The following is a 115,238-nucleotide window of genomic DNA, read 5'->3' as shown; positions in this document are numbered from 1 at the left end:
AATTTATAAGGACTTCACAAGATGTATAAAGGACAGATTAGTCACTTTGCTCTCTTTATTGCCCTGTTTTCTTTGCACACTCTCTGCTCTATAAGACACTTCTTCACTGGCTCAGACACTCAGAATAAATGTTTTGGGTTTTATTTCTGTGGCTGTCTTTTGTTTTCAGTGCACTTACTTGCTGATTGAACCAATATGGCTCAAAATGAACAGTTTGCTAAGCTTAGTTCCTTACTATTGTTGTGCCTGCCAAGCTTTCCATTCCCGCACAGTATGCAGTTTACAGTGACAATGGTGGCAGACTTGCAATCTCAATTCTTAGTAATTAAAAAAAGTGTCCTTGATTTCAGATAGTCGTAGATAAAAGTAGTGTCTAATTTCTAGCTGGTAAAAGTGTCACTTGCAGATCAGCTATAGCGAGCTAATAAGCTAACTTTAGCTTCACAAGTTGGCTGATGTTTTAATGTTTCCATCTGGGTCAGTTTAAGACAAGAACACTTTGAAAGGTGTCTCAAAGATGCACTCGATGGTATCATATATATTATTTATACATATGTAATTACTTTATACTAAACCTGATCATTTCATCCATCAAACACTATCACATGTGTATTGAACATTTTATACTGAACTATGTTTTGCATGTTCACTCTCTGGAATAATGGACCATCAGCAGGGGGAGCCGCGGCCACCCCACTGCACACCTCCCCATTGCATACATGTGCATTATAAGCTTCTCAGATGCTGCCCTCCCTTCCCCTGCTCTGTGTGTGCCACCTCACGACCCTCTGTGAAGCATCTTTGTGGGCGCCACTGGCTGTGGGAGCAATGACCAGTCCCCGACAGAACCCAGACACAGTTCAATCCCCTCCTACACTTTTGCTCTTGCATTTTGGTTTTGGACAGGGTTAAAAAAAAGAAAATGCCAAAATGTCAACATGTGGAAAACCCAGAGCTTCACTGCTCTGCCGTGCCTAGTTACAGTTGCCAAGCTATGATTGGGCAGCTACTGTTTTGAGAAGGGGTTTAGTAAAATAGTCAAAATTGTTATATTGACATTTTCTTATAGAAAAAACAGCACGCTGGTCTTTTAGCCTTTTCTGCATGCTTTCACACATGCACAACCTGGAGCATGCCGTTGTCATGCTATGTTGTGTAAGCCTATCCACACACACACAAAATCATGTTTCTGTCTCTTTTTGGGACATGAAATAGATTTGCATTGGAGAAATTCTTGGAGACCTTAACCTATTCTATGGGTTTGTCCCCATAAGGAAGGTGAGTCCCCACAACATGAGTTAAACACACACACACATAAAGTCACAGTGAAACACGCCATTGTTATCCTGGTAATGCTCCCCAGTGCATGTCAGCGAGGCTGTCTGCTTTTCTGGTGTCACAACCGTCTATCCTTCACGCCAGCGGCTCCATGACCTACTGCCTAGCGTGTCTCTGTCTGCATGCATGTGTGTGCGAGTGTGTGTCTGGAGGCTCCCTGACTGCCAGCTGTACTCTCAGCGTACCCAGGGAGAGTCTCGCCTTGCAGGATAGAGAAGACAGAGGAGACCTCTTTCCACGCTAACGCTTCCATGTTAACACGAGCCGCGCACGCACGTCTGTTTATGTGTGTGAAAGAGGGAATGAGAGGGAGTGGACCTGTGTGTGAGCAAGAGAGGCAGACAGGATTCAGTACAGTGTGGGGGAGGGCAGAGGTGACTTGGAGGGCTTTCACATTTCATTAGGACAGCAGTTCACACGTGTAAACACACGCACAATAGCACTCACACACTTCCTGCCCACCTCGTCCACTCCTCATTTAGCATCCGATTCACTAACATGTTTATTCCTCTCTTCCCACATGCAAACACGCACAGCACTCTTCTCATAAGACCTTGGCCTCTGCCTCAATCAGGAGCTCACACACACACACACACACACACACATTTGCACTCTCTCATGCAAATATGTCAACCTCTCGCAGGGAATTGGAAATTTACTCCGATTCACACATGCACCTTGAACATATGATAGAAGTGGCACGCACACCAGCAAACAAAGCACTTCCATATTCACAGTCTTACATGCATACATGGGGAGTATCATGCAAATATGCTTTTTATTACCATGCCATCAGTGGCATCGGCACACAAGTCCCTCTTGACACACACATTAGTGCACATGCAAAGAGTGCATGTCAGTTGCATGTCATAGGATCAGGATTTGGAGAGGACGTCTTTCATCTCGTTCTGACAGAGACACAGACAGACTGACAAACAACCGAACTGAAAAACATGAAGATTACAGCCAGCAGAGCAGAGGGAAAAAATATTATTCCTTTTGTTGAGCTATTAATCAGAACATTTTTACAAACGTTCATCTCCAGTTTTAAAAAAAGATATGCTGCATGAAACCAATTAGTCAGTATTTCAAAAAATAAACATAATTCTATCCAGTGACACAATCTTGGAGCACTGGAGGTGACTCATATCCAGTTTAAGCTGATGTAATTCAATATCCCATTAAAAAAAAGATGATTATCACATTTTGTCCTAAAAGCCTTCAATTTTACAAAGTCCAACACAATCTAACATGTCTTTACTGCTTATGCGTTCGTTTAGCTTTGCCTAAAATTTTGGATTTCATGTGTGAACCAGCTCACAGCATGCGAATTGTGCTCTAAATCCTGTTACATTTAAAATAAAGTAAAGCGGCTTTGTCCAGAGACAGTGAGCAGAAACAATGTGGAAGCTGTTTGGTGGGTGACACATACGACTTTTGAGAGACACATATTTTATCTACATCACCATCAGTTAGCACTTCTCATTAAGGGTGACATACATATGTTTCTTTCGCCTGTTGCCGCTGATGCGTGCGGTATGTGTTTGCTGCATAGTACAACCCGACTGTCCTATATAGTACTGGATGTTACTGTGTAGTTGAAGTATAATTAGCGGGAGGCAATTAAATCACACGAGTTACAGAAAGATTGCCATTGCAGTTTAACGATGACTGCTGGTAAGACTGCTGGGTCTCTCCACACCCTGAACTCTGCTGCATTATAGAAATGTCAGATTACTTCCTGCATTGCCGCTGAAAAGAGTTGTCCGATACAAAAGTAGGTCTAAGCTGAGGCTTCATAAGAGAGAAACAGGATGTATATTGTTAAAGGTACCCAAACAGCACATTAAACAGGGAATACGACAAACAATGACAAAAATGTGACTGAGACTAATGAACATTTTTGCAGAAAAAGTGGGCTTTTTACAGAATCTGTCATTTGGTGATATCTGTGGTAATTCAGACAGTCTGCAGCAGCCGACCTACAGCTTTGATCCTGGTTTTTATAAGGACTAGGTCAGACATGCAGTATATCCAGGATGAATTCACACATGTTCTCCGACCATGCCGTCTGATCACTGATGCTCCCCATATGGTGTGTTGCACATCCAAAGACACAAACAAACTCTGCTCTGGATGTTCACAGATGGCCATATTTGTATATGCACATGTGCAGGATGTATGCAGCTGAACAGCTGTGCACACAGTAAACACAATCATATGATCGCAGTGCATCCACTCCTCAGTTCACATCTAATTCATTGAAATGCTTATTCTTTGTAGGTATATCCACCATTCAGTCTTTCAGTCCCTGAATGATTCCAGTCGCTCCTGTTTCACATTCTCGCATTTGGAAACAGCTCGAGTGAATGTTCCAGTGTAGCGTCCAATGAGACCAGAAGCACAATATCATCTGCAAACAGCAGAGATGCCACTGTAATGTCACCGAGCTGGACCTTTTCCAGACCTTTCTGGGATCCTGATATCTCATCCACAGACATCATAAACAGCACATCTGACGCCCAGCTTGAAAGAGCTTGACTTGATGCCAAGAATGCAAACTCAGCTCTCGCACCAAGAGCGTAAAGACTAAGGCTAAACTCTTGGCTCTCCACACTCCACACATCCTTCTCTCCGGATATCTGCGCTTTTTACAAATCTATAAAACGTGCTGACACAATTAGCTAAGCTTTCCTTATTCATGCATTATCTCTGAGACTGTGAACAGCTGGCCTGTGGTTACATGGCCAGGATGGAATCTGCGTTGTTCTTTGTGAATCGGAGGCCCAGCATTTGGTCTGGATCATGAGAAGCCTGTAACCACCGGGCTGCGGCGCACTCGTTTGACTAGACACAAGGGCAGAGCTAGGCAGCCACTGTGACAGCCTCTGAGCGTATTTTGGCTGTCGCTCCACTCAGCTGCATCCACAACATATCATAACAACATAAACTGCCAAACCTTCACGTCAACATCCTCAGACACACGCGAGACATTTCCCAGAGGTGACACTTAAAATACATTATTACGAAAGTGAGCAGTCCCAGAACATCCTCGCAGCAGGTTTGTGCTGATGACATTTGCAACCCCCTGTCATTTGATACAACTCACCAGCAGTTAACCTCGCAACTGTGTTTGTTATTCATGGCCAGCACAAATGTCTCCATTTCAGGATCCAAGTGCAGGGAGCCATATTCTCCGGTCATTGTCCACAACGTCCAAACATGTTTCTGTTCTTTGTTCCAGTCATTAGTGAGTTGGAGACCATGTGAGGCATCTCATCACCGATTGATTTCTTAAGGATTGCAAAGAAGTTTCACTTTCAAACAAAAGCCACGTTGAGTCTTGCAACTGTTGGTGACCAGCATAAAGCTGCGCTACTCAACATTTCAGTGTTAATAATGGATCAAATGTGAAAGAAGTCACCGCAGAGAAATACCAGCTTAGTTCTCCTCAGCTTCACGGAGCAATTCAGCATCCTCCAGCACATTGTTTTCTTTTTTACAGCCCACAACTTTACTGTTTGGTTCACTCTCATCAGCATCATTTTCAGCCACAATAGGCAGCGGGTTTCAGTGAAACAGCTGAAAAGGAAAACCACAGTACACTAACACTGTACACTGCCCAGCACTAAAGAGACAATGGTGAACACAGTGGAGCATTTACCAGTTAAAGAGCCAGATATGTCTAGCAGGAGTTGGTAGTGGCCAAAACAGAGCTAAAAGGAAAATTAAAGAAGTTGATGTTGCCTTGTGTCTGCTGCAATGGCGGAGCAGGGGGGGGCAGCTTCATGGGCTCCTGCCCCGAATGTTTTCTGGAACTTGAAATTCGTGTCATTTCCCCTCAGGCTGTCTGACTGGGAAGGCAAATAAATTGAGCAAAGTTCTACTACCAGGGAAATGTCGCCATCTGTAGGTTCTAACACTGTCATGAGGGGCTGTTGTCTTGTGTGTGTTGTGTTTCATTCAGTCACGTCACAGTCAGTGAGCGAGCCAACTACCTAACCTGTTTATAGACAACAGTTATGGACAAAAGGACATTTGCCGTGAGGAGTCGACCTCAGCCGACAGCCACAGAAAGTGGTTCAGGATCATCAGCATCAGTCAGTGAATCGTGCACTGATGCCTCAGGTTTGTAAATCCGCAGCTGTGACACTTAGCTAGTAGCAGTGAGATGGTGAGGTGGTCAGATCCATTTTTTGTGTATTCCCCATTACAACTTTTACAAAAAATATGCAGACTGCCCCCTAGTGGCTAACAAAAAAGAGATTAAAGTTGAAAAAATGAAAAAGCCTCTTTTGTTTCGATCACATTCAGTAAATACAAAAAAATCTACAAATCATTTTTTTTTTTGTATTCTTATATCAAAATCCAGTCGTGTTTTCTTCCTGTAAAACAAAATATGCAGGCTTGAACCAACCAATAATATCATGACATCCACTCATCAACTTTAAGCAGCATGGAGAACGTTCATTAATTAGCCGGCTAGCAGCACGGCTTGTTGATGGGTCTTGGGGTGTTCGGCACCTCACACCTTGTTCCATGCTCCAGTAACAGGGGGACGAAGGTGTTGAAAGAGGCGAGCAGTCCTTTACGACTGAATGGAGGCATCGAGCATCCAGCTCTAAATCACTGTAATTCTCCATGTTTGTTATAACACATCCACTTTTTAATATTCTCAACATGGAAGCTAGATACCCTCAAAATACTGGACTTTGATGTGGCTTTGAGCCTGCTTTTCAGTTTCAGTGAACGTTAACAGTTTCCAGTGTTTGTGCTACGTTAATATAAACGTGTCAGCTACATCTGCATTTAACAGAAAGATTCAACTGATATTGAATAATTTTATTTACCTGGAAAAACAGAATTTCCCAAAACGGTGGAGTATTCCTTTAAAGGAAAATGTCTAATGTTTGCTGCTAGCCTGTTCCTACATAGTTCCTATAAACATCTTCAAAGCAAGAATGTGTGTGTGTGTGTGTGAGAGAGAGAGAGAGAGAGAGGGGGAGAGGTAGGGGGTGGGTTCCCACTATTCTGTTTGTGCTATGCCCAACACTTCCAGCATCTTTGTTTATAGCTCTCCTCTGCTCTTTTCACACAGAATGGATGAGAAAGACACACACATTAAACACACTGCTTTTGGCAGGCACTGGGCCACACACACACACACACACACACATTTCACACACATACTGCGCTCCAAAACCCACCGCAGTGACCTTTCAGATGCAGCTTCCCTCCACTGCCAAAATGTCAACATCTTCTGCTCTCTCTCTGCTTCCAAGACAAGCCAAGTTGGCAGCAGGTTAGCCTTCATGTCTCTGCTCATTGGCTAAACACTCACACGCACGCACACACACGCACACATGCTCACACACACACACACACACAATGTCCACTGCATGCTGTTTTCATTATTAGATTATTCATTTGATCTAAAATTCTCACAGAATTCATTGAAGAACAAAAATCCCTGCAAACAGACAACTGGGCCACGCTGCAGTGTCTGTATCCACGCATTAAAAGAGAGCAGCGCAGTCTTATCTGTTTGTGTCTCGATGAGTACACTGTGAAATCTGGGGTTTGTTGGAGTGAAGGAATGAACCACGTGAGCGTTTGTTTTGGGACTGAGCTCTGCCTGGAGGGTCACCATAACTCTGCCAGGGGAAGCTGAGCCTGTGTCATCGCAGTCCGGATAGCTACAAATCTCGACACCTGGGTCTAGCTGACCTGATAAGTACCTACAGTATGACTCACGCACCGATCGTCATCAGCTAGGAGGCAAACACACGCTGCAAAAGCAAAGAATAATCAACAGATACAAGATTAATATGTTTTTTTTCCCAACCTTAAAATGTGTAAATGCATCTACCTCTAGTTTCCTGTGGAGTATCACTTTCTAGGAATTTTCCAGAAATAGACTTTGATATTATGAAGCCTTCCAAAGAAATATATCTCCACTTTACGGAGATTACAGATTCATAAAACGCATTAAAAACAGGCAAATAATCTTGGTTTTGGGAGTGTGTGCGTGTGCACACACACCCATGCACACATTTTCCTGCCAGTTATGAGGAAAGCGAATGGAGAAAATAGATCAAAGTTTAGGTTTGGTCTCTGGGGTCTCTCCATCTATCTCTCTCTCTCACTCACACACACACACACACTCAGTCATATGCTTGCATGCAGGTTCACATGCAAGCGCGGCACTCCGAGGGTGAGGAAACTATTTATGGTGAAAGTGGGCACAAAGTGTAAACACATGTCTGGCATCCTTTGAAAAGACAAATATTTCACCCCCTTTCTCCCTTCATCTCTCTGAGGGATCCCCACCCCTCACCTCCACCCCTCACCTCTTTCTCCACCATATCACATTCTACTCCATGCCTTTGAGCAGGAGGAGGAACATAAATCACAGGACACAAAGGAGATAGGAGTGCAGAGACGCACGCAACCATCTGAGCCAAAGTCTGTGAGCGGGAGAGACGTTATGGGTGGGGGCAGACTGGTGGGCTGGGTGTATTTTGCGTGGGTGGGAGGGCGAACACGAACCAAGATACGACAGACGACATGTCACCAGACCCTGGAACAGTTGCACGGCGCCTCCAGTGCCATCACACAGGTGCCTCTGTCTGTCCACCCCCTCCTACTCTAATCTCTCCATTTTACAGCATCCTCCATCTCCATTCATCTCTCAGCCTGACTCAAGGATATTGTTGTCATGTTCAGTATCATCGAATCACTATCTGAGGTGACGGAGAGTGAAAAAAGTCCCCTGACATATGACCTCCTTGTCTATTTATTCATCCATGAAGTTGCTAACACAACATAACAGCGTGCCATCAGCGTCCTCTTGGAACACAAGTGTCTCTGGCCATTTCCTGTAATGATTGTATATTGGAAAAAGTCGTCTGGGCCAGTGGGTGTTACATGGCCTGTAATTCTGACTACAGCTAAAAGCCCCTGACCCTCTGAGACCAGGCAAACAATAGTAGGAGAATTCAGTGACTGGGCCTTTTAGATAACTCGATAGATCAGACTGCAGTCACATACAGTAAATTATCAGGAATGACAACACAAGCAATACCAAAAAAAGCCAAAACCAAACAAATAGATCAGACTGACGTCAGCGAGCAGACAAAACAACAACCATCAACCATTTAGCAGAAGTTTGAAACCCCTCAGTCTGCTGATCCTGGAGCAGTGAATAAAAATGTATTTTTGCCAATCCTGAATCGAGAAGGAATAACATTAGCCAAAACTTCCCCTTGTTGTGTAATTGTGACAATCTGTGACTAAAAAGACTAAAATAGGAGCTTTCTTCTTTACAGTTTTTTAAGTGAGACCAGATTTAATGTGACTAATTTGCGTTTCCCCGGAGAGAAATTAAGATTTTGACGTGCTCGGGGAAAACGTTTGGACATGACCCTGATGAGCTTATTCTGAGCAGTCTGAGGCTTTTCTTTAATAAGTTGTGATGCTGAGAGCCCCCACCAGAACTTTTAATGTTGCACTGTCTGGCAGGGCAGCTAGTTCAATAATAAATCCCTTAAGTCAAGTTTTTGCTTAAAACTCAGCATCGAGGCTCGGTCACACCACAGAGTGGTGAGGGGAATTTGTGGTGGGGGCTTGGTGACAGCTACTACTCGCAGCTGGTGACCTGTTGTGGCTGGTGGGCTAACACACAAGCAAGCCAGGAACATGCTACAAGCCGTCAGTCACACTGTGGCCTCCTGGCCTTATTTCCATTCCCTTTGCTCTGTGTTTTCTCATCCCTGGCATTCTGATCGAAAGATTGTTCACCATTTCATTCAATAAAGAGCCTCAGAAGAGGGGTGAGAGCTCACTGTTAGCTTACTGTGCAAAGATCAACACCGTAAAGGGGGTTTGCTATTGGCTCACAATGCAAATCCACCTGTTAATGTTCACCATTTTAACTTAATGCAAATAATTTGCGCTTGATTTTCTTATCCCCCTTGCAGCTATACTGTGTATCATTTGTCCTGAAATGTTGCTGTTTTGAACGCTGGTGTGGCCGAGCCTTCAACAACTGACTTTTAACTGTGGATTCGTTGTTTTCGTAACAAAGTGTGGTTCTAAATGTGCACGAAAAGTGCATGGCTTTCTGTTTCCATGTATTTTATGAGTTTATTGCTAACTCTGCAAAACACATTAAATCAAATCTGCTGCGTTTAAACTGCAAAGATGACTTGACTAAAAATGTACTGAACTACAAATTGATTAAAATAGCATATTTCATGAGATAAAGAGCATTTGAAAAAGTAATTTGGTATATTCTCACATTTCACTGTAGTCAGGAGCTCAAACGTCAGCTCCTTTTCAGCTGCGGTTAGCAGGATAAAGCTGTGTTGTGTTGCTCCACTTTCTTTGGAATCAGCTCAGAAAGGAAATCGAGAAACCTTTGAGGAAAAGGGAAAAAATCTATAAACTCCCACTCGGAGCCGTCCAATTTAAGAACACATGCCACATGTCAGTGATAAAAGATTAATAAATGTTGTTCCTCTTTTAACCATCAGAAGCCAGAGGATCTTGTGTGACCACATGGCTGCTCAGTCATACTTTATACCATTTGTGGATTATTTTTGCAGTGGCAGGGGACTTCCATAGTGTCCAACACTGTGGAAAATGACTTCGCTCTGTTACCACTTTTGTTTCAGATACCCTTTTAAATCCAATAAGCCTGGACTCATTTAAATGAATGTCACACTCGCCTCATGAGATTCTTGTTCATCTACCGTGATTTTTGTCTTCCTCTGCTTGTCTTTATGTGTGAGTTTGTGCAACTGCAGACAGCTGCGCTTGTATATCAGCATTTGCAGAAATATAAACACAGACAAATAGTAGTGCTAAGAGATTCTTGTTGATCTCATAGCCCTGGAAAGCCTATGAGCCTATGAGCTATGAATAGGACTGTTTTTACACAGTATCATTACCCCCCACCCCTCACACACACACACACACACACACACACACACCATGTTGTGGCATGCAGATGTAAGAGATGTAGAGCTCCTATAGCTTCGCTTTGGGCAAGTGAGAGAAGATAACTCAAAAATAATTTGTCACTATGAGAGGTGATTTGTCATAAATACTCCTTAGGGTACGATCATAGTGAGCTAAAACATACCAGCACTGCCAGGCAAACTGCCCCGGAGGAGTCCGCTGTGTACCAGTGTGTGTGTGTGTGTGTGTGTGGATCTGCGCCCCTGCGGTTATGTCTGTGGTCTCACCAAAGCCAAAGTAATCTGGCACAAACATACGCACTTGCACATAACAGAGAGAGATTGCCAACCTTGCCTGGCATTGTGCTGGCAGGCTTTTCGGCATCACCTCCTCCCTCTCCTCCTCTTTGACTCCTTCCTGCACCCCTGAAGTGCACAGTTAATCCCTAAGCTCTATCCCCATTTAAAGACAGGGACATCACGCAAACCTGCCTGTCTGCATTGCATTCTAACACTCACACACAAACCCATGCACTCAGTCACACGCACATGCTGTTTTGCTCCTGCAAACACAGAGGAAGACAGAAAACAGCTCAGCGGGGGGGTGGGGGGGTTAAGCACTGCAGCGGCAGCAGCAGCAGGACGAATATCTGTCTGGTTTTTCCCTGGTCTTAAAATGTCTCCAGTGGCAGGCATGTGACAGGCTTGAGATAAGGAAAAGAGGGGACTTTTGCAGATGCTCATGCTCCACTCATGGGTAATGCATCTGTAGCTGTGTGGCCACACGCTCACGCTCATGCTCACCATGGACTGTGGCATGTTTGTCAGATGAGGATGTGTATGCCTAGAGGAGGAGTTTTAAATGGGATCTTGCATGTGTGTGTGCACTTGAAAACAGGTGCACTTGAAGGCCGAGTTATGGGCCTGGGAAGCAGAGCAGTCACATTTACTCACCTGTTTGTGAAGACTGAGATTTCATGTGTTTTTGTCCTCTTGAGGCAGATATTGTTCGATTATCCCTTTAGTCTCCAGAAAGTCTCTCCAGTTGAAACTTTTGCTGCAGGGCTGAAAGCTCATTTTCTCAAGAAGTAGCTAAAAGCTCTCCCCACTGAATGATATCCACCTCTCTCCGCAATGTTACTGCTCTTTAAAAATCCTGACACACTAAATCAAATACTTTCTTCTCTAGCACTCTAAGGACCATAAGCACAATGAAGCCGTGACCTTACTCTCCTTGATTGTTTGTCATCCTTGTGGTTTAAGTGCTGCGGATCCACTGTTGCACACATTGCCTGTCCCTCAGGAAGTGTGCGTCAGCTGAATACCTAGACTGGCATGTACAGACACGTAGATGTTGACCTCTAGTGGGCAAAATGTGGATCCTGCACTGAATTTGAATGCTGCACTCTTTTTCTGCTGCAGAAGCTGTAGTGCAGCGTTCTTAGAGCTTATTCTTCAAACCATCACTTCAATAAGATTTTTCATATGGTAGAGTTTGGTTTTTACAGATGCATTTCATTAAATGGCTGAGTGCTGCAATATTAATAAGTATTGATGGTGTTTAAAAGGAGGAAGGTAGAGATGAGAAGTAAAAAGCATTGAATGAGAAATTGGATTTAAAGAGGACAGGCAGATTTTTGTCCCACCATAAAATACGTATTTATTTGATAAAAGTAAAAAGAGTGGTGCTTGGCAGGTTCAAATAAATCTGCTGATGTGACTGTAATGAGATGGGATGGGATGTGGCAGGGAGCATGATTCATGGAGAAGCAAGAATGCTACAGAGGAACAGCAAATTTGATGTTTCATATCTTTTGTTGGAAAAGATATTTGCAGATTAGCAGATTATTATAAGCAGCTGAAGTCATGTACATGTTTAGCTAGATGGGAGGTTTTTAATGTTTTCTGACACCGGGTTTCATTGTAATGTTACATGGTCTGAGTGAGATAATGACCTGTTTTCCCGCTACTTCCCCGAGGTTAAGTTGGCAAGACACTTTGAATTTTCATGCAAGTTTTCAGGGAGGACTACAAATGAAAGATAAAAGTTTATTCAAATCCATATTATATTAGGTCAATTGTTAGCAATGAGATGAAGAAGATGATGACTAACTCACAGGTGAATAACTCAAAAATTAAATCAAGAAGGAAGTGAGGAAATATGTTTGCTTGTTTTGTGAACTGACCCTTACGTGAAGATAAACGGAGTCACATAATGTTGCGTTACAGGTGCAGTATATTTGTCTTCCTCTGGGGGCAGCAGTGAGCTGAAGCGTCGTCTTTAATGATTAAACAAAGAAGAAGAATACCGGCGTGTTTCCGGGTTTATGCTGACGCGTCCCTCTTCTCCTCGTACACCGACGTGTCAGTGTTCTTGTGTCCAGAGCTGAGCAGCAGTCAGGCCGGTCAATCCGCAGACATGGCTCCCAAAGGCAGCAACAAGCAGCAGTCAGAGGAAGACCTTCTCCTCCAGGACTTCAGCAGAAACCTTTCAGCAAAGTCCACCGCTCTCTTTTACGGAAATGCACTCATCGTTTCTGCCATCCCCATCTGTGAGTACCAGAGAGACTGGAGCAGCTAGCTGCTGCTAGCTAGCTTAAGCTAACACTGAATTAACGGAGGACTACTTTAAGGAAAAACTGATTGAATGATGAGCTTGTTAGGATTATCCTGAATCAACTTTAACACTACAGACACTTTCAAAGACAGAGGGCCGTAATAACACAATATTATCTACAATAGTAACTCCCTATGCTAAAGGGTAGGTTAGGTTACAGTCATTGCTAACTGATGTAACTAAGTGTGGTTAAGTAAACGTTACTGTAGGTTCAGTTGCAGGTTGGGAAAATAGTAATAAACAATATAGCTATTCGTCTTTTTTAAAGCGAAATAAAAAAAACCACAAACTTAACTCCAAATCTTGGCTTTACTCTGCAAAGGCTCACTTAATTACTGGAGAACACCCGTGTACAACATGCATTCACCAACATACAGCATGTTTACAGCCGTGATCAATTTGCCAATAGTGACTGTCTATTGTCTTTCTAGGGCTGTTTTGGAGGATTTGGCACATGGACCTTGTCCAGTCTGCAGTTCTGTACGCTGTGATGACTCTGGTCAGCACCTACCTGGTGGCTTTTGCCTACAAGAACGTCAAGTTTGTTCTCAAACACAAGTAAGAAGTATAAACACACTCCTCTGCATTAGTCCCAGCTGAAGGTTTTACAGTCTCTCTCCTGTGCATGTACATTAGTTGGATCCGGGGTGAACTTAAATTAGTGTCACACTCTAATAAACACATTTTTTTAACTTGATCTGCTTGATCAACACACAACACAGCATTTATCGGAAAAACTTTGACACAAAGTAATAAGCCAGTGTGCAATACAATTGTCAGTACCTTCAAATTTTAGCATACATTTCTTGTTGTTCTTATCAGTTGATTTCTGTTTATCTTCTTTCATTGACTCTCTATGTCTGTGACCTTTCTCCCTTCATCCTCCAGAGTTGCCCAGAAACGTGAGGATGCCGTTTCCAAGGAGGTAACCAGGAAGTTGTCTGAGGCAGACAACCGCAAGATGTCCCGCAAGGAGAAAGACGAGAGGTGAGACATGCATCATCTTGTAGAGCCGTACCTCAGTGTAGTGTGTTGGATGCTGGATGTTTACACTTACACAATTAGGGGACATCAGCATTTTATTAGCTTAAAGTTGACATTATTCGACAATTAGTAATCATCATCTTGTGAAAGAGCAACACATTATTAACATATAGTAGAATTAATCTGTTACAGAATAAAAGTGTTGATTCAGTTCTCTGCGACGAAGCCATACTGTACCGTATCTTTACGTGACCGTGAAAGTGATTTGACATTGTGGGGCTTTTATTTGTTTGTCCAGGATCCTGTGGAAGAAGAACGAGGTCGCCGACTACGAGGCCACCACCTTCTCCATCTTCTACAACAACACTCTCTTCCTGGTTCTCGTCATCATCGCCTCCTTCTTCTTGCTCAAGAACTTCAACCCCACCGTGTATCCTTTACATCGTCATCAGCACTCATAAGAGCAGAAGCTCGACACATACTGCACTATCAGTCATCTTTCTGTGGCATCTGTCTTAAAATGGACTGCGTGCAGTCCAGTTTTTTGATACACTCGAGTCGCATGTAAACATTACTTCTGCCAGTGCTCAGCTGATGTCCAGGAAGGCAGATGCTGCACATTTCCACACAAATTCCTTCAAAATCATAGTTGTTGTAGTTGTGAGTGCTCTGCCGATGCTTATTTTTGCCTTAACCCCTGTTTTTCCAGCAACTACATTCTGTCCATCAGTGCCTCATCAGGACTGATCGCTCTGCTGTCCACAGGCTCCAAGTAAAGGAGGACAAAAAGAGGGGAGAAAAAAGATGGAGGGATGATGGGGTGGGATTGGGTTGGGAGTGGGTCAAAAATGGGTATTCAATACATTGTTGTTCACTTCAAGTTAGGAATGGGGTTGAGGGGGGACGGAATATCACATTTCAACTTCATGAAATTCATGATCAAATGTCTGGAGGGTGTTTCTCCAGGTCTTTCTTCTGTTTTTTGTAACAAATAAAGCAAACAGGTATACTTGTCATCTGTGTTAATTTTGTGTGTGTGCGTGTGTCAGTCAGTCAGTTATTCAGTCTGAGGCCTTTATAGATAATATAAACAGGTTAATGAATCATGACCTGTTTGAATCATAGTTACACACATCAGGTTTAACTAAACTAGTAGAAAGACTGATGTCACAAGCAAAAGTGAGACACTGATGTTTCTGTTGGCAATGCATTTATTTATAATCACACATTCATATAGATTATTTACAGAGAAACCACTGTTCAGGGGAGAAATAACACACTGATGGTTCGCATGTCACGTTAACAAAAAACTCAGAGTCTATCCATTCACAAATGTGCTGTAGAAAACAACATTAATCTGTAGAATTGGTTACACTACTTGACATTTTGTTCAGAACTGATATTCCTGGCTTCAGAACAGGAAATCTTGGTTTAAAGATTATGTCACATATCAGGACTTCTGATGTTATCTGAATCATTTAGCCACAAATTTTCCTAGCTTCGTTCCATTTTGTAGCCATGCCTTCCCTCTACAAAACAGCTGAACATTATTTTGTTTTACATCAGTGACTGATAGAAGAAAGCCAGTTTATGTTGAAAATCAAGCATTTTTCAAGGAGTTCACATTCAAGTTCAGGCATATTTCTAATCTAAAAAATATAGCAGTTAAATCAAGCATTTTTCAAGGAGTTCATGTTCAAATTCAGGCATATTTCGAATTATCTAAAAATATTAACATTTTCACTTTCACGACTGTGATTTAACTGTTACAGTAAGATAATTTTGTAGAAGCAGCCTAATAGAGGCCAAGATGGAACAAAACCACTGCCATTCCATTACTTCTGTACTTTACTTTGAGTAAATTTCCCAAAAGTTGCCTCTACACAAACAGTGTTATGAGAGTCTTTCTGCTGTGTTTTCAATGGTTTTTGTCCAAATGAAGTTACCAGGTAACATACACTGTAGATTAGACAATCTAATAATACAAGAATGTGCATATATATTGTTATAGTCTCACTTTGTTTCTAGGACAACATCCAAACAATTAACAACTGGTAATGAAAGACATCCCTGAATTTTTTTCCTGTTGCGGGACAAGTCACAAGTCAAGGCACTCTATCGGGCGGAGAAGTCTCCACACACACATACACACACACCGGCGGGCTGTGGTCCAACATGGTCACTGACTCAAACTAAGAAGCAACTTGTTGACTTGCACACACGCTAAAAGTAGACATCACATTTTGCCACCAAGAGTTATGAGTTACAGAAACTGAACCACCAATAATCCACTGACAGTTCATTAACAATTATTTAGGCCACATATTGCCAACATTTTGATACGTGGAGGCAAATGGGTGTAAGTAGTATGTTCTTTAAGTGGAAAATAGCAGAAAACTGCTTTACTTCATGTTTCTTTTATTAGCAAACAGTTGGTCATTTGCATTAAAATTATGCCTCACTGGAGGTCAGGTCACCTTCTTCTGTTTTTACCATCAAGTCTGTGCAGAAAGTCACAAGGAAGTCTCTTCATTATCCAAGGGCAGATTTCTTAAAATAAACTGGGAGCCAAACAGTGCTTATTGATGTTCCATTCCAACATGTGCAACACCACTTTTGGCAAAAGTCTACACAGACTGGAAATTTCCTTTGACTAAAATCTGGAGGGCGTTTGTGCTACAAGTCAACAAATATACACTGAAGACAAGACAGCAACTCATCTGGAGCCTGGCCAACATTTCTGCTGATCTCTGTGATGGCTTGTTTTCCAGATGATAAAAGAATCAGAACAACAAGGCATGAAGGCGACAACCGTGGACTGTGAGCGCTGAGCCACCTGGTCAGAGCATCAAGGTCAATGCTAAAGTCTGAGCAGAAGCTTGTTACTTACCGTTCTTTAAATAACGCCATTACTAATACAGATTTCATAATCTGACCTCACAATGCAAAAGCAATAAATAAAACTGAGCCTTACTCTTCATAAATAGTTGTGTCAAATATCATTCAGGAGACAGAAATGAAGTCTGTGACAGTGTACAGTCAGGCTGGAGGAGGACGGGATGAAGGGTGACTCTGATACTGCAGAGGAGCAACAAAATAACTCTATTTACATCTTTATATATTAGCCATACAGTACAGGGAAGTCCTCATATGCAAGAGAGGCTTCTTTGAGGGTTTGCTCATGTTACAAGGTATGCTTTAACATTTTATGTACATGTAAAATCCCCATAATTCTCCAAACAAAATCTCAAAATTTCAAAATAAATTCAATATTTATTAACTACTCTAAAATAAATACTGTAATCTTTGCCACATCCCAAATACCTCGCCTATATGCATCTTTGTGCCATTAACAAGCAATTTTTGCAGTTATTAGAACCATGAGCAGCAGGGAGGCCAGTCATCCTTTTATTACATAGATTTATTAGATTTATTATATAGTTCTTTATATAGTCCTTTTCTGCAAGATCCATCGAGGTAATCAGCAACGCAGGTTCAGCTCACAGGCAGAGGAGTCAAATGTCTCCATAATGAATGCAAACTGAGGGAAAAGTAAGTCCACTGTTCTTTTTTTTTTTTTCCAAAGCATTATTTCTTTCTTCTATGATCTTGTAAAGCAGAGCAGCTGTTCCTCAAAAACACCACACGGGGGCGACATGCTTCACTCTCTCTCTTCACTGAGTCCCAGTCTCACTGACACCGATGTTCCTCTGCTTCACAGGCCGTCACGGACAGCAGACAAGCTCGCAGTATTTTTGATCAAGACCTCCTTCTGTTGTTTAATTATGTGCTTTGTAGGAAAGAAAAGAGAGGCACACTACAGCAGGGGAAACATGCATCTGTTGGTTAATATACTCAAGATTTGCAGCCTATAATATCTACTGAATATTATTCTGAACTATAGTAAATATGGGACAGAGTACACTTGGTAGGTAATTGGAAGCTAATTCAAGCTAAGAAGGGACTGGCTTGTCGAGGCCTCATTCATAAAGCTCTTTTTTCAAGAGGTATAAGCAGCTCGGTGCGTCGCCGAGACATTTTATCCCACGACTTGAGCCTCCGACACGAGAGGTGAGAGTACTGAGCTTGCACGGTACTTTTGTTTGCTGGACTGCATAGCAATTTAAAGAAAGCACAAAGACTAACTGACTGGGGATGTTCATGCAAGTTTCTTCATGACCCCCTTCCTCAAGTATCATTATATTTATAAAGTCTAAGGTGCTTGCATTGATATTATTCAGCTGTGGCACAGTAACTCTCGTGAATAAAATATGTGCTCAGTCTGAACTTTGTGCTCAAATTAAATTACTTGAAGGTGGAAGTCTGGACATTAGAGAGGAAGGCTTGAGAGTGGAGGGGCTGAGTCACCGGCCGAGCTGAGATGGAGAATGTGAGCAGGTAAAGTGAATAAGTAACATGACCGTCTCACTCAACAGCTGCTATCAAGGTGCACTTGAGCAAGGCACTTTTACTTTAAATACTCCCGCGGTGCTGTACGGCTCAAATCCCAAGTGTAAAGGTGAAATATTGTGTGAAACAAACTTTCAGGAGCTGTTTTAGCATACCTTGCCATCTAATGGAAGTTGAATTTAACACACTGAATTTCTTCATGAGGCCCGTGGATGGAGTTGAACTGAGATGGAGCGCTATGGATGATGGATGTGAAGTGTAACACGGGAGCTACGGACGAGATCGGGCGTGTACAGGGTGGTATGGCCGTAAGGCAAGCTTACAGCACCTGATATTCCCAGACGGTCTCCCATCCAAGTACTAACCAAGCCCGACCCTGCTTAGCTTCCGAGATCGGATGAGCATGACTAAGATCTGCATAGTTATATTTGAATGGACCGGCGCAGAGAGGGTTTAATGCCTTAGCTGGGGACATAGACTGTATAATGAATAGTGGACAAAGCCTCTGGTTTTGAAAAATGTAGCTGATGCAGAAGTGCCTTTAACTTGCATTCTTTCTAACAGCCAGCAGGGGGCGACTTCATTGGTTGCAAAAAGAAGCCTTTTCTCATGTGTAAGCTTATGAGAAAATGACCCGACATATCACTTCATTTATTACCTCAGTAAACAGTTTTCTAATGAGTTTATGGTCTAAATTGCTTGTTTCAAGTCTTGATGTTAACTTATGGTCCCATTTAGAGTAAATTAGAGGATAAAGCAGGGTATGATTTATGGCGTGGCTACCTTGTGAATGACATTGCTACCACGGCATGCCCTCAATCTGTCAGTCAGATCAGGATGGAGGCGTAGCCATGTGTATCCTCCGCAGCTCCACCCTCTCATCTACATATGGTCACTTCTGGCTCAAACAAACAAACAAAAAAGATGGCAACAGCCATAATGCCAGACTTGAGGTTTCACGGTAGTCCACAAACCAGTGGATGACGTCATAGTGGCTCCGTCCACTATTTATTATACAGTCTATGTTTGAGGAGCACATCTTGATTTACTCAGATGGACTAAGTTGCATTTGAGGCTGCAAAAAGCTGAGATTGCTAAGTGTCTCTTGGCTGAGCTGGACTGGACCTGAGATGAACCTGATAGGGCTGATTTGAGCGGGACATGTCTCAAACAGACGAGGTTACAGTATGCAGTGCTGGGCTTAGGGAGGCTGTCTGCTCCAGGCTGAAGTGGGGCCCAAGGAGAGGACCATGGACTTTAACATTGAACGGTGGGTCCATGGTAGCAGTATGGTTGAGTAGCTAGGAAAGCAGATAGGCTGACCTCTCAGTAGTCCAACCAGCCTGGTCTAAGAGCGGTAGTCCTTCTTACTGTATGGTCTGTTGCCCAGGATGTGGTCGATTTCAGACACCACATGAGACGTCATCTTAGGAAGGACCTGGACAAAAGAGAACGACCATAACTGAGTGAGTGCAGTAAAGAAACCTGGATGCATAAAGAGATTCAGATTGAAGACGGCAGTGGACAAAGCTGAGGGAACTAAAGCGCCGGTGTGTGTGTGTGTTTCTGCATGTTCCCACCTGTATGGCCCCGAGGTTCTCAGTGAGCTGCTCAGGGTTGGACGTTCCCAGAAGAACTGAGCTCACTCCTTCGTTTCTTAGACACCACGCTGGAGAGAGACAGAGAGGTTGATGTTCACACAGCGGCCACTTGATGGCGCACTGCTGCTTATTATTGCCCAGACCACAAATAAAACAGAGCTTTTAGTCCTGTCCTCTACTTGCTCTTCCTGGATCTACACAACAATTCACCACAAAGTAGAGTGTTAAAAGACAAATCCTAGGTTTTTCTTTCTTTTAGTCCATTTACTACAAATCATAGACCTTACAGCGCCGCCAGCCATTTTCAAGCACGCCACAGATTTTCAAACCTTTGAATGTCTACCTTTCAGGCAGCTCAGTTTCTTTACCTGTGGGCAGTAACGCAGCACAAACAGATTTGAAAAGTCTGCGTGTTTGTGTGTCGGTGGGAAGCTGGAGGGGAGAATCAAACCCACGAGACAAACAAAAACCAAAGACAGACATTATGTGAATTTGGTCACGTCTTGTATGAAAAAGGTTCCTGTCTGACAGCCCAGAGCGGCTGTGTTTTCAAAGCCTTGCTTTAGGTTCCACAGTATTTGTTATAAGGCGGTGAAGGCGGGCGGAGAGGTCTTACCCACAGCCAACTGAGGCAGAGTGCAGCCCAGCTTCTCCGCGATGTGGTTGAGCTCTTTCAGCTTGGCTTGCTGCTTCCTCCCATCCTCACTTACTATTTTCTCCTTCAACCACTGATATGACTGGTGGGAGAAAGGGGGAAATAAAGATCGAATGAGTGAAGGGGAAGGGAATGATTTGACAGATCAAATGGGGGGAGTATGTATGGAAGTATATCATACGAGAGAAAAAGGGAACCCGTGAAGAAGTGAAATAATAGATGAGAGAAAAGTCAAGGAGAGTCGAGAGGTTGAGGCTGTAAGTACTGCTGATCTGTGAGCACGTTGCATAATGTAAAGTGATCGACTGCGCGAACAGAATTAGATAAGGTGCTACAGACATGACTTCATTCCATCATTTATTTCAGTACAGACAACTTGTATCGATCTGTTTCTGCTGGTTATTATGGACTTGGAATGGATAATACGACCTTGAAAGATGGGTTGGATTGCTTCTTCACCCAGCACTCACACAACCTGCTTCACTGTGGCGGGAATAGTTTGACATTTTGAGTCTGTTACATAACCTCCTGTAAAACCTAAACTTGTCCTTTTTACACCTCTGTTTTTGGTAGGTGTATTTTTCAACGTCTGCACACAGCCGGGCTAGATGTTTCCCCCTGCTTACAGTCTATATGCTAAGCTCGTAGTCTCCAGGCTCCAACTTCTCATCTAAAAAAGCTTATTTACCAAAATGTTGAACTATTCCTTTAAGTGTTGCAGCATTTGGTTCGTAAAGAAGAGACACTTTAAATGTTCATATAGTTTATATCTGAACTACAGGCTGAAGTTAGCTGCTTTCAGTACAATGCAGTAAAGAAGAGTGCCATAAAATGACAAAGTAACAAAAACAAAATCATACCAAGTGTAACTTGACTAAACGTTTGAAGAATTAGCGTCATATGTTGTATTGGACAACTGTCATGGCGTACAATCAAAAAGGTGAAATGTGTCCAGAGGGACTCTGGCACATGTGTTTGTCACACATGAGTAATGTTGGCTCAGAGTGTATATCTACTGGATGTTTTCCATCTCATTTCACAGTTCATGCTTTGGCATCTGGCTCGTAGCTTTATCTGCAATCACATCAGACCAGGCAGCGGTTTTAACCTCCACTGTCCTCCGAAGTCCACTGCAACTCCTGCTGGCTTACACAGACAGCTTGTGTTAAGGTCCAGAGTGTTTATTATTTGATAGGTCTTCTTGAATCAGCCATGTGCAACACTGACAGTTCACTATTGGGTGTTGCTCTGCACAATAAGCTGCTCTTGTCGTTAAGTCAATGTCCTCATTCTGGATTGATAAAAAACCTGCAGTGTTGCAGCTCCTGAAGCACTAAACCTTACATCCTCCTGGATGTCCAGGCCAAAAGACTCTGGCTTTGATGTATTTCTATTTCTCTTGGTTAATTGATGGTAATCTGTTAAAACAGTACTTTTAGTTTGGGACCCCTCACAAAATAATAACCAAAAAAAGTAAAAACTTTTTGTGTTTTATTTTGTGCTTTTCACATATCACTGGTTATCATTTTAAAAATCTCCATTTTTATGAAGTAATTTCTGTCTATAATTACATTCCCAAATGTTATGTGAAAACACCTGCAGGTGCAGTGACAGTGCAGTGTTTCAAGTGTTTTCTAGGCAACAGATTCTGTATCTCAAACAAACAAAGAAGAGGCAGGTTGCTGCTCTAGAACAAAGAAAAACAAACTTCATATTAGAAAAAACATATTTATCTAATATACTTACACTTGAATAAGTAAGAAATACTCTTACTGCCCCTTCAGATCTTTTTATTTGTTTTAAGAGTATCAGACTTTAACTCAAGTTGCAAGAAAAAATAACTTGGTTGGGAGATTTTTGCAATGATCTCGTGCCGCCTCAATGTATCTTGAACCACTCTTGAGTAGATCAAAAAGACAAACAGCTGCAGCTTCAGCACCTTTAAGAATGAGTATATGTTAATCTATCAGTTTGAACATTAAATATTTTTGTTTTTGTACTGTATTCAATTGAATGTAGGCCAAAAAGGATTTGAACATCATGAAATTCTGTTTTCATATGTTTTACAGCTTGCAAACAGCTTGGAGTCGGGCTGTATTTTTCCTACAGAGTGGATGAGCCCTGTGTTTTAAACGTCACAGTGAAGATTTCCTGCCTACCTTCATGGAGGCCCTGGAAGATTCAGGAATGCCATTTTCATATTTTCCTGTGATGATGCCGCATGCCAGCGGTGACCACGTCATCGCCCCAACCCCTGTCACCATGGAGACCAGCGGGAGAAGAGGTGTTAAAAAAATATGCGAGAACAGTGCCAGGAACGTGTTCATGGTCAAGAAGACATAAAAAGATGAGCAACAGAGGATGATTATGATTATTTATCAGTCTGATTACTTCCTTATTTTCACTCATTTATGACAAACTGAGTGCAAGAATGTTCTGACCAGTGAATGCTGCTAACTTGGGACCAGACATTTCATCATCCAGCATTGACTGACTAATTCACCACATTACTCAACACACACACACACAATGAACACTTGCCTATCTTGTGGTAAAGTTCAGGAAGTTGAACTTCTACTTTCTCCCTCTGGAAGAGATGATACTCTGCCTGCTCACACACTGGAGGGATGAGATTAAACTGTCTTGCCACTGAATACGCCTCCTAGAGATTAAAAACAAAGGAAGACAGAGGAAAAAGGGTGAGAATTAATGGATGGTTGTTATGATGTTGGGTGTTGTTTTCTTTTTTGTGGGAATAAAAGAAGGAAAGAGAGTGGATGAAAGACTGAAAAGGGTGATGGTAGGCAACAGCAAAGGTCAGGAGCGAAACTCAGGGACGAGATGGGAAAGGGAGGGTGTTAATCAGCTTGTGGGAGCGTGGCACAAATTCAAATTCTGGGCTCACAGTAAATCACTTAATCAATATTCCATATCACAACTCTCCCAGGCATCATATTTAAATTTCCTTGTATAGCTTCTTATCTGAATTCTCACGTATCCTTCATGCCAGAGAAAAAACACACACACCTAAGCGTGTTAAACATTCTCCGCTCTTGTATTTTCTCGGTCTCCAGCTGTGAAACACATGTCAGGACGAGAGAGCAGTAGGAGGGGGAATCCATTCAGCGTAACGCAAGGATAATGTCGGTGCCATCACTCGACTTACAAATTACAAGTTGCCCTTTTGTGCTGCAACCCATGACATGTGCCTCGAGCCTGTGTGTGTGTACTGACTTGTCACGTACACTGAGAAGCCATGTTTACTCCCCCCCCCTACATTATTGATGCTATCTAAATGAGGCGGCTTTCCTTTGGGCTTGTGTTCTACTAAGATATCTGCTCCCTTTCACCGTGATCACAGAGAGAGCACGTCAACACATCGCGCTGTGCTTCGGAGGGAGGATAAAGACACCAGAGAGAGAGACAGGGGAGACTAAATGACTGTTAGGTCCTTGAATGTCACTTTAGGCATTGTTTATTTTATACTGTAACTCTCTGCTGTGGCTTCACACAGCTTGTATATATTCATTACTGTAGCGAGAGCTGTAACAGGAGGTAGATTGTTTCTGACAGGAGGAGGAGCCCACTGTGCCTCTTAGGAAGACATCCTAGAAACACCTGATTTACCTCAAACCTTCACACAATCCAATGTTTGAGCAATGTGCCCTAGATTGTACTAAATAATAAGCTGCTAAAATTGGTCTTCTTCAAACCACTTTTCATATTTAGTGTATCTCTATCTTGACAGTTTTTTCGATGGATTATTTAACAAACAACAGGTTTGAATGTGAGTAGCTGCCACGCAAAGTGTCTTTATTCTGTTATTCTACTCAGTCGGATGTGAAACCTCATCTGCCAAATGATATGAAATGTTCCTCAGAAACTGCACGGCAAAAAATTATTAATTTCATTCCTCACTTCTGACTAGCTGAGGTGATAACTGGTGTCAATTGAACTAGAAATTTACTCACTCTTCTCCCTGTGTGTTATTTAGAAAAAAACGTTTCTTACTCATAGAAAAGTTCTGTGATTTACTGAGTAACTACCTGATTCAATTGAATATTTTAAGAATTTTCCTGTGTTCTTCACCCCAAAAGACGGTTGTCATGAGCACAAACAATGTCTCTAACAGAGAAATGGCACAAAAAGCTCCTCGCTGCTTACCATGATCTCCATGGCCGTCCACCGAGACGTCCCCCAGTACATCGCCATGCCTTGGTTGATCACGTAGGTCATGGCCCGAACAATCTCTGTGGAGACATACGCAGGCCCACACTCAATCAGTCAGTTGGATCAACCTTGAACAAGTTATTGATTGATCCCACGGTGCACAATGCTGGTAACCATTTATCCTGAAATGCTCCTCACACTGGTACGCTTTCCACATTCAGTTCTGTCCTCTGAACAAACCACAACACATCCGTCCCTGATGGATCAACCTTAAACACATTCAGAATTGATTCAACAAAACAGCCGAGTCCTCGAGGCTATGTTCCTGAGACTCTGAGGAGACACACAACAAAAACCCTGTTGTGAGGCGAAAGTATTTCTCTGCATGTTTCCCTCTTTTCTTGAAGCAGCTGTTACCAGGATTCAGGGATGTTTAATGTAGAAATTAAAGGTATAGTTCACTCAGTAGAGGCAACACATTCAATTTAAATTTTAACAGCCTTAATTTAGGCTTAATGAGAGAGAATGAGACTATTATCTGTGGTCAGAAATTATGATCCTTTGTACAAGCATCGTGTTTATGTATATTTAAAAGTAACCACAAGAAATCTTCAAAATAAGAAACCATCTCTGTGTTGATCATATCCGTGAGGTGAATCCTCATGAGCTTGTAATCCACATATAGAAATCAGAGCTGGCACTGACCGAGAAAGTGACTGAGAGAGTGTTTTTTGCTTGTTTGTTTGCTTTTCTCACACAAAAGATGAGCATAAAGAACATCAGGGACAAGCTTGAAGTGACTTGCCCGCAGGCTGGCAACATATTCTGAATCAACAATAGCCAGGCCTCATGGAAAGACAATGCCAAAGAAAGATGGACGAAACCCAGAAAACGAGCAGTCGAAATGAAAGGGAAAGCAGGCGTTTGTGAATGGGTTTGTCGACGCACTCAGGAGTCAGAAAGAATAGAGAGTACAAGAAAGTTTAAGAAAACTGGAAAGCAGAATCTGAGGTAAACAGCAGCACACAAGCACCTTCATTTGTGATGCATTAATGATCTTAAAAAAACAAAACTTCACACCTCTTTGAGTCTCTCTTACCTGCTGACGGCTCATCAACTCCAGGGACAAACTAACAAGCTCACACACTAAAGCCCCTCTGATCACATTCAAGCTGCTGCATTTTTAATGATGCAATTAGCTTCAACGCTGCTGACTGCACGAGCCAACGGCACGTCAGGGCCAACAAAAACTCAGATTATGACTGTCATTAAGGTTATTCATCATCGCCCTACGCTCACTCCAATTATACCGCAATCCTTCACTGTGGCAGGACCCTTGTACTTCACTCTGCATCTCTGGTTCTTGGCGAGACAACAGAATATGAGCGATAAGAGGCGAAGAAGAAAACAGTGGCAGGAAATAAAAAAGGTTGGCAGCAGAGTTGCACGGAAGAAGAAGCAGAAGGGAGAGAAGTTAAAGAGTAGATATGCAGAAGAATGTATAATCAAGATGAACCTAAAAGGACTTGAGAGGGTTTTAATTTTCCCTTCATTTTGGTAAGTGATAGTTAACAACCTGAAACACAGATGTCTTACTAAATACATCCTGTCAAGGGAAATAACACAGCATTAAGAAAACTAAACACTTCGGTGTCTTTACTGCCATCTTCCTCTCCATCCCTCTGCATGCCCTCCTGCCATCCAGCTTGATCTGTCTCCAATGTTGTGATTGTGCACGCGGCGCTCACATTTAAACGCTACTTGCCTCGAATTTCCGGCCAATATAACAAGAGGGAGAAGAAGAGGGAGTGCGAGGCAAGTTTGAGGAAGGGAGGGTAATGAATCTAACAGCTGAAGGAACTGAATAGGAAGTGAACGCTGAGTGCAGATGGCAGGAAAAAGTTAGATCAGTTTCCAGGACAAAAAAAAAAGAGAGAGGCAAGAGCTAGAAAAGTGTGAAGTCAAGGTCTTACTGTGTGAAATATCAAATATCCTACACTGATACACTAACAGAGCTTCCACGATATCACTTAATGTTTAATAAACTTATATAAGCCGTCAAAGTTAAAACCTAAATGCTCATAATTACCTTAGTTTATCATTCATATGCATTATCAGTCCATAATATTGGGATGTATGATCTGGCCTTTGCATGTGCCTCTAGTTTTGTGTTGATTTTGTTCATTTGGATGAATTTAGGTTATCTGATCATCTACCTTGTTAAGCTTATTTACATATATTTCAAACACACCACAGGAATTCTGAGCAAAGCAACAGCAAAAAGCAAATAACTAACTAACGTGCATGTCCTTATTTATTAGCTGTGAGCACTAATTAACAAGGTGTTGAGAGAAAACTCACAGTTAATGGGTTTATCTGTAGGATGCAATAGTACACAATTCATTTATGATGACTGATGAGGAACAAATACACTACTTATATGCACGTAAATAAGAAATGCCTTGATAATGAATTATATAAGGTTGCCTGCCTCACTTTAGCTATCCTGAAGAACTCAGAGTCAGTATCTCATAACAAAAAACACACCAAGCTGGAAAGGGTTTTAAAACTGTGAACTTATTCTGCTGCAAAACAGCAAGAGCAATATCCGTAAATGAAAATCAATATCAAGACCTGGCATCACTGACTCAGACACTTTGACCTCAGGACAAGAGACAGAGAAGCATAACTCTTTTAACTTGCTCAGTTATTTCGGTATGAAGTTGAGTGATGACTGGCAGACTCACCCTCCATGGGAGTATTGCTGTCAGGGCGGTTGGCAAAAACTACATCTACATACTCCATCTGCATCCTTTGTAGGGAGCCTTTTAGACCTGACAGACACAGAGAGAGGTGGGGGTTGAGGTGGTGGAGGGTGATTGAAGTGACACAATAAAGCACTGCATAGGGGGAAAAGCCATTTATTGAAGGTTACTAAGCCTAAAGCTGTTGTTTTGTTCATCTTGTGAGGTTGTCGGTGTGTTTGCATGTCTTACCCTCAATAATGTGTTTCCTTGACAGTCCTCTCTCAGTCTCTGCTCTGATGGGACAAACACAAACCAATGATGAGCTACAACGAATGAGTGAATATACAGTATGCTCATGCCTGTAGAGCACTCTCCATCACCCCGTGGTCTCAGGCTGCAGATGCAGCTGTGAAGCCCACGACTACCACCCCTCAGCAGTTACTGCCCTCTGTTTGTCCTCATCCAACAGAAACAGAAACAAAAGGAGCTGCAGAAGTCCAGTTTTCTCTCAGACAACTTGAATCACAATATTCTGAAAGGTTGTTTGAATTTTTTCCCATTGACGCCTAAAATAAACTGCCTACCAAAGCTTTAATCACAGGAAATGCATTAAACTGACCTCAATATTATTTGAACTTTCTGGCACTTTTAAATACATCACTTTTCAAATAACTTTTAAATATCAGCCATTGAGCACTGCAAGCAGACTAAAAGTAATTTTAAATCACCTCCTGACCTGGAGGACTGGGAGGACTTGACATGAGAATAAAACGCATATCAAGCTGTTTTATTAAAATGGGTCAGTGCGCGTTCAACTGTTCAGCATCATTATGCATCCAAACTGTGGAGCGGAGAGGTGGAGGACTGAATCTTCCTCCCAGGAATGAAGGAATGCTCAGGAACAGAGAATAACTTCCTTATCAACGGACCCAGTTGGACAGCCTTGGCCAAGGAGTCTGTGTGTGCGTGTGTGCGTGAGTGTGCGTTAGTGTGCGTGTGTGCACCATGAAACTGATTTCTTTATTCCCTCCCCCTCTCTCTGCAGCAGAGGAACTGGTTATTACTGCATGCGTCGTGATGTTTGCTCAGGTTGTTACAGAATGGGATAAAGCTTAACTAGCTAACTCATCATTCACAATCTGCCTTCTTGAAATTACAGTTTAGAGAGTTTCTTACTTACTTTCCTCCCCAGTAGAGTTTAGTAGTAATGACCAAGCTGGATCGCCTGAGGAAGTGCAGAGACAGATACAGAAACACAGAACACAGATGCAGCAGGGTGAGTGATACATAATGCATTGCACTTGCTCAGTGTATTCTCTCATTTAGACATAAAGGGGGATCTGCAGGTCCATCACAACTTTCCTTGCTAGCACATCTTGTCCCATCATGGATGTGTTTATCTCTTAGTCTAGTTCTTTAGTTTCTCTAGTTGTTTAAGAGACTTTGGTGAGACCCTGTCATTACACACCTGCTGCTCTGTTAAATCAATAAACTTAAAGAGCATGTGGATGTGTCCGACAGTGATTAGCATCTGCAGACTCGAGTCACATGTGACAAATTGAATCATGAATAAGAGCACCTTCTGACTGTGATTTAGTCGTGACGACTGATCGGACCAAGTTGGACTGGGCATGTTGCAGTCAGCTGGTGTTGAAGTTTGCAGATGAAGTCATATAGTGTGTGATATGTAAAGAGTCTAATCTCAAGGCTTCAGATCTAGTTGCTGCCAGTTGTCTCAAACATTTCTGACAAATGTGAAATGCAATGGAGGATCTAACCCGAACTCTGCACATTTTTCCTCCTGTGTTAGCCTTTTCAATGCAAATTTCACTACATACAAACAGTAAAAGCTGCTGGTTGGTGTCCATGTTTGTTTTGTTACAAGAACAACTGGGTCGTCTACCACCAGAACTCCATTTGTGAACAGTCATTCAGTGCATTGCTTAGTGTATTTACTCAGTCGTACGGTTCATGCTTCTTCCTGACTGTCAAAGACTAAAAAGTCTGAGCAAGCTGGCGGAAACAATCTCAATCTTAAACTCCATAATGATGGAATAACGTGGCAATATCGTGAGAATAGATTAACAGCTACTTGCTCCTACATTACAGCTGCTCCAAGGCTGATGCCACTGTAAGAGACGCTCCATCAGTTATTTCCTTTGATGTTACTGTACCTCTCCTCTCTGTTTCCTACAGAGTTTATCAATAATACAGAAAAACTGAGATTAAATAACTCCATAAAGGGAATATTTGAAACCTAAAATGCCTGCAGCAGACTTCCATACAGTAACTATTTCATGCTGCTGTACTGTGATGCAATAATTGCCTGTATGAATATATGTGTGTGCAGATATACACAAATTACTGCAAATTAAGAATGTAGTCTATTTTGAAGAAATAGAAACACAACTCTGATGAGGCGTCTCTTCAACGTCTATCTGTCTCTTACACACACTTACCACACAAACACATACATTAGCACACACCACAGGGAAACATATCTCTAAGTCCCACCCCCTTTGTCTTTCTTTCATACATGCCTCACACACAAGCACACACACACGTACACACTTCTCTCGCCGCCTCTTTGTGACATGCTCACACATCATCGTTTTCCATCTTTCTCTCTCCCACAAAAGTGATGAGGCCATCAGACTCATTTATGTCACCATTACCTCCAACATTTCTTCTTGATAATGTTTCCTAGAATGACTTCGGCCCTGTAAGGAAATATAAATGAGCTGGCGTTATTAAATCGTTGCTTGAATTCATAAACGCTCCACCTCCACAATATCAACCCCTCACTGAACTAAACAGCTGCCCGTGCATTAAAAAGATGACAAACCTGTTTGTGAATGGGCATTTAGATGCTGCATTCAAAAAGTCTTTAAAAGGTGCTATCTTAGTGTGCTGGAAGCTTATGCCGGACAGAATTTGTTGTTGTTGTTTTTTTACTGTATTTTAGCAGATTATGTCACAGCTAAAGGAAATCATTCCTCAGTGGTTCGTACTGACTGTTTTAACAGTAGAAAGGTCAAACCCCACTGACAGAAAGTTTGTTACCTATAGCTTGTTCTTAAATTCTCATTGCTTTCAAGTGAACTGTGACGCTGCTGTGACTTTTCCTAAATTTAAATTTTAAAGATGTTAAATCAGACTGTTTAAATCTGAGAACTGGTATCTGATTCTGCTGATTAGTGCACAGTGATATCTGTAAGCTTTTTCCCAGCTGTAATGCACTTTGGTCCGATGTTCATATCTGAAACATTTCTATAGTCCTAATAGTTAACTTAGAATTCTACATGAATATTCATATTTAACACTTCTCTTCAAATCTAAACAACATCCAAAGTCACAGGCTCTGGTTGCTTCAAGCAAAGAGCCACATAACAAGAATACCAGCCTCACATTAACAGCAGATATTTCCTTTTGATCTAAGTGAATTTTCCCTGCCAGTCGCAAACATAGGGTATGATAGGCCCTTCTCATTAAAAAAAAAAAAAAAAAAAAAAAAAACGTCTAAAACACATGCATTACACGTTTTGTAAGCTCATGAATTATCACAAATTGCACTTTGCAATTGACACTCCAGACCTGCTGGTTATTCTTCACTTCACTGAATGAGTGGGACAAACTGAACTCTGCACGTATGAGACCTTAGTGATTACAGAACACTTGCTGGAGCCACAGTGGGGCCAGACGTCTGCATCACATCATAAAACTAAAACATGAAGAGGTTGTCATGAGCTCAACTGATTTGCGATCAAACTGAGAGGTTCGTATGACACCCACCTGCCACCCGCGTAGACCTCAGCTGTGTCGAACAGGTTGACTCCACTCTCATAGGCAATAGTCATTAGCTGCTCTGCAATCTGGCAAGACACACGCACGCACACGCACGCACGCACACGCACGTACACGCACAAACACAAGCACACACAAATATCACACAAAGAGCTGTAACATTCTGGCATATGTATCAATATCTACAATATATCTACAATAATATATATATATATATATATATATATATATATATATGGATTTATGGCTACATTTTTGGTTTTTTACCAAAACAGCTGCAGAAAAAGGTGGCGCAGCCATCACAGCAGTGCAGCTTCATATTTTATTTAAAATACCCCTGCTGATGCATTTCAGCCTGAGGCCTTCCTCAGAGCATGAGTATTGTTTATCTGTAAATCACTTTGACCCCATTTGTACCTGTATTAAAATTCGATCTGTATCGGGACATGTTATCCAGACAAGGAAAAACATATGTTGTGGTGCAAATGCAATGAATGTGCTGGCATCCAAAGGCTACACAACAACACACAGATATTTGTTTTGAGCTAATATAAAATCTAGGTTATTAGAGAGCAAGCAAGAAGGCTGAAACAGACGAACCTCTAATTCCTGATTATACGTCTATCCTGTGCCATGAAAGCGCCAAAAGATGCGTTATTCAACATAAAAATTGAATAAAAAAAAATACAGGAGGGAAAGTGAATGGTATAATGAATACATAATGAACTCATTTGTGCAGCTGATCTGCTGTTAACAAAGTACATCATTCATGTAGTCACAGAGTAACCTACACCAGCATTTCACAAAGTTTATTAAGTTCCCTACAACTCAACAACTCACAAAACTCTGTGATTTTTTTAAGGGAGTCTGGGGCTGATTTGCAGTTCCTCAAACACAGATTTTGTACTGGAGGACAAAGCTCCAGTCTCAATGAGGACAACAAGACTGTATAAAAAATACCAGATGTAAATGCAAACGGATGGTTTATTCTCTGGATAACAAATTTAACATTTGATACTAGGCGAAGATGTGGTGGTAGCCTACAAGACAAGACCATGATTTAATTCAACACAGCAGTGACAACAGACCATACCAAAAAAGAGGTGGAAACTTCCAAACAGCCTTAAGAAACAAGGAAAGTGGACAGAAGACCCAGGCTCTAGTATCGCTCAACCTTTAAAACTTTCTGCGGAACACAAATAATTTATTCGGTATATAGCACTATGTCAGTCAGCCATGTCATGTGGAATGGATTATCAGGTGAAGGCAGAATATGATCAGAGTTGACATTTGGACCTCATCACTCCCTGCAAGGACACACCAAAGTCAATGCAAAAGGGATTGGAGAGTATATAATAACATTGTGGCTCCATCTTCTCTGTGATGGTCAGCTTTTCATCGTGTCTTCCAGTGTGGCCTGTCATATACAACTATAAACACTGATTTCAAACAGTCACACAAACTACTTCTGCTAAACAGCCTTGCAGAGAGTGAGCCGGGCACAGAGGCTTGTGTTAGATACTGTATATGCCATAGTGCTGTACTGTATATTCTGTGTGAATATGCTGCAGTAGTGCACCTGCTTGTACTGAGCTTGAGTGGTTGTACTCTGTTGATGCACAGACTTTATGAAGCAAGTGGGATCACAGTGTAATAATCTTTGAAAAATCATCTGACTCCATGATGTACAGTAGTGTCAACTCATTCCTCCTTAGTTATTAAGTGCTCGTACTTTATATAAGTATGTGTGCGTGTGTGGCATATGTGCACATATGATTTCATATTTTTGCAGACTTGGTGAAAATAAATCATCAGACTGAGATCCAATTTCCCCGTGGTGAGTTTTATTACAGCGGGACTTTAAGTGAATTTGCCATCATTCCCCCGTAGAGCTAAGTGTGTGCGCATGAGTTGGTTTGTGAATGTGCGAGGACACAACAGTGTGTTTGTGCACATGGTGCCTGTGTTTACATGTGTGCATGAAATCTGTTTGTCTGCCTCTGTGTACATGCCCACAAGGGCATGCGCAGTATGTGCAGTGTGTGTGTGTGTGTGTGTGTGTGTGTGTGTGTATGTGTTGTTTCAGTGGTGGCAGACAGCGGAGGTGTTGCTTCCAGAAGAATTAGATAATCTCTCCTCTGAGAATCTGTCTGAACCTTCCTCAACCCTCTCTCTGCAACCAGCACAAACTGGGCAGCAGTCCACATGTGATAATGCTATAATAACAATAAACTCTATTTAATTAGTGTATTTAAGGAAAAACACAATGACACAACTATTAAAGGAACAAAGCAAGACAAAAAAAAAACTATGCGTAACGAGAATTTATGTGTAGAAACAAAGGCAGAGAAAAATAATGTGGTACAAGAAACAAAGACAGAATGCATGATAATGAAAAGATACCAAGCAAAAGAACAAAAGGGCGACAAGTCAATAAAAACCGGCGTTAAAGGAGTAACTGCAGCCAGACGATTGTTCCCATGTGGGTTCCAAGCCCATTGTGTATTGTGGAGCCAAATCTGAACAATATCTTAAAATCAATTTTAAAGCTGTCAGGGAGCCAGTGAGCCATGCTTGTATTCAGCTATTGTGATGTCATCTGGTGGTGTGGAGACATTCTCACTGGAAAAAGACAGCAATGGTTGTTAAAAGGATTTCAAGCAACCCGTCTTTACATTTGGTAGCAAAGGAAGTTGCAAGATGTTGTTTTACAGGTGTAAATGGTCTCTGGGAGGAGGGTGCACATCCTGTCTCTTTCCAATTATACATACTGGCATCTTTTAAGTCTTTCCCCTCACCTTAACCATCACATGACATGTGAGTGGCCTGCTGGAGAGTTTCAGAGGTCTGATCGGGAGAAAAATTCAAACTTGTGTTATTTTCCAAAAGATATGTTTTGGGAAAAGTTTCTAAGCGGCAGGAAAGCCCACAATGACTGAATGAATGTAGCTGTTTTTTTTAATTTTATGAAGACTTTGACGAAGACACGTGAATTTGTACCATATCAGATCTGTGCATCCTTTATCACAACAAACAGTATGTTGGTCTGTTGCCTGTGAAAGTAAACTGATGATATTTTAATATATTCCAGCTTATGATAATCAGTACATTCTGTTTAAGAACTGCATCATTATCAGATGCAAAGTCACTGCTTTCAGAGATGAGCTGAATAGACAGTGAAAGTGGCCACATTTCAAAATGACTCGTTCGGTCTCTGAGCCCCGGACTGCCATTAAAGCAAACAGAGCAGAATGGAAAGACAGAGCTGGATAATGGAGGTTTAAGAAAGTTGGGGTCATTTAAGGAGAGAGAGAGATTTGGAAAAGGGGGATGCCGGGGAAAATGAACAGCATGTTCTTTCTCTAACTGGTCTCTGCTGAGTACAGAGAGGAAACATTCTCTGTCGCAATTGTTGGGGGCACTGGAGGGTGATTTTCAATGACGTGAAGGAAGAGTGGGCTAAGAGATGTAAGAAAATAGATGGAGGGCAAGCACAAAGTTGGATGTGATCAGACACAATAGATAAAAACTGTTTTGCAGGTAAGGAGAGGTAAGGTGAGGAGTATGCTGCAGAAAGCGTTCTGAAAACAGATGAAGAGGGGTAGAGGAGCAGATACTCACAGACAGAGAGCTTTAAACACTGATCAAGTCAGTGTTTAAAGGGTGACTGTTAAGCCTCTGGAGACTGCTCATTCACAATGAGTCACATAAGACACTAAAAGGCCAGTCACTGTCATAGAGAGCTTATAGGGACATTCACAAAGTCGAACTTTGTTTTGATGGTGAAACACTTCTGCTTGCATAGACTACTTCTGACTTCTGGCCATTTTGGATGAACTGAATGAGAGTAATGGCCTACAAATGGTGCACTAATTTCTGTAAAGGGAGCTTAAGCTGCACAAACAATCTGTAACACTCAAACATATAGACTTGCACTTCTACCCTCATCTTCAGAAAAACACTGAGTCACTGTCAAGTTGCAGAAATACATGGGTGGCTACGCTTCAGGCTTCTGACTTTAATTTTTTTTTGTTTGTTTTTTTTCTGGGGCATGAAGGGTGCAGGAGAATTTGATTTCCATACATAGAACAGACATAAAGGGACAAAACATTTTCTCTCTCACAACCCCAGTATCAAGGTCGTGGTAGCCTCCCACATACTACCCACACAACCTTGAGATGATTTTATGACTGCGCTGCACCCTCCCATCCACACTCCCTACATCAAAGCGAACATCGACAAGAGACACTTTCTTCAAATTCACTTTATGATTTATGGGTCCACTTTTGGCCTTTTTGAATGAGTAAGCGATGTGAAGTTGCATCCCACCATCACTCTTGTGAGCTTTCTGTCTGGGAATGTGTTGCTGCCCAGACAAGACATAAGTGAAACCAACCTGCAAGCACTTTGATAAGACATATTTTATTAGGGGTTTATAAGCAGTACCTAATGGCCTCATGAAACTGCAGATTACTCGCATTTATAACTGCAGAGCAGAAAGCTTATGAGAGAGAAACTCACAACATTAAACTAAGATATCAAGTCCGCTGTTGACATGTTAAAGGAACTAAAGCATTTTTATTGTTAGATAAGTAGATAGATACTGTACCGCATGACACTAGAACCTGCAGGTGATTAGCTTAGCTTAGCATAAACACTGGGAGTAGGGGAAAACAGCTAGCCGACCAGCACCTCCAAAGTTCACTGATTAACACATTGCATGCAGTGTGTTTAATCAGTGCACAATAAGAAATGTACAAGTTAGTAACACTGTGATCAGTGTTTGCATGTACACAACTATATGCGTATTAGTGCAGCCCTGACACAGATTTTAAGTAGTAACTGTGTTTGTGTGCCAGAGGTGTTGTGCATTTCTTAATGAGGACAGGACATTGAACTCTGCAGAGGACATGTAGTCTATTTAGGGTGCTTTTGATAACATTGACATTGAACAGGGAGCAATCAGGACAGCAGAGGACTTTTTAACCCAACAGCACAACATTACATTGTGTTGGTTTGCATGTCTACCGAGACCCTCCGTCTGCAACTCTGACTTCTTTTTTTTTTGGTTATTTTCAGTGGCAATAATCCACTGTTGTGTGTCTCCACCAAAAGCTTAAACGCAATCTTCAGTCAACAACATAATATTTGAAATCCATTTGACGTGAGCCAACCAGCATTTCCCATTTGAATCTCAGCTGTTGAAGCCAAAGCCTGGTGGACTGAAGTGTCTGAGTGATACCAGTGACATTGAACTGGGCACATTCAGAATACTGGAGAGACGAGAGGCGCTTAGCTTTGAGCGTACCATGTGAGTTGATGGCACTAAGCCTTGAGGTAAGAAAAATAATACTGTTACATAAGCTTACTGTCCCCGTGTCCCCTGGGGTGAGCTCTGTTCTCTTCTTCCCTAAGTGTCACTCTAAGTGTGTGCATACGTGTGTATCTGTGTGTGTGTGTGAGATGACCGAAGCTGAGACCCCAGCAGCAACATCAGAGCATGTTATAGTTCAACAACATGAGTGTAAAGGAGTTTGTACACGTACACATAATGTGTTGACCCCTTTGTGTCTGTCCTATGTAGCATAAAATGTGAGTCACTCCAAATAGTGTCAATCATTAAACGTCAAGTCATTGTGAAGGTTGTGTCCAGTTAAAAAATGTTAAGAAAAAAGAAAATCCACCCTCTATCTTCATAACGTGAGGGAGCAATAAAAAGCTAAGCTGTAGTCTAATTGGGCCTTAGAGCTTTGCTAGGCAGCTGATGGTCAAGGTTAACTGTGACACCACTCAGTTAGTAAAAAATTAAAGATGTCCCACAGTCACACTGACTGCTGGGGTCCTGATTCGACTGGACAAAATGTAGCAGGGATAAATCCCACTTGTAGTCGTCCTGTCCTAAACACAAAAAAAGCTCCAATTTTAATTACTTCGTTATTCCTCTCCATGTGGCATTGTTTTGATGCTTTAGAATAGCTGGCCCGTCAGCATTAACAGAAAATCTTTCATCACTGAACCCAAAGATAGCTACTGTTCCCCAAGCATGTCATAAGAAATGTGCTTTAGTCTTTCAGATTATCACGGTGTCTAAACAGGAGGCGTAGTGTGAGCAGCACGTTAGAAGAGCAGCAGCTTTGCGCCGCCGTCTGTGTGTCTACACAGGATGCGTTCAGGCACAGTCCTGAATGTAGGTCATCCGTGTTTCAGTAGCACTCAGAACCTAACAATCGCTGCAGTTGTGCACGTAAAATGGGAAAAAATTACTTGAAGCATAAAAATACACTTTGTGCGTTACGCAGCTCATGTATACACCTGGACTGACTACATTAATATCAGCTGACAAATGAGGCTTAAGTGCTTCTGGTGTCGTTTTGCTGTTGTGTCTCTACAGTGCCAGTTTCAAGGTTATCACTTGTTCATTAGGGTTTTAAACATGAGTGTTATGAAACTTTCCTTTGGGAGTGTCGGTCAGAACCAATGAAGCTTTTTTCTGTATCAGTGAGTTTAGATCAAAGAAAGCATCGTCTTGTTTAAACTCCATCCACAGGTAGAGGCATGGCGATTTTATATGAAGTCCAAATCATAGGACCTGAACACATGTGGTAAGATATAACATTTTCACAGAGAGTATGTTCAGTTGAATCACTCTTATGTCATCAGTTGTAAATATAAATATATACAACACACTTAACAATACAGCATATACAGTATATACAAGCAAAACCAATCAATTAATAACTACAGTCCATTTAGATGAAATGAACATATGATAAAGGAAAATATGTCATACCTCGTCTGTTATCTGTCCCCCAAAGGTCACCCACGTACCTGGAGGGCAGAGAGAGACATTTCAACATTAGAAAACATTTCAGCTTGTGTGTGTGTGTGTGTGTGTGTGTTTGTGTGTGTGTGTGTTGTGACATCCTGGAGTAAACACTACTAATACCCGAGCTGTGAGGAAGGCTGTCAGGTTCCCAAGAGGAAAATAGCAGCTCAGTGCTGAAGAATCACCTTGTGTGAGAGCCTGTTAGCACTTTCGGTCTTCACTGGCACACATTTGGACGACCTTGTGTCCCCTGTCCTTATGTGATACGTCTGTTTGTGTCTGTGTGTTTGTGTATGTAATGAGTGTGCATGTGTTTACGCCTGACTACATGCTCCTGACTGGCCTGCTAACAATGCTGATAAGCCAGACAAAAAGGCTAAGCCATCCCGACCAGAGGAGACACTACATCCTCGGCGCATTCCCTCACTGAATTATGCATGTAGCTTTGTTGCTGCAGAAAACGCCTCCCATTCAGATTATGTGAAGCTAGTTTTAGCTATCTAAAACTGTCCCACTCTGCCAGACAGTGAAACACCTTTTTATATCACAAAAATGTCTAGTGCTTATGTGTGTGTGTTCTGGGAGTTGAAAGAAAATCTGGGCTGCCTGACAAGATATGAGGTCGTCTGTGTTGCAATGCATTTAAAATCTGGCAGGTGAGGATTTAGCCACTGGATTTTTATTGTCGTCTGAGGTAAAGGGAACTTCCATGACAAGTGATTTTTATGAATTGTTTATGTTATTGTACCTATAGTATATCAGTATATCCCTGCTTGACAGACACTGGAAGTTTCCTTCCAGTATCTGTCGGCCGATACCAATATTAAGATTTGAGGGTTATAAAAAACACAATAATATATCGGCCAACACACTGAGCAACTGAGACTTCAGCCTCACTCAGTGCTTACACTTAAACTACTTATGTCCAATGTCAGCAGCATGTCCACTCACTTGTTGTGTAGCAGGTTAGCAGTGCACACACTGTGAATGAGTGTGTGAACAGAGTTGTGGTGGAGACGGTATTGTCAAACCTCCACTGGCAGACACATCTCTACCGTCACATAGTATGTAGTGTCATATTACCCAACCTCCTTGCATTGCAACACCATCTACTCCACTGAGATTTAACTCACAGATGACACCCTGAGGATAGGATGTATAATGACATTATTTTAACTTAATAAGAAGCAGTCCTCAACACGCCTCATCAGCAGAACCAGAATTTTCCACCCTCCACCCTTTTCCAGGGGAGGGGGTCGGGTGAAATAATTGTACTGACTGGTGGGAAAAGCTGTTTTTGGACACTGTCAACACCAGCAACCATGGCAACCCCACTAAGCCTCAACTCCACTTACAGCATAGTCATTACAGGTTGCCCCTACAGTATATGTATGATGATTGTGTGTTATTTTATTGCATGAGTGCGTTTGTGTATGTGTCTGTGTATGAGAATGTACATCTGTGTGTGTCTGTGTCTGTGTCTGTGTGTGTGTCTAATCAGCCCTTTAAACTGTCTCCAGCGTGGTGGGGTTGTAATCACAGCTAACGATGTCCAGTGGCGGCGCAGAGCTTTGTTCCTGAGCTGGAGGCTCAGCATGAGAAGAACACCCTGCAGATCTCTAGTGTCAAGGCCACTGCTCTTATAGCCTCAACTGAGTTTTCTGTTTGATGGAAATTATGGCCCTGGGAGCGATAAAGTGCTTTTTTTTCACTGCCAGCTGCTGCTGGAAAGTGCTGGTAGTTGAAAATGATGTTGCTATACAACAAGAGTAAACGTGATAACCTTGCAAAGCTTTTTCCTAAAGCTGAGAAGTGTGTAAGTCAACACGGTAGTTCAAACTGGGTACTGGTGTAACATTTCTATAAATGGTACAAAGACATACAGTTAAAATGACTCAATTTTTCCTTCTCAGCTACGTTTTTCTACTTTCATATGTTCTCATTTATGGTGTTATTTGTGCCCTTGAGCACTTGGACTGAGAAGTCTAAAAAGATAAGACAAAGCCGACGTGAGCCTAATTGTACAAGGCAGCAAAAGAGGACGAAGGAAGTAAAAGGGAAATAAAACGAGTGAGAAAATAAGACAAAGAGTTGTAGATTTGGCAAGAGGTGTCATTTATTTTTTTCAGCTTTGTGTGAGTCCTCTCAACCTGATTCTTCATTCTTGAATCCAGTCCTGTGCCTGGCAGCGTGATAGATGGCACGCATGGAGATGAAACATTTCTCTCTGGTGTCTCGGTTTAACTGACCTCCCAACTCTCTTTTTCAGCATTTTTTCAGCTTGTCTGCCAACAGATAGAAAGGCTGAGTCATAAATTTTTGTTGCATTAATTTCCAGCTCCAATAAAAGGGCACAGTACATCTCTAAACTGGTTATGCGTGAGAAGTACAGATTTATGCCAGCGAGACACACAAAGAGGCAAATCATAGTTTGACTGTTCTATATATGGAAAACTACCTACATCATCATCTCAGGGACACATTTTTAAACAATTTAAGGAGCTTCAGTCTTGCAGTTGTGCCTCTATTTGACAGCTGAGTATAAAATCAGACAGGAAACATGGGGGAAAAGGTGTCGAGAATCCAATTTAAATCTATTTAGGAGGAGAAAAGTCACATAAAGTTTTGTAAAAGGGCTATTTTCTGTTTTAAAAGGATCAGAACCAACTGGTTTTGCCAGCGTTTGAGTTAAGTTTAAGGATCATGTATGGCACCTTATATATACACACTTTGTGAAGAAAGAAAAACTCTTCTTCTCACACACACACCATCCTTTGCACCTATTTTCAGTGTGTTGCATGCCCTTGTCTCCTGTACTGCCTCTTCAAGTTCTATTGATTTTTCTCAATTCTACTTGAATCGCCTTCGTCTGCACTGTTACATCTATATCTGTTTCTGTCTTGTCTGCTCTTTCAGCTGCCGCATACAGGGGCTGGACAAGACAATATAAACACTTGACAATGCAACACGGCACAAAAATAATATGTTTCTTAAGTTTTTTTTCTGCGAGGTTGACAATATATCAGAGAGAGTGCTACTTAAAACAGCCTCACAAGTGATCTCAAAGTTTGTAGTGATTACAGCAAGACAGAGCATAACTCTGACGCATCGTTGATGTTTGGAATATATTGTCTCTGTACTGTTTTTAATTGAGTATATGTCAAAAAAGGATTGGCAAGTTATCACATTCTGTTTATTAATGTTTTACACAGCGTCCCAGCTGTTTAGGAATCAGGGTTGTTCATCAGTTGCAGAGGAGCAGGAAGTGCCTATCAAGCTGAACATTGCAAACAGAGTAAAAAGAGTAGACAGTGAAAGAAGACAAAAGCAAAGAGACAGTGACACATGGCTAAGGTTGTCTGGTCTTAGTACTGCAAGGATGTGTAGTGAACCACATAGCTGAAGATTTTAAAGGATGACATTTAAGTACAAAATAGAAAACAGCTGACAGGAAAGCTTGTGCTGAAGAAGTAGGCAGAGGCTATAGTGCATGGTCCACTCTGTACCACAGTGACAACACACAGAAAACGAGTGAGGTCCGTCCTCTTACTGTCTTCTATACACTGCAGGACTGCAGAATTTTCTGGAAGAACCACTTAAAGAATTCATCAATCAATAGCACCGCATCAGTGCAGCAAGCAGAGCAGTCAGGAGAAAATATGGGCCTGGGTAGTGTATGGCGTGTGTGTGTATGTGTGTGTGTGTAAGGAAAAAGTTATGGATTCACACAGAAGTGCTGATGGTTCAAATAAATGCTGGTCACAAACTTCTGCATCGACTTTTGTTCTGTTTTGTCAGCCAATTAAAAGGGGTTTGCACATGCGAACACACACAAACACTCCACTTTCCCCAACCACTTAGCATAGCTGGAAACTGTGTGTGGGTTGACAGCACGGTGAAGCCACTGCAGACCTCCCTGCAGTCAGTCTATCATCTGTTTTCAGGAAGGAGGTAGTGATTAACTGCAGCAGCAGCAGACTGCCTGTGCTGCCTATGGTGACCTCACTAATCACTTCACTTATCAATTAATCCACCCTCCATGCTCCTCTCCTGGATAATCAGATTCTCCACAAATCTATTCAGTTTCAATTAACTGGTGAGAGGGTTTTACACCGTTGAAAGAGAAGGCTTCTACACAGTATGTGGCATTTTCAGATGCATGCAAATTGAACTGACATTAAATTGTGTTCTGCTGGAATGTGAAATTAGCCTTTTTTATTGTTAGTGGAATGGAAATAAATAACTGACGCTGAATAGACTCTCAGAGTTTGGCTATTATGCTGATAAACACAAGATTGAATTTTAACTACTGGCAATCATGGAGCATGCCAGTACAGAAGAAAGAGGGAGCAGTCTGTATGTTATATGTTATTATCTTATAGGTATAGTGTTATGATTGAACAAGCAATACAGTACAGTAAAGGAAGACTTCTTATTAAATTTGCTTAAATATGACTGAAAAATCATCTGCAAATTGCAACTGTTTTTCATTTGTTTTTACACTTGTATGTGTGTGTGTGTGTGTGTGTATTTCTATTTGCTACAATTGGCTGGTCCTCACAACTTCAAAGGACTGCTTGAAGGTTCAGACTTGGTTTGAGGGGTCAGAAAAGAATAATGTTTAGGTTAAGGTTAAGGTTAGTGGTAGGTATTTAGTTGTGATGGTTAAGGCTAGGACAAGGAGATAGGAAGTGCAACAGTGAGGGTCCTCACAAGGATAGAAATACAAGAATTTGTGTGTGTGTGTGTGTGTGTGTGTGTGTGTGTGTGTGTGTGTGCGTGTGTGCATGTGTGCGAAGCTGCTTGTACCAGCAGCTGGGCCCTGGGAGAACAATACCCACAAGGACAGAGAAAGCCAAACAGAACAGTGACAGCACGAGTGAAAGGACGGAAGGAAGGAAGTGTCTCTGTATTTGTTTTCCTCTTCCTCTCCCAACATTACAGTAAGGAGGAGTTTAGATAAAGACAATGGGAGGAGAACAACATAGACGGGATGAAAGAGTTCATAGAGAGAAAGACAGAAAGAGATGGAGACGGGGAGGATAAAGACGGTAAAGAAGTCACATCTTTCCTGTTCACATCTCATCAACCCTCCCTCTGTCCTGCACTCTGTCCCTGGGATCATGACAGTGTATGTGGAATACTAATTCATCTGTCTGTTCACATTTTCCTTATTAGCACACAGCTAATGTCCCCAACAGAGAAAGAAAATGTTTCTTTAAATTCTTCTGAACCTTGAATTAATACTGCCTTTAATTCCTCAGCTACACATACTTAATTAGTGTGTATAACAGTTATAAATATGTGAGTTAAAAATAGTGGGGAGTGAAAGGGTGAAGAATGAATTAAGATAACTAGAAAACGAGTAGACGAGTACTGAACATTATAACAGACTGAACAGAAACAAAGATCTTCCCAGCCGGAACTAATTTTAAAGATGAAACCAACAGAATAAATGGGAGAAAGCTATAATTCTGCATAGAAAAACGTCTTCAAGTAAAGCCTTACAAGTTATTAGTCAGCTGATGAAGTTAGTTAGTTAGTTATGCTGCCACTGTGCAGCCAATTAAATACATTTAAGTGGTAATGGTTCACTTCTGAACTTTACAGCACTGTAACTTTTGGCAAAATAATAGGAAGCTGATCAAAAAAATAGTCATAGAAATCAGAAATTAATAGTTTTTAGCCCAGAGAAAAAAACAATACATAAAATGTGTGGCACAAACTTAGATTTAATGAAATGTCTGTTTCACCATCACTGTCTTGCTCATGTTCACTGCAGTCGTGTTGGTCTGAATCTTAAATGCTGTAGCAATTGTTAATCACATTCCTCATAGCTCTAAGCAGGTGCTAGCCAGCCACTCCATGTCAAGGTCAATCTGCTGCTTTATCGTTACAAAACCTTCAGATGTTTCATTTAAAGCCCACCTTGGTTTCCAGCCAAGTTGGAAAACCTTTAAAAGCAGCCTTGGGTCTCCTGTGCACAGTGCACCGCTAACCCAGTAAGGAAAGATAATACCACTCAATATGAATTTTTCATAAACAACTGCTAAAGTGTCTGTCAGAATTAAATGTTTTGATAAAAAAAATCAAACTTCAGCTTTAAACAGCATCTTCCCTCATATGAAGTGCAGAGCCAGGCTGTGAGAACGCTGAACAGCCAGAAATGTTGAATTTCTGTGTTCAACCATTTAAACCATTATGTAAATGAAGCCGGTGGTAGTGAGACGGCGTTCCTCTCGGGGCATCGTTGTTGCAGATTGGCTCTTTAAAAGTGAGACTCCTGCAACATCTCCTGGCTGTTGTTCACACAACCAGTGACAAATAGAAGCTAATGACTGAATCACGATTTAACATGATTGAATGTGTGTTTTATTAATTTTTCTGTCTACTACGCTGTCAGTCAGATAAATGAGTGTGTGTGTTCTGCTGCTGTTCTGCTGAATTTCGGTGTAACATCGGCAGGATAGTGAGAATATCTGTGCCACACACACACCCACACACATGCACACACACACACAACATCTTCATCTATCTTGGCACTATCCCTTCAAGTTAAGCAGTGAAACACCATTTAGCATCCTGCTTTTCTCCCTCCCTCCCTCTCCGCTGCCAGCATCAAGTCCGCCCTGGGCGCAGCATGTGGCAGGCAGCTGGCATTATGCTGACCTTTTCTGCACCATGCAGCTCAGCCAGTTTGAGTCAGACCTCTCAGTGTACCGTGAACCACCTGGGGCAGCAGCGCTCAGAGCCAGCCTGAGAGCCAGACATTACACCCCGAAAAAACAAAGTTCTCTTTGGAGAGCCTCGTTGGATGTAATCTACCAACAACAAAAGGGAAAATCCGTTCAGCTGTATGGTGCTGCACTAATGTATTTAGGCAGCTTAGGTTCTTGGCACATAAGGATCATCAGGGTAACTCATATAAAGCACATGAAGCGAAATGTGTAACTGAAATACAATCAAAATAATAAAAAGGGGGAAAGAACAATTTTGCGGTCACTGCTGCTGTGCATCATGACGCAGAATTCTCAATCTGTATTTTTCTGCATGAATGAAAATGAGGATGTTTAAATGCAAAATGTTAAATGTAGTTTGAAGCAAATCATCTGATTTGACCTTTGCAGCCACTTTAAGCCCACAAGAGCATATGCTATGTGCTAGCTATGTTTTTTTGTTTTGATCAGTACATTTTAACATTAAAGATCCCTTTAGGACCACAAAACTCTGCTTTGAATACTTATTTGTGTATATCTGATATGGTTTTTCTACAAAAAATTTAATTAAAACACAAAAAAATGGAAAAAGTCATAATCTATGAATGAAGTCCAATCTAAAATGTGCCCACGCGAGTGAAGCTTCAACCAAAATCTTGATCAAACATAAACACATTAAACTCAGACTAAGCGCAGACATCCAAGCGAAGGAACGATAAAAAAACATGTGTTTCAGTGGAAGGGAAGTTTAAAATGCCAATTGGGTGAAGCCTGTCCACTGCTGTGCTATTCAGTGATATTAATGTCCACCAGCACAAATGACGCATGTATCACAAAGCTATAAAACAGCAGTCTCTTGTGCCAAGGGTGGTGATTGAGCAGGAGCTGGAGCTGTGAAAACTACAACTGAGAAGACTAAATTATGCTAGGCCAGGTCAAAATCCATGCAGGCCGGATGCCTATGTATGAGATCAGCATGAGCTCCTCAGTAAATATGAGGAAGCTTAGACAGCAGACGTTTGACTTGACTTGGACATCTGTGGCAGTTATGGGGAGATGCACAGGTGTTAGTGAAAAGACCAGGAGGCAGCATAAAACTGGGACTGCTGACAAAAACAGACCAAAGGAGGATTAGAGAACATGCCAAAACTAAAACCAAAGCAGGTACAGAAAATCATTTCTACAGGATATAACTTTCCCGCCTCTTCCACCACTGCTGTCCAAAAACCCTGAGCCTTAAAACTGTGAGGCATCGTCTGTTCGTGGACACTGTGCAAAACGTCCTGGTGAAGGGCAGCCTCTCTAAGCAGGCTAAAGCTCATGCCCCATGAGAACCTGAAAACTTTATCTGATTTACAGGAAGGTGGCTGATCTGAGCCCTCGAGGGCCTTCTCTGAGCAGGGCGAGGATGGTATTTGATCTAATCCAGGGGATTCTGCAGGTCTGCTACTGAACTATTACTAAATCCTATTTTACACTGGACAAAAACCCACTAACATCTGGCTTTTCTTTTAAGAAAAGACACAAACGGCAGTCATTTTCAGGTCAAATGACTGTGCAGTAGTCATCGGCAGCGATTGAAACATGACACCCGGGCGGACACGCCAATTTTCGGCCCTTTTCCCACACAATGATGAGGCCTGTTGAAGTTCTAGATGTTGCCGCAAAAATTCCGCCTAATGTCAAACAGAATTGACACCTTGTTACGGACCGTTTGCATCTCATAAAAACACACAATAAAGAAACCACAATAACAATGTCATTGGCCTTCTGTGGAAATGTGTGTAAAAGTGTTGACAAAGAAATCTGTTTTGCATTTAAGTTTCCTCGTTTTTGTATTTCGATTCTGATGATGTTGAGGTTTTGCTCTTCAACAACTTCTAGTTTCCTTTTCCAACAACTACGGAGGATTCTAGAGATGTGGAGTGGACTCTTGAGGACATATATGACTTATTTATAAATTACATCAGAGCGGAGCTACGATAACTGAAACAGTGTGTGCAGTTCCAGTGGGTTTTCCACAAGAAATCGGATAGGAAGAACTAATAAATATCTCAGTTGATTTATATTTTCTCTAGATCTTCAAAAACTGGACTCTGATATCATGTATAAATGAACCATACATTCAGTACCATGTTTTAATGAGTTCCTATAGAACCTAAAATCCTGGTGCTTCGGCACATCTCACACTAAAGCCAGAGCCTGAACAATCCAGCCTTTGAAAGCATATTTAGTAGATCAAATGTAACATATTGCAGAATATCAATAGAAATCAAATATATTATGATTTAAAACAACTATTAACTTTAAATTACTATACAACTATATAGTAATATGCTTTACTATATGAGTATAATAGCTATTTACATATGAAAAAACCATCATTAAAATACTCAATGATTAAGTGAATCATTGAATCCATCAGTTGAATCCATCATCATTTTCTTTTCCTGCGGTCAGAATGATTCTGAGGAGTTGTTCAGCCAATCAAAACCCTTCTGATCAATGGAAAACCTGATGAATAAACAAGCTTTTTGAAGAAATAGTAATTTGTTTATTGCAATTTTGCTTTGCTTAATGCTTATGTTTTCATCAATATAACATTGTTCCTATACAATGGTGAGACTCTAGAACTGTGCAGACTAAGATGCAGTGTATCAGGTGTCGCTATGTTTGTCTGCAGGACACGTGTCTGTCCACCTGTCCAGCTCTGTTTGCGTGTCCTGCCCTGGACTTCTCCTCGTGATGGAGAGTGGGAACACTGAGCTAATATTTTTTGTGGATAAGAACAAGGGAGCAGGAACAAGTAAACACACACACACACACACACTCCTCTGTTGTTGTTTGAGAGCTCTCCATGGTGACAGAAATAGGTATGCTGTGTGTGCGTGTGTGCTGTCTTCTTCCCACTCTCACGCTAAATATTGAAGCTGAGTTGGGGTGGCTTTGACTCTTTTTTAGGAAAAGTAAAGAATTTTTAGCAGCAACCCACACTGACTTAATCTAACCATACCTACAGTAACTACTTGTGTAACACTAACCTTTACCCTCATCTTTATCATGGTTTTCACCATGAATGTGTCCCTGGTGTGTCTAAAGACCCCTGAAATATGAGAAAAGACCATCATCTGTCTTATTTGCTTTCTCCATCTTCCAGAAAACGTGTGTTCCAAAGAGCCAGCACACAGATGACATCCTACAGCTGGCTGACCGTCCCGCCCACTGAATACCTGGTGAATCTATGTCTCAGTCGCTATTGTTATTTCCCCAGAAACACCGGCTCCAGTCACTGGAAAATGTCGAAGGTATGAGCGAAACACGCCAATTACTCCGTCTTCACAAAAGTCTAGCCTAGTCCATGTCAAGACCCAGCGGATTTACTATATCTTTGATGGCAACGTTACGGAAATGTCCCCACAACATAAGTAATACATGTCCCACAATTCTGCACAGCACATTTCTGGATTTAATATTCGTTGTTTTGCACTCGCTAAATCTTACCAAGTGACTTCATTTAAGGTCTAAATGATGGAGAAATGCATTGTGGGTAGTGAAGTACAGTCTACTCACCCAGTCCTAAGCAAGATACTCTGAGTCCTGACTTCCCAAGGTTCCTGCAAAAAAAGAGACAGAGGAATCAGATCTCTTGTACATGTACACACAGTAAAATTACACACACAAAAAAAGCATCATAAATAGGATTTTTGTTTCAATCTGCAGTAGATGAAAAATTGTATGTGCGACATGATGTCAAGGAGACTGACAGTGAAGTGAATAACAAGCCTTTCATTTTTACAAGAGGCTGGACGTGGCCCTGCTTCAGATAATCACATGACAGCTTGACAGTGCTTCAGATTTCTCCATGACAGGATATTGAATTTCACTCTCCCGGACCTCCAGGTAGACGCTCTGACACTGTCAACCTCCCACCATGTGTGTGTGTGCATGTGGGCGGAAGCATCAGAGTGGAATGAAATGGTTTTCTGCCCTTTAATGTTACTGTCCAACGTCCATGTCAGCAGAAAGGAGAACAAACAGCCGAGAACAGAATGATGGAGAGGGAAACAGGACAAGTGGAAAAACATCAACACACTGAACGGACAAAACAAAACGCTAATCGAACCAGCGCATGCAGCAGTGAAAAATGTTAATGAGAGAGAAAATTACAGCCTCTATACTGCAGGATGGAGATGAAGTGTGTTTGTGACTGTTTGTATGCGTGCTTGTGTGTACAATGGATATTGAATGCATCTTATTAGCTTGCTAATGGACTCGTTAGCTGTGCCATTTACACCACACACATTCCCTCCTAAAAATTTGACTTTTTAAAATTTTTATAGACTATACATCCATCACTTGATATATACAATAGTCTGTTCTTCTATAACCCACAACCGCCTTTGCAACGTCACTGACCTACAAAATCAAGCACATTTTGACTATACTGTTGCTCCTGCCTCAAGTCACTGCCATTCACCCTGTTCAGCTGAAGATCCCCAACAGTGACAGTGATCCCTAACAGTAAAGTTGTTAACCATAAAGCCACAGCAATGAGCTGAAAGTTGTGTCACTTGACAATGGGAAAGGCATGGTTTCACTCTCAGGTTACAGTTATACAGTACAGCTTGTCCTCCCCGTCTATTCCAGTGCTGTGTGTAGATTGACAGATCCTTGTCAGGTCCAGTGAAGCCTGAGGAACAGTTACTGTCCTGTCATGTCAGCTTCCTGTGAGAGCATCAATGTACTGATGACAAAACTGAAGCTACAGGACACGCGCACACACACACTCTGCTTTGAGCAGGTGCAAAGCTAAAACCACAGCTCTCATGCTTCAACTGGTAGGCAGTGCAAGTGGCCCCTTTTTCCTCCAGAGTTCAGAATATGTTATGTCTGCACTTTTCCACTTGCTCAAGAACCTTATTTAGAGAGGATACCTGAGAATTGATCTCAAATTAAACTCTGCGTCATCACTTTTTTCTTTTTTTTTTGGAACCTGCTATTTTTATTGCACTTTAAGAAGTGGAGAGCACGAGAGGGAAAGTTCTGAACTTCACATTGTGCAGAGGTTGAATAAAATCGGGGGATTACAGATGTCACAGTTAAGTTTTGTGCAACTCATGAAACAAGTAAAGCAGGACACACATAATGCAAAGTCTCTACTACATGTTGCCCTGTCACCAAAAATCTCCTGACCAATTCCTGTGAAAAAAACATCACATCTGTCTCAAACAACACCTGACTCTGTAGGTCGCACTTCAGCACCCAACACAAAACAATGAAAATGCAGATTCATTCAGCCTTAAAGCCAACTTGACTGGATCCTGTACTCATACTTTAAGTTTGTTTAAACACAAAGCATCAGATTTACAGTCTCAGACTTGTGTACTGAGAAGAACATTATTCACAGCTGTCAGTAATCTTTCATTTTTGCCCACCTGTCAAAATCACTTTAGCTATGCGTTGCAGACCTGTCACCTCTGTATCCTTCAATATCAGAATAGTTAATTGAGCATAAAAATCAAGCCCCCCTCAGAAAATCGATTTTGGATGATGCATTAGATCCCCTCAACCTATGAAATATGCACAAAGGACACTGAACATTTTGGACAAGGTGCTCTTGAACAACAAGTGACAGGAGTTACTTTTGCTCAGCAGAGATGTATGAATAATATTTGGATATTGTTCTGCATACGTACTTCATTCCACTGATTTCAACAGATATTTTTCTGCGTGGAATTTGCATGATCTTCCCATGTTTGCATGGGTTTCCTCCAGATGCTCTGATTTCCTTCCACTGATTAGGTCCTATGTGAGCAGCAGGCTTAAGACAATCAACCGTCTACAGGAATAAACGGCGGCATGATTGATACTCTGTCTTTCACCAAATATTTGCAGGACCAAACTCCACCCCTCCAGGTGACCGTGAACAGGAATGGGCAGGTTTAAAAAAGCATGAATGAAAAATCATGTAAGGCTGCTTTTCTTGCCCAGAAAACATGATGACAGTTTAAAAAGTTTGAATTAAAGGCCTGTCTGGAGTCAGGGCAATCTCTTGAATTTAGCTCATGGAGACTTGAGGTGCTGAGTCAGGCAATGGATGCCCTGCCAGCCGTTAACGATGATGTCGCTGTTCCTCCGGCAACGACCATGAATGATGACGGTCTAGGTGACCTCTAATTCAGCTCTGAATAGAAAGTCTTGGCTGGAGCCAAAGCAGAGCACAGACACATCACCTAACAAAGTAAAAAGCTGCACTCTGTTCAGACAGAGTATTACAGCATGTTGTAAATGGAGAGATGGTACTTAATGTTTGTGATGGAGCAGTTTTAGCGCCAAAGTCATTCATGGGCCAAACAATCACAGGTTCCTTCTCCTAAAGCAAACTTCAAAGACCAGATTCACAAAATAAATTCAACTTGTCAGTGCAGCAGCACGTGAATTCACTGCTTATTGTGCAATAAAAGACAGTAATGGAAAGAAGCAGCTGGGCAATTATAGCACGATATACCTCTTTTGCTCCCTGTTTGACTTTTTTTCTCCCATGTTGACTGAAGCAATAAAGGAACAAATAACTTTTCTCCGATCAGCTTGGTTGGCCCTGATATTGCTGAGCCTACACAATACATCCCCTCATTCAGTTTTCACAGGGACAGATTGCAAGGTGGATGAAGGAACGGCCGTGAAGAGGATAATATAGGAGATGGAGAGAATGATGCAGAGCGCGAAGAAAATAAGATTCCCCCACTTGGGAGATGGAGTGAGAAAGTGATCTTCTCCCTCATTTAAAACCCCTTTCAAACAGCTCTTCATAGATATGCAAACACTTATAGCCACACATATGAATAACCAAACCCCCCACTACTAAACACACACACACGCACGCTAATGCAGCTGTCCTCGCCCATCAAATATTTATTGAAATATGAACCCCCCATAGAGGCTTTTCCAAACAGATCTACCATAACAAGCCTTCCCCATCAACGAGGCTATTCATCTCCACTAAAACATGTCTTCATTTGCCCGATGATGGACAGTAATGACTTTCTCTAATACCCCCGGTACTATGGCATTATTATCCTCTCTCTTCATCTGCCAAAGCACTGTCTCTCTCTCTCTCTCTCTCTCTCTCTCTCTCCTGCATGTCAACAGTCATCACCACAGATCTTGTCACTGATTCGCCTATTGCTTCCTCCTCTACAGCAGCGAAGGAGCTGCTCAGCATTCAGGAAGACAAAAAAAAAAAAAAAAACAGGTTACGCTTGGAATCTGCATTTTAAATGAGATTAGCGTTTACAAGACAGTTAGGTGTAATTGCCCAGCAAGTCACAAAAGGCTCCAGTGTCGAGTTGAGGGGATGAATTATTTTCTCATCTAATGACGAGCATGTTCATCGATTAAGGCACTTTACAAGACCGTGACAGGTCGATTTATGTTTATTGCTTGCAACAAACTAATTCACTTTAATATTCTGTACATATTTCATAAGTGAGGCAGTTGGATAAGAGTTGTTGTGCATATGCGAACGAAAACACAATGAGAGTGAGAATGGCACATCTTGGCAATCATCAAAAATTCAATCATTTTCTAATCAAATCTCAAGACCTTTTTTTTCATAAAGGCATTTTATTGATGCGTACATGATGCTTTCAGCAGTAGTTTTAGACTTATGCTTACATTAACGGGCAATCTCTAAAGATTAAAGATCCAGACATTTTATTTGATGAAACACAGTAAAGAACTAAATTACGACTTGGCTGCCCCTGTAAGTACGGTCAATGCTTGTCAGAGTTTTATTTCTGGGTTTACGTTTCTTCTAATGATTTTGTGGATGCCTTACAAAGGCACTGGTATCATTTTTGTGCCCAATTTGAAAAATGAACACTGAATTGCTGTTTATGATACGGAAAAACAGTTATGAGCCACAAGAGACCATCTGACACACTTCTCCATTGAGTGTAAAACAGTCTGTGTGTGTGTGTGTGTGAGTGCGTGTGTGTCAGAGAGAGTAAATGACACAGGGAGAAGGCAGACAAGGAGGAGGCAGGGGTGCATGCCTGAGGCCACCTGAGCTCCAGATAAAGTAGGTTACAATGTTACAGTAATCACCCAAATTCTGGCAACACACAGCGCTTATGGTGACACTTCACACCTGATGGAGACCACAGCAGTCACCTCACTGTGCCCCGCGGTTCCCCCACCACTGTTTATATCTCCCTCTACATCACTGTGTTTCTATCTGCGTCTGCCTTCACAAGTGTTTCTCTGTCCCCATGTCTCACTCCATTCTCTCCACATTGGCTTCTATTGTTTTCTCTCCTACTCGCTGTCCATCATCTTAGACTTAGAAAAGTCTGCTCTCTATACTGTGTACTGTACTGCTCAGATCCAGCTCTATCATACGTGTAATTTCTGCACTTCATAACAATCAGCCCTGTGACTCTGTGAGATCTCATGATGTGAATTAATCTGCCTTCGCTTTGTCTTTATATCTCATATCTGTCTTTCTGGCTACAGTAGGCAATGCAAGACGAGGCCACTTTATTTATACAGTAGAATTAATTCAAGGTAAACGCAACATGCTTTACATAAGTGAAATGCACTTCAGCTCAGTTAAATTCAGTCTAATTATCTAACATGTGTTATTGTTTATTGTAAACTCTATCAGTGCAGAAAACTGGAAAACAAAAGTATATACTGACAACGCAGCAGCCATCAAGCAGGTGTATATCCTCCTCCTCCCCTCACACAGAGCAACAATCAATCCTCTCACTCTCTTTTTACCTCCCACTTGCATGCAATCATCTTTTAAACATGAAAACTCTATGCAACGACTCTACTGCGCAAATCCATCACATCTTCAACTGTGAAGGTCTATCAAGGTGCTTGATTTACACCGCAGTTTGGCAGAAAAACAAAAAAAACCTTTGTCTCATAGCTGATGCTGACTAAACATATTAATTCACAGATTCCTTCAACTCCTCTACACATCTTTACAGCGTTTATATCACCAGAGGGAATAAATGGGTCAAGTCCTATTAGAGGGCTGCACATGTGACAGGGATGAAGAGAATAACAGCAGAAAGCCACTACATTCTGAGAGACTTCAGATTGGAGAGCCATAATTTAGGGAGAGAGAATCTGACACACGCATTCATAATTAGTCATATCAAGTTGAAACAACATATTTGCATAAAATCTATTGGTAAGAAGGCTGCAATGTTAATGACTTCCCTTTAGACGAAAAGAAAGCCATCTGCAGATAATTATCATGTTGTGTGGACTAATTATCTCTCCATATTTAATTGACTGAGTAATTAAGAGAGGGAGATAGTTGTGATGACTGATTTAAAAAAACAAAAAACAGCCAAAACTATCAACTATGACACTTTATTAACATATACACCCATATCACTAAAATTCAGATGAGAAAACAAAAATTGAAAACTGAAACGTGTAAGATGTAATGCTAAATATGTTGAACTGATGGAAAATTGTAAATATAAAAAGTGTAAAAAAAAAAAGAAAGGGAAAGGCTGCAAAGAAAAAGAACCAAAGGGTGAAAAAAAGACACTAATAAACTCCACCAGCGGGCCAAAGATCAGAGAAGCACTCCTTCCACAGGGAACCAGTGACCCTGTGGTTCATGTTTTAGTTTTGTCTGTTTGTCGCAGTTTTCTCTCTCTCCTAGGTGTGTGTGTGTGTGTGTGTGTGTCTCCCAATGAATGTGTGAACGAGGAGCGGGTGTGTCCCTTGTGTGGTTTGATTGCTTCGCCTGATTGGTCAAGGGGCGGATCCCCTGACCTATTTGAACAGCCCGCGGACTGCGCTCTTCCTCCTCTTCAGCCTTTCCACCACCAGGAAATGCCAGGCCATCATAGTGATCGACAGCATACAATCCTGTTTGTAGCGTGTTCAGTGAGAATCATAGTGAATGTCAATCCTGTTAAATTCTTTAAGTAGCAAAGGTGAGCAGTAGTAGGAGGGAGAAGCCTTTTGATTTAACCCAGTTTTCTCCTGTTTCCTTATTTATAGGAGGAAATTTTATCTGTTGTCATTTATTTCCCTTTTCTTTTGGTTAGGTAAGATAGGGCTATCTAGAGTGTTTCTGTTTGTTATTTCTCCCTCTGAAGCCTATTTTTTAACTTGGCTTGTTGTTGCTGGCTTTCTTGGAGTGGGAAGACTGTGGGAGCACCACATCATGTTTTGTCAAAGGTTCCCCTAGACCGGGGCTTAACATTTGTGTATAGTGATTAATGATGTAACAGTTAAAATAAATCTTTAATTGCAATTAGGGTTGAAAATGAGAGTGATGAAGTGGTCTTCTCACCGAGTGAGAGCAAAAGAAACATTATAGCACCTACTGTACAAGACCCAACACTTGAACATGTTAAACAGATACCCGGGGAGACAGATGATCCATAGCAATGGATCGTACTTGATGGTTCTGTACCTCCATTCTTACTGTCATTAAGGAGGAAAAGGGAAAAGGAAGCGTCAGTAACTGTGAATGCCATCGTCCTGAATGATCTTTTAACTGTTATACTTCGACTTTGACTATAAATTAATGTCGATAAAGTTTTCATTGTTACGTTGCATGAGAGTCAAAAAGCGGATGCATGGCGTCCACAGAATGAACACTGAATGAATCAGCTAAAGACCAATCTACTCCTTCCTCCCTCTCCAGGTCTAATGTACCTGTCGTTACCCATGACAACAGTCACTTATGGCAACAGTGAGAGAAACTGAACAGCAGCTACATCAGGTCAATCTAACATGAGGAAAATATCTCAGAGAGTTCTTTCTGTTTAAAAAAAAAACGATAAGGCGATGGGTCAAGGTGGCACAGCAAGAGTGGCAGCTAGTTCCGGCAGCGCTGCAGCTTTTTTCTTGCTTTTTTTGCTTCTTCCATCAGTAGTCTCGGTCGATCACGTACATGTATGGATGGACAACTGGTGAGACTAGTGATTTGATTTTTCCTCTTCATCCTTCTAAAGACAACTTTATGTTCGACACTTTTTGTATATAATGTACAGGTATATATAGCTGATTTTTATTTTGTATTCTTTTTATTGTCTTTTTGTTTTTTTCTATGTCTTCTTCTTTATTCTTTGCTGTCTGTAACAAAATTATTTCCCCGGCGTGGGATCAGTGAAGTTATATCTTATCTTATGTATGCATTTTTCCTTTTGTCAACAAATCCCATGAAGAACAACAAAACCAACGATGAACTGAGCTTACTAACAAAACAGCTGCCAAAAAATCCAGTTTACTTCTCTGTGAGTAACGTTCCCTAAAAACTACTGACCTAAAGTAGCATCTCAGTAATGAGACATAAAACCACACACACACTCCGCGTTATCTTGTGTGCTGTAATATCCTGCAGGCTGTAGCCCCAGACAACATTCATACATTCATTCACTGTTTGTCCATTGATTCAAAGGAACTGCCTTCTACAGATCCATAGAAAAACAAACTAATACTAAAATCACAACCATCATTCTTGAAAAGTCTCTTTTGATGAGAAAGTGATCTATATGTGCGTGTGGTCGTGTGAATGCGCCCATGCAGTCATGCATACATAAATACATGAAACAGTTTTGTATATGGTGGGTGCACATTCCCAGATGCACATGCACCTGCTTGCATGTTGTGCCTGTCCGTGTCTGCACCTGTATGTCTGTATGGGCTTAACTGTGTCTATGAACTAAGGAGCAATCTCAGCAGTGGGGCTATTTCATGCCTATCAAAGCCTGAGCACTGAGTGGTTGGAGGGCGGAGGGTGAATAAGTGAGGGGGGCAGCCCTCAAAGCCTACATACAGGCCGAGTAATGCAGCAGCCAGTGTATGGGAGTAATATAAAAGCTGTCACCTAGCAAGTGAGGCGAGATAACACTGGCAATGGGACCAGTAGGAAGCACACCTATCAGCCAGTCAGTCTTTTGACACCTAAACAGTCGCAGCAGCAAAATATACTGTGACGAGAGCAGTAATTGTGAGTATGGAGAGATTTGCGGTGGTGCCTGAGTGCTTATGTGTGCTTCTGCATTTGATTCGCCACTGGAGCCAATATGCATTACTGTATAGTATTCGCACACTTCGTGTATGCAGCTGGTGAATGGTTGAATGTAGCCTGTAAAAATGGAATATATTAACACACATGTTGAGACATTTAGGTCTCTTTTAGTCTCTGGTTACTGAAGAATAAGAGAGCTCAACACCTCCTGCTGTCACCATGAAACAATAAACCTCCTGACAAAAATAGAAACATACAGAGAATATGACGCTCATGTTCAAACTCCTTCATGTTACTCTTGGCTCAATGCTTCAGCAACCCACACATGTACAGAATATTTTTATCTAAATACACAGTACCTATGTAAATCCATACATATTACTATACCTATGTTATATGTCAATGTGAAGCCTTCTTGTATCACTTGTCACTATAGGTATCTGAGTATAAACTATGCTTAAACAATGACTCTCTGCATACAGCCTGCTGCATGCCTCATTACATTTGCTGCAGTTGGCGAGTATGTGATTATTTGCGACTTCGTTTTTTATATACATACTGTTGAAACAGACAATACATTTCATCTTCCACTTCATCAGCTTCAAATGATTGCATTCTGGGTGTTTTTTATATTTCACACAGCATCCCAACTTTATTGGAATCAGGGTTGTAAATCAACGCTACCAAAATCATTGTTTCTTTCTCTGACAACCTGCTTAAATTGCTGCAACTGCAACAGCCTGTTGCAGAAGCAGATAATCATTTGTCTTAGACCTGCACATTACGTCTCAGCTTTTTAGAAAGACTGATGAAACAAATCAACTGAAGCTAACCTGGAAATGAATGGAACACAATAAAGAACCGACAGCGTGCAGTAATTCAACCCCCACAGTAAAAACAAATACCACCAGGAGCCATAATGGATCATAATGTGGCTACTTCCATCCTTTCAGCTCTGTTAGAACAGGATTGGTGTCCTGGTGGTCCTCTTGTTATGTAAAATATCCACATACCTCTTAATTTTCCTCCTGTGGCAAATTTGCATTAACTTAGGTAATCAAAATGCAAATTACCCATAATTAGCTTCACGCTCACAGCGACGAGCTAGGCTATCTCTACACGTGTAATGGTGTTCTTGTAGAGCATTTGATCATGCAGAGAAAGGCACTGATAAGAGACTGAGTGGACGTCTAACACTACATCATGTAGAGTCTGTGCACACACATACTGGGTACCGGCAGTTGAAGAGTTACAGGAGGACACAACCAAGCACAACCCCATATGTGCCTGCAGTGACTCAGAGTGGCTGCGTGGGCAAAAGATCCTCACATTTCAGCCCTGAATCATTCTGCCAAAGTCGTTGATCTATTTGCTGTCAAGTGGACTTGCTGTTCAGCAATGGAGACTACCTTGTTTCCAAAGCTATGTAAAGCCAGCACATTTGAGAAAGGACAAGCAATTTTCATAAACCAAGATCCATAGCACTACAGAATCTTTTTTGGCAGGCAGTCAAGTAATTCAGTCTTTTTTTTTTTTGTCTTATTATTTTTCCTTTCGCTCTTTGTTGCGGTGACAGAACCAACCAGATATCCATCATCCAAAAACAGTGCACCACCCGCCTCGCACATAAATCAATTTTCCTTCAATTTTCCGAGGTGCTGATGGGAATCCGAGACATTTTCCAAACATTTTCCAAAAAATTATCATTTTGTTGTGGAGATTTGAAGACGCTCAAGCACAGACTGTGAAGGAAATGCTGACAAACGAGAACTGATGGAAGAAATGTTTTTCCTCACAGTTTTGTTTGAAAAGATTCTGATTTTGAGCTTTTGAGCTGATTTTGAACTTATCTTAATTGGTTTTGTTTCTGACAACCTATTTCTGTTGAGATCAAAGATATGGAAGTTATAGCACGCACAGTGGAGCGTGGCTTGAGTGTAACCCCTTAAAAATGACAGTGGCACAAGCCTGTAAGGAGGCTAAGATGCAAGGATTTCTTACGAACTTCATGTTGCAAGACACCAGCAGCAAGTGGATCAATCTAGACATGCTCATGTGGGCTCAACAAAACACTGTTTCAGAGCATTACAACATCGTTTGGTGTTGGTCTTTAGTTGAGAAAATCATAGTGCGTAAGAACGGCTCGCCTTGGTTTAATTTCTCCAAACCTCGACTGTGGACCTAGATGACTCAGAGCCTGGAGGCAAAACAAAACAAATATGAAATGAGATTCTTTGAGAATCCCAGATTCTCCCAGACTGCTCCCACACACACACACGCGCGCACACGCACACACACACACACGCGCACACGCGCACACGCACACACGCACACACACACACACACACACACACACACACACACACACACCGTGTTTCATTTGGCATGTAGTGAAAATGCCATTGACCAACCACATAAAGTGACCAAAAATAAATGATTTACTGTAGAAATGGTTTCATTAAGATGCATTAATTAAAAACAGATTTCAGCTACGGTCCAATAAAAAGAACCATAGCACCATTCCAGTATATATTCAAGATTCAAGATTCAAGAGTCTTTATTGTCATTGAGCATGTCAATGAAATTTTCATTGCAACCCCCATGTTAGGAACAGATGGTAAGAAAGATAAGAAGACTAGAAAGAATAAAATTAAGATAACTACAATAAAATAAAATAAACCAACATGCAATAAAAATATTTGTAAAGCAATTAAAAATATACCACAATGAAAATATACTAAGGCAATAAAATACACTAAACAATAAACAATAAAATATGGAAGTGAAATGTGCAACAGAATAAAATATACAAGCAGAATAAAATATAAACAGTGAAATGTCCAGACAGAATAAAATATGCCAGTGGACAATAAAATATGACAATGAAAATGAAATGTGCCAATATACTAAAATGTATATAATTTAGTTCAGTATATGTGTGGACCTAAAAGTTAAGTACACAGAAGGTGCAGGTGGAGGTGGAGGTGTAGGTGTAGGTGTAAAGGGCGGTGTGCAGTGGTTCACAGTTCTCACAGTCTCTCACTGCAGTGAGGGGCTGCTGGGGGTGATAGCTTTAACAGCTCTGGGGAAGAAGCTGTCCCTCAGTCTGCACTGGAATACAGTAATCTATCATATTTGGATTGAATATACAACCTGTCAAGTCTTTGACCATACAGTATGTCTACAACAGTCTGCCCTAATACAGAAAAAGTGAAAATAGTACCCACCTAAAAAGATGAAAATGCATTTACAGGGTTGATGTGAAGTTCAATGCCTGCATTGGACTATGAGCCCTAGAGGAATCTTATTTATGTTTTCAGCTCGCTTCACTGCGGCGCCTGGTGCACATTTATCTGTGTTCACAGATCACAGATTGGGAAAGCATTTAAAGGTGCATATGAGGCATGGATACAATAGAACGCACAGCTTGTTTATAGACAGTGAATACACAGACATACGTGGGCACAAAAGCAACTACACAAGGTTTAAGACAAGTTTCCCTTCAGGTCTAAGGTAAGAAAAAAAGTTAATTTGCCGATGTGACTTGACACATAACTCGCTGTGTGTGTGTGTGTGTGTGTGTGTGTGTGTGTGTGTGTGTGTGTGTGTAATTGAGTGATGCCCAGCTTTTGAGCATAAAAAATGTATCACAAATGCATACGTGCGCACCACACGTTACATTATATTCATGACCTTGCATTTTGTTGAGGATTTATATCACTTAATCAGCCTGGATTCATCTTACTGGGGTAAGGTCCTGGAATGTAATTTTCCCATGTTAGGTGTATAACTCAGAATCTGTTACAAAAGGATAAAAGCTCTCAGCCTGGATGCAAGACATGCTGATCTGCACTTCTACTTACACGAGCAGCTGGTCACACAATCTGCTGGATGACAAAAACATAATGTGGTATTACTTTACATGTCAGGCCAAATTAGTCTGTGTTTAACTGTTATTTTTTGGCTGAACAAATGTAGGTTGTCTTGGATTTTGTTCTCTAAAGGCTTTTAAAAACCGCAGCCAAATCACATTCACATTGTTTTAAAATTAAGGATGCCACTTGCAACATCCATCATTACCAGACTCAGAAAAAACACTAATCCAGTTTTAATAGGGATTAGTGTGTCTTTCTGCCTGCACTTCCCTCCAACCAAATGAGGAGTTAACAAGCAGCTGAAAAATAATTGCTTTGATAAAAAATTATCTAAAAGAGGACATACAGTACTCGGGCCCGAGGAAATCCCCTCTGCCAAATTCCATGTTTTCTGTTTTAATGTCTCTGTGCATTACATTCGACGCACATTTTGTCATCAGACGAAGTGTCTAATTGTGTGTTAGATTAACAAAATTACAATTCAATAAGACAATAATTTAAATGTAATGAATATCAATGAATCTGATGTAACACAATATCGCAGTATTTTTTCATTGAATGGATGGTCTGCAGGACAGCCTCCATATGCAGCTCGAACACACTGGGTAAACGAGTCTGACGGAGGCTACTCTCACGCTCATGCAACACTCCTTCTCTACATCGTTGACTGTTTTCAGGACATGTACTCTACAAGGTTAATTTTTACATATAGATCTGTAGATTCTGACACTCTCTGACATTCTCAGCAGAAGACACACATTCACATAAGTTAGCCTAAATTTTTAAAGACTCAGAGCAAGGAGAAAAGACATCACATTAATACAGACTGAAGCTTAAGCCAGTAACAGTCATGATTTTGCATTGTGCATGATTCAAATTTACAAATTAGGAGGGGAGACAGGGGCGTATGTCAGTGGCAAGTGAAATAAAACTCAGCAGAACATTCTGTCTGCCTACTGTTGCCAACTGAGGAGCGTCTCTGTTGTTATAAAGGGGAACACAAGGTTGATTTGCTTCCCTGTGTTGGGACTCACTGCTCCGCTGCAGACAACCGGCCTGAAACCGAGGGAGGTGGACAAACTGAAACTGCAGCCAACTCAGACATATTGTATCTAACTGGTCTTGACACTGGAAGACTGTGAGGTTCAATTCCCTGAAGCAGGTGGGAAAATGAAATAATCATCTCACTTCCCTCAACAGCCACTAACAAGATGCCCTTGAGCAATTACAAGAAACACAGTTTACTGAGCTAGGGAGAGAGTTGTGAAGCTGTGCATATCCCTGTCCTTCCACAGCATGGTCAACTAATCCTGATGGGTCGTTGAACACACTAATTAATACTTCAGTCAATAAAGGAGATTAATGTGTCAGGCATGTTCACACGCAAACAGGCACACAGAGAGGAGTGCGCACACATATATTCATACACAGACTCAATATATTTTCTGCTGTCACGTGTCATGGCCACAAGAAATCATTCTGAGTTTAGAGCACAAAGTAATTACTGTATGATTGAGAAACATTAGAAAATAATTCTGTGTGTGGGCCTTTGACCTCAGAGGAATATTTCCCTGCAACATTTACTTTTGCTAATTGAAAATCATGTAAAAACATTAACGTTAAAACAAACACGATGTGGTTAAGCATATGTACATTCAAATTCAAATCCTTACTGTGCTGTCTTTGATTTACTGTTGGTATGGTTAGTTAGTAGTAAGTAAGTACATTGTAGAGTATTTTTCATAAGCATAGGAGCCTCAATGGAAATGGAAAATCTAACCTTTAGAGTATCTTTCCATTAAGTCAAATACATCCACAAATGATAATTGACTGAGAGCTACAGTGACATTTTAATGCACACTATACATAGACAGGACACTCACAATATCACATGTCTATTAGGCATTGTTTGAAGAACAGCTATCAGGCCATTTCATGAGGACTAGTTTGCATTATATTCAGTGAGTATGAGAATAATAATCAGAGATACAATCAAATTGCCTGACATTACCTCCCATTCATTGATGCAGCCTATAGCAGGGAAACAATGACTATCTGACAATGAGACCGAGCTTCTAGTTAATTATTTAGACAGATAAGCACTTCTTTCATCTGCTGGGTCATGGCCGTTACTTTAGAGAAGCAGGGTTTCAAACCAGCATGTCACTATATGAATAGATGAGAGAGCCCATTAGGATTGTCTTAATGAGAGCACTGAGTCATTAACATGCAACAAATGAGGAGATGGCACTGGTGAAAGGGAGACATTGAAGTGCATAGACTATAATAGAAAACTATGTATTCAGATGGTATTGTGTTACTTAAAGAATAAAGCACATAACTCACAACAGGTGAGGCAATGGCTGCAATACGAAGAAAAAAATGCAAAAAGTGTGTAAGACTTTGTACACATTCCCCTGTATGCTTTGTGTTTGGTGTTATATTAGATTTTTACTAGTCTTAACCAGAATATTGTACTTTTTTTTAAGTTATGTGGCTAGTTTGCTTGGAGTCAAACTTCCCAAGAAGAAAACTTTGTCCAATATTCCTAAATTTCCTCTGAATCACTGGAATTATTAAGAGCATTTGACTACGACTAAAAATACTGCAATCTCTAAGAAATAAGAGGTAGTTATAAAGCTTCCCACAGCCATTTTCAGTCAAGAGTCAAGTTCTCCTCACAGAATACTATCACCATTATCATAAACTGAAACAGTCACTGTCATTTACTGCAGGAGCAGAGAAATAAAATGCAGAAAATCGTCTCACCTGTGGGTGCATTACAAGATATACAAGATACTTATACACAGCTACAAGCTTAAGATATCAGGTTCCAAAAGTGACATTATCTCAATATTATCTATTCACTGCATATATTTAATATAAAGACAACTCAGTGCTGTAGCTGTGCTGTTGGCCCACTCATACTGACTGCAACAACATCACGTGTCCCTGGATGATTTACTATTCACAGCATCTGTATATTGTGGTATTTGAGACATGTTCTCCATGTAGATGGATCAATTTCAATATTAGTTGCTGAAAGGATTAATACAAATATAAAGGAGCTTGTTGATCTTTTTAAGTTCTACATCCTAAAAAATGTAAAATATCTGTTGAGTCCATGCAAAAAAAGGTGTTCATTTTATAAAATAGAAATTACAGTACAACCGAGGAGAAAAACAAAACAAAGAGCAAATCTGCTGAAACAAGAACTGAAATAACACAGCCTCACAGCAAACTACTGCCAACAACAACTGCTCTCCCACGGTCAATGCCTAAGTGGCTTTATTTATCCCTCCTGGCTTCTTTCTCACCTTCACACAGCTGACCAACCATGGCATAAAGTGGTTGTGGTTGTTAGACTATCAGTTTCAGAAAGTTATAGAAGCGGTTGGACACAGCCATCCCTAATCCAGCGTCTGATTGGTCCAGGAGGAGGGGGGTTTGCAAAGCTATTCAACCATCTGATTAGAACTTCAGACACAGTAATGCATAAAGCTTAACCCTTGCACTCCAGACTATGTATCCACTATCACATAAACTTGAAATTTTGTTCAGTTTATGAGTCAACATGTATTAGTCTACGTATTTTTACAATGACACAGTTTCGTTGAAATGCTAGTCCATATGTGCTATTATAGGCTGCAGATGCATTAATGTATTCCAATCTTTTCTCCCCAATAAAGCTTTCTGTCCTTGGAAGGAGCCGATTCATCTGCATGCTGCTGGAAGACACACCGGGAATCACTTTTCACCCAAGCATCTGAGTTTCATCCTTTCGTTCTGCAGGTTTTTGAACAGCACGCTCATGCCAACTCATAATGTGCTGCTGGCAATAAATGTCAACATCTATCTCCTAGCTGTGCAAACAGATGGCGATGAACAACATGCTCAAAATAACATATGTTTTACTGTATGGGTGTTCTCTTGTTGGAATAATCACATTCTCACCGGCTCAATAAACCAAAGGACAGCTGGTTGCGTGGAAGAGGACTGAGGCTCATCATGCGAGTTTGTTATTACACTCACCTGCAAAAGCAAACTGAGGAAAGAGACCTCAGAATTCAGCTGAACTGAGTGTACAGTATAGCTGTTTTTTTACACACCTGAGGCAGGAGAAAAATATCTACAGTATTTACTGTGGTTGTTATGTTATTGAGTTAATGGTTGTACAAAATTAGATCTACATCTCCCTCAATACTTTCCCAGAAAAAATAATCCAATCAGTCATGTTTTCCTTCTTTAAATAAATAATAACCTCATTTAAGACTCTCTCACTGACACTGCTGCCCCTGAGGCTCACACACACAAGCTTCACTTCAAGGTGTCATTTATTCACTCTGATAGTCTGCGATGTCATTCAGAGGACGCGCATCATGTGTAAAGTTGTAACTAAACTGACACAAACACACTCCTTGCACAAAAGTAGCCAGCCTTGCGCAAACACAGGCGCACCAACATGGTGAATGGAGGTATGAAAACACACACATTTACAGATGCATGCACATTGGCAGACAGAATTTAGTGAGACAAACACACTCACTTCCAACACAAGTTGTACTGACACACACCCGCACACGCACGCACGCACACACACGCACACACGCATTAAAGCACGGAGACTGAACTAAATTTACATGGGAGGTGGAGAAATGTCAGAGGCAGCAGATGTTGTGGCCATCAGAGTGTAGGCTGGGGAGCTGGAGTGTGTGGGACATGATCAATAAATCCAACACAATAGCAAGTCAGAAAAGCTCCAATGGATTGTCAATAAGTAACTGCTTTATAGACTTGACTACACATGTGTGCGCACACACACACACACACACACCACGAACATGGATACGGATACAGACACACACAGACATGCAGTGCAGTACATAAACATGCATAAAATTAATGCTTTAATGAATGTAATAAAACTGCTGTGGACCATAAAAAGTATAAAATGCAAGCACAGGCTCCCTCAGAGGAGAGACCAGCCCTGCTGAGTCTCCAGCATATTATTATTACTTATTGCCACTTTATGGTTGTTATTACTGTATGTTTTTATAGTGCCGATAAATGACACAAATAAAATGACCCGCCTTTCTTATTTAGGATAGTTTTTCAATAATCATATAAATGAATTGTTGGGAATGTCCTGTCGGGGGCAAATTAAGGATCTTTAAATCAGCGTTGACTACTAAGAGACAGAGACAGAAAAGAGAGAGTTTGTTTCTCATGGAGGAAAAAGCAGCTGCAGCCTTTCAAAGAGCAGAGGGTGGCAGAGTGGCAGAGTTCAGACCCTTCCAGTCTTTTTGCACATAAAAGGACAAGGTTTCATCTTTTCTATGCCGAGACCCAGATACAATTTTTTTTAAAATCTGCATGCTGAATACACAGCAAGGGACATAATGTATCCTTTGTTTTGTTTATCTAATGAAAAACTTGTTCTATTATTAATTCATAATATTATATTTTACAAGGTGACTGTTTGACATTTAGACTGCACCACCAATCAAAGCCGTTAAATCCAGCTCTGCTGTGTGACAACTAAATCCCCTCAGGGATCAACACATGTCTTCAGCTCTTTGATTCAATTGTAAGACAAATAAAGGTTAATGAAACAAAGCACATCTTAAATGAATTGAAACAAGATGACCTTTGCGGCGCTACCATGGGATTTAGAGTACATTTGTAGGTTTAGCAATCCGAAGAAGACACTTTGCAGTGTATGCATCTGGAACCACAAACCCTACACTGACAGTGAGGAAAATATAATGCAACCAGTACTTACACTTCTATAAGTGTAGTAGCAATATGGAGAGCCATTACAGGGAGCATACAGTCCCAGGAAAAAGATCCCTTCTGCCATTCTGGATAATTATGGAATAATGCTTCTAAATCTGCACTCTGAGCAGCACTTAGAGAAATAGACGGAGCTTCTTCATGCATTGTTCTGTCAGTACAGCATGCGAGCTGTGAACTGGTTCACGCAGATCGCAACCACACTCGGTGAAGTCTGCTTGATCACTCCATCCTGCATTATTCACAATGCAGCATCACCGCTCGCTCGGCCACGCACCACACTGCAGCAGCCCCGACTCTCTGTCCACCTACTGTATATACGGTAAAAAGCATGATTCACCTTAAAAGAAGCCCTCCTCTCACAGTTTCACTTTCTCTTCTCAGGTTTTGTCTATCACTGAAAAAAAAACCCTTATTTGCTCTTTTACTCTTTTGCTCCCTCTTTTTTACATAACAGGTGTGAAAAGAGGGTGACAAGAGGACTGAGTTCAGCTTCATCATCATCACCACAGAACCTGATCTGAGAGGCTTGCTCAGGTTTCATTATCACAGCAAGTCACAGTCCCTGGTTAGGGGTGTGGGATTGTGTGGGGGTGATAGAGGTGAGGACTTTTTTTGCAAAGAAAGGCTTAACAATATGAAAAAACAAACAAACAATGCGAAATTAGTGACGATTTTGGTGGGAACGAAAAAATACAAATATGACAATGATGTGATTTTTGTTGGGGTCTCCGGAGTATACGATCTATAGCCTGGACCATCTCTGTAGCACCACAATGCTTCAAAAATTGCAGCTCCTGCAATTGGGATGCTGGACCAAATTGCAATTTCGATAATACTGCAATCAATTTTTCAGCCCTATTGTAAAGTAACATCAATTCAGCATTCAGTCTCCTAGATTTGGCCACTTAAGGTCATATCCATTATCTCATCAAACTGGATACAGGGACATGATCCTGCCTGAGTGTTGCCGCAGCCTCTGTACTGCTGAAACTGCTCATCTTCTGACTATACTGCACCGTGTTTAGGTTCAGTTCTCCTGTTTTTTCAGTGGAAAAACTGCATCAAGTTTGCTGTTTATTCACCTGATGTTAGCCAAAGTGCACTGACTTTATCATGTTGTTATGTTATATTCATATTTTTTCTAGAGGCCACTTTGATAAAAACAGGTGACAGTTCTTAACGAAGAAGAAGCTCAATCTTTGAACATTTAAAGACATAATATTTTCACCCTCCTCACACATGCGCTGACCTTGTTAAAATGGGATTGTCCTAGATTGTTTTCTATAATAGGCTGCTGTCATCAATTTAACTGTCTCCAAAATGGAGTAATATTCTAATTATGTTGCACATTATTATCATGCGGGGGTATCAAAATATATCAGCTTTGTGTTTTTGACAAGTTTGATGCAGCAGATCTCATTTATTAATGCCTTGCGCATCACAATTATTCACCATCTCAGGGCTCAAGTTCATTATTTCAACTTCTCCCATTGCACTGGACTTCCCCTGCCTCCTCCCAGAGGCAGTGTAAGGGTTAATAACAGGCAGGTGGTGCACATGCTTTGGTCAGTGATATGATATGTACTCAGTTTAAGGTTTATGTGGACAGAAGTCTCCAGGTGTGTTTGTGTTTGCCAGGTGTATATAATATGTTTATTATCTTCTCAAGGACTGAATGTGATAGATTAGGCTTCAGTTCAAAACTGCTTGCTAAGTGATTTAAACTAATTAATACTGTGCTGGCTGGCTAAGCACTAATGAACCTAAAATCCCCTTTTTCACAAGCAATATTGCATCATTAAAAATGTAATCTCTATTGGGTCTCTGTTGACCTCTATGGTTATTTAGTTCCTCTTTCTCTCTCTGTTATCTAAAAGAATGTGAGCAATTTCAAAATTATACTCTGGCTCTAACAAAAGCATTGTGCATCGGGCTCATATATACACCAACACACATTAGAGCACACACTCACACATCAGCAATGGAAAACAGGGAAAAAAAGGGAATGGAAATGAGGAAATGGGGATAATTACAGCGGAACTGCAGGAACAGCAGAGAGGAAAGGGGTCATTCACTAAAGCTACAATTAGTAGTGTATGAGTGTGCTGCCGCACTCCTACCCAGCTGGGACAATAAAGATCTAGTCTATTTTATTTAAAATTTACAGATTGGCAACACTGTAGCAAAATAAAAATATTTAAAGTTAGGGTAGGTAACGTATTTCAGAAGCTTTTTTTCTGTTATATTTGTTGAAAGTCTCTGGACATCCCAACAGCTTTCATTAAGTTTGGTGGGGTTAAGAGTTTGCAAATGTAAGCTGAATCCAGTAGAATCCACAAGCAACCACTTAAGCCAAGCCAAGAAAGGTGAAACATGAGCTGTATGCGTCTCTCTTAGAGTAATGAGTTTATGGAGTTATTACATCAACCTTGCCAGTGTGCTTATCAGTCTGTCTTTTCATGACTATATATCTTGTTAAGATTCAGTTTCCACATTAACATGGTTCAGTTTTCCTCACTAATGACAGATCCTCAGCCTGAGAATCAATGCGAAGAAGATCCCCACTTTCCTTAGATTAGGATTTATTTTATATTTAAGTTACAGCCACTCTCTCTAATGGACAGGTACAAAAAAAACACTTTATAATGATGCTGGATGTGTTACTGCAGGTTTACAGTTACCACTGCATCCTCAGCACTGCAGGAGGATGAGTACAGTGAACACCAGGCGTCAAGGCTCTCCTCTGCTTTTATGTAAACAAAGAATAAAAACTGGACGGGAGCAGAAGAAGAAAAACTAATTAATTTTGACTGTTTAAAAGAATTAGCTGAGGGAGTTCCTCAATGTGTGACTGAATATCCATCCATGTGCTGTACCTCTCTCCATTCTACACTCACTTCATATCATGCTGTTTCACGCATCACACCCTGTCTTTGTTCATTCACTGTCTTTAACAACCCACACACACACAAACACACACACACACACACTCCTTCAATCTCCCTTTAATTCATCTGTGCTCTCCTAAGACTCACTCTGATCGATCTGTATGCTCGCTGTGAAAGAGTGTGTTTACAGGACTGGTGTGCTCATATGTTGTACGTGTTTGCAAAGGCATGTGATTGTATGAATTTCATATGTGTGTGTGCATGTGTGTGTGTGTGTGAGTGCGTGTGAGTGAGTGTGCTTGAGAGAGAGGAAGAGGGAGAGAGAGACAATAGAAAAAAACAGACCCCATGAGAAAATTTTTGCAAAAACATTCCAGATCAAACAGGAAACTATCCACACACTGCATCATTTTAATGCCACGTTGTAGAACGGCCGTTCTCACAAAACCAAAATCCTCTTTTAAATGGAGCCACAAAATCTCCACCAAGCAAACCTGACACACATTAGACAAAACCACATGACAGAGCCTCACACATCATCACGTCATTCACATCTCCATGGAGATAGAAGTCAATTATTTGGCCTTCATATGAACACAAACACACACACACACACACACACACACACACTCCCTCACATGCAAATATAAAAGAGTGAAAGAAATCTTGAAGCTTATTGCACATAACTCATGCACATGCATAAATCAAATGTTTTTCTTTGCTTTTTTGTTCATTTGCATCCTAATTTCACTTTCTAATTCAAAGTGCCAACCACAATGTTCCTCAACCACTATACAAATGACAGGTTCAAGCTCCTTCCCTTTCCTAGTTAGACAACCACACCAGCCGGTAGGAGCTGCTGATGCAACGATCACTACACGCTTGCAGGAACTGAACCTCAGATGTTTACTCAAAGAGGGCAATCATGTATAAAAGTGATTTAAAAAAATGGTAAGGAAGAAAAGGAAGAAAAAAGACTTTGAAAGGAAGTTTTGTCTTTTACGACAAAGTCCAAAACATGTTGCGTGCCATTGACCAATGGGAGCACCAAGTACTCTTCCGTGGACAAGTGCTAAACTTGGTCCCAGCAGTTGGTCCCTAGCACCTCCTTCCTGATGACATCACACACGTCATGAAATTTGGCAAGCCATGATAGGTCGGGAACCAATGTGTCGATTTCTTTATTTTTTGAAGGTTATTTTTAGACATGCTTTTTCTTTTAGTTTGATAGTATGTTCAAACAGAAATAGGAAACAGAGGAAAGAGAGAGGGGATGACATGCAGCAATGGGCCCTGGGTTGGAGTTGAACCTGGGCCACAGAGGAAAGGGCTCAGACATCACACACAGTCTATGGAGCATACAATACAAGAATATTTTTCTGTCAATTGTTTAATCAATCAATTGACAAATGAATTCAGTTTTCAGTGAAACCTTCCATGGCAATGCGTGTAGTGTGTTTACATGCAGTGTGTTTCAGTGAGCTGAACACAAAAGCCTTACCAGCTCACTCAATTCATCATCTGAATGTGAAAAATGTAAATAACACGTGGGTGTATTTTATGTATGTGTCTGTGTGTGTGTGTGTGTGTGTGTGTGTGTGTGTGTGTGTGTGTGTGAGATATGGATATGTAAAAGTCAGCCCACCATGACATCAGCCTCAGGGAACAGTTAGGTGATTTTGATTACGACATAGATCAAAGGCAAAGAGCTCAGCAGACACAGCACAGTAACATCTATTCCTCACAGCGTTTAGTATGCCACTGCTGTTTGTGGGGGGAGGAAAGGGGGAGGAAAAGTGAGAGAAAGAGGAAAAGTAAGAAAGAGGGACAGAAATACAACCCTGGTTCCAAAAACGTTGGGTCGCTGTTCATACAGTACACACAAACTCATGCAGTACATAGAGCTACACACTCTACAGGCCGACTTACACACAAATAGTCGCTCAGAGGCTGTAAAAATGTACAGAACCAATTAATAATACTTCTGAAAATTTCACTCATCCACCATCGTCTCGTCAGCAAAACGTCCACCCTGTTAAATAATGATGTTGAGGAGAGGGGGAGAAGACAAACGGATCAGCGGTTGGCAGAAACATTGTCTTCATCAAGCTGGATGTTAATAATTAGGTTTCAATATGCCACAGATCAAAGCAGTCGTGTCCTGTTAAATTACATCTGAAGGTCGTTATGATCTTTGATCATAACACCTGCAGTATTCCAACAGGGCGATCAGAGCAAAGAGCTTTAGATCAGTAATATTTTCCCAGGATTTGTGAATTTGCAAGAGAGACAGAAAGAGAGGAGGGTTTGAGGAGACAGGAGTCAGAATACAAGAGCCCACCAAAAACTATTTCTGACTGTTGGTTAAAATGAGAAATGAAGTTGAAATTGTCATCTATTAACTCACATCCAAAAAGAGGAAACTGATTTACATGCAGCTTCTGTACAAATGGCTTCTGTGTATCAGCTGCAGAGAAATTCACACTTACTGTTCCTACTGTTAAGTAGAAAGTTGCTTTCTGGCAATAAAAGAGATGGATGATGTCTTTAGTGTAAGCATTGTTGTACCTCCACTTCATCTTTATTAACCAAATTAAAGCACAACTACACTTCACAGGTGATGCAAAATATTAATCACACAGTTGTTGCTGCAGTAGAACTCTTACTCAACTCTATATTGTTAATAAAATGTATTATTATGAACTTTAGGCTTTCTATTCAAAATGTATCTATTCTGTTTAGTAATTTCTACATGGGGGATAAGCCATGCACAAAGAACAATGTGCACTGGTGACTTTAATGAACTGCTCTTCTTTTACAATTGGAGTCTGGGTCATTCTAATTCCAAACTACTTCATCATATCTTTCCACTGTAGTTAATTTTATTAAAATGAAACAAAGACATTTTGTTATTAAGAGTATTTAATGTGTCGTGATAGAACAGAGTAATGTTAAGCCTACAAATGTGGTAACTGTTGCAGCAAATAGATGAGTCACACTTTAAAATCACAATAAAAATTGTGAATATTCACAGTGTAAAAATTCAGAGTGGGTCAGACAGAAGATCTTTGTGGTCGCAGGGCCTAAATACGTGGTTTACATTGTGAAACGGTCATCCTTTGGTTAAGTTTAGGCAACAAAACTACTTGGTTAGGTTTGGGAAAACATCATGGTTTGGCTTAAAATAAGTAAGATAGTTCTGTACATGACTAAAGTACATTAAGTTACGTACGCTACGTTACTTCACTTACAAAGGAAATCAATGTTCACCAGTGCCTTAAAAAGTGAGGCCAAGGGGTCCACACCAAGTGGCCGTATGTGACGAGCTGGGAGTGAGAATGGGTTGAATCATACACTTCTACAGACTGAATATCATGAGCCATATTTCCAAAAACAATGCCAATGGCGAGTCTTTCTGAGCTATATTTCGGCCGCGTTGATGCAATACTGTATATTAATGTGGTGAATAAAAAGCTTTTAAAAGTGCTACATTAGCTGTTCCTGCTCATCAAGCTAGAGCTATACGATTAATAATATTGTATATGTGCTGCCCTCTCCTGACATGCTATGTCTTCACCCAGTCTTTAATTTCAAACCCACTGGGAATTCTGAGTTTGAGTTTTGACCCTTTGTGGTTGCTGTAGCTGGTCGGTGTGTAGTGTTTCAGCTGCAGAGTAGCAGATTGAGTTAGCAATGTGAAGCAGCTATTAGTTTGTTTTCACAGAGCACAGGAAACATATGCCTATAAGTTTGAGCACACATGTTTTTGTTATGTTAAGCACGTAAAGTAAAACTGGTCCTTTGTTAAAATAATAGTCTTGTGCTATGTAGTAAATTAATGGTAATTCCAATATGTGTTAGCATGAAGCTAACGGACTGAGTGTGAGTTACATATATAATCAAATCAGGAATCTTAAAAAAAACTACGAAGGCGATTCAATTTTTTTGTCCATTTCAACTTTGCATGCAGGTGTTGTCCAACATCTAATACCGGATTATGAATTACATCCAATTAATATGACAGTAAAGTAGCCATCATCTGAATTACCTCTGCTCCTAACAGGAAATAAGGAAGGAGTAAGTTGCCAGGAGTTGCAGGGTGCCTCTAATGTAGAACTTCCTGCCTTCAGGCCAGCAGGAAGATTCACTGTGGATCCTTGTAAATCCGGTAAAGAGCTGTCAGGAGACTTTGTGTGGAAGAGACAGAGGCTCTGAGGATATCCGTAGTTATGTAGACAGAAGAATTCTGTCTGATGGGCCTGTAGTTTCAACACTGGCATGGCGGTTAGGAAGAGGACATTTTTAGCTGGAAACAGGGAAGGTGTTGTGCTGCTTGTTCAGTAGTTGTTCTGCTTCTTGGTCACAGTTTTTAACAATGGCAGAGGAAGGGGAGCAGAGTTTACTCTTTGCTGTAGGTCACATTGCAGGCATGGAAATAATGATACAGGCGATGGCTCTCCAGTTCAGTTTGCATGAAAATTACTGCTCTGAGAATCCTGAAATTATCTGCCTTCTTGGCACCTATCTCGGTGTACTGCAGTTCCACCATCTTCAACTGGCATCCAGTCAAGACCATGAGAGGTCCAGCATGCAGATCATGACAGACTGGCCCTTCGATTATCTATACATGCTAATTAAGAGGCAAACACTCATATATTATATTTCATCTTCATACATGCACTGAGCTCATATTAACCTTTAAAATTCGTATTTATCCTGTAGCAACCTAGTTAGTCAAGCTAGTCACAGCTGTGTTGCTGCTGTTGGGCTGGTAGCAGGCAACAAAACCACAAATGTTGTGTTGTACTTTAAAAACAAGGAACAGTAGACACCCAAAATAGATTCTTTAAACAATGAACTTGTTTGTGCTAATTGCTAGGAAGCGTGTGTTTACAGTGACACTGTTCCTGGGATGACGGATTAATTACCAATTTAAGAAGGCTTTTGGGAGGAACTAATGTTCTTTGGGAGGACAGATTTGTCTGAGGAGGACGGCCTGCACTCTGAAAGGATCGACGTGGTGGTTAAGCACCTAATAACACAGTTCGTGAAAAAGTAAAATCACTGATTAACTATCTGAGTTCACATGATCAATGTCTCTCTCTCTTCTATCCTAGTGGGCAGCTAAAGAGGGAGACACTGATGCTTGCTTTTTGTTTTTTGCTCTCAGTCGCACTTTAATCATTCTCCTGCCACACTATGGAACAGACCTGACAAGCCACCCTGGCACTTTTTTAATTAAAAAGCAAGAGTGAGTGGAGTTAAGACAGCGGTTGAAGCATTGGCACTGGGATGACCTTATTATCCTTAACTCTAACATCAGTGGTATTGACATCAAATCAGGGGAGCAGTAAGAACAAGAACAAAATGACAGAGAGTCATAGTACTGTAACTTTAATCCTGCATTGGTAAGTAACGAGCAAGCAGACTGTAACTTCAGAGTGAAATATTTTATTCAGCTATGCCCAGAGAGGTATTTGTCTTATCAATTGCCGTCACACATGAGATAAAAGGTTTGAACTCAAAGCTAGTTTCAGCCACAGACCTGTCACTAGAATTAATAATACTATCAGTGTCTTTCAGGACACCCAGGGGCAAAGCAACAGTTCACAGACAGACTGACAAACAACCCGTCACAACCACTGTTTGTTATTCTGCCCACAGTTCAATATAATAAGCCCCTGTAGGGATTTACCAGTGTAATCATTCATACATTTGACACTCTCTCTTTGCTCTCTCCCGTTCTTCCTCTTGTTCCTTTTATCAATCCTACATCATTCTGACTGAGCTAAATACCTGCTTCTGTTTCTGTAACAGCAATGAACAGAGTTTAAACCCATGTCAAACCTCTCAAAGCCACCCAAGTGCTTGCATTACTTCAGGTATTTTCAATGTTTTTTTCTTGAAATTGTGTTGCATAGCTCAGGAAATCAGTGTGTTTAAAATTCTAGATCCTTATTTCCACTGAAAGTGGCACAAATTTGCATAAAATCATGACAATCTAACTAAACTGGAAGGAGTCTGTGTCGATCTCTCTGTCCTTCGATTCTCTTGACAACTGTTCATCTGATCGGCCTCACACTTGGCGAGTGTATAGCTGAGGACCAAAAGGAAGTGTAATGTCGAGTGTGAGCTCTTGATACCTACGACACATATTCATTAGTAGTGTGTTACTACTGCCTGAAGTGCACACTGTGTAGTGTATTGATAGGGGACCCTTTTAAACCGACTGGCATGCTGGGTACAGCTTTCTCTCTGTCGCCTAGACAGTCATAGATATATTAAGTATAACTGGAAACAGTTTAAGAGGCTGAAGAAGAAGTTGCTCAGTGGCACATGAAGCCAAAAAAGTCACTTCCCACTGTAAATTACCCGCATGACTGCATACTGCACAAGCTCTATCGTCATGGCAGGTGTATTGCTCAGGACCCAAGGAAGTGCAGTGTCAAGTGTGAAAACAATGACCACCTACTTTATGCTCAAAATCACTACTAAAATCAGTAAATGTATGTTCAGGCATTCATGACATAAACAGCACAAAATTCACATCAGTCTGTTTTCATCAACTTCCCTTTTCCCAGGCCCATTATAGCAGTCACTCTTTAGTTCAGTTGCCTTTTAGTTTACCCCCAATGGCATAAAGTCTTTCTTAAAAATGTTTGTGTGTGTGTGTGTGTGTGTGTGTGTGTCTTTTAAAGTGTTCCAAATTGAATTATGGCACTAGAGAGCCAAGGACATGATTACCATAGCAACAAGCAGAGATAATGCGTTGGTTAGGGCCGTTGAGTATTTGTTGTGTGGTGGTTTGGAGCTCGACCAGCAGGCACAAAGAATTCCTTCCTTTATTTATTATCATCTGTCTCATTTGATCCCTTTCTTCCCGAGCACATTATTTGTAGTCTTATGTAGAAATGAACAGCTGCCATCTCTCTATAACACAAACACAAATGCACACTCAGGGACTTATGGTGTCAGTATTTTCGCACCTTACTGCAAAATACATGATAAGAAAAGTCTTTATAACTGAAACACTCAGGTCTCTCACACGCAGAGCACCTTGATACCTCCTCCATAGAATGGCACAGCACACAGACACTTTTACAGTAGTTGCTAATCTGGCCTTTCACACCACTATGCTGTGCAAGCTCTCAGCAGGCTACGAACAGTAGCTGAGCTGACACCAAGCTTCTTCTGCCAAATTAACAGTTTATGAGCTGGCTCATGCAAAAGCTTGCCCACTACTCACAACACCTTTATGTCATTTTTTTATTGTAACACATGTTAAAATGTCATCAGTTTCTTGCCTGCCCTTTCTTTTAATTTTACGTATGGGTACGTCACAGGTGACCAGTGACTAAACATTTTTAAAAACTGTAAGGCTGTGTTTTCTTACCATCAACTTTCATTAGAAAATACCAAATTTACATCACTTTTTAATACAGGTACAGTTTTGTTTTTTAAACTGAAAATATGAAGTTCTTTGTGAGTATGTTGTTATCCTGTGTTGAATGTGTGTCACTGTATCTGCATTTGGCTTTGCTGTCTTTTCACTGGGTTGTATGTTTCAGAGTCACTCACACAAGCATGCCTGCTATGGATTGATGGGGACCCTGTGGTGTTTAAATGTGTGTGTTTTCACATGCATGTGTGTAGTCACATACATTTGCCAGAGCATGTTCTGTCCACACGGGTCAGCCTGAGATGAGCCAGTGCTTGCATGGAATATATTGCAGTTCTGTTCTGATATGTTTTGCTATTTGTTAACCTGTTCTTCGAGGCTCCATCTGGATGCCCTGAGACACTCTCACCGCCCAATCAGGTGGTAGCATGCCATGTAAAAGACTACATAGTGCTATCCTGTTTCCTGAGTACTCAGTAATCTGAGAATAAGCGGCCAGCTGGTGTTAAAAAGCTAAGCACACACACACAAAAATGAAAGGCACTTCAAGTAAATACTATTACTGTTTTGTATAGTGTTTGTAACAGTTTTGGCTGTCAGCAAAAACAGGAATGTTATGAATATGAAATTCTTCAAAATAAAGGGGTCACACCCAGACTCATTGTGGGCTAAACATCATGGCCAAGGTGCGGTGGTGACAGGGTTAACAGTGCTGCTAATGGCTTAACACTATTCCACTGACCTTCATGTGGCAGCAATCACCAACAAATGCAGCAATGCACCAGCAAAGACACAGAAGAAGACTGCAAGTGAGTAAACATGGGTGGTAATGATGCAGTATTTAAAGGGTTAGGCTAGGGTATTGGCTTTGCAGATGTTTTATAGAGAAGGAAATAAAATCAATTTTGTTAGACCTCAAGTTTCACAAAATGTGTGCTGGTGAGTAACAGTGAATATGAACGTCTGTTTTAAAAAACGCCACAGGTCAGCTTTGACTTAAATTCATGAAGGTTTTCTTTTCTAATAGCAACTGCAGTGGATACCAGACTGTCTTTGAATATGGACAGCAAATTCCAGGAAATGCTTTACATTTTCAGAAAGACAAAAGTAATAATGAATGAGAGATTGCACTGAGTAACAGCAGCTAGAAAAACTTGACATCATGGCACTATGTCCGTCTCAGCCAGACTGTAGCTACAGGTCTGAAAGTCCTATATTCTTACGAAATTTGTGTACAAAGACACTGCAAATTAAGAAACATAACATCTTTTATTCAGCATGCTACCGATTGAGGCCTGATGTGTCTGAGAGCAAAAAGTCAGAGCCTCAGGAAGGTTAATTGATAGTGAAGCCTGTTAGAGACCAGGGCACGTACACAACTAGATACAGAATTTTAATGCTCCACACATTTCTGTGGTGGGGTTATAGTGACACACACACACTACTGATTTATTAATAGATTTGATATTAAGTCAAGCAGTCTCATGCTTGCCTAATGCTTCCCTCTATCAGTTACATCTACACATCCCTCTCTAACTCTCGCACTCACTCCCTCTGTACAGGAAACATGTATAGAAATACACAGAAGTCCTACAGAAGGACCACACAAAAATCACTGCTGCTCTTGCTCATCTCAAATGCTGCCAAGCAAGCAACTCTGACGGATTCAGAGCTTGTTATCACAACACACAGTGATGCAGGGAAGGGGACTCAGGGAGCAAGTTGCACCCTTGTGGCTCAATATACTATACAAATACTGCACACAGTAATCAGACCATCACATGGGATTTGAATCCTTTCATGAGAGCCATCTAAATCGACTCTCTCTCTTTGCTGTGTGTCTCCTCTCACCTGTCTATCTGATGCAAATGTTGTTTAGTGTGTCTGAAAGCAAAGGAAATCATTATCAATTGGGTGAGCTCTCACCACCAGTGCATGAGTGACGGTGGGAGACTTGCTGCATTTTTGTAACAGGCTCAAAAAATAGCCTGGCGAACCTTTTGTTTTTGCTGTACTGTCAGAATGAAGTGTGGGCACATAAATCCACCATAATCCAGTATCTTATCGCTGTATTCAGATGTACAGCGATGCATCCACCGCCCCCACCCCTCCACACGCATGCACGAACCAAGCCTGCTCCTACTTGACTGCTCTGCTGCGGTCGCAACTTATTAAAATTTTAATGATTTCTTCTCGGTCAAGTTCGCACAAGGCACTGTAACAACCTATTACAGCAGTCAATAAGAAAAGTGTTCTGTTGATGCAGTTAAAAACACAACAGGACATTAGAGCTGAAGCTGAGAGTACCTAAAGGACTTTTATCACGGTTGTTCGTATGAAGGCAGACAAAATACTGGTACTGTTACAGAGGTGTTTGATATTTGTATTTCTTTCATTATATCAGGTATAATCAGCAATCTTTAAAGTCATTGTCGTTTGTGTCAGCCAGGTGACAGTTTGACACATCCCTTCTCTAACGTATGAACCACACATTTGTGTTCATAAGAATAAAAGGTTAAAACTGCCAGACCCCTCATGTGACCTGTCTCTCTCTCTCTCTCTCTCTGTCTGTGTGTATGTGCTGTAAAAAGTACATGAAATGAAACACGCACACTGAGAAGCAAACACATCCTCACTTGTCATGCTTTCACCTAAACTGCAGTGCCAGAGCAGATGGTGTGTGCAACCCTGGGTTCACTTCCTGAAACAAAAAGAAAGAGAGCGGGAGAGAGAGAGAGATGGAGGCGAGGGTAGGGACTGTCTATCTCATCCCATACTGTCCTTCCCAAAGCATTACTGTCAGCAGAAGACAATGCAGCACTGAGTGATTAGCACACATGCGCGCGCGCACACACACACACATACACAGGTATCGTCTCTCTCTCTCTCTCTCTCTCTCTCTCTCTCTCTCTCTCTCTGTCTCTTTTCGTTTCCGTCCTCCTCTTCTTATCTACATATTTTCTCCCATTGTTCCTATAGAGCTGTGTGTAGAAACTCTAGCCCATCCTCATCTATTGTCAGAAGTAATTCTCACCATCCTCTGCGTACATGAACTTTTAATGACAAACTGACAGGAAGACTGCACTGGCATATGGTTTGGCATTCTGAATAGGGAAGCTGTGTATAGGGTAGTGTGTGTGTGTGTAGGTGTGTTTGTGTGATTATGTTTCATTTTAATACTGCTCCCACTGTTGATGCATTTTCCAAGATGGAGATTCGATCAATGAATTAAATTCATTTCACAATGAAAAGATGGAGAATAAAAATTAGAACAACTTATCACAACTGTAATCTAGTGTGCGAAAGTGCAGCTTGTGGTAGGATGAAGTCATCTATCATTCATCCTGTACTGTACTGAATACATATTGTAAACACCCTTTATCGCTGCCTGACGAGGGTACATTTGTGCTGACAAATGTATGACTAACACTTCAAAATCCTGGCACACACAGTAACACCATAGTAGCATCATTTTAAGTGACTGTTTCTGCATACTGCCCTGTTTATTGCTACATCATAGATGAGCTGCATACAGTGGCAATAATACTACAGTTAACCCTGAGCAGTCAGACTTTCACATCCACTAAACTAAGTGAGACTCTCATACAACCATGTAATGACATGTAGAAGTACTAAAACTTCCACTCATGAATTGTTCGGGCATAGCTGGGGAGTCTTTGGCCTGACGCAGCTCATAGTAGTGAATATTCCTGCAGGCCAACATTCCCGAATGTATTGTACATTTCAGCAACATCATTCAACTAGGCTGTGATATGACAAAAGGCAAATCTTTTTCAGGCTTCTGGCATGTTAGCTCTCGGCCCAAGAGTTTCTCCAGATACAAACACAATGTGTTGGCATCGAGATCAGAGGAAACCTTCGTGGCGAAATCACAATCTTAGTCTTTATCACATGTATATAGTTTGCTTTTTCAGGATTTTCTTCCTCTCCATTGTTATTACATAAACCAGCTTTCACACAACAGTCCGAAAATGAGCCAGTATAGACCAGTCAATACACCTAATAATCAAACCCCACCAGATTACCTTAAGTTGCCCATAGCTCTACAGAACTGAATCCATTTGTTGCTAGCAGGACAGTTGGCTTTCAGCTCAAAGTCACCTGCCAGGTGCAGCTCTGGAAATTCAATTTTAGCCCAGTCATGTTCACTCACTGCCCTACAATTCTTTGTTGTTGTGTCCAACGCAGAGGGACGTGGCACTGAGCCATGGCCTGTGCACTGCTCACCTGTCTGCCAGCTCTCATTACTGCTCATGCCCCATCACAGTGCACTTATATTACATACTGTCTAGACGATATCATAGTCTGGACAATACGTAATGTAATGGTTTCAAAACTCAGTCAAGAACAGTTTTCTGTTAGTCTTGAACAGTGTTATAATAATGAAATGTGGCAGTTTTTACTGCAGCTGAAAAATGTATTACCCTGCATGTCTTGCACAACTACTTCGCATCATTAACCTATTATATCATATGCATAGCGTGACAAGCACCCTCATGTTATCAGAGTGGTCTGCAGGACTTTAATTTGGCAACAGTTGCCACACATGTAAATCCTTAAATGACCCTATATTTTACCTACAGCAGCAACACTATTGTCAGGTTGACGTCTGACATGTCTAAGTTCTACAAAGTGACTTTATTCAATTGAATATCAAGACCATCAAATATGAGTGTGCTGAGTAGTTAGCACTACCTTCAGCCTGCAATCTGTCACTGTCCCCTCTCTATGTGCACACAAAACATGACAAGCACACACACACACCAGTCTGGTTTCACAAAGATCTACAGAGCTTGGAAAGAAAGTAATGGCACCATATTTTACGTAAGAGTCACAGCCTGAGGCTAACAAGAGTCAAACATACAAGTCAGCTGAGCAGCAGCGCTGCTGAGGTCAAATCCGACTCAGACACTCTGCCCACACTGCAGAGCTGTCTCACCAAACCACAGAGAGAGAAAGAGACAGAGAGAAAAGAGAGAGTTAGAAAAAAGTGTTAAGGTGTGTGGGAGAGAAGCAGAAGCAGGAGTTCTCTTCCATTCATGGCATTTGAAAGCATTAGGATTTGAACATTTGAGTATTTCTGAGCAGGACGGAAAATGAGGGAGAGAAGTTTTAGATTTGTGTGAGACAGTTTCTGTGTGAAACTGGCAAAGTGTAAATGAAGTGTGGGGAGAAAGAAGGGGAGAGGAGACGGAACAGACAAAAGAACCTGTAAAAACTGTCAGTAACCTCTCACCAGGTAGCAGACAGCAAACCACACACCATTTATTCATAAATGCTGAGGTTTGCTTGTGACACTCAGTGTGAATGAGCAGCTTCTGTATGACTTACTGTTAAGTCTGGAGACTGAGGATCAAATTTGAAATGTGTAGCGCACGCTCACTGAAAACATACTGCAGGCTTGGCAGAAGGTGCTTCAGATGGTGCTGGCAAGAATGGCTTTATGAAATGCCACAATTATGAAGGCAACAAAAGGCGCATGCGAGGGGATTTTAAGGCAGAAAGGAGGAATCCTGTGGCTTTCAGTGAGGCAGCAGGTTATCAACAAGATTTAAAAGTGTTTCCTATTAACATAAAAAGAGTCTTTGAAGCGTTATAACAAAATTAGCATTAAGATGTTAGATGAATAATAGCAAAACATTTAACATTTTTTCATTAACAATAACAAATTATTGTCAAGCTGTCAACAGATGGGTCTTTCTAAGTAGTGTGTCCTTGCTTAGATGACTTTGTATACCATTTGTTCTTTCTATCTTTTAAACTTTTAACCCTGGCAGGTGTAAAAGTTTTGCACAAAAAGAAATTAAGCTGCATTTAAAACACAAATGTGTTCTTCTAACAAGACATTTAGCAGCATAATAAAAGGATGACGAAGATGCAGCAACTGGGAAGGTGCGGATGAGAAAAGAAACAGACAGTAACAGTGCTTTATTCCTCTAAGTACAAACTTAGAGGAATAAAGCACAACTAACAAACAGCAGCTTTTATTCAAAGAAAGCTGCCCTACAGTCATTGAACCCTGCACATTATACACACACCTGTACTTCATGCCAGTGTGCTTCCCCGTTGACTCCTTGAGTGAAATGTGGCGTGGAGTGAAGGAGCCAAAGCTGCGAGCGATGATGGCCACGGTGCGGAACTTGGCCCTGGCTTGGTTCACCACGTTGGGGCTGGTGGCACTCTGCTTGCTGTGGTCCCCATTGCCCCTCTTCAGGTTGTGGTCCGTGCAGGCGATGGACACCTGCATGGCTGAGCTTCAGTCGAGGGAGCGGAACCCGAGACGAAGAGGGGAAAGTACAGATGGGACAGAAGGAGCAGAAACAGAGACTGGCAGGGAAAGCCTGAGTCTCAAAGAGAGCGTTTTGTTTTAAATTTCTTGATTCAGTGTCTCGTCCCCTTTTCTTCAAAGCCTGTCTTCAGGTTCTCCTGTTTTCTTGTGCAGTTCTTTTTTTCCTTTCCTTGGAAATGGATTAAGTCTTCAGCCGCTCGCTTCCAAATGACACGTCTCCATTTGCATCACTTTGTTCTGTGAAGCAAAATGAATCTGCAAAAGCTTCTCCTACGTTTTTTTGTTTTAGTCTCACATCAAGTCTTCCATTTGAAGCCTTCCTTGTAGAAGAGAGGCAGCGGAACAGGTCAATCATCAAAAAGCCCGAAAAGAACAACACACTTCTCAGTTCTTTGAGGGATTCCCAATTTATCCCCCGACCGGTCTTCCCTTCTCCTGTGTCCTGCCTCTGACACCGCGCACAGGGAATTTACTAACAGGGTTTCAGCTGCAGAATGACAAGCAGAGGAGCTGGGGAGAGTGCAGAAACAGAGAGACAGAGATGCGACCCAGGCGCTCCGCTCTCCCTGGTCTGACTGTGTGAAGAGAGAGAGAGCAGGAGAGAGCGAGGGAGAGAGAGAGAGCGAGAGAGAGAGCGTGAGAGAGAGGGGGGAGGATGAAGGAGGAGGGGACAGGGTCAGAGAGGAAGGAGGCAACAAGAAGGGGGAGTCACTCTCAGGTCCTGGCAGGGTGCACCATCACACTTCTGCCATCAGCACTTTTGCCCGTCTTGTCACTTCTTCTTCTTCTTCTCCTCTCCTCACTCCTCTTCTCCTCCCTCTTTCTCAGCGCTCCCTTGCTCCTGCCTGCCGATGTTAATGCGTGTCACTAATGTGCTTGTGCCCCAGTTTCCCCCTCTTTCTCTCCTCCCCCCTCGTCCCTTGCTTGCTGATATTTGTTTTCTGTCCGATATTTGGATGCTCCACTGTTTTTGCCTTCTTCCTGTTATTTTTCTTTTTCTCAGCAGGGCAGCTACTTTGCTGTCAGCGCACCTTCAGGGAACTGGGAGGCATGTGGTGCAACACAGCTTTTTCTCTCTCACTCCCACTCTCTTTCTGTCTCTCTCTCTCTCTTTTGCTCCTAAGCCACTTGTCTCACTCACCCTCTCACTCCCATTTTCTCACCTGACACCCATCTTTGAAGGTTCCTTGCTCTCTTCCTCCTCAATATTTTCCATGAAGCAAAGCAGTTACCCTTTATTCCCTCAAAACGCTACACACTAGTCTCTCAATGGTATTCCTTTTTCATCTTTGCCCCTTTTTTTATCTTTTTCTCCCTATTTTCTGGACCAGTAGATCCTCTATACAAGAAACAAACATCCGCTGGTTCTAAATCCTTCAGCTATTGTAACAAGATAAATCCTGCCACCAAATCTGTTTCGGCTCTATCTAAAATTCACTATATACTGAAGGGCATATGCTGAAATTTGGTGAACTGAATTAATCTTGTTTAGGTTCATTAATCATACTTTTCCATTTTTCTGTACATGCACACATACATACAAAAATCGTGCAAAAGCTACTGTATGTGCGAGTCAGAAACATATATTTGCTGACATAATGCAAACATTTTTTCCCCCAAATCTCCTCACACTCTTTACATACAACCCCTATAGGCAGCTACAAATCAAAGCGAAACGAGAGGAGGATAGATGGACGAGATGGGGGAGGTGTGCAGAGATTGGAAGCAGGAGAAAGAAAACAACTAAAAACAGCAGGCTGGAGCGTAACAAGAGAAGAGAAGGAATTAATGCAAGTGTGTTTGTGTTTGATTACAGCACAAATGTGTGCCTGCATGTGAATGACTGTGTGTTTGTGTGCAAGCGTGTGTGTGTGTGTGTGTGTGTATGTATGTTTACAGAGAGAGGTGTTACTGTGTGCTTTCAAGTAATTCTATAAGGGGTGTCAAGCGGAGGTAAATGGAGCATTTTGCTGCAGGGTCTCTCAATAATCTCTCTTTCTGTGTGTGTGTGTGTTGTGTGTTTGTGTTGGCAGTGGATGAGCACATGTGGAGTAAATGTCAGCACTGCAGTGATTATATTGTATATGCAAGTGTTTGAACAGAATAGATGGACCATATCATTATCTGGACTCAACAAAAATGCATGAATCTAATTATGTATGTATATCGGTTTGGTTTGTTCGTGTGGTTGTTTTATTGTCAGCAGATGCTTTAGCTGTAACAGATGATAAATGTCTAATGTTAACACACATGAAAGAAGGCTGTACCGAAGCCAATCTACAAGCAATAAAATGTGATTGGAAATGTCATGCCAACCCCATGTTATCAGTCTGGTTCTTCTTTCAAACTCAGCATTAAAACTGGAAGAGAGAAGCGCAGCGCCAACAACAGGGAGCTAACTGTATGAGAGTATTGCTGCATTAATGAAAATGCATAATCTCCTCAGCACATCACACAACAGCTGAATGTGAGCCACATATACTGTTATGTCAGTTTTCTGAACAGCTGAGATATAGAGGATGAACTCTAATGACTTTGGTGATCCCTTGACTGTTCCTCAAGCAACACCATCTCTTTCTGCGGTGGACACTTGTTGTTTGAAATGAAATGTCTAATCGACTACTGGATAGACTGCCATGAAATACACACATTCATGCTTCCCTACTAATGAATAGTAACAACTTTAATGATCCTTGAGCTTTTCATGTACCACCACCATAAGGTCATAGTCTATACTGGGGATCCTCCTGCTAAGCTGATCTTGACTAAAATGGGTTTGGGAATGGCTCAATAAGAGCATTTTTGGGATAAAGTAGCTTATGGAAACTGAGGCTGGAAGCTGCCTCTTGAGGTAACTGGTTACACGTGACTGTGACTGATTTGGATCTAGTCCATTGTTATAAACTGCTGGATTGCATTGATTTGATGTCAACAGCACAGCAACCCATTGTGTAGTCGTGTAATCAGTCTTTTAATCTGCTCATCTGAACCCCCTACCCCCCACCCACCCCATCTTAAAACCATCCGTCTTTTGCATCTTCTTTCTAAACATTGAAATTCATCAGGAAGGTACATCTCATTATACAATCAGATATACCTCATGTCCTTCCGTCAAAAATACAGATTTTTTGATTTGAAACTATTTCACTACTCATTTACTTTACTTTCTATGATTAGTTAATTAAAGAAAGGCCTGATCTAAAAAGAAAGAAAGAAATGTTGCCAAAAAATACTGTGATATTTCTCTTACAGCACCACAGAGAAGCTGAGGACAGTCTATCTCTTCATAAAAATCCAAAAGTTTGTGCACTCAATGTTCCATCAATCTTCCCCTATGGAACTGAAATTGGTCATCAATCACTCTTTTTCAAGGTATTGTATCAAAGCTAGAAATTCCAGTATCATATCAACAGTAGTACGAAGTAAAATATGTATTGTTTGTGCATATAGTGTGTATCAGTACAGTAAAGCATTTGTGCAGAGCAGGGGAGCAGACAGCATGTTTCTTTTTTTTCTTTTTTTTTTTCCAATTTCAGTCCTTTAGAAATGAACTCTTAATATTATCTCCAGCCTTCCTGGTTCATCTTTCCCACCTTACTGAGAAGACATACACAGGCTCAGATCAAACTCACATCTAATGGAAAAGCCACTATACAGCAGCTCATTCCAGATCGATCCTGTCCTAATCCTCAAGGGACAGACAGATTCCCAACCAATTCCACACATGGAATTGGAGCTTAAGTCCTCTTTCCTCTAATGAGGAGGGGAAAGTGCTGAGTGAAAAAGTACTGTGGTTGCAAAGTGTGTTACTCTCCTGGAGTGTGTGCAACACACCAGTCTATCCATCACTGTCAAAATGCCAAGCTGCTGTTTATATTTCTGTGAGTAGTGTGTTTTGTTTATCTATAGTATGAGTTTTTAAATTAAAACATTTGACATTCAAATTGTGCATTAGTCCAGTGACCTACAATGACCAAATCAACCCCAGGCTTGTAGGTGAAGGCTGTGGACATCTGTAACCCTAAGTAAATGAAGAAAAGTGAGGGAACTGAATTGAGTGAGAAAAAAAAAACAACAACACTGCCTTCTTTCCACAGCTACGTAGCCAGGATTTCAGCCTAGTCCTTGACCACAAGTATGTGAATATTTTGTGTATATTTGTACATTTTCTAAAACTGAAAAACAAAAGAAAATCTGGTCGCACAACCTTTGTTTTATAAAATATCTCTGTATACACAGTAATGACTCCAAACACTCAAACAAGCATGCCGGGCCAGTAGGTGGCGATATATTCTACATCAACATTATAACAAATACTAGAGAAGAACACTCTGAGCATGCATCATGAGCTTATTTTCTTTTGATGGTAGCAGCTTAAAGACCTAAACGATAGAAGTTTTTTATTTATTTGTCGTTATTTAACACCTTTCTCACGGCTGAACTGTAATCACTTTGGTGATCCCTGAACTTTTCATCCAGCGCCATCATCAGGTCAAAATTTCAGCTCAGTAGTGTGGTTTATGACCAAATTCTTGCAAAACAGCCTCGGCTGTACTTCGTTTGGCACCCAATAGCATAATTTAGCATGTTAACACTAAACTGATTGTAATATATTGTATTGCATATTGTAAACACAATAAACATCATCATGCTAGCAGTATCTTAGATCTCATTATATCTAAGTATAATGTTGGCATATTCAAATTAGCATTTCGCTTAAACCACCGCTGTGTCAGTACAGCCTAACGAGGCAGACTTTTAGTCTTGTTTCCTGAACAGTTTGAGTCAATATATTTGACAGCTTTTCTCTTACATTTAATTCCTGCTGTTCTCCTGTATGCCTTTCTTTTGCCTTTTGTATGTGTTTGCATTGTTTGAACCATAGGTCACATATGAACACAATCAATTAAGACTGTAATACATGTGACCGATGCATTGTGTAAGAGGCTAAAATCAATATTCTTCATATACCACAGAAAAAATGCTCTCACAAGTGCAAACACATACACTGCACATGAACATATACTGTGGCAGGTTTTATTTAATGATCTGAAACACCACACATTTATTGCTCTCTTGCTTGGTAAAGGAGGCTACAATTCAGCAGCAGTCAATACAAGCATTCATGTTTTATTAGAAGTTTTACAGCTACTGAGCAGCTCTGAGGAGAGAAGCAAAGGCGAGCTCGGAGAGCTACTGATAAACTGTATTTATTGAGAGGAATATTAATGCCTGTGACAATGGTATTCTGAGTATTGTGCTCCTCTAGCTTGCTTGCATTCTGCAACAGCTACTGCTACACTTCTCAAATGTTGTTTCTTTAGGCTCTACGACATCGAACAAAAATTTTCTGACTGCAGTATTCTTATCAACTGGAGTAAATGTCAAGCAATCTATTATTTTATTCCCAGTGCATGGTCTTTCATTTAATTTCTTGCAAAATGAGTTTGCAAGTTGACAGAGTTCCCTTGATTTTGCCAATGGGATCATGTAATTCTGGCTACTGCTGTGCTATCTCCTTTGGATAATGGTGATTTCCAGCCCAATTTGTGAAGTTGCAATTTATCTGCAATTAAGTGTCCATAATTTGTAGTTATACACACAAAGAGATTATATCCTTTGAGTCTGATATCAGATCGGTTTAGTGTCCAACGCAGATCACCTACATGTCCAGAAATATATTAAACTGGTGGAAATGAGGTCTACACTCCCCCCAATAATAGAGGAGGTTAAGAGGTTAAAGTACATCATTAGTCGGCCTTCAAAGGTCACTTACTGCTGTACTGTTCCCTGACATTTCTACCCCAACACCATGGGTCTGAATTAAAGATTAATGTATGTGTGTGTGTGTGTGTGCGCGCACACACACTTCAGAGGTAGAGAGACAACCCATAATTCATGATTGACCACAAATATATACCAACTACACTGACCGTTACCGTTACAGCCTGGGATCTCTGCTCTTCCAGCTGAGTTAAAGTCAAACTGATGCAGCTGTCAGCCTCTCACAGTCTTTGCAGCTGTGTCCCATAACAGCACGTGCACAGTAATTGTGCGTGAAATTTCTCATACCAACCAAATGACCAACCATCACAGTGATATACAGTAGCTGCTGGTTGTTTCTAAAATAAAATCTTGTGGGTTGCTCCATTACTCAGGTTGCACATATTTTAAGCTTTTTTCACCATTTCTCTGATTATTATCTATGCGTTGTTTTTGTTTTCCCAGCAGCTGCCCCGCGAGCAGCAAGTGATGACACACTCATAACTCTGAGCGTAAGGCAGTGCTGTGTCCTACTTTTGCACCTGTGTGTATGTGTGTGTGTGCTCTACTTCATGCTGGATCATGAGCTTTGTCAGCAAAATCCCACACACTACATATTGAAATCCCCATGAGATACCACTGTGTGTAAGTGTTTATAGTATGTGCGTAAGCATGTGTGTGTTTGCGTGTGTGGGTGTCTTAAAAATTTTGCAGTGATGCATTCTGCATCACCACCCAACAGTCTAGCCTTCCTCAGGTCAGCGCTCCCTGACCTACAACTGATGTGAATATCATTTCTACGATACAGGGGGCAAAAAGCCACGGCTTTTCTTGCGGCTATACAGTCTACAAAAAACACACACATACACACCTACATGTGCATAGATGTAGAACACGGTTTGTGTCCAGTAGGCATTCAAACATGCTCATAAACACACACACACATGCTCACAAATGAAAGAACAAGCAGATGTAAAGTCTGCCACATTCAAAATTCACTGCACACTGCAGAGTCATTGTATGGAACACTCAAACAAACATTCCTGAAGAAAGCAGTGTCAAAGAACAAAAACACAGAGAGGTACACAACTAAACGGTTCTTGTCTAACATGCAATTGCAAAGACTTTGTTCGAGGTGCTACATTATGTGTTCAAGGTCAAGAAACATGTCATATAAATGTGCACTGTGTACACAATTATGTTTTTGGTGATTATTAGTTATTATCATGCTGCACATTTTTATTTTGCAAAACCATGGTGCAAATCACTGTTATATCCAGTAAGCATTTGCCGGTTGAGGAGAGTTTAACTGAAAGCGTTTAATGAGTTATTTACCATTAAACTGCAGTTGTTGAACATATTTATTTAGTTTGTGCTAAACAATGTTGTCAGCACATGACAAACTGAATGACACTGCAATACAATCAGACTTGGTCCTCAGATGTCTAATGTCAGCCTAACATACAGCCAGTTTTTAACTGCATGCATTGCCTCATTTTCATATTATAATTACAAATACTAACATGACAACTTGCATTTCAATGTCAGACAAAAATATCATAGGGCAGCTTGTTTTTTGTGCCAAACCATCTCGTGCACACAGTCGCACACAGACTACATGGTGTGTAGATTGATGCACGTAACCCTGGGAACCTTCAGCTGTAAGCCTTTAACCATATGTGCTTACAATAGCAGCAGTTAGTTTATAACCTGCTGTGACCCGTTGCCCTTTCAAAATAGTATATCAAAGTTGTCAGTGGGCAAAATGCTACTTCAGTCCCCAGCAAATGGATTTTTCTGTCTTTGACATTTGCACTGCTGTATGGAACTTGGACCAAACCGTGGAAATGTATAGATCCCAGTTAACTGTCTGTTACCAAACCAGTGTTCTCTGTGAACTGTACATTACAACATACACACACTTAGTACAGTACATACTGGATACTTATGCCCTTGTCTGTGGCTCTGCCCGAAGTGCCATGACATAACTTGACAGGGCAGCATCAGCGATGTCAGCCCTCCTTATGACTGTAACCTCCTCATCTCCTGCCCATAGGACTGAGCTGTCCCCCCTGTCATGGACTGAACCATTTGTGGCAGCTGTAGGGAGGCTGTAGAAAGTGAGATTTGATGCTGCTTTAGAGCAAATTTGACTTGTTTGTGTCCTTATATTCCAATCAAAGCTCTGTGGTAAGGGTTGGAGCTTGCTTTTTAAACTGTTCAAGAAGTTATTCTAATCTTCAAACTTTCAGAGTATCACCCCTTGGAGAGTCACATACTTCAATAAGCTTGTCCAGGTGTTAGAACTAGGTTGGAGGCACTATTTTTTCCATAACACTTGCAAAAAATAAGTTGGAAAAAAAGCCCAGAGTGAGGAGGTAAGGTGATTCTCTATTGTTTCTTTATTACCTACATGTCATGTGAATATGGAGCTACAACATGTGCCTGTGTGAAAAAGGTTACTGGATGATGTCAGGAGGGAGGGTGCAAGGCAGCAAAGACAGATAATCAAGGCAAACAGGGACTGTTCAATGATTTAGTGATCCTGTGAAGATAAATTAAAAAAACAATGTTTCACTGTCAGCCCCTGGTACCTACCTACAAAAGAGAATTGTTTAAGACTGCAGGTGCTGGTGGGGATCAAGAGTCCACTTCTCAACAGCTTAAACCACAAAAATTATGGTTACAACATAAAGTAGCGTAACATTTTACAAAATCCTCACAGTGTGTGATTTAAGTAGTTCGAGATGTGTCAACAGAAGAAACACTAATATAAGGGTTTTGTGCAGAGCAAAAGAATAATTCTGTCATCTCAAAGTGACAGCTCTGTGAAACGGCACTAAATCACTAAATCTTTCCCACTTCCTCGAGCCATGACCGAGGCCACAGGTCAAAGGACAGAATGGCAAAGACAGAGGGAGAGCATGAATGCTTCATTAGTCAATCATATCCATTAAATCCATAACAGCAGCATTCCAGCTTCACCCCTCACACTGCAGTGACCTCGCTCTCCATACAAACGGTGACACCATGGAAGCTGTCACACCCCCACCACTTGCAGCAAAATGTGCTCCGGACTGAATCATGTAAACAACAGGCAGTATACATGTTGGATTTTGTATGTATTATTTTCCAGATGTATAGCAAATATTATTATGTAGAAATTATTATGCAGAATTTTCACAATACCAGAATGTAATGTAATTATGTTAAAATGTGAATATGGCAAATTTATACTACAAGCATCAGGACAACGTTAATTTACAGTTATTGAGGCTTCTTATCATCTTGGTGAGAGCTCATATGTGTCACTAGGAAGGAGCATGATTCTATTTTCTGTGCAGTTATTTAATAGTAGGACATCCCGGGTAATACGATTGAAATGCATGTACATACTCACAGTGATACCAACTGAAAAAACTGTTATATATTACTTCTGGGGATTTGCCTCGGCATCAAATTCTCTATCATTTAAGCGGTTGTATCATTGAAGCAGGTTACATCATCGGTCAAGGATACTACAGCTATAAGCGTATTACAGTGATGAGTGTTGGTCCTGAGGTCCCCCTCATGTCAATCATGGACCCCTCCTCCATCTCCTCATAGAGGCAGCTGTGAGCATGTCTGCAGAGGAAGCACAAGTGAGCTAAAGACGGATTGTAATGTGATTTTAATGACCAATCACTGAGCTTTATAACTAAGTTTTATTCACCTTAATTGTTTTGTTTTTGTTCATAAATATTTAATCTTTACAATGTTCTCATTTTATGGGCCACAACAAGGTAGTTACAATACCTCTCTGTGAAATAGGGATTTTCCTGGGAACAAAAGCACACCATCCTGGGAATAACGATAACTGCCCTTGTTTTTCAGGTACAACTTCAGCTACAGTGAAAACCCATTGGTCATATTTCAAGCAACACAAAATGCAACAAAGAAAAATATGCATAGCCCTATGATTTCCCAACCTGACCGCTTTAGTGAATTATTTGGTAGTATTTCTTATTATTAATTTAAAAGAATGCCATTTATGTTCATCAACATTAGAATGAACATAATATAAACATTGCATGCAGCTTTGCTATAGCTGCAAGAAATATGCAATGTCCAGTCATCAGCAGCCTCACTTCTATTCTATAAATCCATTAAAGCAAGTAATTAGGTGTTTTCAAAGTCATTCTATTAAGATAAGATGGATTCCATATTCTGTTAGCATTCAGAAGCTGCTAGTGCAAGTCTTCTATAATAGGCAAGCAATGTTAGATATAGTAATAAAGTCAATGATCATTCAAAGTTAAAAGGCAAAGCTCTCAAAAAGCTCTCACACAGTTGGTGTGACATTTCAGACGGTTTCTTGGGGACACCGTACTCTTTGTACAGATTGTACTCTTCAACAGTAGAAAATAAGCAGCACATTCTACACAATACATCCTCACTCAGCTCTGCATAGAAGCCAGAGCTTCAATTACCCAGTGACTGAGCACTGAGGTGTGTCACAGTGAGAAGATGCCAGACACTTTGCAGCTGCCACTTCCCTCATAATATCAACAAAATTACCACTGAAAAAAGGACCAAATCTCCCCCAGACTGAGAGGAGCTAATGTAACAGAGCGCTGATTATTTACTAGAGTACATGACTGTCAAAATTAAAAGTTCATCTTATAATTCAGATTTTTTATTTGTAGTTCTCTAGCAAAAATTAGGCTTCTAAATTTCTGCAAAATGCATAATCATGTCTAAACAACAGACAATTTCTAATTATCTGTTGACATAGTCAACCCTCTCTCCAGTAATACACTGACAAGTATATAGAGAACATTACACAGACAGAAACACATAGATAGAAACAACAGAAACACACCACCCTCATTCTTGTCAGAAACTCAGTAAAGTATCTAATGATAAGGAACTAGGGCCAGATGATGAAATTACTTTCAGGTAGATAAGGTTTTGGCTTTCAACAATGTTGAAAACAAGATAATTGAGATAAAACTATTATTTTTTTGCATTCAATTTCAATAATGCTCTTGTTTTGTCTTGTGTTATAAATCCAGGGGACCACGTTCCTTTACAGCGGTGCACTTTCCATCCTTCCTAAAAGCCACTCTCTCAAACTCACTCTTAGCCAGGTTGTGGCATGTTTAGTTCAGTTCAAGCCAAGATGACAGAAAGAGGGCCTTTGGTCAACAATAACGGTAAAACCAATTCAGCTTTTAGACAGGAAGATATCAAATGGCATACAGGTGTACACAGCAAGCGCACGTACACACACACACAACCTACACAGTGAGCTTATGTTGTAAGAGCAAACAGGGACAGTTGTTAAGCACTGTGGAAGTCCCAAAACCCTGTACAAGCAAGCCAGAAGAGAGTTTACGCACATGACAGTTTGCAGCGCATGTGTATCGGCTCTCTACAATGATGACTGTGTGTGCATAAATTGCCCAGAGCTGACAGTGTGTCTCTGACCAGAAAGCAGGTTCAATACTGAATGTGTTACAGAAAACTCGGACATATCATGCAGACAGAACCAAATATATACTTTTTTTTAATTTCTTTTTCATCTGAATTATTTTTTAAGTTCCAATCCACTATTAAATAACCGTGATCTCAATATTGACCAAAATCATCATGATTATGATTTTTGCCATAATCAAGCAGCCCTAGAAGGAACAGGATCTATGTGTGATATTTAGTGAGTGTATTGGTTCTATTAGGAATATTATACTTTGACAAAATACCAAAAACACACGTGAGCGCACGTAAGTGCCTCCCTCCAAATACACACACAGGGAGGTCACTGCTGGGTCGTAATCCCGAGCTTTTCCATTTAGTGGCTGTCATTGTTCTCAGAGGAGCATTAGATTACAGCTTGTCACTTAGACTTGAGACAGCTGATGAAGATAAGAAGGGTCAAAGTGTCATGACCTTGCATCTATCACCACCAGTCACCTCCACTCCCTGTACTGAGCACAGTCTTACAGTAGATTTGTAGTAAAAAGACAACATACTGAAATGCAATACAGGTCAGGTATGGTTAATATAGCACTAATGTTGTAACTTGGATGGCTAGATGTCCTAATGTTGTGTGCCTTTAAACAACGTTACTTATCACTCCATAATTAGCAAAAATCCATCTTAATTAAACACTTCAGCAGGCCCAGTTTGAGAGTGAAATTAATTAGTGGGGCTACACTGCAGACTGTAATTCACTGCCATGCAACTGTATGGCCATGCAATCGAAACTCAAATCCAGTGTGTTACTAAATGACAACCAACATCATCGACTATGGGCAAATGGCACCACTACAGCAAAACTTCAAGGACACTGAAATTTTGTAATCATTGATTTGGCACAACTTCTTTCACCATTCTGAACTAATTTTGGCGAGCGACCTTGGTTCAGCACATAAATCATTATCACTATCATCGAGGACAACTGACGTGTCATTTGCTGATGCTGATCTATCTCTGATTTATTTTCTCTTTGTACACACGACAGCTTGCACTGTCAACAGGCATCATGGCGACTGTCGAGAAAACAAAAGTAGATGCGGAATGTTGGGCTTCCCAAGAGAAAAGGACAAAGTTAGCTTGTGGGGACTCACATGAGTGTCATTACAGTGCAAAAAGACCCCTGATATAAGCGATTACTTTGGTAAGAACTTTATCACAACAGATAGAAATGATGGCCAAACCAATAAAAATGAAAGCCAAGTTGAAATGAAATGTTATTTAAATATACTGTATAGTATTCAGCCTGGGCAAGCAAATTACAGTTTCATTGCAAATGAAACCTGAGTTTAGCTCAAACTTATAAAAACAGTTATGATCAGTAGAGGCTGCGGACATGTACACTACTGTTCAAAAGTTTGAACCTGCCTGCCACAAAAGCTTGATTCAGCCCAGTCAGGTGGTTGGCAAGACTACACGGCATTTTTTAATGGTCTTTCATGCTTTTAGGTTGCAGTAAGTCATCTTTTCAAATAGATGCTATTTGGTATGAAAGATTTAATTAAGTCATGTTCTGTACATGGAAAACACAACGCTGTACAGTGGTTCAACCGAACTCATAACTGAAACGGCAGAAAGAGACAAAGATACCTCTGAGCAACAGTTAAAACAAATCTAACCTAAACAGACCCATCTGGGAAGTTGTCAACTGAAACTGTTTGGAAAAGGGCAGGTGCTGTCAAAAAATACAGATGAACCACCTGTCTATCACTGTCTATCATGAGCTAACTTCAACCAATCAGATCAATGAACCATATGACATTGGGTAGGGACAAATAGGGTTAGCACTATTGGAACTGAATCACAGCAGAATATCAGATGGACATACTATGAGCTGACATTTCGTGATTTCAAACTTTTGAAAGGTGGTTTCTTCGTACTGCCACCTGTGGCAAGCATTAAATCTTACTCTTGCCTACCATTACTGTCTTTTGTAATCCCCAGGTTTGTCACCATGGTAATATCTGTGCATACAGCCATATGAGCTGTTAGCGCCATTTGTCTGGACTGAAATGTTTTGCATGCACAAACAACAAAGGACCTCATTATAAAGTGCCTGCGAGCAAGGCACTGTGCTCTCACACTTCTCCCACAGAGCTTCAGCATTACTGTATTAGTACTGAGAGTTGAATCTCTCTGCCTGTGTATGTCTGTGACTAGGTTAACACTTCCTCCCACTGCAGCTCAGGTCATTGCTGTATCCATACAGGGCCACTGCTATAAATATGAATGTGTCCAAGGGAGCAATTTAAAAGAGGAAATAAAATCTGTCCATCTCTGCGTTTGCTCTATGAAGTGAAACTCAGCATAGAGAGCTGCTTATACTGCAGATAAGAGAAAAGCCATCATTCCTAGTACAATGATCTTAAGCCTTTGAAATAATGAAAAAAAAATGCTACATCCTAAAACGAATGTGCCTGAACTCAGTGCATTTACAGAGGAATTTCTGAGAGCAAAATTGTAAGGCAAAACTTTTTTGTAAACTTTCATCCATTGTACCTCAATGCATGACATAAGGTCGTTCTCAAACTTGCACCATGTAATAAGCACATACTCCTACACTACCTGCACTACAATTAGCTATTTGTTGCAGAGAGCAGCGTTCCTGGCTGCTAGAGAGTCTCCAGATATGGACACTTGATAGTGAAGAGTGGTAACAACAAGAGAAAACCGTCATCTCAGTAATAGCATTGCTATGGAAACAGTATGGAGGCGTTATGTGTGTGGGAAAAGGCAGCAATAAAATAACACCAGGCAAGAATAAAGATGCCAGATGGCAACTAGGCAGCATCTGGAGGAACAGCGGACACATGTATACCGGTTACCTTGGAGAGTGCATGCAGTCAGTAGTGTAATGAAACAAGATGTTAAAGGAACATTGATCTGCTATAGCAAGACAACATTATATCGCCAAAGGGGGCGTTTTATAGAGACGTACACTGCTGAAGTGTTTGTCAAAAACCAGTCATTTAGTGTTACATCCAGTCTTAAAAACAAATGAACACTTCATGGAAACACATGTCAGTATTGTGGAACAAACAGAAAAGGATGATAACTGCAACAGGAAATTAGGCTTGATCTATTAAATGATTTTTTTACTGATTTAGTGTATTTAATGGTAGGTGCAACAATTTTCCCTTTGATTTGAGGGGAATCACATTGCAAGATTGAATACAATAGAAAAAAACAGATCCTTAATTTAAAGTTTCTCAACACCCAGAAAACCAAGTCAAACTTTGACAAAATACAGCAGCAGAAGAGAGCAGCACTCATGCAGAGCCAAAGTCGAGAAAGCCAAAACACAATATCTTAAATTGTGTTTATGGCCTTCATACCACTTCTCTAACAGAACACATTTCTTTTGGTCACACACTATCTCTCTCTCTCTCTCTCTCACACACACACACACACACACACACATCTCTGCTGCAGCAGCATTTATGCAACAAATGGCCAATCAATGTAATAAAAGACCAAAACACATGCTGCACTTAACACGTCATCATGAGTTCTTGGTTGGGTTATGAGTTACGTTATTAGTTAGCAGTACTGCAGCACAGAAAAACACACATGCACACAAGGCAAAGGTCTGCAATGTTCTTGCACGAGGGGTTGGGTGATTGGGTGATAAAATTGGTGCTTAGAGGGGTCATAGTACATAAACCACTGGAAGAAGACTCATCCCAGTTGGTTGAGTGGGTGCATGTACAGTATATTGTGGTGCAGAGCTTCACAGAAAGGAGCACTCAAATCCATGGAACCTGCTAAAGGGCAAAGCCTGCACGAGACAGAAAAGGGTAACTTCGTTTGTATGAAAATGATTCCTCTTGCAATCTACTCAATGCTCAGTATTGCTGTAAGTACTGGACACAAACGTCAAGAGAGAGTTAAAAGTATGGTGTCTGTTTGTGCCTGTATGTTTGTGTGCTTGCATTCATTTGCATGTGCAATGATGTACATGTGCTCTACATCTGCATTTTACGGTCTGTGAGAGGGAGAGAGCGACAAAGAGCTGCAGAGACAAACAGCGAGTGAGACGTAGATTGCATGTGTTTTATCTACCAGGTTTGGTGAGTTCATCACTTTCTTAATTGGATTATATCAAACACCTGTGTCTAGTCTAATGTGCATCTCCCTCTGCTTCAATTTCATGCTCTAATTACATGATAATTACTGGCTGAGTTGGTGAAAATTTACTTTGTTTTATAGTTTAACTTTGCATTTACATCATTTTTTCCTACTGTACACAAATATATTTCACTTTACAGAAGAGTTTTGAGCTCAGCTTTGGGAGGGTGGTCTCTGCTTTTGTTTACTTATAGATTTATTCTATTAATCTTGAAAAGGAATGTGATTGGGATAATACATGGAAAACTAAAACATAGTACATAAAACAACAGCTCATAATCAAGGACTTTCAAGCATCTACGGCAGGATGGGCAACTTTTTTTTTAAATGACAACCTTCATGCAGAAATTAATCTCTTGTCCTACTTTGTAGAGAATGATCATTAGCGAAATTACTTAAACCATAAAAGTGTTCAAATGAAGCCACTTTACGATAATGGGAAGGTGAAGCGGTCGTATAAAGGAGCGCTCTTACATCCTGCCAAACCACTTGGCTCTTCTGATAAGTACGTCAGTGTGGTTGTGCTGATCATCAAGGTGAGACAGTGTTACAGGTCCATGCCCAAAAACAAGGACTGGGCTATCACACTATGATAGAAACAAAGGCAAAACCTGGAAAGGAAGACCTAAGCATTCTGCTGTTCAATCATAAAGTAACATGAAAATCAGGACAGGGGGATTCCTCTCTATGTTTTGACGTCCATTATATTGTTCCAAGAATTCCGAAACTTTGCAAAATCTTTTTTTAATATAAAAAGTTTGATTGTGCAAGAAATGGGAAGGAAAAAACTGCAAATGTGAATGTACACAATGTGCATGTGTGCGTGTGTATTGATTTATGTCTACGTGTGTGAGCACTTGTGCGCAATGGTCTATACTCCAGGGATTCCCCATCACTCATGTGTGCTGACAGGGGATTTCTGCACCACATCTCACACCATTTACCATCTGTGTAACACACAACTTATCAAGCAAGATTTACTGACTGTGTCAATGTGAATCAGGTAAGAGCTTTTCCATCAGTATGTCTTCCTGCAGCAGAGATTAAATCTGTATGTAATGTTACAATGAGAGACTTCAGAGACTATGCATCAGATTAACTATGAAAACACAGCAAATGAAAAACAAAAATCAACAATATTACTGTACTGTAAGGTTATGTTAGACATTCCTAGGAATAAGATAAGATAATAAGATAAACTTTTTTAATCCTCAGCTGGTAAAATTTGGTGTTGGCAGGATCAATAAAAATAGCAAATAGCAAAGGCAATAAAAAATACAAAATAAGAAGTAGACTATGTAAATGTACATTTTATACAATAGACTATAGTATAATATAATATAGTATAGTTTTGCACAGAACTGCACAGGGATTGAAACAAAAATTGCACATGGTTATGGATACATTAAGTACAGGATTTGCTCTATTGCACAGTATATATATATATACGTATATATATGTATATATACACATATATGTATACACGTGTATATATATATATATACATATATATACACACACATACACACACACACATATATATATATATATAGTATTTGAGGAAAAAGGAATGTCATTTTGCATTAGTGCAAAGAAAAAACAGTATGTATGTGAACACAGTGTTACATTATGCAATGCTTGAGTTTAATCTGACGGCTGTTGGTATGAGGGACCTGCGGTAGCGTTCCTTCTTACAGAGGGGATGCAGCAGTCTGTTGTTGAAGGAGCTGCTGAGGGCCCCCACAGTGTCATGCAGGGGATGAAATGGGTTGTCAATGATAGTTAGCAGTTTGGCTAACATCCTCCTCTCGCCATGTTTTCAGTGGTGTCCAGAGGGCAGTCCAGAACAGAGCCAGCTCTCCTGACCAGTCTGTTCAGTAACTCCAAAGGACCTCAGTCTTCTCAGCAGATGGAGATGACTTTGGCCCCTCCTACACAGGGTATCTGTATTGGTGGTCCAGTCCAGTTTGTTGTTGAGGTGCATGCCCAGGTATTTGTACTCCCCCACAATCTCAATGTCCAAACCCTGGATGCTCACTGGTGTGATGTGTGACCCCATCCTGAGGAAGTCAATCACCATGTCCTTGGTCTCGTTGGCTTTGATGTAGGGCTGCAACTAATGACTATTTTTGTTGTCGACTAATCTATTGATTATTTTTTCGATTAGTCACAATTATCTTCTTTATTTATAAGCACCTATTTTGGGTTTCTGTTTAACCTAACTTGCTTAATAAACCTTCACACCTGTGAAAGTTACCCTGTTATACTGTAACAGCATACGTTTCTAAACAAATATATTAAAATAATGACACATAAAACATGTATCTGTAACAGCTGGTATATTTTTGAACATATATATCACAGTTACCACAGCAAAAAGTAAATTAATTAAATAATACAAACTTAAAGTGCAAGTGGTAGTAAACAAAAAATCTTTGTAAACAACTAACTCAAAAAAGCTGCAGTTAACCAGCCTTGCAGGCTGAAGAGACAATAATGTTTAAACCAACTAAGGAGTTGCTTTTACTGAAAGCAAGTCCATAACAGTAAAACAATAAATAAATAAAACAAAACATCCATTTTGACAGTCGGCAGTTAAAATACCTGTAACAAATTATCAATGATTTTTTACAGCTTAAATATGGAATTAATATGCTCCAAATCACACAGTTCATAAGTGAAAGATGTTTACAATTCAGTATAAACGCTAGTATCGACAGGGGTTGATATTGAGCATGTCAAAGCAGCTCCCTCTGCACCCTCTATAACTCAGTTTTGTCCCCTGATTTAAAACCCTTCTTCTTCTCATTCAACAGGGCTTTCAGTTCAGGGAACACCCAGGGTTTGTTGTTTGGGAAACACTGCACCTTCCTGGTAGGCACGGTGTTGTCCACACAGAAGTTAATGCAGTCCGTGATGCATGTTGTCAAACTGCCAATGTCCTCCTCGTGTGGACTGCACAGCACTTCCCAGTCTGTGGTGTCAAAACAGTCCCTCAGTGCCATACTGGACTCCTATGACAATGTCTTCACATTCCTAATGGTCGGCTGATGGACCAGGTTGTGATCAGATCTGCCCAGTGGGGGAAGGGGTGAAGAGCTGTAAGAATCCTTGGTGTTTGCATACAGTAAGTCCAATGTTTTATTGTCTCTTGTGTGGCATTTGACATACTGGGTGAAGATGGGGAGAGTTGAAGACAGGGAAGCATTATTGAAATCTCCAGGGATGAGGAGGAGGGCCTGCAGGTGCGATGTCTGCAGCTGTGAGACTACAGTTTGTAGGAGCTTGCATGCCGCTGCAGCGTCAGACGAGGGGCCGGTTTACACAGTTATCGCGATGGCATGCTAGAACTCCCTCGGGAGGTAATACAGCCAAATACTAACAGCTAGCAGCTCAATGTCTCTCATGCAGCACTGCTCTTTAACACTGATGTGTCCTGGGTTACACACATCTGTTGTTCACAAATATCACTATATACTGTAGATTAGGCAAGACAGGGCAAACCGTATTTATATAGCACATTTTATATACAGGAGAAATCTTGATATGCTTCACATGAGAATTAAGAAAGAAAGACAGAGCCATTCATAACTGTTCTGTCACAACAAGCATAGAGGAAAGTGCAAACACAAACTATTCAATGACTAAGACACAATACTTGTCATTGAAAGGCAACATAAAAAGAAAGGTTTTGATGCTGCTTTTAAAAGATGTGAGAGGAGTGTGAACACATCTCAAGGGCTCAGGAAGGCTATTCCAGCAGCTAGAAGCATTAACACTGACAGCAGCTTTCCCAGATTTTGAACTGACCGACAGAACAAAAAGACCAGAGCTACAAGACCTAATAGGTCTTATAGCTTATAACACTGCCGGTATGTGTAAATACTCAACACACTGGAATGGGAGACTGCAGTCACTGGTCACAGATCGCTGCATCATTGCTGCATTGCTGCACTGAAGCCAGTAAAACACAAAACTGTTCATTTATGGATTTGGACTTACGCAACTACTTGTCCAGTATTTGAACACAATGCTCTAAGAGTACTGCTGTGCTACATTTTATTGGTGCAGTGCTTCCCTACACTTATTGCAGTGTTTGAACAGTACAGTAAAGTCCACAGGGTCTGTGTGTGTGTGCGTTTGTGCGTGTGTGCATGTGTGCGTGTGTTTCTGTGTTGTGTCTACACTGCGCTTTAGTTGTTATTATGATGGCAATCTCTCATATCCCACTCTTTGTCCTCTGTTCTCTCACCTTTCCTCTCTAAATAGGCCTTGAGGGAGACTACAGTGTATTACATTTTCTTACAAAAGATAGCACTGCACCCGAGAACACACATCCACAGTCTCTCTCTCTCTCTCTCACACACACACACACACACACACACACACACACACACACACACACACACACACACACACACACACACACACAAACTGGCGAAGACTCAAGCTCCACTCTTGTATATTACAATCTGTACAAGACACACACACACACACATGCACGCGCACGCGCACACACACACACACACACACACACACACACACACACAGAAAAGACAAGAAAAGTGCTGAGCCGAGGAAGCATAAACTTTGCCTGCGTCATTGTATCAGCTTAGCACTGTGAAGTGGAGCTATATGGTGGCACCGTAGACGGAGGCATAAAACTAATGACAGGACCAAGAGAGTGTACAAGAAACAAAGAAACGTTAAATGAAAGAAAGGAAGGAAGGAGGGGAGAAAGGAAAAAGATAACAAAAGAAATATAAACAGGCAAAATGAAAACGGCAGTCAAATAGCAAAGGAGCTCAGGGAAAATTGGCTGAGCGGCAGATGGGGAAAATGAGAGAGAGAGATGGGTAGGAAAAGGAGGGGTAATTGTTTATCTGTTCAAGAAGCTGGGTTGGATATTACATTGCCCCCTCTCGAGTCATGGTTTGAAAGGTCTTTCTGCAGTCCACAATAGGTGACAATCTGCAACCGATTCCACCACTGCATGAGCACTGCAGCACCTCTTAAAGCAACACAGTATTTCACTTTCATCAGACCTTTCCTCTTCTCTTGGCAAACACACAGTATCTCTGGGAACTCGCGAGCAATTGAGTTTTAGGTGCTCTAATTCACTGCCATCAGCAGCTTACAGGGTGTTGTTTTTGGGCTGTAATCAATAAATGCAATGAGGAAATAGTGCCTTGATAAATATGAAACTGTGCACAGATAGAAAATATCCAGGTGTATAGCACTACAGTTTGTATTTGTGTGGAAGTTTAACTTCAGGAAGCAGAAGTGACTGCAAACACTCACTGCTGTTCAATCTACTTTTGTGTTATTTTTTTCACACACTCTTACACACAAAAAAAAAAACACACTGGTAGCACACGTTTTCTTGTGAAAAGTGACAGCAGGTCCACGGCTCCCCCTAGTGGTAACACCACCAACCAACACCGCAAAACAAATTAGATGACACTTCTTGGCTCTCTCTTTTGATCTCTCCCTGCATCTCCCAAGACTCTCATTTATATATGTATCTCCTCTCTGTAGCTAACCCACTGCACCTCACTCACCCACCCACATGTGCCATATAACTGTTAACAGTGTTTTAAAGGTGTCTCCATTTCCCTTCTTGCCATTCTTCAAACCCCACGCGTTTACCCCTCATGTTTAGCAGAATTACAAGTTAGGTATTGAACCCTTATCTTGAAAGACCTAGTGCACACAAAATGGTTCAGTCTAAGATCTCATTCTTGTTACAAACACACACTCAAACCTTATAGACAGTCCTCGTGGGGATTTCTAATTGAGTTGTATGACTGTGTGCTCAGACCTCATAGACTATCACTACAGAGTCACCTTGAACATCAGCTAATAGATTTAAAGTAAAAGGATGAGTGTGCGATTGTGTGTGTGCCACAAAATTAAAGTTGGCACGGCTCCTTTTATTTATGTGAATCAGTGTGGGAGAGTAAGATGAAGCTCCGCTGGGGTGTTATCCTCAAGCGACCTCATTGAGACCCAAGGAGAGCGCTGCCTCTTAAATAACCACTTATCAGCCCTCATCAATAATGGACAAATACCAAGAGAGAAGATGAGCAAGGCAGCGAAACTTAAAGACCAGAACGCAGAGAGAGAAAGACAACAAGAAACAAAGACAGAGAGATGGATCATGTTAATGGAAGATGTTTTGTCCTTATTTTCACAGTAAGTGAGATGTTAAAGCAATTAAAAAAGCAAAGACGGACAAAAGTTTAGAGGGAAAATCAATCAATCAAGAGGCTAAAGCACATACTTCACAACCTTCTGACAATATCAAGAGATTTTTTCATTACTTGCCAATGCTCAAATCTCTTTCTCAGATCTAATAGTGCGGAAACAGGTTCAAAATTATTATTCTAAAGCTGAGAGAGTGTTAGAAACTGGCCAGCAGAGTACAGTGACTGTTGAGTGTGTCCCAACTGCTCAACTCCTGGCACTCTTCTAAATGAGCACGCCAATAGGACAAGCTGATGCCCTATTGATTCACACAGTCAGCTAGTGCTGACACAAGTGAAACACCAGAGGTCTGTGCATGTGTGTTTGCAGAGTTATAGCGCTGTGTGTGAGAGTCTGGCTGATTTTCCAAGCTATAGAGTTGATTTATTAATGAGAGACATGTCAGGAACGTGCATTAGCTCACTCAATAGCCAAATAATGAACTGGGTGTGTGCGTGTGTGCATGAGTGCTGGGAGACAGCCTAATATGTCACATCTAGGAACCAGTGGCACACACGCTAAGATCAGTATGGAAACAGCATTGACTCTTGGGGGACAAACCCCAAATATGTTTTCACCACAAATACATACAGCATGTACAAGAGAAGTGCTTCTGTCTGTCAGGTTAATGGGTTAGGGTTTAACATACGGTATGTCTTATGGGGCGAGAATATGTTAACCCTCAAGGGAATTAATAAGTCCATGAAATGCCCCTAAAGTGACTTTAAAACTAATGTGTTAGTGTGTATAAGTGAGAGAGAGCAGGCAGTGTACAAAATGATCAACCAGTAAGACCGATAAGACACTAATTAACTAAAGCGTCTCTATCTAAGCTTTCCAGCTGTCCATTCTTCTCCTCCTGCTCTCAAATGACCGCACAGATCTCGAGTACTACGATAATTGGTATAATTTCAAGAATTTACAGTTAACTAAATTATATTTCAGTCTAAGAATTTCAGACTTTTATCCATTTATTATTTATCATAGGCTTTAAAATACAGCTCATGAAGTAAAATCAAATTGTCTGATTATACTTCAAATGTTTAACAATGTTGCCACATATGCAATGGTTATTATATCTAACATATTCAGTAATCAATATTAATTTCATCTTTCATGTTTCAAAACATTGGTCATGTGACAGAGGAGCACTGTCAGTCGCACCTAGCTAAAACTGAACTAAACTAGGTCTAAAAGTGAACTAGGTCAGGTACACCTAGCTAAAACTGAACTAAACTAAAACAGTCCAGCAATATCTCCTAACTTCATGAAGGTTATAATGGTCAGTTTGTTGAAACTGTTGCAGAGATGTTGATTCAACTATGTGGTCATTTTGGCAGCTGCAGCATGTGGTGCTTTTGAGCCCTACTGCAATCTACTGACAGGTTTCTCTGTTATTTTGTCCATCCCATATCAACGAGGGTAGGATAAATAACAAAACACCCCTCTATTTTAACTTTTGCTTACTTACATGCCTGATTCCACAGAATTATGTTGCACAATTATGCAGCACAACTTACGCCATTATCAATTTTAATCATGCATGGAGTTTGGTGACATCAACAAACTCAGCTATGCTTAACAGCAACCCGAGCAGAGGTTTCTAAGTATTTTCAGTGGAGGCATGGTTCAGTTCTGAAGAAGCCAAGTGAGACGGGTAACCTAAAAAGGAAAAATTAGAAGGCTGCTTTTGTCATTTTGCTAACAGACTTATATCACTGGGCGCAGATTTTGACACGGGACACAACAGTATGGAGCTGCTCCTGGCTTACTTTTTTTGGTTTGCTGATTGTAGCACATTTGCAAGGTGGTAGAATACAACAACACACATAACATCCAACTAGTAAACTGCAATATGACATAAAGGGCAAAGGTTTACAACATATATATATACACACACACACACACACACACACACACAAAGCCTTGCAAAGCTTATACACTGACACTAAGTACAGGTTGGTGAATAATTCAAACATCAAATGTGCAATATCCATTCACAGATTTACAGGTTTAATGTCACATTAGTGCATGTATCAAATCAAACACAGGCAAACTTCACACACTCAGTAGGTGACTGACTCGCATGCTGCAGTGCTGTATTGGGTAGCCTACATTTAGCCAAAGCCACCTCCACAGTAACAACAGCGACTAACACTACACAGCAACAGCAACATGGCAGTGTATTTATGTACTCACGCTGTTGTAGGAGGCCATTCTCCTTGTCATTGTGGGGCCAGAGTTTTCCGTCTTACCTTCTCCCACAGCTCTTGATACTGGGATGATAAAATGCGGTTTTATGTCTCTGGACTCTCTATCCTTCAGCAGGCTAGCAAGCCTCACAAAACTAGCTAAAGTAACGTCGACCCCTTAAAAGTCTGATTATAGCAATAATGAAAACTAGCTAACTCTCTGTCCCGGTTGTTTAACTTCAATAACGTCACTAGCATCCAATAATTTGAGCTTTGTCCGTCCACAGTCTGGCAGTGGTATAAAAGTGGCGTTAATACTTGATGTTTTTAAAAGCTAATCAAAGGATGTGAACTTCACCTAGCTTCCCCTCAACAGACGTTGACCTCTCCGTCGTGTCGGGCTGCGATATCATTTGTCACCACACACGCTAACTGACATGTATCGGCCGTTACAATCCAGAGGGGCGCTGTTTCACCAGTTTGAAGACACTACAGGACTGACCAACGATGGCTAGTTAAGTGAAGAAAATTCCACTGTTAGTATTGTTCTTTATAAAGTCCCGACCTCTAACCCTGCGCACTGTTATTGGCTGGGGGCAACACACCCACTATCTAATCGTTGAAGCGAATTAAAGCACAGCAAAATGAGTAGAATGTAAGAAAACACAGGTAGAGGGTCTCTACAGATGAATAAATGTACTTCACACACTTCTAGTGCGTGATGATTAAGAGGCATACTTTTTGTATGAGTCTATACATTGCTTTTTAGGTACATCCTGCACAGTATACCCTTCAACTGAACAAACTGTACTATCAGTCCACTAGTAATAGTGGTTTACCCATCTTTTAATTACAAAAAGAGGAGCTTTCTTTCTCTCTGTCCAAATCAATTTATTACATGACTGGTTCTAAGCCAAATGTGTCACAGGATCTTGGTCGGTCTAATACCTTGTGTGTAAAGCCCATTACAGTTTAATGCACCCTTACAGGGCTTTTACTCTAATAGCTTTTAAGCATTCACTATTTAAAAAGCTCTAAATCAGACATTTGGCCTGCTATATTTAGGTAGAAATTAGCCAGAAAGAGAAATATATGTATATAAAAAAAAATGCCTAGTTTGTAATGCTATGTATAGAACTGGAAACTCGCCTCCACACACACAAACACTTTTCTGTGATCGCCTGACCAATTAAGTATTTAGTGAGGATACCAGCTCCCATGTTAAATATTCACTTGTTTTCCAAGATGAATAAAGAATGAGCAATTGACGCATTTATCTGCATGCGTATCTGAATGTCTCTGTCTGATTGCATGTGTGTGTGTGTGTGCTTGTGCGTGCGTTTGGGTGTGTGTGTGTTCTATGAATCACTGGTTGAGTGCACAATTTCACTCACTGCTTCTCAGGTGTCGATCGGTTACAAAGCACAGCTTCATTAGGCTCTGATTAAGAATAAAGACTCACACACACATACACACACACACAGCACAAAGACACACACAAACTATTGCACACACACAAAAAAAACGGATTTAGTCCCCATCTTACTTGAGCACTTGCTTCCTTTAGGTACTGGTAAAAACATAGTATTTTCTAATGTCATCTTTTCATGTTAAAATAGCCCTCTTTTATCTGTATTTTAGCTTTATTCCTTGCTTGTCATCCCCTCCATCTCCACTCTGTTAATAATATATATAAGTAATGATGCCTGTCTGGACAGCTTCTCCTTACATAGGCACATGCCAGAGTCTAAACACTTTTAGTGAACATGAGGCTCCAGTCCAGAGAGGACGGGCTTGTGACTGGCTGCAGTCAATAAACATTCACTGCTGCTCTCTCCCATTTGGCATTCAAACACAGCACTGTTTGCATTGCAATATTTGTTCAGATTTTCTTTTCTCTACTCTAAGTGACATGGAGCTCAGAAACCAGTTTCAAATCACCATCACTCAAATAAAATAAGTCACAAAGTCAGAAGGTGAGTCTATAGCAAACAGCTGTATGTTTTAGGCGGTAACTCCTGAACAATGTAGTGTAGCACCTTACATCCATTTCACATTAGGTGCTCATTTAAATTAGAGTTTAAATGCAGTATTGCATGATTGTATTTGAAAAGGAGTACATCAGTTTAAACAGATTTTGTTTTTTTCATCATCATCATCTGAAAAATGTGTTCTGTTGCGAAGTCACATTTTCACTGCAGTTTATAATAAATCTAATCTTTTTGTGGCGAGAACATCTCAGAATATATATCTGGGAATAGAAGAATAAAGATGCAAAAGCAGTTGCTGATTACGCTGCAGATCGGCCTCCCTCATAATATATCTCAAAATTAATTAAAAACTGTGAAATTATAGAGCAGTAATTTTGTAATCCAAGCTGCAGTCTTTTTTTTTTTTTTTTTTGCATTATTGAGCTTTAGTATCTAATTTTCACATTTAAAAAAAGAAAAATGAAAGAAGATGATTGAAGGACAAAGACAGTGATTTTTGTAAAAACATAAAAAAAGAAGAAAGTAAACAACTGGAGGGAAGAAAAAAGTGAGTGACAGAAGAGTAGAGAAGCAACTGTGGGGACACTGTAACTCTGTCACCTTCACACCACGGTCCATCAGCAGGCCGAGCTCATTTAATCAGATGGACTGACAAACATCCAGATTGGCTGTACAAACACACACACACACACACACACACACACACACACACACACACACTCACATTTGTGCACATGGCATATGCTTCATAATGTGACCCTCTGCCCCCTGGAGGTCTAAATGCCCCCTAACTGTCACTCCTTCACCCAGCATTCCCTGTTCTGTTCCAATAATATCATGGGCTTTGGATTAATCTATTTCCCCACTCGTCTGATCAAAATTGATGTCTGCTTTAATTCGGCATCTGTGATCAAAAACCAGCAGAGTGCATTTGCCCCTGTAACTACTTTGGCATTTAGGTTAAAAGGGGATGTACCAGATTCATGCTTTTGTTCTTCTACAGGAAAGATTGGTTGAAGCCAGTAGTTATTTTTTAGCTAAGTAACCAAATGAAAACATGTCCTGAAGCAGGTAGTACGTGCTCAAACGAAACACCAAAGGGCGTCGTTATGTCACCATTGCCTGCTTTGAGTGCTATAATATCACAAAAAGCACAGACACTGTGAGCCACAAAGTACTGCTGCCTCGCAGTGGTATAATGCTGCATTTTAATCAATAAAAAGTCGATAACTTGTGGCTATTGCAAGCAAACTATGAAGCTTATTCTATGTATTTTCCTGCAAACTGTGCAGAGTTGAATGAAGCATTTCAACCAAAAGCAGGAAGACTTCCTCACATTGAACTGATTCAAAAATGGCAGATGGTGGTGGCACTGAATAACAACAAACTGTAAACAGCTGTAACCTCTTTAATACAATGCAAGAAGACTCAACTAAGAAAGCAAAGAAAGCAAAGGAGGAAAGACACAGCTGAGGGAAACATCACAGTGAACCTGTGTGCCGGATGTTCATTCAGTGGTGAGGCGTTCAGTGTCGACATGTGCACAGGCTGCCTGTCAAACGCACTTTCTAAAGCTTTTTTTAAATCAAGTCTGTCTGAAAGAAAGAGGCCGATCTCTGCTCTGTTAACATAGTTCACTATCATCGTCACATAGTGAACCCAGACTAGATGACTAACGTTAACATTCTCCACATTAGCTCAGAGGAAGCTAAATGCATATATCTGAGTTTGACACAGCATGTTGTCACCACGGCCTACATAGTCATGATGCGCATTGACGAGACAATGAACATGCACACATAAGATGCAGCAGTTGCTGTCTCACAAACACACACACAGATGCTCCTTCACAACTGAAAACACACGCCCACGCCCCAAACACAGGCACACACATGAATGATAAACTGTGCCTGTAGGCTCTGCTTGTAGTTCTCTTCTTCCTCTTCCCATCTGTGCTCTTTGCAGAATTTTGCATGAATCAAAGATCCGAAAAATAGAAAGTGTGAGTGTTGTGTGCATGGGCTATGCACGCCTGTCTTTGCAATGGACTAATTTCATCATAACAGGAAAGAAAAGAGAAAGCAATGTGCTTGTCTTCGCATATGGGAGAAAATGAGATATATTGGGCAATATCACTGCTACAATTGAGTTTTAGGGTAGAATTGCACTTCGGCGCTAGGAATGATGCCCAGGGTTAATGGTTACAAAAATTGGACTAAAGATTGTAGTTAGGACTGTGGATAAATCACTCTTTGCTGGAGCTGTCACGACAACCTATGGTGAGGCATCATAAGTAAACATTTCTTTGTTTTAAGACAAATAGGTTGAGTTAGGAAATGCTTGCACAGACTTTATCATGCCATGACTTACCTCCCTGTACAGAGCCACAAGGGTTTTAAAGAAGAGCTCATTGGAAGGGCACTGAGGGCACTCCACTGATTTGCATCCCTTCCTTTGGGATGTTTATATGTGAATAAAAGCACATCATATGATCATTTATTTTCTAGTTGACTCTTTTTGTTTGGGGAAAGTCATGGCTGGTGTCAGTTGTTTTATAGTCAGAACCAAAAGGATTTGCATTCCATGAGTTCTTGGCGAGAGAAATAATATTTCAGAGCTAAAGTGGACTTTCTTTCCTGTTTGTGTGAGCATCCAACAGAGGTCTTGACCAGTGATACACACTGACCTGGAAAAGGAAGTGGGCAGCCAGCTGTTTTATGAAGTTACCATGGTAATGAACACACACACACGCACACACACACACACACACACACACAGGTCCATGTACACAAACGTATGCCAAAGTCCCAAGGCGAAACGGTAACAGCACATGGCCATATGAGCTCCCATAGCCAGGTTGACCCAACAGGGATACAGACCGCCATCACACTCCCCTCCCCCCACTCTCCCCCTTTTCTCTCTCTGCATTGGTGGACATGGAGGAGTGATAGAAAAGTCCTGCTCTTCTTCCTCTGTACCAACACAACAACAGAACAAGTTTAGGTCATGTTATTATTACACTGCCTGCAATATAATCAAATATGTTTGCAGACTATAGCTAGTCAGTGATGAGAGAGCCTGGGGAATGAACAGGCAGTTCATGGAAACACTAAGCCAGCAGCCTCTCCAAATATAAAACACACATGGACACCTCAGTTCTAAATAACACTGGATATTGTATGATTGCCATTACAAAGGGTGGTATGAAGAATGAAATTGCTTGTTGTTAACAGGTTTATTTCCCTCATTTTATCAATCTGGAGTTCGGAAAGCAGCAGTGAATGTGTGAGTGTGAAGTAGGGGATGTCAATAAAAGAGCATTCGTGTTCAGGCAACTTGCACGAATAAATAAAGCTTTTAAGATAATCAACTAGCTACAACCAACAACAGAAACTCTTTCGGAGAATTATAATTTCTGCTTTCCTCTCCACTGAAAACCACAACAGAATGAAGGCAAAGCAGCTACATGCTGCTCTCTAGCCTGAGGGCTGAGCAGCGATCCACAGTGTCCCAGTCACACTCGCTCTCAAAGCATTCACCAACATTGGCACAGATGATAAACCAGAAGAAAAACAACAAACACGTGATGGCAGCGGGTCTCCAACAGGACCTGAAGAACTCAGCCATGATCTTCAAAATAAAAAGCCAGCCATCTGGAGAGTGATTTTTTTTTTTACTTTAAAAACTATAACTCAAGTTGGTGTGCATGTTAAAAAAATGTGTGTGTAATAGCCAAATGACTACAAACCTCACAACCAGCCCACCATCCAGCTAACCAGAGCAACACATCCCTCATCCACAACATATAGAAACAACACCTGTCCCTCCTAGCAGTAACGCTGCTAGGGTTGCCATGGCACCAAATCAGCCTGCAGATGTGCACCTTGCAGTACTAAGAAGTACTGCTATAAAAGTCTCAAGGAGAGTCCTATTAGCATTCAAACACACACACACACAAACATAAGGGAGGTTACCTATAGAGCATGCCTGTCTGGCTCTTGACTGTGTCATCCAGCGTCAGCGAGTGGAAGTTGAGAAACTCCTCCAGCTGTTTGAGCTCCAGCACGCTGTTGCTTTTGTTTGCCGTCCACAGCATCAGAGGAGCGTAGGGTCGCGGCCCTGTCCCCCCGGACACCTGCCTGCCGAGCCTCCCCTGGCCCGGGCCCTGGGCCTGGCCCCCGCCTTGACCTCCTCCCTGACCTCTGGAGCCCTTCTGCTTCGGGTTGGGGATGTCCGGGCACGTTGCTTTGTACAGGTACATCTTTCTCCTTCTTCACTTTATCCTCTCTTTCAGTCTCTCCCGTCTTCTGTGAGTCTGTCCCACAAACATGTACGCTCAGAGTAATCCAGGTAGGCCCCCTCGCCCACGCAGCGCTGTGTTTGAGTGTGCGATTAAAGCTCAAAGGAAAGTGAAGTATTAATCTGGATAAAGCTCCACACAAAGTATACTCCTCTTATTTCTAAGAAAGAAGTGCAGGAAAATCCAGAAAAATGTCTTTTGAAAAGAGAAAAACAGCATTCAAGAGTCCAGTCTGTACGTCCACACAAGAAAAACAGGCTTTCTCCTTATATATTCTCCTCCATTTGGGCTGTGCCACATATGTTCTCTGTAAAACACTGTACACACATGCAGATAGAAGGAGAGAGGAAGATACACACAGATATTTTCCCTCTCTCTCCTCTGCTCTCTCTCTCACACGACACACACACTCATGCTGTCACTTTGCCCCCTGCTCAGCCAGTCTACATTATAAGCTCAGTTTGGTTTTGCTCCCAATTAAATGGCATGGGAATCTGGGACATTTTTCCCTCCCTCCCTCTCCTCCTCTCTCTCTCTGTCTGTTTCTCTCTCTCTCTCTCTCCCTCCTTTTACCCCTTTTTCTCTCCAGCTCACTCTTATCCTTTCTCCCACTCTCACTTTCCCTATCATCCCTCCTTTGTCTCTCAGTATTCCCTCACAAGCCCTTTCACTTATTCCTGATTTCCTCTCTCGTCCCTTTTCTGGCATTTATGTCTCTCACTCTTTAGCCTTCTTCATACACACATTACACTGTGACCATGTTTTATGCTACTTTGCTCACTTTTCCATCCTCAGCCCTTCTTTAAAATGTCCTTTAAATCTATTTCACCTCTTTCATTTTCTTACCCTGCCCTCTCCTCTTCTTCTCTCTCTAAACAAAGTGTACTCTGGAGTTTTGCCCGTAACAAACACCTAAAGTAAAATAAACACGCACACTCTTTCTCACACACACACATGCACACAGCCAACGGCATGCTATACACAATTGCACACAGACTGAGGGCAGTGTTTTCATAATGAAGTGAACCACAAAATAAAACAGGGAAGCCTCTTTTTTGTTCTCTTTTCTCTCTTTCTCATTCTCTCAACATGCACACACACACACACACACACACACACACACACACACACACACACACATACGCAGCATATCTCTCACCTCTGGCCTCCTCTTGAGAGTTTTCAATGACATCATGTCTGGTCCTCCAGTGGATTGTGGGAATCATGAGGAATGCCATTCTACCATATCAGGAGATTTCAGTTTGTACACACACTGTCACTTTTTCTACAAACACACACACACACACACACACACACACACACACACACACACAGATGTTGAACTTGGAACTTATTCTGCCATTCATTCTTGGTATTCAGTAAAGTATTTTGGCAGTTGCTGCTTGGCCAAAATACCTAATATCCACCCTCTAAATTTAACTTTGGCTCTGAGTTAAACTTTTATTTGTCAGGATCAGATTTACGGTATTTCTTCTCTTCTGCGGGTATCTGGTTTGACTGTTCGGTCATCCTTTATTTCTTAAACTTCAGGTCCAAATGAAACATTTTTTATAGACCTGGTTCTGGTGAGTCTCAGCCTGAACAGAGTGATGCTGCATGTTTGTTTGTTTGTTTTTTGTTTAAATCGCTTTTGTTTTAATTAATCCTGGAGTTAAACCTTCTTCTGGGATTGATGCAAATGTAACACAAAGAGACAAAGAGCTGACCACTCTGCACCTGCAGAACCTGATGATGTTAATGCAAAAATGTCTACATGCACACGCACCCAAACACAATAGATTAGAGGGGTGGAGGGGGTCGCTGGCAGCGGGGCAGCTGTGTCCAGCACGATGGGTGGAAAAATTGATCCTGCCTAGCAGCAGGAATGTCAGCTGAGCTTATGTAATGCCAGCGTGTTTTTACGGTGTATTTATAGACACTAGAAGCATACACATCCATACACATGGAGCCTATACATGCACATTTGATACATAT

General features: G+C 41.0%; 2 protein-coding genes across 5 annotated transcripts; one reads left to right on the top strand and one right to left on the bottom strand.

Annotated features, from left to right (window-relative positions):
* The first annotated feature begins 12,627 nt into the window (after nucleotides 1-12,627).
* On the top strand, nucleotides 12,628-14,913 carry ssr3 (signal sequence receptor, gamma). Its single transcript, XM_041940692.1, has 5 exons — nucleotides 12,628-12,850; nucleotides 13,347-13,473; nucleotides 13,804-13,902; nucleotides 14,198-14,329; nucleotides 14,609-14,913. The coding sequence occupies exons 1-5, from the start codon at nucleotides 12,718-12,720 to the stop codon at nucleotides 14,673-14,675; spliced, it is 558 nt and encodes a 185-aa protein (XP_041796626.1). The 5' UTR covers nucleotides 12,628-12,717; the 3' UTR covers nucleotides 14,676-14,913.
* Nucleotides 14,914-18,933: 4,020 nt separating this feature from the next.
* kcnab1a (potassium voltage-gated channel subfamily A regulatory beta subunit 1a) lies at nucleotides 18,934-113,204 on the bottom strand. 4 transcript variants are annotated; one of them, XM_041940258.1, is made up of 15 exons: nucleotides 82,859-83,067; nucleotides 48,399-48,442; nucleotides 38,077-38,114; nucleotides 31,275-31,354; nucleotides 30,158-30,202; nucleotides 28,663-28,707; nucleotides 27,732-27,775; nucleotides 27,471-27,569; nucleotides 26,382-26,389; nucleotides 24,730-24,840; nucleotides 23,107-23,227; nucleotides 22,725-22,819; nucleotides 20,527-20,647; nucleotides 19,890-19,978; nucleotides 18,934-19,747 (listed from the first exon to the last, which is right to left on the bottom strand). In XM_041940258.1, exons 1-15 carry the CDS (start codon nucleotides 83,065-83,067, stop codon nucleotides 19,658-19,660), a joined length of 1,239 nt encoding a protein of 412 aa, XP_041796192.1. In that variant the 3' UTR covers nucleotides 18,934-19,657. The 4 variants fall into 4 exon arrangements, with proteins under 4 accessions (XP_041796192.1, XP_041796191.1, XP_041796193.1 ...); XM_041940257.1 differs by lacking the exons at nucleotides 26,382-26,389; nucleotides 82,859-83,067 and adding an exon at nucleotides 112,918-113,204 and having other exon boundaries at nucleotides 24,730-24,815; nucleotides 27,483-27,569; XM_041940259.1 differs by lacking the exon at nucleotides 26,382-26,389 and having other exon boundaries at nucleotides 24,730-24,815; nucleotides 27,483-27,569.
* Nucleotides 113,205-115,238: the final 2,034 nt, after the last annotated feature.

This window comes from Chelmon rostratus, chromosome 7 (genome assembly GCF_017976325.1).
Source record: "Chelmon rostratus isolate fCheRos1 chromosome 7, fCheRos1.pri, whole genome shotgun sequence".
Taxonomy (NCBI): domain Eukaryota; kingdom Metazoa; phylum Chordata; class Actinopteri; order Chaetodontiformes; family Chaetodontidae; genus Chelmon; species Chelmon rostratus.
Note: the sequence above shows the minus strand (reverse complement) of the source record. Positions and strands in the feature narration are given on the sequence as shown.

Bases quoted from the DNA above. Each gene is read 5' to 3' on its own strand.
- ssr3 (XM_041940692.1), top strand. From the start codon at position 12,718: ATGGCTCCCAAAGGCAGCAACAAGCAGCAGTCAGAGGAAGACCTTCTC. The intron at 12,851-13,346 runs GTGAGTACCAGA...TTGTCTTTCTAG, and splicing joins CGTTTCTGCCATCCCCATCT to GGCTGTTTTGGAGGATTTGG. The intron at 14,330-14,608 runs GTATCCTTTACA...CTGTTTTTCCAG, and splicing joins AAGAACTTCAACCCCACCGT to CAACTACATTCTGTCCATCA.
- kcnab1a (XM_041940257.1), bottom strand. From the start codon at position 113,204: ATGTACCTGTACAAAGCAACGTGCCCGGACATCCCCAACCCGAAGCAG. The intron at 31,355-38,076 runs GTATGACATATT...GTGTCTTGCCAG, and splicing joins GGGGACAGATAACAGACGAG to ATTGCAGAGCAGCTAATGAC. The intron at 30,203-31,274 runs GTGGGTGTCATA...ATTTCCTTACAG, and splicing joins GAGGTCTACGCGGGTGGCAG to GGCCGAAGTCATTCTAGGAA.